This window comes from Ceratotherium simum, chromosome 37 (assembly GCF_057802395.1).
Source record: "Ceratotherium simum simum isolate JZ-2026a chromosome 37, ASM5780239v1, whole genome shotgun sequence".
Taxonomy (NCBI): Eukaryota; Metazoa; Chordata; class Mammalia; order Perissodactyla; family Rhinocerotidae; genus Ceratotherium; species Ceratotherium simum.
In genome coordinates, this window is record NC_141936.1 from 17,453,850 (window position 1) to 17,598,028 (window position 144,179).

The following is a 144,179-nucleotide window of genomic DNA, read 5'->3' on the forward strand; positions in this document are numbered from 1 at the left end:
GGTCCCCAGAGCTGCGCGCCAGGGCTCAGCAGCTCCAGGCTCCGCGCTCAGGAGAGAAACTCAGATGGCGCAGTGCGATTTTCCGCCTCCTGGGGAGGCTCCAAAAGGCCCGCGGGCCAAGGGCGCCAAAGGATGCAAGGGCAGGCAGGCCAGTCCTTTAGGGCAGGATTCGGCCAAGGGCACGACCTCCGATGCCAGGCTTAACACAGCATTTATTATTGGTCTGCAAAACCAAGAGAGGCAACTGCGTGTGGACCCAGTGCCCCTGGGGGTCGGATCCTTGCTGTCTGGGCGGGGATAGCCCATCAAGAACGCTTTCGAGCTCCCACCTCATCCGCCACAGCCTCGGAAATCATTGCCCTGTTAGGTTTGTGCCGTGAAGTGCCTTTAAAAAAATAAATAATCCAGCAGAATCTCTTTAAGGAGCTTGAATCGAAGAATCTCAGCCCCGATGGTCGAGGCTCAAGGCGCAGAGAGGACAAGGACGTGTTAGGATGGCGTTGGAGGGGTCGGAGTGAGAGGCGTTCTGGCTCAGAGACCAACCCTTGCTAGGATGGGTGGTCCACGGGACACGGCGCCCCAGGGCACTCTCCAGTGTGAGCCCAGGGTCTCTGCCCTCTGCGGACAAGAGTGCAGCGGGGCTGCCCGGAAGGATCCTGAATTTGGCGACCCCCACCTCCAGCCGGCTTTCCCACACGCGACCCAGAGGCTTCAAGCTTTCCCGAGTTTCTCTGCCAGAACTGGAGTCCCCCACGCCCACTCCACCTGCGCAATGCGCGCGTCCTCGTGCACCCTTGGCGCGCAGGGGGAGTTGGCCGCCTGGAAGGCTTCTAAGGTCTTCCCCACCCCACCCTCCAGGGCAGCTTTCCAGGCTTCCTTGGGACGACTGAATTGTGTTTTCTGCCCCCTGCTCCTGTCGCCTCTCCCCAGGGGTAAACTGAGTCCCCCCAGGATCGCTGCTCAGCCGGGATTTGGACTCCGCAGAATCGATTTTTGTCGGGCTCCTCCTTGGAACAGCCGGTGGAAGAGGAGAGTGGGGAACTTTGTGGGCCCAGCGGGGGGCCGGAGGGCGAAGGAGACGGGCCGTGGGATGCGTACGTACGAGTGTGTGTGTTCCTGTGTGTGTATACGAGTGCCCAGAGGGGGAGATACGTGAGTGGGGGACATTTTGGGCTCGGTCTGGGCTCCGGGAGCCGCCGGGCCGGCGCGCAGCAGGCTCTGGGCCCGGGGAAAGGCCTCCTTGAGCGGCCCCACGAGCCCTGTCTCCTCTGGCCGCGACCGCAACACGAGCCCGGAGAGGTGGTGGTAACAGGAGAAACGCCGGTTTCTCCGCTCCTTCTCCAACCGCGCCCTGGGAAGGGATTAGGCGCCCCGCCCCGTGCTCTCGCTTTGGGCCTGATTAATGCGAATGGCGCGCCGAGGGCTGCGTAATTAATAAACATTACGCCCGTTTTGTCGAAACATCTCTCTTAATTAATGGAGAGGAGGCGCAAGGGGTGATTTATTTGCATTTGGAAAATTCCCTCGGCTGCGCGGGCTTCGCGGTGGAGGCGGCCGCTGGGACCCGGGACTAATTGGCAACCGGCCGGCTGAGGGGTTCTTATTCCGGATCGAAGTGTCCCCCATCCTGTTCCCCTCGCCTCGCTTTCTCCTGGACCTACTCCCTGGGACTCAGCCTCCACCCTGCAACTCCGTCTGCAGCCGCTCTAGCTCCTGGTGGGCCTCCCTCCCCTCCAAGGACGCTGTGGGACAGGGCGGGCACTCCCCTCCTGACCCCCCGCACGCTGCCTGCTGCGCCTCCCTGCTGCTCCCCCTTATTCCATCCAGAGGGGACCTCCAGGAGCCGCGATCACCAATCCCTGGGCTCGGCGTGGGCTTCCGCCGGTGCTCTCAGGGAGCGGCCGAGGGATGGGGAGAGGCGCTAGCTCCATGTCCCCAGGGCCGGGAGCGCACGGGAAACCCTGGAAACCTACCTCCCGCGTGTGAACGTGTGTCTGTGTGATTGTGTCTACGGCTGGATGTTTGTGCGTCTGTGTGGCTGTGTCTGTGTGCGGATTTGTGTCTGCGCGTGTGCGAATGTGTGTGTGAACATTTGTGACTGCATATGTCCCTGTGTGGGTCTTGTGTGTCTGTTTCTAAGTATCTGAGTGGTGCGTTTTGCTAAAATACCACCCTCTCTCCCGCCTCACTGTCCACCTGCTACCGCCGAGGAAAAAAGTGCCGCCTCTCCCTCCAGCGTCGCCGCAGTCAAACATTCGCTTTAGCCGGAGACTTTTTTTCCAGGGTGGGGGATGCAAATGCTTCCCACCCGGCCGGGGCTGGGGGCGGGAAGGTGGGGGAGGCCGAGTGGCCGCGTGGAGGGCCCGAGAGCAGGGAAGCGGCTTCAAAGGTTTCGGTAACGACTCTTCGGCCTTTATTTATGCCCCTATTAATACAATATCCATCATGTAGATACCGATCTTTATCCTTTAAACTGATACGCTGGGAATCAATTAGCCATGCAGATTACATTTCCTACATAGCCAAATGTTAATCTTTCGGACTTTGAGCCAGTGATATATATTTTTGCAGCCAGATTGTATTAGATTTCGTTTAGAAATGAAAAGAAGAAAAAAGGCTCTCTGAAGTTTATTCCTCTTGCGGCTACTTGTCTTAACTCTAGGCCCGGGTCTGGGGGCCGGGATGCCTCTCGCGGGGTTTTCCGGGGGAAAGAGGCAATATCGCGAGAGTGACCTGAGCTCGGGGCCACCGAGGGGACCCGGGACAGCTTTCTGTGACAAGGCTCGGAGCAGCCTGGTAGCGCCGGGTCTGCACTTCTGTCGGGGGCTCCCTCCAGCTAAATCACCCGGTCTGGCCGGCTCCTTTCCATCGCTTTCGGTGTTGGAAATGGTCAGTTTTCATCTTTTCAAAGTTTCCCTCAGGGCTCTCCCGTCTCCAAGCTTCTAAATCAAAATTATTCTCCCACTCCGCGCCCCCAAACCCAAGGCTAGTTTCAAGATTCATCTCCAGGAAGAGAAAGCTAATTTAAAAGAGGAAAGAATCTTTCTCTCTTCCTGGGAGAAGGGAGGTGGAGAGAAAGTTGAAGGTCTAGGAAGGAACTTAAGTGCAATTCACGTATATAGAGGTTGGAAGGGCAGAAATGTCCTGTTTTGTTTGTAGTGATTCTTTCCTTTCTTTGCTTCCTTCCTTCCTTTTCTTTCTTTCTTTCCTTCTTTCCTCCCTCTCTCCCCCCACTCCCTCCCTCCCTTCCTCTCTCTTTCTTCCTCTTCCTCCTCTTCGCCCCCCTTTGAAAGTGTGATGGGGTCAGGGGAGGATATATCCCACGTTAGGTAGGGCCCCTCCTCTAGTCTGTGTGCCCGGAGCTCCCAGGGGCCGCCCCAGGGGGTGAGGGGTGGGAGATGGCCCAGAGGCAGGGTGAACGCAACACTCTTGCTAACATCTCCCTCCTGTCCCCGGCCCGCACTCCTCAGGGCTCTGGCCAAATCGTGCCGGGCTCAGCCTGCGGAGACCGAGCCTCCTCCGCCTCCCCCCACCTGTTGCATTTACTCGGCTGAGCTGGCTGCGCAGTCTCCCGGCTCTGGGCCCGCTTTTAACACCTGGGAACCACGGGTCCTGGGCTCAGTCACAGCTCTGCTGCCTTACGCTCCCGTGACCTCAGTGTGGCATGCGTCCAGGCTCCGCTAGAGACCCTGGGTTTGAACATTCTTCTCCCAGATCTCCCTTTTCTTGCTCCTTGTGCCACCCGCCTCCCATTCCTCCATCTGAAATTCACCTCGGAGAGAAATTTCCTAAGGGGTTGAAGGGATTCAGGCCGAGAAGCGGCGGCGGCTCAGGCACTGGGGCCGCGTGGAGTCAGAAAGAGACCCGGTCTGATCCAGGCTAAAGACCTGTTAGCTTTCCACACACTCCCCTCCCCGCCGCCCCGGGAATGGAACCCACAGCTGGGGTTCTTTGTGTCCAGACGCGCCCCCAAACACCCGAGGGAGGAGCTCTTGGAGTGGTCATTTGCCTTCCTTTTTGCCCCAGAGGTCAAGGAAACACAACAGACCCGCCCGCATCCCCCAGCACTCCTATACACGTTCCCCAGCTCTGCTCCCTCCCCCACCTCAGATCCGCCGCCTGGCCTCGGCACTTCCTCTCTTCCCCAAGGCCCAGGCGGCCCCCAATGCAAGCCAGCCCCCCCCAGACCCCTCTATCCTTATCCCCATCCGCGTGCTCACACCGCGTACACACTCCAGCATAGCAGTCACTGAATTTCTCTTCTAAACTTCTAATCCCCCCGTGGACTCTTACGGAGTTGGGCAGGACATTTTTTGAAGACTAGAGAGGACTTACTCTAATTTTTTTATGAGACGCTTTTTTTCCCTGAAGAATCGGGCTCTGGTGTCTTGTCTTTTTTACTTGCTTAAAAATAATTTTTGCATAACCAAATGAACGTCTGTAGAGAGAAGTTGCCACGAGATTCATCCTCTCCCTCCCTCACTGCCTTTCAAAAAATTTTTTTCTTTTACATCTCTCTTCTTCCCCTCCCTTCTTTTTCCTTTCCTTTTTCCTTCTTCCTTTTTTTTCTTCCCACAGACCGCATGTTCTTTATTGAGAACCCGCTCACACGTTCTCGCCCTCTCCCCCAGCTGCATGCGCACCGCATGGGCAAAACCACTGGGGCTGGCCCACAGTACATTTCAGCGCGGCGCCCGGATCCCCATTCAGCGCCCAAATCCCACCCCATTCCGACTGAGTTTCCAATGCGGGAGAATAGCGGCGCCAAAGCTTTTGACAAACAGCTGCGGGGGGCCTAATGACGGTCGCTACGCCGGGCGCGGCGACCCGCCACGAGTTTAACCCAAGCATGCACCAATCGAGTATCTTCGCATCCGGCGCAGAGGCTCGTGGTCAAGGACCTGGCGTTTTGATTTCCTCCCGGTGGACGCGGGAAAGACTTTCTGCAGAACTGAGGGTTTGCTGGCAGTTGCTCAAACCTCGGACTGCGTCTTGAGAGGGGTACCGGGGACCCGACGGGCAGCCAGGCGCATCCCCGCGGGGCTACGCCAGTCTGCAGCAGCCCGGCCCTCCAGGTGGGGCAAAAAAGGCCTGGGTGGCAGATGCCACCACCCCCGCCACTAGGTCAGGGACATTATTTTGCATAGATCATAATTTCCTCTTAAGGCCTGTCTCCGGCTAGGTATGAGGTTCTCTCTCAGAGGCCACGAGTAGTCCATGGGCGGTGAAACGCTGACGCCCAGGGGCCGCAGGTGCGGGAACCACATGCTGAAGGGCGTCCTGCGGCTCAGGCAGCCGCCACTCACCGCGATTGGACTGTATATCCACGCACCCAAATCCGCGGGGAGGGACAGCCTTCAAGCGAACCGGCATGTTGCCTCCAGGCCCGGACAGGCAGCCGGCTGCCTGTTTCACCTGATGTGGCTCTGAAACTGAGGGCAGAGGCGGCAGCGGCAAGTTCCTTTCCTTTACTGTTGTCCTCCAGGCTCCCATTTCCTTTTGCACGTGCCCAGATAGTGCTGGAGCGTTCTGCATTGTTCCACTTTCTATGTTGGTTCAAAGAACCGTCGTAGAGACTTCTGGCTACTTTCTGGGTAATTTGTCAGCCTAGGGAAATGATGCCGCCTCCCAAACCTGGGTTCAGGGCTGCAGGGAGCCGGTGCTCGCCTTCCAAGCCCCACTGCGGGGTCACTCCTTTGCCAATTAGTGCCTGTATCGCGGCCAGATTTGGCATCGGGACTCTGCAGCCCACAGACTCCGGGCAGAGGAAGGGGCCTGGGGGGAGACTCCTTTCCTGCTCCAAGGAGTGGGGGGCGGTGGTGGTTTTGGCTTCCGGAGAGACATCGGAAAGAAGAGGAGGCCTAAGCTTCGGAAACGGGGAAATAGTGGCTGGAATGTAGAACTGGGGTGAGTTCTTCGAAACCAGTCTGGGAAACCGGGAACCACTCGGCTCGCCCGCGACCTGTTGCGCGCGGCGGTGCCCAGACCCGGCTTAGGGCCTGGTTTAGCCTGGCTGGGAGTGGGCGCCACCGGCCCGGGCCCGGGAGCCTCAACCAACATCGCTGTCCTGGCCCTCCTGGGACTTGAGGGATACCAACCTTAGGGAATTTGGACTCCCGAGGTCTTTGGAAGTGACCCCGCAGCCCCGCTGGCACAGTTGCCGGGAGCCTGAGGGTGCCCCCCCCCCCGACCCGCTCTGGGTCTACGGGGCTCTCTGGCCGCTGCCAGAGTGCAGAAGGGCCGAGCTAATCCTCTGGCCACATGTAAATCTCAGAGCGCTCCCGCAGGGGAGAGGCGGAGAGACCCCGGAGCTGCAGGCCCGCAGCCAACACACTCCCTGGTGGCCTCCATTTGTACATTTTTATAGCAAGTGGTGGTCAGTTTATGGATGCGCGTACTGGCCCGGCCCCCATGGGCACTTGAGATCCAATTTAACCGGCAGTACCTCCATTCAAAGTCCCCCTCTCCAGGCTCTGCCGCTTCCGCGAGGACGGGCAGCCCGGGAGAAGGAATCTGCAGCAAGCGCGTCCCGTCACGGATCTGCTGGCTCTCCGGCGAGAACGCCGGCGGCAGAGCGCCGGGTCAACGCGGGAGGGCTTGGGAATGAGGCTTCGGCTCAAAAACAAACGAGACTCGTCCCTGGACATTCTTTAATCCCTCCCCGCGGGTCGTGGGGTTCCTTTGGGCTGCGAGCTGAATCTGCATTTGCGCTCTTGAAATAGGTTGGGTACCTCGCTCGCCTAACGATTACCGCGCACCCTAGAAAGTGCTCTGTCTGCTCCCCTCAACCTTTGGAGAGAGAGAACTTGGAAAAGCAGTTCCCGTGATGCAATCTCTGAGAAGTGGCTTAGGAAACAAGGACACAGACTTTGGTGGCCCCCAAGTGTGCAAAAAGGAAATGAGAAAGTTTTCTTCTTGACAAAGTGAATCATTTTATGTAAAACCAGGTTAGACAGGGCTTATTCTAAGCAGCGTCTCTCCTTTGTACTATGAATGCACATGGGGCATGCCCCCCATGGGTGGGTGAGGGTTTGTCCAGACTTTTTCGGGTGTCTCCAGAGGCCTGTCTCGACTGCTCCCAGGGTCAACCAAGCCTTTTGATGTTGGGCCGAGCCGAAACCTGCCTACTTTTCCCACTTGCGTGTAGATTTTTAAAGAACCAACTCGCAGACCCTTGAGCAGCTATACCACCCCCCCATCTTGCCTTCTGAGTTTGCCTTAATTAGGGGGTGGGGAAGTGGGGTTAGGGGCCCGAGTTCACGTCAAAACTGTCAAAGGAGTTGGGGGAAGGGGGGGACAGAGAGAGAGAGGGGTGGAGAACGCTGGCTCAGGAAAAATTCAAAAATCGTAAAAGGAAAAGAGGGAACTTGAAGCCCAGAAGTCATTGTTTCCTTTATTTCAAAGGGAAAAACCTGCCCGATTCTCATCCTTTTGATTGATTAAGGCCCTGAATACCTCGCAGCCCCGGAGTGACAGTCCCTGAATAGACTCGAGCGAATAAAGCGCAGCGCAGAGCGCGGGGCTGGCACTGGGGGTGTAAAAGAGGCGAGTTCGCTGGCACTTACCAAGTTATAAATAAAAGGCTATGCACAATGGTACCTTCTCTAAGGACAGACAGTCTTTACAACACTCCTGGCGTCATATCCTGCTGGGGACACTTCAGCTCCTAGCCAAGACTTTGCTCCTTTTATTTTTCCAGCAGTTTAGTCTGAATACCATAATAAATTCCTCAGAACAAACGCTGCAGCCGGGCAAAACTTTAACGTATAGACGCATCTCTACCGACGCACACGTCGAGATTTAGAGCTGGGGCTTCCCAGAGCGGGTCTCTCAACCAAGAAGAGAAGACAGTTTTCTTCCTCCTCCTCTCCCCAGCCCTCGACTAGTGAGTCCTAGCGCCTCCCACGACTGCCTAAGCTGCACGCTCCTCCTGACACCAGACTGAGAAGACAAAAGAACTTATCAGCACACCCTGGACTCCTCCTCCTCCGGGAGGACCCCATAACAAGCCTAGGCCAAGGGGCATCGACCAGAGGAAGGAAGGCTAAACCTGTCTGGGGGCTCCCCATGCCTTCTTATTGGAATTGCGCCCCCTCCAGTGGCAGTAAGCCAAGAAAAATGAAAGAGAGAAACAGAGAGCGAGAGCCACAGGTAGAAATACAGAGACTAACAGAGATACACAGAGATAGAATGAGAGGAATAGAATCAGAGACAAGAGAAAGACACAGAGATACACAGAGAGAGACAGAAACAGAGAGACAGAGACATAGAAAGTCAAGGAGAGAGACACACATAGATATAGGGACAGAGACACAGATAGGGACCCCTCTCCACTCTCTGCAGCTGCCATCTCCCTCGGGCTCTCTCAGTTTCCACGGGTCTGCCCTTCTCTCCCAGGGAAGGGGCGCAGCCTCGGTTCCTCTTGGGGCCCGCGGAGGCCTCAGCACCGCCGGCGATGGGAAGAGAAAGTGGTCGCTGTCGCCCAATCAGCGCGTGTCTCCGCCACCCGGGACGGTCTCCCCGTCGGCCAATCGCAGCTCAGGGCTCCTGACCAAGCTTTGGGTGAAAGAACTAATAAATGCTCTCGAGCCCGGATCCCTGCACTCGGTGTCACGACGGGAGGAGACTCGGGCCTGCCGCGCTCCCGCCCCCGCCCCCCTCCCTGGCTGGTCGCGGCGCTCGGAGCCCCCTTCCCGGCGCCCCCAGCCGCGGGGCCACTCGCCCAAGACTCGCACCAAACTTTTCCGCCCTGGCCTCAGGATCCTGGACTCTGGGGCCTCCCTGCCCGCCCCTTTCCCCGGTTCCACCTCGAGCCTCTCTCTGGACTAGGAGCGAGCAGTCCCCCTCCCCGCGTCCCTCCCTCTCTCTCCAGCCCTTTTTGGGGAGGGGCTCTCCACGCTCGGGGGAGTTCCAGAGGGTCACCAGCGCCGCGCTCGCCTGTCTATTTCGCCTTCACCTGGATATAATTTCCAAGCGAAGCTGCCCCCAGGATGACCACGCTGGCCGGAGCTGTGCCCAGGATGATGCGGCCGGGCCCAGGGCAGAACTACCCGCGCAGCGGGTTCCCGCTGGAAGGTAAGGAAGGGCCTCAGCGCCGCCGGGAGCCTGGGGCCCAGGCTGGGCTGCTCCACCATATCCGGGGTCTCCACAGGCTCCTTCGGCAAGGCGCGTCCAGGGAGTCCATTCCCTGGGCACCTCCACCCCAGGAGGTAACAGTTGGGGGGAGATCCCCACTCGATTTTCTCTCTGCAAACGGAGCGCGGTTCTCCCTGCTACTTCTCCCGGAGCTGGGCGGCCAGGCCTGCTCCCCGGCTGCTCCACTTTCCCTGTTGTTTTGGAAATGCCTTGGTGGGGAAGGGATGAACCGGCTTCTGAGCACCAGAAAGCGACTTCTCCTCATTTTGTTCACCCAAAGGCGTCTCAAAATTGTCCCGGCTGCTCCCATATTTTCTTAACTCTTGTTAGTTCCGGAAGAATTTTCTTGCGGCTGCAAAGTTGTGGTGGCTGACGCTGCGAGGCATCGTGATAGGAATTTTCAGTATTAATTGATTAGAGGTCCATTCATCTCAAGTGACATCTCAAAGTTTCCATAACCCGTTTGGGAAACTGCCTTTCAGTCGGCTTGAAGGTTCTGGAAATCTCAGGCAGGCAGAAAGATTTACAAGCCCGAGCCCTTCTAGATAGTTGGTGAGGCTGGGGCACCCGAGCCGGGATCCCGCGGCGCCTGCCCTTGGCCCTCGGTCCAGAGTAGAACGTAACACCCAGAGCATGAGAGGAGGCGAGGGGGCCTGCGAGCAGACCCGGCTGTCGCCTCTGTCCCGAGGTGTAACAGGTGACACGCGCTGCCACCTGCGGCCTCCTTTCAGGACCCTTTTTGACCTTTGGCTGCTGCACTTTTAGCCAGAAACCCCAAGGGCTGTCAGCTCCTCCAAGTCTCTTAGAAAGGAGCGACCTCAATTGCACAGGATTTAGTGAGAGCAGAGTTGAGAAGGCCAGGGTCTGGGTGAACCTCTCTCTGCCAGGAGGCTGTTCTTGAGCAAGATACACTTTATACCAGCCCCAGGGTCTCCACCTGCTCCTCCAAAGTTGTCACCTTTCCTGGGCCCAAAGGGAAGACAGTTTCTCTTGGGCGGGTTATTTTTGCCCCGGCTGCTCCCTTCACACAAGAGTATGTGCCCCGAATTGTTTAATCATTTGAACAAATGTGATTGAAAGGGAGTGTGGGGCTGGGAGCCGGATGTCGAGCAGTTTCCGCGCTGAGGCTGTAACATGTGGATTGGCCAGGAGAGCGCGAAATTAGGTGGGCTCATCTTGAGGGTTGCTGCGCTCTGTTCTCCCGAAATGACTTTCCTTTTGCTTCTCTTTTCGCCTTCTGCTCCCAGTGTCCACTCCCCTCGGCCAGGGCCGCGTCAACCAGCTAGGAGGTGTATTTATCAACGGCAGACCGCTCCCCAACCACATCCGTCACAAGATCGTGGAGATGGCCCACCACGGCATCCGGCCCTGCGTCATCTCCCGCCAGTTGCGCGTGTCCCACGGCTGCGTCTCTAAGATCCTGTGCAGGTACCAGGAGACTGGCTCCATCCGTCCCGGGGCTATCGGCGGCAGCAAGCCCAAGGTGAGCGTGCGGGCCTGCCCTGGAGGCCTCAGGGCCTGCGGTCTCTGGGGTTAGGGAAGATCGGGCAGGGGCAAGGACTGCCGTCTGGGGCTTTCCGAGGAGTTATTTTTCAAGTCCGAGAAGGTGTGTGTGTCTGTGTGTGTGTTGGGGTTGTTGGTAGTGGGGGGGACTCGGATGCTGCCTGATCTGACATTCCTTGATAAACGCTAACAGAAAACTTCCAGCCTTTTTTGCAAAGGACATATAGCATTTGGTTTTTTTGGCCCCCAGTCCTGGAATCCTCATCGACTTATTTTAATAGGCAAACACTTAAAGCGCACAAGCTGTGCGAGCCCACCTGTTGCTGGTCTCTTCCCCCAGTATCTTCCCAGCTCTCACCACTGCACTGCCCTTTCCAAAACTAATCTAAGGAACCACTTTTAGTTTTCCGATGACTTCTCTCCCAACTCCCAATCCCCAATCTCCTCCAGTCCAAATTATCTTCAAGGAGTCAAAACCTAGGGTGATTTGTTTTCTTTGTGATGAGCTGATGCTTTAAAAAGCAGTTTGGTGCTATCCTGCAGTGACTTTGGTTCCCTTTAAAAAAGGAGAGTCACACTGGCTACAGCTGAGTGGGAGGGGATTATATTGGGTCTGCCTTTTCTTCTGGATGTGGGGAAAGTGCAATGTAATTTTCTGGTTGCCACAGGGCAAAATCCAAAGGATAGTTCTGGTAAATTGAAGACTTCCAAACACGCTACTGCTCCCCTCCTTCGCAACCTCTCTAAGAATCGCTGGAAACGCCATTAAAAAAGAAAAAGAGCCAGTCTCTCAATTTATCCATACTTGTTATCCACTCTAATTTTTTAAAACCTAAAAACTCCCTGTTTGCATTTCATTCTGCTCCTTGCTATAGCTAAAATCTTGTGTTCTTTGGAGAGGCACAAGTTGCAGACCTAACTTGATTTTTCTGTTCCTTTTTCAAGCATTCTTTTTACTTTCGTTTTCTTGTTGATTCTGTCTAAGGAGTTGCCTTTATTTCCAGGGATCAGAAAGTACACCCCCCTACCCCAACACACACAAGATGTTACAGCTCTTCTTCATTTATCCTGATTGTCTGAGCTTATGGGGGAAGGAGGAGGGTCCCCAGGCTGCTTCAGGGTGGAATGGTTTCCTGTCTGCCCCTTTCTAAAGTAAACTGCCTCAGAGAATTGGGGGCCTTTTGCTAAACAGGGGGACATTCCCAGGGGGAGCAGGAAGGACCATCCAGCCAGGCCTGGAGGCGGTGGGGCCGCTACATCTGGCCCAGAGTCCTGGGTACCAACGCCTGCCTGCCTCTTCTCTTAAAGCAGGTGACAACGCCTGACGTGGAGAAGAAAATTGAGGAGTACAAAAGGGAGAACCCAGGCATGTTCAGCTGGGAAATTCGAGACAAATTACTCAAGGACGCGGTCTGTGATCGAAACACCGTGCCCTCAGGTACCAGGCCCATAACGTCTTCCTGACTGCCAGTCCCTATTACCCGGGCGGATCATCTGAGCCATAATCACTCCAGTGATCGATCTGGGAGATCAAGAGGCGTCACCTCCCCCAGGGCCCTGAAATATTTACGAACCAGACGTTCTTGGCGTTTTATGGAGAAAGTGATGAGCAGCTTGTCTTGGGGTTGAGAGACGGCCTCTGAGGGCTCCCCAAAGAGAATTTCTTCCGAGGAGGCCAGGCAGGAAACGCGAGGCGGAGGCCAAGCGTTTATTAATATTGATGTTCCCTTTTAAAGAGAAACAAATGTTTTGGTAACCCCAACCGAAGGGAGATTGGGCCCCGCCAGCCGAGACTTTGCCATGCGCGCAAGGGAGGGGAGGCTTCGGCCGGGATTTTTCCCGAGAGTCCCAGGGACCATCCGGCGCCCCCGGCAGCCAGGGGGAGGCGGAGAGAGAAGAGGGGCGAACGCAGGGCCAGCGCGAGGGCGCGCGGGAGAGTTTGTTTTTAATTAAAAGGAAACTCCCTTTTTCCCTCTGCGAGAACGAAATATTTCTGAGCATGGATTTGTTTACCAGACTGGAATCTGGAAAAAATAAATGGGCGAGAGTGCATTTTCTTTTGATTTTTACAATAGGAAACGATTTTGCAGTTGAAATTTAAACCCTTTATAGCCTCGAAAAAAAAAAAAGTTGAATTGCAGGGGACGGGTCCGCTGTGGTTCTTCCTTCCTTAACGGGAACCGCAGGGCCTAAGGCCTTCAGGTGGGGGGCGGGGGGCGGTGCAGGGTGGGCTGGTGGGAGAATTCTCTTAATTGGAGATCTAGAGCCCCGTCTATAGAGTCAAGAAGGAAATGCTTCCCGCCGGGAAAAGAGGGACAGAGAAGGCATTTCCCGGCCCTAACTTGGAGGTGCGAGCTTCCCAGGCACCCGTCTCCCTGTTCATAGGTGCTGATTATTGAGTGGGAGGGTGGGGGGTGTTAGAAGGACCAGCATACCCGAGTTGCAGGAGACAGAAGCGAGCTGTGCAGGGCAGCTGTCCTCGGGCCCCGGCTGGGAGATGGGGGGGGGGCTCCTTCCCGCACAGCGCTGCACGTTTCAGTCTAATGCGCTCCCTCCCTCCTCCCGCCTCCAGTGAGTTCCATCAGCCGCATCCTGAGGAGTAAATTCGGGAAAGGCGAAGAGGAAGAGGCCGACCTGGAGAGGAAGGAGGCGGAGGAGAGCGAGAAGAAGGCGAAACACAGCATCGACGGCATTCTGAGCGAGCGAGGTAAGCGGCGGCGCGCTGAGGGCCCGCGCCTCGGCGGACATCCGCGCTCTGACGGTGGCGGCTTGAAGGTGGCTCAGCCCCAGCTTGTGTCAAGGTTTCTCCTCGCTCGTGTCCACTGCACCCGGCTAAGAGCATTGAAGTGAAAGACCAGAGACGCACTTGCAATGAAAACAAAAATCTGTTTTGTGTTTTTCTATTTTATGAATCTTTCTTCCTCACGTCTCTCAGCCCCTCGGAGTCTAGAACCGCGAATTGCGCTTTAGCTGCCGGGCTACCCCCTTGCCCTTAGGTGTGCGCGACTAGGAGTCTTTGATCGACTGGGGGACTAGGAGCCGTCAGTGTGCCTCCGGAGGTTAAAGGAACTTTTGCGTCCTCGGGGAAGGCCCGGGTCTCCAAAGGGTTTCCCACATCAGAGGAGGGGTGGGGAGGGAGAGAGAAACTCAAAACTGTTTGGGGCAGTGGGCCTCCAAAGTTGCACCACATTGGCTGCCTTCTAAATATATATGTGTAAGTCGGCTGTTTTTTCTTTGCTTTAAATTGGTTTTCAAATGCGATGGGGTTTGATCTCTGCGTGTCTGGGAAGTAAAACACGCTGAAGCTCTGGGTTACAAATGAGGGGATCTGGGTTCTTGGGCCCTGCAGTGCTGGCACCCTCTCTCTGCCCAGGGGTGCAGACCAGCCCCTTCTTGTTGGCTGCGATCCATCAGCATCAAGAGAAAATCTCCCCCTCGGAGCCATAAGTGCAGCCTGCTTCCCTTTTACTTGCTTTGGGTCATCTTTAGACTCTAAAGGTACCTCCTCCCAGAGAAAGTCAACCACTTTGGAGTTGAACTGGGAAGGGATCACTGCAGGAAAGGAGACACAGGAGTTTTGACACTGGGGATGGTGCAAGGGGTTGGGAGTCCCCGGGTGCCCTGGCCCACCGGTGGCTTCCCTCCCCTGGGGCCGGTACTTCGTTGGACCGAGTTGAGTTTTGAGTTGCCTTAGAAGGGCAGGCGGCTCTTCAGGTGGGCTTGGAGTGGTCACCCACTTGGACCAGCAGGGGCCCAGCCCTCAGCCAGCCAGGTGGCATCCAGGGTAGGACTGTGGGCTGGGAAGCTGGTCTCTTCTCTTCCCTTCGTTGCCCAACCCCTGGGGGACTGCTGGCTCTTTGGAGCAGAAGCTTTACAAACCAACACAGAATCTGTACACAACGTAGAAGGGACAGTTAGATTTAGGAGTTACAAATCCAAATGGCTGATTTGGGGATAATCAGAAGCCTAGATTCTCTGGCACCCACAGGCAATCAAGAAAAGGCAACCCAAACCCCCAGGTTGGGCAGAGAGATACACATGCTGTTGCTTCCGTCCCTTTAAAGCAGCGGCCTCACAGAGACTCAGACTAAGCCCCTCCTTTTGGAGGGGTGCCGTTCCTGCCCTGGTCTCTGAGAAGACACCTCGGCTTTTTTTCCAGGTCTAGATGCAGAATAGAGGTGCTGGGGAGGAAGGAAGGCGAGAAACCAGCCAACCTCAAACCCACCGGGCCCCTGCAGGCAGCGGGGCAAGGAGCCCAGAGCGGTGGGAGAGGGTCAAGAACGGGTGGGGAGGGTGGCACCGCTTTGCTACTTGTTGCTGGAGGCGCCTGCGCGGCAGACCGGCAGTTCCCTCGCAGCACAGGCAACCGAGGCCCCGGAGACAAAACGCCCCAAATGAGCTGGTCAAACATTTGTACAACTTTTCCAGCTTTTACAAAGAAGGCCTTCTCTACACAATCTACACTTGGAGATGAACTTGGGAGACAAAGCCGGGAGAGTCCATTGAAACTCACACTTCAGCCCGGCCCAGACAAAGCTCCGGCCCGCAGAAGCTTGATGTGAACAAAGGAAGGCAACCTTTTTATAATTCAAGGAGAAAAGAAGAGAAAACAGCCCCACAAAGGGCCGAGAATAGACATTATGGGCTTGCAATGAGGGATGAATTATTCAATGAGCCCCAATAGCTGCTGCGCCAGGAAGTTTTATGGACTCTCCAGCGTGGAAAAAGTGGCCATTTCACCTACAAAATGTTTCTAGTCTTTTGGGCCGTCGAGCTGGGCCGGCTGCCATTCAAGGGCAACTGCTACCATTTTTAAAATCAGAGTATTCTCCCCAGCGGGGTCTGTACCGGTGAAAACACACACACCTCTGAGGCTGAAGTCTAATTTAATTTGGGGTTGTCAAGGAAGACGCAGCGTCAGTCTTCAACGCCTCTAGCTCCCTTTCCAGATGAGCCCTGGAGGGCAAGAGGGGCCCAGAGAAAGGACAGAGTGATGTGTAGTTTGAAGGGAAGTCTAGCAACTTCAGAAAATTCCCTGTTGTTAGGGCATCAAAAGTCACAGGCTGCCCTGCTCGTAACATAGCACTAATGTTGATAAAGGGCTCTGAGCGCCCTGGCGGAGGGGGAGGAAGTCAGCCGAGGAGGGACATTTGGGTGCTCTGACCAGGGCGGCGCTCTCTCTTTGGTGGTTCCAGCTTCTTTTCGGGCCTGCCGGGCGCTGCCGAGACTGGCTTTCCGGGGGACAGCTTTCTGCTTGTCAGACACTAGGACACAGGGAGAGAGGGACCCTGAAAGAGGTCAGAACCGCCCTCGTTCTTTCTCTCCAGAGTCTTGCCCTTTCTGCTAGATGGTCCCTTTCACTTTCTCAACTTTCCCTTGTTCCTCGCCCAACCCAAGAACAGCGCAGCGTGCCGACCCAGTGCGCTCAGGCCCGTGCGCCCTGGCGCGCAGTAGACGCTGTGCGCCCCTGCGGGGTCCATCCTTCTAGTTTCTTTGCCCGGATGGAAGGAGAGGGTTGGGAGGCCAAGGAACACGCAACCCCGACCCTTACCCTCTCCGGCACCGAGATCGGAGCAGGCGCAGCCGGAGGAACCAAGCCCCGGTCGCGGCATCGGGGGCTGTGAGCACGGCCCGCGCTGAGGCCACTCAATGGGCGCCTCTGTTCCTCCCCCAGCGCGGTGGAGCGGGCCCGCGGGCGCCGCCACAATGGGCCGGCCCCCACTCCTGCGCCCTGCGCCAAAGCGCCGCGCCGCCCCCCTCCCCTGCGCTCCGGCCGGCTCGAAGCTTAGCTCGCCGGGCTGCAGCCGACTCAATTGCCTCCTTTATGTCCTTCTCACTTTCATCTAGACACAGCCCGCCTCCCCCCTTCTTCTCCTCTTTTTTCTTCTCCCTTGCCTGAGGCTCACATTAGTGAAATTTCTGCAACCTCCCCCCATTTTTTTTTTCTTATTTTAAAGAAAGCCCTTAACACAAAAGCAGTGACTAATCAATAGAAACTGCTCCTTCATCTCCTCCTCCCCCTCCCCCTCCTCCTCCATCCCCTCCTCCTCCTCCTCCTCCTCCTTCTACTCTAACTGGGTGACGCTTTTCCTGTTTGTGAGTTTTGGGAAACATTTTTGCTTTGTGCCGTGATGGACTTAGAGGACAGATGAGGACTGTAAATGGGCACGCGACTGCAAGGCTCTCGTTTAAATATTTAGATGCAACGTTACAATTACTGACTTGTTGCAGTGGCTTTGAAGTGGCAGCTCGGGAGCGCAGGGGGAGAGAGGCCAGATTACCAAATTGATGTTTTGATTGGGGCTGGAGATAGACTTGCATAGGACTTTCCCCCTTTTAAAATCACTAGTGAGCGTGGGAGGTTTGCAACAATTTCAAACACAGAGCTAAGAGACCCCAAGCAAAGGTCGGGTGGGGCTTATACTCCTTTCATATCTTTCCCTTCCTATTTGACATTTATGAAAAACAGTGCAGCTGTTTTGATTAGAGAAAGTAAAAGTGACAAAAGTTTTGCTCGAGTCCCCGTTTGGTTTGAAAACTTATGAGATTTTCCGAAGTTGAGGACGACATCGACTTCTCAGCGGGGCATAAGATAAAGCAATTAAAAACGCAGGAAAGTTTTAAAGGTCCTTGAAGCATTTCATTTCCAGCGGAATCATGGAAAGAGCACTTCATCGTTAAGCAGAGCGCTACTAAAATCGCGGGGAACGGAAGGCGGTTTCTTCCCCCCGAGTTAACAGGGAAGGACATTTTGGCGCGAGGCAAGGGGTGGAGGGGAGGCGGGGGGAGGAACTTTCCCACAGATTAAAATCATGGGGTTTAAGATCTTAGGTTTGTGGCATCGGAACCTTTATTAAAACGGACAGACAACTCTCCAAGTCCATTTGTCAGAGTCACGCATTTGATCCCAACGTCGTCTCTAGTCTTTTGAGTAAATTTCATGTTCTCTGAAGCCCTTACACTACTCCACAAGGAAACATTACCCGTTTAAAAATGGGTTGGAAATATCAGAACTTGAATTCAATTAAAACTCCACGCCTCATTCTTTTCAAGGACGATTTCTTATTTGCTTGTTTGTTTTGTTTGGTTGGCTGCTGGATGCTTACTTTCTAGGCTTCTTGAAAACATGCAGATTTTCTAATTAATGCTTGAAATCGTATGTTTATTTTGGGGCTTGATTTGATTGTTGATAGCACCAGATCGGGGACGTAGGAGCTTCAAGTGCGTAATAATTACTGAAGGGTCATTTAAGAGTCCCCAGGGCCGCGCAATAAAACCCACCGGGGCGCTGAGGCGGAACCAGCAAGTGCGCTCGGTTCAGGAGAGTGGAATATGCGGAAATCAATCAAGTGAAGAGGCTGAACCCATTTTCAACATCCACGAACACTTATGCTATTTTGAGGACACACACAAAAATCCTTCCTAGCCGTGAGGTTAAACATTTAAGTTGCACATTAGTAAATACCCAATGAAAATTAAAACCCGCCGCCGCAGCAACAAGCAAGTGGTGAGAGCGAGAGTTTGGTCAGGGCTGGGGCAGAGAAGGTTCGGTTCTGTGGCCTTCTACGGCAGGTGACTTATTTACGCGGGTAAATAAAGATTAAGGAACCATTAAGAATGTACATATATAACTAACAAGACACTAAAAGGCTATTAAGCAGTCAGTTTAATGCCTTATCTCACTGGCTGCTCTGGGGTTGTTTTACAACTAGGAATTAAAATCTGAAAAGGAAGTTTTCAGCTGCTCTGGCCAAATATTGATTAAGCAGCTGTTTGTTGATACCATTGTTACGCATTAAAAGGCCGGGATCTCGGCCCCTCAGTGGCCATTTTCTATTGTGAGAGATTCTTAACCACTGAGATCAAAGCAGGATCATTTCAATTTATCTGTCTTGGAAAATCCTCCTTTTCCTCTGAAACCTCTAAGGAGGATTGACCAAATTCTCTTTAAGAAATAGGAACTGAAACCAGTTACATGTCCTAGGTTTGTAGAAAAGAGATTCATGGGGTGTTTTTAATTATCCTTCGGTGATTTCTTGTTTAGAACTGAGGCTATGATGGTGAATTTATCACCAAATAGATTCTCATTTTTGGGGGGTGATGGTGGCATGAAAGCTACTATCCACATGTCACTAAGTCTCTAAATATGGAAGTTTCACTGAAGTTGCTTTCTGAGCTGGAATGATGTAAAGGAAAGATGTCAGATTTTTATGTAAAACTAGGTGGGGAATAATTAAATACACAGGAAACTGAGAGTTATAGTGACTACATTTCTCTACATGTATTTCCCTAGTTTTTGTGTTTATAGATGTTTAAATGAGTCTCATGTATATTTTTAAAATCCCCTGTAATGTAGGAGTGGATATGTGTTTGTGTGTATAGTTTGCGCATCATTAGAGTTTATTTATAAGTCAATCACTTTGCATTATGCTGGCAATAAACTATACCCAGTTGCACATAATAAAAGTTTATTTGTCCTGTGGATTACACTTTCTAAAGTCATCAGAATTTGAAGTAACAATATAGGCTCCCAATTCATACTAAGCACTACTGTTGAATGCTAGGAAAATTATTTTCCTGAGTGATTTTATGACTCTTTTAGCTGTTGATTTTTACAAGAACTATTAGACATTTTTTTTGTTTAAGAATTCAATATATTTGGGTAGATTTTTCTTTTATTATGAGAGTTAAACTTCCTGCAAGGGTTTTTTCTTTTGGAAATACCATCTCTGCACTTAATTTGCAAATTCCAACAAATCGCTCTGACTGAGGTTGTGGAATTTATGCCAGATTCAGGCTTTGGAAGTTCAACTGTACATCATGGATCTGCCTGTGTGGAAGGATTTTCTGAACCCCGTTTTCTGGCTCTGCTCATTTCAGGACTAAATAATTGTGCATAGGGCTTTATTTTTAATTCATTTTATTTTTTACTCTTTTTTGTTCACTCTTGAACAAGATGAATCTTGACATATAGAGTCAGAATCGTTAGTAGATATTCTCTAATATTTTTTATTACAATCTTCCAGTTAATTAATAATTTACCTACGCTTAAATGTTCTTTGATATAGCCCCAATCATTTCGGTGTCAAACTGCCTCAAATAAATTAAGCTGGAAGTGTGAGTCAGCTCAGATCTGTTGTGGTTACCTTGTCCTGGGTCCAGAGGCGGCATCAGAGAGTTCTTGCATATTCCGCATGTACATGTATATTCCACATACATACAGAGTTAAAGTGACTTTTCCCCCTTGGGTATCAGGTTGTGTGTTCACATACTGCAAGGGGGCTGGCAGAGTTGAGCTCCAAGTTGGGCCTGATCTCAGTACCAAGGCAGAACTACTGACTCAAGAACTGGCTGATATTAATTATATCTCAATGAAGCTGGAAATAAAAAATAAAGTTTTGAGATTATTGTTAAAAAGAAAAACAAACTGGCTGCCTTTAGCTGGGGAACTGTGACCAGAGACAGTGAAAGGGAATTTCAGAAGTTGCCATTCTCTTGGAAGGTGCACACTCAAGTGGGAAGAGAGGGCCACCCTCTGCTCTGTTGTGAAAGATTTTCTTGCCCCATTCATGCCAGCTTCTGGTAGAGAGTGGCGGGCTCAGCTTTCACTCCATTTTGCTGTGTTGGGCCAAACTCGGAGCTTCAACAATGTGGAGCTTTTGCTGGAATCAGGACATCTTTCTTCAAATTATCTGTGTTGGGACTACGCTTCCAAATAAACAGAAAATATATAATTTCCCATTTGTAACTAGAACATACACAGTTATCAAAATGCCCATTAACATTTTAAAACATCTATTCAAGAGAAATGAGTTAGAAACTTCAGCTCTTGCAAAGGGAGAAATGAAAACCATACAGTTGCTAAAGACATTTGAGGAATAATAGGTTTTATGAATTCTTACCTTCAATGTCTGTTTTCCTTCCTTCTTGATAAAAATGAAGAAAAGACTAACAGATAATTTCTGCTATGGAGATGGCCACTTCTCTTCAAAAAAGAAATTATAAAGGGCGATATAAAGAAAATAATAAAGGGCAATGGTGTAAAATTTAGAATTTAATTTGATGCCCATTTCTCCCAGATAGGAAAATCTTGAGAAAGAGTTTTACCTTGCACATTGTATATACCAAAGTTTGTAACGTTTAAATTTTTCCTGCAGGATTTTAAGTAAAAAACAATGACGACAACAAAGAACCCTTTCTTTTCGGGATGAAGCAACTTGATCAGAGTAGCCTGAGTTTTTATGTCCTCTTTCTTACTGCAGGCATTGGGAAATGAATCATCCCCAGTAGTACAAATTAGAACTCATGACAGGCAATAATAGCAAACTACCTTTATATTTGTCGCCTTAACCCCATTTAGTAATTTCTTGACTCTTATGTACTTTTTGGTCAGATTTACTGCATCTACAATAGTATATTAATATAAAGTCTCAATTCTAGGAGCTAATTTCCCACTCATCCTAGGTCTAAATCCAATGGATTCCACTTAAAAATAGCTGATCAAAATGCTTTGTGACAAGGATAGGAGATTCTTCTTGGCTGTCCAACATAGGATTGAGGGAGAAGAAATACCATTGATTTTCAGCATTTAAAAATTTCCAGGATCACATTGAGAGTTCAAATAGTATAGTTTTATGGAGGCTTAAATGTAAACTTTCAAAATTTTTATAATCAGATAGTAGACATATTTCTGGAAACAACTGCAGAATTAAATGTACTTGATCTTATGTCATTAGACGGAAGCAATAAGTAAGTTAGGGTAGAAGAGTTAAGAAAGGAAAATTAATTGCTGTGCAATTTATATTACAACATGGAATTGGTTTAGTTTTCTTGTGCTTTCATAGTAAATGCTTATATGGTCACATACACATTTGCATTTTTAACCGAAAGCCTGCTTCTGTAGGTTTGTGATTTTACAGGTACACAGATGTGTTAAAAATATAGTCGCCATATCCCTCTTATCTTGTTTTTTTAGCAAACTCTAGTATAGGCATAACTTATCCAATCAACAGGCACTGGGGCATTGTATGAGGGTATTAATATCTTCCTTGTTTCCTTTATAGGGTCTATCTTTTTTAAAAAAAATTTATTTTTAAATAATTATAGACTCATAGAATCTATATTCAAACATATATTTTTAAGTTCTCTCAATATTCAAATATATTATCACGATTAAGAAAATCTTGGCCAAAGGGTATATGTGTGTGTGTATCTCAATTACCAGGGTTGAGCTTAACCTGAACTAAAGGAAATTAATTGGTCCAATTCATTTTATTATAAGAAAAGCAACAGGTTCCTTCTTTCTGAATCTCCACTTGGCCAGTTTCCTGATTGAGGTTGACTAAGGCAATTGGGTGTTTCTCGTCTGCTTTGACTCAAACACACCCCAAAGTCCTTTTTCATGTCTTTGCTTGCCTTCTAAGAGCACAGGACCCAAGGTAAGAGTGGCCTGTTCTTGCCTCACTAATTTTGGTCGAAAATTGAGACCAAGCACATTTCAGGTGTGACCCCTTGAACTTCAGTTTTGCCGTCCGTAAGATGTGGCATATCATATCAACTTCCCCATTTATATCTGAGAATAAAATGAGAAGATGCAAGTCATGTGCAAATTACACCGATCATGGGAAAACTCGAAATCTTGGGGAAAAATAAACCTCTGAACGTGCAGAAAGTGACAGGCCTACTGGCAGATGGGCTCTGCCCAAGGGCAGATAAAAGCTTAATTCAGGGCTTAGGAGCAACAATGAAGATCAACACATACACACACGTACACACACACACACACACACCCCAAAGTCCACTTTCACTGACTCAAAAAAATTGAATTTATAAGCAACTATTTAATATAACAAGACTTTATTAATTTAATGGATATGAAAAATAATAAAATTCTAAAACCACTCACTGAGATGTTAAAAGATATTTCTTAATTACTTTTTCTCCCCATTCTATAAAAATTACTTTTCTCTTAGATTATCTTGGCTTTTAAAAGCTCCTCCAGATCAAACTTTTCTTTGTTTTTTTTGCACAAGTTCTTTTCGCTCGATAAGAGATTGACAAACAAATTCCTTTTTGAAAATGGATCTCGTACCTACATTCTTACTCCAGAAATCCCGTCGCAGTCCTTCGTTTTGTGGAATTGTTTTTGTACAATTTCTTATTACGTCCCTTCTTCAGCCTAATTCCTTGTTCTTAAGTGTCTTTATTGCTCCACACGTGTGATTCTTCTTTCTTTGTGTATGATTCTTCTTAATCCCCCTCCTTTCAAAATTTGAGTTCAGAAATATTAAGGAAAATTTCCGAAGTAGCATTTGTGAAGCTGGAGGATACATTTCAATGACTTTTCTATTCAACTTCCCTCTATCCAGTTCCAGAAGCTTGGGACTTCTGTGCTATTGGGGTGAAAGAAAGTAGCCTGGCTTGTAAGGCTTTTGGGGACTGGAGAGCTCCCGTGTGCCCCCGCTGGAGCAGCTTGCCAGCGCAGCCACTGGAGAGAAGGAAGGTTGTTTTCTTATCCCCGCATGCACTGGTCTGACCTGTCTCTGAAATAGGTCAGGCTGGGGCACAGCCAGTTTATGCAGCTGTTACGGCTTAGGCGTCGCAGCAGGCAGCCAGGGCTCCTTGGCCGGCCGGCCCCCAGTGAACTGATAAAAATTCGCTGGCGAGCCATGGGGCCTTCCTTCTGGACGGTGCTGGCCCCCTGAAGGCTTTTAGATGCAAGGAGACTCCTGGATTATGGGGGACAACTCTCAGCCTCGAGAGGGAAGCGTTCTTTTATTCCAAGAATTGCACTCTTGTCGACTCAAACACTCAAGTGAAATATACACTTTGTCAGATTTTACTTTGAAATCATCGTATTTAGTTTTGACTGGGTAAAACGTTTAGTTTGTACAAAATTCAAAAGGTAGACAGGGATGCCCAGGGACAAGTTTTTCTCCCACCTCTTCAGTATCTTGGCTATCTTTCTAGAGCATCTATGCATAAACAAGCAATTACATCTCTCTCTTTAAAAAAAATTCTCTCCTCCTTTTTGCACAAATGGTAGCCTACTGTATAAACTCTTCTGCACCTTGCCTTTTTCCTTTCACTTTAGAATAAATCTCATTGATTACTCCACATCGAGTCTGATGGTCTTCCCCAGCCTGTTTGTATGTATAGCTGCGTAGTATTCCATTGTATCGCCAAGCAATGAACTATTTGACACCAATTAGATTGTTTCCAATCTAACAGCACCATTTGGCACGTGTGAGTTTATTTGCAAAATAATTCCTCCAGGGTAGGGACAAAGGGAATGGCATTTGTAATTTTGATAGCTTTGGTGGAATTTGGGTTCTGCCTTGAGAACAAATGGTGAAAGAGTGCTGGGGAAGCAGGAGTGAGTTTGTCTATGACCACTTGCAGAAGAAAAATGAGACACTTTCCTGTACCACCGTCTGTATGTAGCAGCCTAGGTTTTGCTATTTCTGCTTAGGAAGTTGTTCTGTTAACAGTGACTACTCTCTAGAAATTCTGCTAATATTCTGTTATTTCACCAAATGGAACATTCTTTAAATCCAAGGAAAGCTTTTCTTTGACTTATCGTTTCCTTTTTTAATTCTTTTTTCTTACTTTTTATTTCAGTTCACCCTCATCAAAAATAGTACATTTCTGTTAAGCATTCTTACTTATTTTTCTTTTTGTGCTGGAAAAATTATGGATAGTTTTATAACAATTTAGAGGCAACTTATTCTGATTGTTTGATTACAAAAGAGAAATTGTCTTTCAGAGTCACCAAATTGGGTTCGAAGTGGTAAGAGAGCAGATTATGAGTAATAAAACAGTCTTGTATTTCTAATTTTTGAGAAGTGCTGGCCTGATGTTCTAGGGATTTCTTCAGTGTGATAAAGACTGATTTTTAATTTTACGAACTTTGAGGGAGTGTGTATCCATTCCCTTCTATGCACAAAAGACTTGTTATATTTTTGCACATACCTTGCCTCCCTCAAATCACTTCAGCCTATTTTGCCTTAAATCTGATGCTCGGGAATTCAGTTGTTGATGCCGCTGTGTACCTGGCTTACCTAGGCTGGGCGTCCAAGTCTGTGAAATGAGCCAGAAAGAGCTGTGCGCCAACTATGAGAAAAACAACTCTCTCCAAACCCTCCTGAGAAAACGGGAGACATGAACGCCAATAAACATTACAAAGTAAATGTTTCAAGTCATTCCTCTTTAGGAATGGACCTTTCAGAAATAGGAGAACGAGTAAGGGACTAAGGATTTATTTTTGAAAATTAAAATCTTGGTTCGGTTTAAAAAAATAACAGAAAAACAAAAACAAGTCTTCTTTCTTGACTGTTCCTGCCGCCAGCCCCGGGACATGTAGCTCGGTTCTGCCAGGCGCAAGGCAGCAAGATAGTTCTGCTCAATCTAGAACTTTCATTTGTGCTTAGATAGGAGGCAGCTTCCTAGGTGCTCTGGGTTCCCCTCTGACTTGCTTATGGAAATTTAGAGAAGTCAGTGTGAGGATGTAGACAGGCCTGGCATTAAAAGCATCTGCAAAGAGCTGAGAAGAATCAAAAGCAGTTTTTTTTTTCTCTTCCAGCTCTGTGCATAATTTGGATCGAATCAGGCCCGTAATTTGTGACATCTGATTACTACCTGCAAAAGTTTGCAGTTCCCCACATAGGAAGGAGGGTCTAGGCAGGGTTAATCCCAATGAGGAGAATTTTGATTTATTTGTCAGGGATGATTTCTCAACAGAAATTTGGACCATAGAAAACAAGTGGTTTTCAGGCCCACATAGGCAGAACAGCCAAACTTTAGATTCTCGACACCTGCTCATGTCGTTCTCATCCACACAGGTAAAGGGAACTAGCAGTGAGCAGAGGCATTCTCCAGGGGACTGGCTCTATGTCAGCGAGCAGGGGTTCCTGTTGAAGAGCTGCCCCTTCTCTTCTGACTTGTTGATTTGAGACTTTTTAAAATAAAAAGGGACTCATGAATTCATCTGGGGGAATTGCTTCAAATTTCCATTTCATGACTCCCAAGTGAATGGGCTCTCAGTGTCTGGAACTGTTGGCTATATTTTGGAAAATTTTGGAACTTCTAGCATCCTTTCAGACCATTTCTAAAGGAGGCTGGGTGTCCGTTTCAGGAAGTCAAGCAAATAAATAGGAGTCTCCTCACAGTGCCTCTGGTGGACTAGCAATACACCAGAGCAGAATACGATTTGGGAAGCTATCCAGTGTGGAAACTTTCCAGGTGGTAGATTTGCTTGGCTTCCATGCAGACGGGGCACATCCGGGGCTTGTGTGCGCACGACACACATTTATCAGAGGGCAGTGGAAAGGCAACTTCTATAGTTTCTTACTAGAAGCCAATGTCTGCTTGTGGTCACTGGCCCTGCCAAGCTCTGAATACTTGCTGAATTTTTGTCTGAAGGAAGAAGGCATGTGGAAGACTGGGGACTTAGCATCAGGTCAGAAACTAAAGAGCCAGGTTTAAGAGTGCAGAGGCTGCGGGGATGAGGGAAATTGGCAAGTCCCCATTATACAGGGAACTGGTTCCAGGTCGGGCCAGGGTGGAAACTCAAGGCCTGGCCTATTTTGGATTCAGCTTCTGGGCATGTCTCAGTGAACTTTTTGGGCCTTGGCTTTGTTCTGTCTTCGTCTCGCCTGTGGAAAGTATCAGCCGGTATTTCTCAGGGTAGTCCTGAGCATAAAGCCAGTTGGTAGCTGGAAAGGCCACTTCATCTTGTTTTCATCGGAGATTCAATACGTGGTCAGTAGACTGTGGGGACATGTAGACCTTGTGCAGGTCAAAGCAAATACCCATTACCTGGCACCCTTTTGTGTCATGCTGTCTGTTCTTTTAGGAAAATTGAAACTAACCCAATGTATAGGCTTTTATTCCTAATGAGGTATAAAATGAGTATCTGCCCAAGGTACTAACATATACCTTGGGCAGATAAAGAGAGAACAATTTCCTTATTACAAAATACAAATGATGCAGAGAATCAAATTTGGTCTGAATCTTTGCTGGCTAACTTTCTTCATTTTATTGAATTACTATAATTTAATGTTACTTGTTTAAACTGTAATGTAAAATGATTTTTCCCCTAAAATGAATTCTTTTTATTATTTAAAAAAAAATTGAAAACCCAAATTAAATTCATTAGGAAAGACAATAACTATCTTTCACATTGAAATTTCTGGTGCTTGGAAAATCCTTTTGGAAAAACTTTAGGAAAAATAGAACTGTCACTCATACTATAGTTTCTAGGAAATGACGTTACCAGAACAAGTTTCGGCCTTTTACCGGGATGTTGGAAAATCTCCTCCCCACCACACTCCCCCCCAAACCTTTTGAAAAAGTTTTCTCCCGCTTTCCTTTCAGAAAGGGCTCTGCCTCTTGGGTAAAAAGAGGGAAGTCAGTCCTGGATGTTGTCCCCACTCATTTCCTGTCTCCCCCACCCCTGTCTCGCTTCCATCTGGCTTACCCTCCCCTCGTGTACCCCTTCTCCACACACACACATATAACATATGCTCCAACTGAGACCAACTCATTCACATCAAGACTCAACTGGTTGCCCCTCTTAGGGAGCTGATAACCTAGCACGGGGAAATGAGTCCCTAATGGTAGAATTCCAGGTATCCGTGTAGGAAAGCTTTTCAATGGGGGCAAGGGACAGGTTTCTGATGCTCCTTAAATCACACTCCAGAGGATCCTATCTTCACTGTGGATGAGCAGGACTGGTTACGCAAGGAGGGAGCTCGTTGCTGGCGAGCATGACCTGCAAGAGCGTGGTGCCTGGTTGAGCTATTGAGGAGGAGGCGGGGACAGGTGGGGCCGAGAGCATCCTCCACTGCAGGTGGATTTTCCACACTTCCTGGCTGCCAGGGAACAGCTGTGGCTTGTGTCCTTTGGGCTTCCTGGCAAAGAGCAGGGCCAGAAGAAGGACATGAAGGGTCTTTCCTGGCCTAGAGCTGTAGACAGGGAGGGCACTGTGAGGCCCATCTCATCTCAGAGCTCATACCTCTCCTCCAGGAGCAGACATCTGATCCGAGCTGTCACACTTCTCGTGGTGCCTGGACAGTCGTCAGAGGTCAGAAGAAGTGAGGCTCCACTTTTCAAGGGGACTAGGGTCCAAGGGGCACCTGTAATGGATCCACTGGCTGGGAGAGCTTCTGGAAATTGCTCTGAAGCACTTCCAGCAGTCTTCTGGAAGGCCAGAGACTCCTAGACTCTCAGTGCTGGGGTCCTGGAGAGCCTCGGAGACACATTGCTTTGGAGGATGTAAGCCATGAAGCTCTCAGTGGAACAGCTGGGATTTATTCCCTCTACAACATATGGGGTTCAGAAACAGCCTGTCGTGTGTGTGGACTATTAAATGATGTTGGATTCCTTCTCAGCCCCCAAAGTTGACACTTAGACTTGATTGATGTTTTATAAGTACTAGGTAATGATGGTGGATACAAGCACCTAGTAGCAGTCCACATCTCCCCCAGGCCCTCTCATGTGGAGGATGAAAGAGGAGTCCTTGTCAGAGGTGGGTTTAACGTAGATTTAATAACCTTCAGTTCCAGGGCCCCTCACATGGGTGGGCCCCTTCCAGGCTCCGGGAGGGGCCCTAACAATGTCTTCAGACCATTAGATTTTGCAAATGTTGCAAAATTAAGATATGTTGGTATTTATTTCTTAAGAGGGGGCTCCCTAAATCGTAAAAGCTTCAGGTCTCCACAACACTGCATCTACCCTTAACCTTGTACAGTTTAGGCTGGGAAAGGTAGAGGTGAGCAGAGATGGGCTCTCTGAGCATGGAGTATGGGCTTGCCACAGCCATGTGTGAGAGCAAAATAATAATAATAATAATAATGCTCAGTTACCCTCCACCTGTGTCTTGGACTTTAGAGTCTCCAGGATGCTTCCTCATTTCTTGTTGTTTATCTTCTTGACTTATGGAGCTAAAATCTGGGTCTGGCAACCCAGAGCTGTTGAGAATTTCTCCATGTGGCCCTTACGCCACACAGCATCCTTGGTCCTTGCAGGGAGCCATTTAGAGGGATCCTGGACCGACTCCTCACAAGAAGATGAGGAACATCCATCCACTTACTGGATATGGGCAGGTGGGCAAGACCTGTAATTTTGGAGGCCTTGGTTCTCTCAGCTGTTAAGATTGCATAATACAATTTTTAGATATTTCTTGTAGATATCCAAAACTATTACTGTGATCAGATTGCTTTCCCTCTCTGCACCTCATTCTCCCTTCCTCTGAAAAATGGAAGCATTGGCAATGTGAAGGCTATGGTATCGCCTAGCTCTGGCAGGCTGTGGCAGCTGTGGCCATATCCTGTTCTCAGTAGACTCTTGGAAGCCCAGGCAGCTGTTTGAGGAAACAATGGGGGCTCGAGGCAGCGGGAAGCCAGGGCTAGGATGGAGAGGCCCGTGGCCCCTCGATGTCTTAGAAGGTGAGCAACTCCTACCTGTCTTGTCTCTGGGGGGGAAGGAGGCCTTTAAGTGCTGGAATAGTGAGGGTGGGAACAGAAACTTGCTGTGCAATTGAACAGGTGGACACACTGTCTCTTTCCCATCCACTCGGGGAAATGCATGCTTTCTTGCACCTCTGTCATAGCTGTTGCTTCCAGATGAGGCTGGAAAGGCCTTGCAGTATTGTTTAGAGAGCTTCCCCTTAAGTGAGAGTGGCTTAAGCAGGACAGTAATATTCCCTCTTTCAAATTGTCTGTGCCTAGACATTTTCCCCTGTGCCTAGAGAGGGACACACGAGATTTCTGGTAGCTGACCAAGTCAAAGCTAGAAACTGTCTAGGCTTGATGACAGAGAGAATCAGACAATGGTGCATTCACTTCATCTGATTCTGCTGTCACATCTTATATTTAAATTAGCTCCCTCACTAGTAGTTGTCAGAAACTGAATTGAATAAACAAAAAAAATATTTTTTTTTGCCTCTGAGTTAAAATACATGCATATACACTTATGAATAAAAGAAACTGTATTTGAATAAATTAAATTTTTCCATGTAAAGCAGAGTTTATGAGACTGCACAAAAGTTAAACAGGGGATAACTTCAAATCTGAAAACTTTCATTGTTTTTGCGAAGACTTTGCTATGAAGCGTTTTAGAAACTTGGGAAGAACGTAAGAAATATTTTTTGTTACATTGAAAACAAGTCAAAGCAAGCTGTCATAGCTTATCAAAAAGAGATTTTAATTTTTTCCCCCTCACTTTTTTACTCTTTTATTTTTGTGGAGGAAAATTATTTCAAAGGGCAACATCTACTATATATTGACTTTTTAGGTATGTATTCCAAAGATAGATAATGATTCAGTCAAATGCTGCAATCCTTAATTGCAAAGATCAAGTGATAAAATTAACAATGTAAAATGCATTGTGAAAATTTGTTTTTTGTTTGAGGAATTTTTAGAGCATATAAAATATCCAAACTAATATTTGTACGCATAATTTTTCTTATGTATCTGATAGCTGTGGCTCTGATTTTGTTGTAGTTTTCTTTATCTTAAACAAATAGATTTGTGGAAACATATGTAAGCAAATATTGCTACAAAATATCTACCAATCTTTTAAAATAGAAGCTGAACATTATAAAATGAGAACATCAGGAAGAGAAACCACCCTTTTATATGTTCAGAATAATAAGTACTACTGTTTACCATATGAAAGACTTTGTTCCTATTTTTCCTAGTGATTATCCTGTACTCAGATCAAATGTTTTGCAATTTTGAGTCACAAATTAAAATTTTTATTTGATAAGAGAGAAAGTTACTCCTTGACTTATAAAGAAGAAATCTGATCTTATCTACTTTCAGTCAACATGAGAATTTTTGTTGAGTAAGTCCATGCAAATCAAACAATTCAAATTATTGACTCCCCTTTCCGTATCCATAAGCTAACTTCTGACTTATACTACCACGTGAATTGGGTACCACTCTATTTGAAGAAGTTGAATTTGTGAGTTATGGCATACATTTATTTAATATAGTTTGAATAGCAAGATAACCGTATAACTTTTAAAACGACAGGCATTTATAGTGCTTGGCCAAGTTCGGGGTGGTGAGCAGCATTCGATATGAGTATTTGATTTCTTCTAGTTATTTTTTTTTCATGTTTTCTTAGGGAAGTGCTAGTTGAGATTCGAAGAAGAGTTGTTATTCTGTTTAACTATATAAAAACATTAAAACATTTTAGGGAATGCAAAAGTACATATGCTTCAGGTTAAAATATTGAGCCCTCTTAGATATTTTAATAACATTTGCACTATAAAGTAGCAAAACCAGACTTATTTTTTAACTTCCTTTCTATAGGAGGTTACATTTGCTGATTAAAGTAATTTGAACACTTTTGGAGGAACAGTTCCACTTTCTAGTGGTGAGACATTTACTATTTTCCATGCTGTTATTAAAGGAGATACTTTTTATTTACAGGTAGAGTACGATTATGATTATTTTTGCAATTGTTCAGAATTTTTAAGAATTTTGCAATTGTTCAGCCAATTTTTAAAAGTCGATGTGAACACAAATTGATACTCATTAAAGAATATTAGATCAAGAAATGCTAAAACTGAACTGTGGAGTGACCTTCTTTAATATAAAGTAAATACACATTCCGCTGAAATTATTTATGTTAATAATACTTAAAGACAATGTTGCAGAATTCATTTTGGATGTTTAAGATAAAAAATATCCCCTTAGAATTTGGAGAAAATGAAACTGTTGCTATTTGCGAGAGGAACCCGCAGAGCAGAACACATTCTAGAGAGTTCTTATTCCAAACATTCTTTAAATGCTAAGGATACTGTATATTTTATTTCACAAGTCCTTTGTGAAGTTGATTTCTCACCTTAGGATTAAAAAGGTAATTTCCCTTGAGACCAAATAAATACCCATCTCCAAATTCACTTGCAGGGCAGATTATAATTTAACTTGCTCTTATTCGAATGATGAGAATTTTCTAATAAAGGAAATGAATTGAGGAACAAATTTAAGACATGATAGCACCTACTTTGTTATATTGTAGTTGAAGTTTTATTTTATTATAGTCCCAAGAGCTGTCAAATGACCTAAAAGGAACAATGAGTTTCTCAACAGAAAAAAAAAAAAATGCAAAAGAAATTACCCAGAGATGCTAGAACTTACAAAACAATCGTCCATGCTGAGCCTTGTGCAGCTTTAAATACAATTGAATATTAATTCTATCAGACCTAGGTGACTTAAAAGCTAGGATGGATCAGGAGCTGATTTTTGGCATTCCTTCATTTTTGCACCCTTTTGTTCCCTTGACACACAGCTTTTATACACTGGCTTTGCGGGAACCACTGGCGTGATCTCTGAACAATCTGCTCGAGGAGGAAAGGGCTTCTCCAACCAGCAGCCAGAGCTTTAATTAAATACTGTTCATCCTGTCTATCTCAAACAGCTGGAGAAATAGCTGTTGGCGTAAGGCTACCAATGAACTTATGTTCTCTGGTGGTAATAGGGCAAAGAACTTTCTTGGTGGTTAAAACACACACCCCCCCGAAAATCATGGGATGATTATTTTTTAAGTTAAGAAGAATCACAGCGAAGCAACAGTCCCGTTCTGTGGAGCTAGACTCGATATCATGTTGTAAGGGACGTGCAGGTTGAAGAAATTATTTTGTTTATTAATTCAGGTTACATATCCTGCCAGGCTGGCTGGAAGAGAAAGGAAAGAGAGGTGTAACTTTAAGCACACACTGATTTGTTCTTATTACATAACAAAAGTCTATTTCTCTATCATGTTATCATTCAGTTAATAAAAATTAGCTACAATAACAGCATCAACTTAAAAACCCCTCAAAGTCTAGGGGATTTTCTTTCACAATGAACATCAATACTGTTCAGAAATACAAACAGTCAAAGGATAACTTTAGGTCTGAAAGAGAAACCTGGCAAGGGTAATTGAATAAGCCTGGGTCCCTTGACTGTGTCATGGTGAGGGCAGTCAACATGTCATAATTAGGTTTATTGAGGGCCATTCCAACAATCTGCTTCCATTCTTCCTGCCTTATTGTCCACAGCTAGGCAAATAGCCAAGGGACAAAAGGAATCAAGTGCTGACAAAACATGAAAGAGGAAAAAGATTTAGCTGCTTTTATCAAAGAAACTGAGAAGGACTTTGTGTAAATAAAATAAGTGACTGGCCATCCTGCATTTAGGCAATGCCGTTTTCATTAGAATTAATTCTTGACATATTGGAAGAGTTCCAAGGGAAGGATTTCTACTTCTGACAAGTTTAATTTGTAAATTAAAAACAGTTGGTTAAACATGAGCCTCCATCAACAAAACTTAACCAAAGCCATGCACGGCCGAAGACCTAAGCAGGTGAAAAAGAGAATTACTTTGAAAACAAAGTCTTCCCCCAAATTATGCAAATTCTTATTACTTCATAACAAATGTTTCCCATTGAAGCCTACAGCAGGATGTCTGCTCCTAGAGGTTTGTTTAGATCACGTTTTCTTCCTCTTTAAGCCTCTTTAGTTGACATAACACTTACTCCGTCCCTGGGCAACGTGCAGGGGTCTTGGGAGACGTGGCAGCAACAGCAGAGGTAGACTTACACTTCTTAAGATGTCAAACTAATACAACTTTTCTAAGTCTACAAATTTTAGGACAACCTGCTTTGCTTTATTTCATTGAAGGCGAGAGCTTCTTCCAAGTGTGTTTCTGATTCCTAGCGGGGTTAAACAGTGGAAGCTACTATGCAGTGTTTCCTGAACTAAATATTCATCAGTTCCCAGGTCCACGTTGTCTAGTAGGAGGGCTGCATGCAACGCCAGCAGCTTTGTGGTTGTGACTTGGTGACACAGAAAGTGAAAACCTTCAGGATAGAGAGATCCAGCCGGCATCCGGACAAGGTTTTCACTTAAGCCTAGGAAAGCCCTCCAATAAAACAGCTATTTGTGAAATTGGAACACCTTTCCATCACATTTTTGTGGCTTGCAGGTTAAGCTTGAGAGAGGAATTTCAGAAGCACCTTTTCAAGCTGCAAATGGGAAGGTTGCTAGAGTACAGAATGCTATCAGGAACGATTTGTCCCTTGGGAATATAAATTTTACTTGGGTATCAAATGCCCCTTAGTTTTATTGAGAGTTACAAAGAAAATAAGAACCTATTACTTGAGTAGCTTCAGTGACTAGGCTGTTTAGATTTAAAAACTTCATGTTGCTTTACTTCACCTGCCATCAAGGCACATTAGAGACTGACATTGCCTTATTCCTTGGCACTTGAAATGAAAGTGAAAAAATTCTTTTTCTCATCTCAAAGAATCATAATTCCATCAGATAGCAGGTGTGAAAAACACTTGAATAAGTGTAAAGCCTTTGACAAATGCGGGGTATAATCATTATTGTCAACAGTCCCATTATCATCAGCATCAGCATTATTGCTATGTTTGAATGGAGCTTATCAATGGTTGTATTTATATCACTGTAGCATCCTGGGGAAGCATTGAATATACGGTCCAAACACTTTCCTTGTGGCTCATTGCTGGATTTGCAGTGTCTTGAAGTTAATTCTACTTGTGGATTTTGGTAAAGAAACCACAGGCCATTGGACTTCCCAAATCTAGTTCTGCACCAGATATAACTGTGGTTTTATGAAAGCTTTTGGGGTTAAGAGACTTTTCTTTTTGTCTCAGCTCTAACTAGCTGTGTGATCATGGGAAAATCACTTAGCCCTTCTGAGCTGGATTTCTCTCAGGTGGGGGTAATTCTTGCTCTACCACACCAAAGGATTGTTGTGATGTATTAGTGGCCCTGAACACATTTGAAGTTCTGAACAAATATAAAGTATTATTTACTTACAATCTGCTGATTGCTTTTGTACTCATTGAAACAAAATTTAGTAACCGATTTTTTTTTTGCCTTAATGCTTTCTCAGAGTACGGTTTAACAAGAATTAAGTGAATCTTCTTTTGGTCAGTGCAAAATACACTGAAATAATTCTGTGTCCATGACATATGGACCTAGTTGCTGGGATGACTTTGCTTTCTTGCAAAGCAGCACTGTGGTGCACAACTAGTGGAAAAGTGTTTTGGGAGAAACTGCTTTTAAGGGTTTGGATTTGGGCAAAATAAGACTTTTGATTTCCACGTTGTTCCGATGCCTGTTGGCTCATGTCACAAAATTGGAAGGCCCGGCAGGCCAGGAAGGAGTTCCTCTGGAAGGAGTTGGAGATTTATGCAGATCGGCTGACTCTGACATTTATTTGTTGCCCTTTTCTCGCTCTGTTTTGGCAACCATGAGCCAGATGGACAAGCTCGTGGAAAAGGAGGGCAGTGAAGAGAAGATGCTTTTGATTTCTTCCAAGATAAGGGAGAACTCTTTGTCTCTTTCTTTTAACATAGCAGTGGCAATTTGATGTGCGTGCATTCAAAAGGGGCAACTCACTTTTGGAGACTGACTGAAACATTTGTACAAGGACCTTCCTTGTTACTTCATTGAGAGTAACATCCACTCTGTTTATTACGGCGTCCGCTAGAGAGGGAAAGGTCCAGGCGATGGTCCGAAAGTTACGTCTACCAGATGCCAACCATCCACTTTGTAGCCAGGCACCAAGGATGCTGTCTGAACCTTAGCTAAGATGGTAATTCACCAGGACTGAAATCCTTCCTTAATCACCAACTCCTCCAACAGGAGAATGATAAGGAGGGGGAGCATGGCTTACTATTTCCCTCTGTAATCATTTATGATTTGAGCTGTATTTTACCTTACGCTGACCTCTGGTGTTGTTGGTGTACACTTTCTATAGTTTCAGCTACAGTATGACAAGGGGACAGAGAAGACAATGGCCAGTTAGTGGTGATTTTTCTGGAAGAAATGGAAAATATGACCTACATGGATAGATAGTAGGTATGTTTTGCAAACTAAATTCTCTGTACCGAACGAGTTAGTGAAGCATCAATAATTTAAGCACAAATGTTCGTATCAAAAGTAATTGTGTCTTGAGCACTGGGACATTTTTAGTGAAAGTTACATTTTTTCCTTGCATTTTAAAGCCATATCATTTTCCCGCTGTGTTACCCATTGCGCGAAATTTCGGACTGAAATGACTTTATTTTAGGCATGCTTCCCAATCCGCTCCTTGGTATGTCAGTGTTGAAATATGGGATTAAAAATGGTGAATGGATTTGCTAATTAAGTGTAGCCTTTTTTTTTTTTTAACTGAAAGTATGGGAGGGGGATGTGCAGCTCACGAATTTCACCTTATTATTTATTTTATGTTGTCGCTGTTTGCAGACTTTTTTTTATTTGTTTACTCTTGTTTGTTTGAACTAATCACTACTTAAGGAAAAGTCGACTCAGGACAGCCTCCCCTTCCCGAAGCTGTGGTGACCATTCAGGCATAAAAATGTGCTTATCTGCAAATGAATGGCAGCTCTTTGCTTCATTAAAGCCTCTTTCTCTTTTGGCACTCGCATTGTGACCCTTTGATATTAATTCAAAGGGCAATTAAAGAATGCGGCCCATCTTTGAAGTAAGGCATTCAGAACAAGGGTCGGGATGAACCTGGGCCTCTGATGGACTGTGTGTATTCAACAGGCCTTTTCAAGGCAGCTTGAAGTGAGTCAAAGAAAATGGGCAGGAGAAGGTCAAAGAGAAAAAAGAGGCTAAAGAAACAGTCTGTATTTGTTCGGAGTATTAGCCAAGCAAACTGCAAATAGCAACAAAATGAAACAGTTAATAGAGCAGCCAGACAGAGCCATGTCAATCACTTAACTTGAACAGCATTAGGCCTACGAGCCTCCTTCCACTGTGTTACCTAATTATCTTGGGAAAGCCAGTAACTGGAAGTAATGGTATTGTAGTTCTTTCTGCTTACGGCCCAGAAAAGGTGATAAATACTCACTGCTCCATAATTATGCAACATATATACATCAAGGAGCAGCAGGGGAGGGGCTGGAGGAGGGCGGGGGCTGCACTGAAGCCGAGTTCCTCGTAAAGGGTCCAAATATATGGTACAAATATGGCATTTTCAAACATTAGCGTGCCGGAGAATCCCTTAACTGGTTTCATCTGGAGCTGGCTGAAATATGCATGATTTCTCCTCTAACGATTCTTAAAGACAAACACGTTTAGCCATCTAGGAACGTTCTTTTCTAGAAAAAAAAAAAATTAGCCTGCAAAAGCTGTGCTCAAATAATATGAAGGGTTTGGCGAACAGTCGCCTCCGCCCTGGTGGAAAAGAGTGAAATTGGCCACTGGCTCTTAGCTTGCCCCATTGTGCCTGGCTGTTGATACACCTTCGGGGGAGGCGGCCGGAAAGCCCTCCTCGGGAATAGCGCTGGGAGTGGCAGAACTTACTAGAGGGGTGAGGGGAGGAGGTAGGACTGGGGTCTCATGGAGCCTGGATTGGTTTCTATTAATGTGGTGAGGACGAGTATTTTTGGATTCCACTGTTATTGGTCATTATAAAAAACAAAAGAACATCCATCCAAGAGCTCCTTTGAAAGTGTGAGCAGACTGATTTTAAAAAGATTTCCATCCCCCTCAGGGGTGTATGGGTAAGAGGGGGAAACCCCACACACCCACATAAAATGCCAGCAGAGAGGTCGAACTTGTCTCTGAATTGCCCAACATGGCCGGCTTTTACAGGGGCCCCTGAGGACTCGGTTGGGATTATTTGCAACATGGGCTGTTGGGGATTGTTGTTTGATGTTGCATTTGTGCATAATGGGTTTTGTTTGGAGGGACAGTAATAGATCTGAAGGATCTGTTATGCGGCTTTTTGACATACTGTTCCAGAATGTATCTATTAATATAAAAGTTTCTGCCTTTGTAAAAAGTCCGTTATTGAACTAAGTACTCAATTGTTTCACTTCTTAACACACTAATCATGCTCCGGTGCTTGAAAACTTTCCTCTTTTTAAAAACAAAAAGAAATCTCCCTTTGGGGGTCACCCAGGGTGAATTGTATACAAAACTAGGAAAACAAATTATATGGTTAATTTTTGAACGTATTAAGAACTTCAGCTATTTAGTAGAGCCAACCCATAAACTCTCTCTTGGTCTGTCTAGTGCTAAGGACAGAACAATGTTTCAGGGGTTAGGAAACATTTCTGCGTTGGAAACAGCTAAGAGAGCAGTAGTCCCTTAATTAACTGGAATTTAGTGAATTTGCAAATTTCCTTGGGTGTCTTGGGAGAAAAGTACCACAGAATACCTCAAATAATAATAAAAGCTTAATTAAAGGATAATTGCCAAATAGAGAGCTGGCCCGAGGCCTAGCGGTTAAGTGCGAGCGCTTTGCTGCTGGCGGCCCAGAGTTCGGATCCCGGGCGCGCACCAAGGCACGGCTCGTCAGGCCACGCTGTGGACGTGTCCCATATAGAGTGGAGGAACACGGGCATGGATGTTCGCCCAGGGCCAGTCTTCCTCAGCAAAAAGTGGAGGATTGGCATGGATGTTAGCTCAGGGCTGATCTTCCTCACAAAAAAAAAAAAAAAAAAGAATAATTGCCAAATAAAGGGAAACTCAGGCAGCAGAAATAGAATAAGCTAGGACATTTTCACCGTTAGCAACCATGGAAACTTTTCCACTTATGAAAAGAGGACATTTTTCCACAGTAATTTTGAAAAATTGTTTTATTTTAGTTTTAAAAATACATAGCTCATTTCGACATCCTTTTTCAGGGTGACTAAAAATCACAGTATCTGGAAATATTAGGAAATGTCCATGATCTTAGAAGACTGAAAATATTGAGGTATCTTTCAGAGTAAAATCAGAATGAAGAGGGGAGGGGGACTGGGAGCATTTTGCATTTCATTTTGCTTTTTCCACTCCTTCTGGGTGATTTGTAAACTTCCACCAACTTTTACGCTTCTAGCGTCTTTTTTCTCACTCTTTTCCCCACACAAACCCCCAATTTTTGTCGCAAGAAGTGAAGGCTGGGGAACAGGGGAGAGGAAGAACAATTTGGGCTCCTTTTCGTCTCCTGTTCTAACTTTTCCCACCTTCCTGAACTATCAGAATCCTGTGGGGTCTCCAGGTGAGACTGTGGTTCTGAGGTCAAGATAAATGTTATAATTTTCCCACCTCCACTTTGGGGAATGTGGATTGAAGTGGCTGAATCTATAGCTTACAGAGCAGAGTTACAGTTATTATACTAGTAGCTCCTGGTACGTACAGGTTCAAGGCCACATGCTTTCATAGGTTTGCAACGCAGTAAATCCAATTCTGTTATTCCCTAAACTGCTTCCTAGAGATACATAAGGAATTCGTGGAATCTGTTTAGTCTCTGGGATCTCACGGTTTTAGTGGTTCTCCAAACCAGAATTTATCCTTGGATCCACAGTCAGCCCTTCAAGGGCCAGACAGACAATAAAATAGCAACAATAATAATGTACTTCCTATTTCATAGCTAAGGATGCAGAATTGTAGAGAGCTTGAATAACAGCTTGTAAAGGGCAGAGCTGGGCTCGGAGTGCAGGTGTGCCTGACTTCAGAATTTGCACTCTTAACTGCCACACTGTGTAACTGGCTTGTGGCTTCTCAGCAGACAAGTGACATCAGAAAGTATTGAGGAGGGGCTCTGTTTTCAGAGAGTAATCCTCTACAGCTGGTAGGTCTGTGAAATGGGGCCAATGAGAGTATTTGCCTGATAAAATTTTGATAAAAATTAAGTGAGAATACACAGGGGCTCAAGTGCCACTCAATAAGCATCAGGTATTGTCTCTGTTAGTCTTATTTATGGGGTGTGGCTCAGAGGTGGGTTTCCCAGGAAGCTAATAAAGCTAAACTTTAGGGCTCTTACGTGCTTGAACCCTTGAGAGAGCTGGGAGTTTGCTAATGCTGTGGAGGGTTCTGGATGGGGAGAGTAAACCAGAATGTGTTTCTGTGTAAGCATCCCTAGTACATTGCCTTGAGAGATACACACTAAAGGGAGCTCCAGTAACTTATTGTCACTTTTTTCCCATTAAACAAGGATTCACTTTGTGCCTGGATTTTGCATTTGTGAATCTATATTCTTTTTAAAAGAGGGTCCCCAAAACTGGGTCAGCTGCTGGATGCTTCCAGCATTATTGGGTTGGCCCAGCTTTTAGACCCTTGGAGAGACATCCTCTGCAGGCACTGGCGAGCCAGGTTCTAGTGTGCGATAGGAGATCGGTTACTTTACTGATTGGTTGGTTAAGACTTTGATTCATTCACAGGCATTAACTGAGAATTCCACCTGCTCTGTCAGGTTCTATATGGATGTACATGAACTACAGAAGTCCAAACCACCATCCTCTTCTGGAATGGTTTGAAGTCTGGCTTGCTGAATGTTCTAACTCCTGGTATCCTGACAGAGATAGAGGAAAAATCTTGCTCCAAGTATTAAGAATCCACAAGAGGTTAACTTAGAGCTAGTGGAAAACCATAGGACCCAGGGCATCGATATTCATTTTAAAGCGACGGTAACAGAGCCTACATGAATAAGAGAGACTAGGCCTTGTCCAGAAACCAATTCAGACTGTTTTATGAGAAACATACAACAATCCTCACAAATCAGCTACACTTATAGAATGCCTACTGTATGCTAGTTACTGGAGAGAATAATGATTAATAAGATATGCCCCCTCCTGTCCAGGATCCTGTAGCCTGGAGGGGAAGACATGAACAGATCACGTGGGTGGATCAGGCCAATCTAATATGCTGTGGAAATGCAGGAAAAGTTCATCTGGCCATCCCCAGGGTCAGAGATGCTTCCTGGAGGAGAAGATCTCAGAGCTGAGTATTAGAGGATGACTAGGAAGACGAAAGAGGAAAAGCATTACAGGCAGAGGGAACAGCCTGGACAAAGGCACAGAGCAGTCAAACATATAGTGACGAGCCACTGAAGATAACAAGAAATCCTGTCATCAGAAGTGCTCAGTCTTAAAAGGCAAAATAAGCCCCTCTTTTTTTATGTCTTTCTTCTGTTCTGTTAAAAATAAACAAGCAATATATTCTTAACCCCAACCACATTTGCAAAAGGCTAGGGAGGTCACTCCCCACCCCCCCAGCCTTATTAAGATATAATTCACATATAACATTGTGTAAGTTTAGTGTTGATTTGACACACTTATATATTGCAAAAGGTTGATTTGATACACTTATATATTGCAAAATGAGTACAACCATAGCATTAGCTAACACCTGCATTGCGTCATGTAATTACGATTTCTTTTTTTTGTGGTGAGAACATTGAAGATCTACTCTCTTAGCAACTTTCAAGTCTATGATACAGTATTATTAACTATAGTCACTATGCTGTACGTTAGATCCCCAGAACTTATCCATTTTGTAACTGGAAGTTTGTACTCTCTGACCAACATCTCGCATTTCCCCTCACCCTTCAGCCCCTGATAACCACCATTTTGGTCTCTGTTTCTATGAGTTTGGCTTTTTTAGATTCCACATATAAGGGAGATCATACAATATTTGTCTTTCTCTGTCTGACTTATTCACTTAGCATAATGCCCTCAAGGTCCATCCATATTGTCACAATAGGTCCATCACTTGAACATTTGTTATTAAGTAACTGTTATTTAAAAAGAAATTGAATTTCATGCACTTGAGTTTTTTTTTTTTTATGGGAGAAAAAATTCTCCTCTCTGAGTGACCGTTTTGCAGGAGCATTTTGGGGAAGAACAGAGCCTGATGCACAGAAATGGGTAGTCCTCTGGAATGTAACAACTTAATTTTAACTCTTCCTTTGTGCTTTGTTCAAGGAGCTCATCTGAGCATGGAGTTACAAGCTCTTATTAATTTTTTCTAGTTTCCTTCTTTTTGTGCCTTTAAATTTATTTTTTGAAATTATCATATAGTAAAATAGATTTTTTTGGATTTTTTGTATTAAAGTGATGTTCATATAACATAGAGTTAACCATTTTAAAGTGAACAATTCAGTGGCATTTAGTGCATTCACAGTGTAGTGCAACCACCAGCTCTATCTAGTTCTAAAATATTTTCATCACCCCAAAAGGACACTCTGTACCCACTAAGCAATTGCTCACCATTCCTCCATCTCCTAGCAACCATCAATCTCTGTTCTGTCTCTATGGATGGAACTATTCTGATTATTTCATGTGAATGGAATCATACAATATGTGACCTTTTGTGTCTGGCTTCTTTCACTTAATGTAATGTTTTAGAGGTTCATTCATGTTGTAGTGTGTATTGGTACTTCATTCCTTTTTATGGCTGAATAATATTCCACTGTAGGCATACACCATAATTTGTTTACCCATTCATCCGTTGGTGGACGTTTGGGCTGTTTCCATCTTTTGGTTATGAATAGTGCTGCTATGAATATATGTGTACCTGTATTTGTTCTTTTTGGGAATTTTAACACATGTATAAATTGATGTAAACACCATCACAATCAGGATACAGTATAATTCCATCATCCCCAAAACTCCCCCTTGCTTTGAAATCACATCCTCCTCCCACCCCTCACTCCTGGCAACCACTGATCTGTTTTCCATCAATGTAGTTTTGTTCTTTTAAGAATATCATATAAGTTGAATCATACAGTATGTAACTTATTAGACTGGCTTCTTTCACTCAGTATAATTATTTTGAGATTCATTCAAGTCATTGAATGTGTCAGCATTTCATTTCTTTTTATTGCTGAATAGTATTCCATTGAATGGATGTGCCACAGTTTGTTTATCTGTTCACCCGTTGAGGAGCATTTAGGTTATGTGCAGTTTTTGCTCATTATGAATAGAGCTGGTATAGACATTTGTGTACAGGTTTTGTGTGAACACAAATTTTCATTTCTCTAGAGTAAATGCCTGGGAGTGGGATTGTCGGGTCATATGTTAAATATATGTTTAACTTTATGAGAAACTGCCCAACTGTTTTCCACCATGGCTATGCCATTCTGCATTCCACCAGCTATGCATGTGAGTTCCAGTTGCTCTGAATTTGTGCCAGTCCTTGGTATTATCAGTATTCTTTATTTTAGCTATTCTAATAGATGTGTAGTGATATATAATGATGGTTTTAATTGACATTTCCCTAATGGCTAATGACATTGAACATCTTTTAATGTGCTTATTTGCCATCCATATATCCTCTTTGGTGAGTGTCTATTCAACTTTTTTGCTCATTTTTTAATTGTTTATTTTGTTTTCTTATTGTAGAGTTTTGTGAGTTCTTTCTATATACTGGGTACAATTCCTTTGTCAGATATGTGATTTGAAAAATATTTTCTCTCAGTCTTTAGCTTATCTCTTCATTCTTCTAACAGTGTCTTTTAAGATTTTGATTTCAATGAAGTCCAATTTGTCAATTTTTAATTTTATGGTTGTGTTTTTTAGTATCGCGTCTAACAGTTTTTTGTCTAGCCCTTTGTCATGAAAGTTTTCTCCTATAAAACATAGATTTTACATTTAGGTCTATGATCTATTTTCAGTTTTTTAAAATGTGGTTTTATGTTTAGCACAAGGTTTATTTTTGGCATATGAAGTCCAGTTGTTCCAACACCATTTGTTGGAAAGACTTTCCTTTCTCTATTGAATCGCATTTGCACCTTTGTCAAAATCACAGGCCAGATTTGTGAGTCTGTTATGTTTGATTGATTTATACGCCCATTCCTTTGCCAATACCACAATGTCTTGATCACTGTAGTTTTGTGGCAATTCTTAAAATCCAGTAATCTGATTCCTCCAACCTTATTCTTCTTTTTCCAAATTGTTTTCAGCTATTCTCGTGCTTTCCCACATACATTTTAGAATCGGTTTATGTATATCTACAAAAAGTCCTGCTGGGAACATTATTTTTTGAAAGATATTTTGTTGAGTTTTGGAAATCAGAGAGTGATGATAAAAATGAATCTATTTCTATTACATGAAAAATTAATGAAATTATCTACCAAATTGGGGATGTCATTCTATTACAAATTCTTCCTCTCTATAAGTCCTTGGCATTACTGAAATTGTTGTCTGTAAGCTGTAAGTCAGAGAGTTTGAGCAAAGTCATGTCTACACCAGAGATAAACTGAATTGCCACACGTGTTTACCCTGCTTTCCGCATTTGTCATGCAACACTCAAAATCAGTCTCAGAGAGAACAAGGAAGGCATACATGAAACAGTTAATGTATGTTCATCAGGAACAGGTCAACCTGCCCTTGGCTTTTGTATCATTTATTTAATTTATGTAGTTTTAAGCCTTTAGGTCCTTCCAAAAATATTTGCAAATGTACAATATTTTAGTGGTTCCAGGCCCAGGTTCTGGCCCATGAATTAAAAACTAGAATATCAGGGACTCAGGGAGAGAAGTAGAAGGAAGAGAGAAATCTCCCCCTTGCTCTGTCTCAGAAGGGGATAATTAGAAAGATGTTACCATCTTCTTGGTATCTCTTCCTCCTAGTCTAGAATTTCACTGCAAATCTCCAGTGAACTTTGAATTCTGCGTCCCAATGTTTTATACAAACTGACATGTATGCTAGGCATTTAGCGTGTTTTTCCTACCCATTTTCTAACATTTAGAATAGAATTAACATTTAACACTTACAAAATCAACGTGAGCATTATGAAAATGAGCTTAAAATATGATCAAAGATTCAAACAGTGACTCTCAAATTTGGCAGAGATCGCCTGTGAGACTTTTGGCTTTTCGAGGGAGACTGTTATCATCAGTCATCGTGGATATCTTGGCAGCTCATTATATGCACACCAATTCTGCCAGAATAGTTCAGTTTGTCAATCTAATTTTGGAAGTTTTGGGTTAAAGTCTACTTATTTCAGGTTACTCCTTAAAAACTGTATATTAAGATGGATATCTAAGGTTCAAGTTTATCAGTTAAGAAATTTTAGGAATTCTGCATTGTGACTATACTGCATTGAAGGATGTGGTGCTCAACGTTTATGGCTACTTGAGTTCATTTAAATTATTTATACAAAGTCTGAGTGGTTCTGGGTGATTGTTCAATGGTTCCAAGGAAAGCATTATTTTAAAATTTTATGTTGCCTGAAATACTTTTTTTTTTAATAATTTTATTTATTTATTTTCCCCCCAAAACCCGAGTCGATAGTTGTATGTCATAGTTGCACATCCTGCAATTGCTGTGTGTGGGACGCAGCCTCAGCATGGCCAGAGAAGTGGTGCGTCGGTGCACGCCCGGGATCCGAACCCAGGCCGCCAGCAGCAGAGCGCGCACACTTAACCACTAAGCCACGGGGCCGGCCCTGAAATACTTTTTTTGTTCCTCAGCCAAGACCTTGTGGTGTTAAAATAGGGCCATATGTAAGTGAAAGATAGTTATTTGATTATTTCATTGAAGAACAAACAGAAATATAGTTCAGAAAAACTATCATAATCCAGCAATGATAATGATAATGCTTTATTTTTCTACGGTTGTTTTACATGTAGTTTTTATTTGCTACTTCAATGTTTTGATGTGCTGTAAAAGGACATTGCTTTTCCCATCTCAGAGATGAAGAAGTCAGGCTCAGAGAAGTTAAGTGACTGATCCAAGGCCACTGAGCTAGGAGGAACTAGCAGGATGAGGATGGGAACCTCATTGTCCTGAGGCTGATCTGAAATGGCATTTTACTTTTAGATAAAACAGAGTCCTACTGTTTCAGTGAAAAAAGGGAAAGGATCACTCCAAAGTACTGAACTTCTGATCCTAAGGCAAAAGTTACTAGATATTTTTAATTTTTTCCATTAAAACAAAAAGACAAAAATGCTGAATTTTGTAGCACCAGCTCTGGCTTTGAAATATTTCAGAAAATATGGGCACTTGGATTTTTCTTTGCCTAAACACAATCAGTGTTATTTCCCAGTGTAATTTCTCTGTTTGGACTAGTAGTTATAACCCTTTTTTATTTTGATGTTCTTAATAGATGTTGATGGGTAGAATGCTATGCCTAGTCTTTATATTTGATATATCATAGATTACCTGCAAAGAGCTTATTTGCTTTGTACAACCTTTTGGTCTTACCTTTTGATCTAGATATAAAACAGGCAGAAGCAATATGATTCCTGCCTTTAATGTAATATGATTCCAGGAATTAGGAATTTCCATCTCAGAATGTATCAGGAAGTGGGGAATGGTCTTATTCAACAATAACTTTCTGTTGAATAAGTTGTGTTGGTTGCCTCCAAGTGTACGTGTATGTGCGTGCAAGTGTGCATGTGTGTGTATGCATGTATGTGTCTGTGTGTGTTCATTTAGAAGCAGTAAAGCAGGTTTTCCCCTTGCAAGAAACCACTCTTGGAAGGCAGATCTCAGCTGCTGTAAACGAAGTAAAATACAATAAATTTAGTTTAGGAAACTTGAAATTTTAAGATTAATTTTTTTTGAAAGGAAGCTATAGAGGTACAAATCTGCAGGAAGAAATTTCTTTATTCTAGTTCTCTTGTTGAGGCCATTTTAGCGGCTCACTTCACAGGATGCCTCAGGGTTTGAGATTTTTATAGTGTGTGTTAAATCAGTGCCATGCAGTCAATCCCAGATTTGACCCTAGAGAATAAGACTCAGGAAAAAAAAATCTCGGCGTTACCAATAAGAGAACTCTTTTTTTTTTGAAAGAATTGAATTTTAGATGCATATTTAGAAAGCTATAGTCGGCACCCAATAAAATTCAGATTAAAAATATCCTCCATCTGCACCAAATATCCTCTAATTGTAAACAATATACAAGGTTTAGGAATCAAGTTCAAAGGTTAAAGGTTCTTGCTGGTGAGCCAAGGAGGGAGGAAAGAGGTACATTGATGCGTGTCACTTTCCAGATTCTGGGGTCAAGCTGTCGTTCCTAAAAGGAACAAGGCATCTTCAGAAAAAGTGTGATTATCAAACAGCAGGTCAGAGTTTATCTCTAGGTCAACGAAAAGGGAGGGGGGTCATCATTCAGGCTCTGAATATAAGCTTTGTATTTAAATAAATTTGTGGCAAGGTATTCAGCTTTTAAAAAATTACTCTATTAGGTTTATTAAATATTATTTAATAATGGAATCAGAAAATTATTCTCACTTATAATTAATATGGAGTAATAATAATAATAACAAAGCTTCTCCTACATTATATAATTTAATCCTCAAAAGAATACTATGAGACAAATATGAGTCCCACTTTGCAGAAGAAATAATTGAGGCTTAGACAAATGAATACCACTTCCAAGGTCATAGTAAGAGGCAGACAGATATACTGTGCTTTCCACCACTAGAGTTCCCTCCAAAAAAATTGGATGGTTGTAATATGAATTAGTCCTAATTTGATTTAACATAAAATATAAATGTGCTTGAGAGCTCTCAGGAACATCAAGTTGGTTTTAGGTTGGAAGGGTGTCTCTCGAAGATTCCTTGCCCTTGAAGGGTTTTTTTTTTTTTTTCTCTTCCCTTTCCCCAGAAAGGTTTGCGTCCATCTCGTTACAAAGCTCCTTCTATACCGGCCTGGACGTTCCCACCGCCGTGTTGGGGCGGGAACGCGCTGAGCCGGGATGGGGACGCGGTCAGCGGCGTCCTGGTGGCCGAGGGGAGGCCCGGTGGGCACAAAAGGACCCGTTTCCTGCCCAGCCTCAGCCTTTGAGCCTCAGGAGGCCCCGATGTCTGCGTTGCTCTCAAATTCCCAGGGCCCTCAAGTCTTCACGAGTCATCATTGTTTTTTTGTTTTAGTATAATATTGGGGGAGGATATTTCCATCAGTGACCATTGCATGCATTCTTGTTGGCATTTGAAAAGATGAATCGAGACAGGGAGTTAATTTGATTATCTTTTCTACACAAAATGAAGGATGTTTTTGAAACAATGCCTGGAAAATAGGCAGTTTCTCAGTGGAAGTCATTGAGAACAAGACTTTCCATATTTAGCATGATAAAACCTCAAATAATTATTTTTTAAAAATTTGCAAGCTGTGCAGGTTTTAATTTTTCTGGTAGCTGTAGGTGCAGAAAAATAATTGTTTTAGTGTAGTGCTAATGCTTGAAAAGATAAAAGTGGAAAGGAACTAAATAAATATTTAGAGAGTAACAAAAAATAAAACATACAAGTGTATTATTAATTGGCCCTTTATCTTTGGCTGTGTGAATTAAAAGGAAAGGAAAACAAAATACATTTGAATTACTATGACATGAAAACTTCAATAGCCGGGCAAAGAATGTGAGGAATTAGATACTATTTGAAGGTCTAAAAATGCTGAGCCATTTATTCAACAAATATATATTGTGTGCCTATTAAGAGAAGGCAGCTGGAGACATTTAAGGGAAGTGTAGACAGTTTGAAATGTGTATCTATGTGGAAGTTTTTTTTCCTCATTTAGTTCTGTTTTTCCTCACCAAAAAAGAGCCTGTGGCATGGTGTGCTTGTGTGTGCCCAGTCTGTGAACATTTTCCAGATTTTACCAGCATACCCATTATATTTACTATCTCCAATTGGCTTTTTTAAACAAAACTCCCTCATGGCTACGGGTTCCATTTCAATGATGCAGGTTGACCTAAAGTTTAGAATTTAGTGTTGGGTGGCGACATCTGTACTTTTAGAGGAGAGTGGGTTTAGGGACAGTGTAAAATTTCAGTAGGAGGGCCAGTTCATCAAATTCTATAACTGCTTTCTGAGATGGAGTCAAGTTACTCTCCCCCAAACAAGTTGTGTAGTTGAAGCATAACATTAAAGATACCCTCTTCATATTCACTTTCTGCTTTTTAGAAACAGGAAATTTAAGAGATTATTCGTTTAAACGTCGCTGTTACATACAGTATTTAATTTGGTATTCATGAGAAAATGAGACTTCCAGGCTACCAGTAAAGAAAAGTTAATTCCTTGCAGTAGAGAAATCAAAGTGCAGTTTCGGCGTCTCCCAGGCTGAGGGCCTGGAGGAGGTTAGGGGGTCTTTGTGCCTGGGGGATTGTCTCGGTGGGAGTGGAGAGGGAGAGGGAAGGATCAGGAAGTGCCTGCCTCGGTGAGAGCCCGAGGCATCAAGGAAGGACCGCAGGGGGCTCTGAAAGGGAGGGATGGCGTTATGGAATGTGAGGAGGTCCGGCTTGGATCAAGGAATCTTCCAGGGAAGGGTGAGCGCAGTCCTCGGGGCTGGTTGGAGGGAAGAATGGTTTTCTGTGAGCAGAGAAAGTCCTTCATGGAAACTCAAACACTCAAGAGGCTCTGCCTGCCAGCCAGTTTGCCCCCTTGGGGTGATTGGTTCTGGCTCTGAGGCTTCCAAGGATAGGATCAGGCACAGCCATTGGGAAGTGATTGCTCATTCTCGAGGTAGGCTCTCACAACCGTAGGGAAAGAGTCTGACTGCGCATGTCATTGCTGCTCCATCAGGAACGTTTTCATAAATGCCCTTGAGCGCCCACTTAAGGCAGCGTGCACTCCGTCGGTTCATGGAGGCAGTTCTAGCACACATGTATTTGGTGCTTGATGCGTATGGGAAATTCCATCATCACAACACCATACGAAGTAGAAATTGTTACCCCTGTTTTACACACGAGTTCCCTAGGGTTGGGAGAGGTTAAATAACCCGTTGATGGTCACGCTACTAGAAAATGACAGATCCAGGGTTTGACTCTATGTGCATCTTGCTCCAAAATCTAGCCCAGTGGTTCACCAACTTCACAGACCCTAAGAGTCATACATCACAGAATCTGAGTTAGTGTATGTAAAATGCTCAGAGTGTTGATACATGCTAGATAAGTGTTAGGATTATTACAACTAATTTCTGGGTTCCTTGCTTAAAAGGATATTTCTGGGATCATCTTCAAGTGATTTTGATTTTGCTGATCTGGGGTGGAGCCCAGAAATCATCATTTTTAACAAACAAACAGAATCTCACGTGACTCTTATGTAGATGCTGGCAGATGATTTGCACAATATCCCCACTGAATAGTGATGCTAAGACTTTATCACATAATGTGGACTCTCCAGCTAGGAGGTCTTGATAGCCCTCCCTCCATCTCCCTGAGACCGTGACCATATTTAGGCAGGACAGATTTTCTACCACATACCTCAATAATGGGATTACCTCACTCATTCTCACTATTAAAATCAGATCCCATGATTCATGTTTTTGAAGATGATACATTCCTTCTTCCTCCAATGAAATCTGTAAATGAGTTTGGCTATTGAACAAAACAAACTCTGTTTCTATTAATGTTGCAACTTGCCCGACTTACTGAGTTGAGACTAGGAAGCTTAATAGTATATGAGAGCCTATGATAAATGCATGTTAATATTAACGGAGATGTTTGACATACTTGTACTGCAGAGTAATATGAAATAAGTGCTCACCAACGCTCTCTAGGATCTTCCAATAGTCTCAGCCAGCCAGAATGCTCTCTTGCATCCTAAGTAATCATGGCATTGACAGAGACATCAGTTTGGAGGCAGTTCCAGAGATGCTTTTGTGATAAAATAATACTCAGAGACTCTGGAAACCCAGATTTCCAAACATCTTTCTGGGCATCTAAGAGACCCTGAATTTCAGACCTTCAGGGTAACATTATATGTCTGAAGCATTGGACAATGCTTATTGCAAGAGGAAGCATGTCAGAACAGACCAGCGTATTTCAGTACAACAAAACCAACCTAATATAAGGTGAGAAAAGACTGACAGAATGTAAGGTGAAAAAGACTTCCACAGCTACCCGTACCCCAGGCAAATAACGTATCCACTGATCACAAAATGGCATTAGAAGTCCAACTGTTATCTGGTTCACCATCTAACGTGTCTGACTGAAAACTTAAAGGGAAACTCTCCATTTAAAAAAACATCCGCAATTGACATTTCCTGGAGATTGGATGTCAGATTTTTTTTTTTTTTTTTTTTTGAGGAGGATCTGCCCTGAGCTAGCATCTGCCAGTCCTCCTCTCTTTCTGCTGAGGAAGACTGGCCCTGGGCTAACATCCATGCCCATCTTCCTCTACTTTATATGGGACGCCACCACAGCATGGCTTGACAAGCGATGCGTTGGTGCGCGCCCAGGATCCGAACCGGCGAACCCTGGGCCGCCACGGCGGAGTGCGCGCACCCAACTGCTTGCGCCACCGGGCTGGCCCCCAGATTTTTTTTTAAATTTGGTAATTGCTAGACTGTGAGCTCTGTACTGTGCACCTTTTTGCATGTACTGCTTTACACAGAACTGGACATAGAGTGGGCACTAAATAAGCATGTGATGAATAAATGAATGTGGAATTAGAGAAAAAATTTTGTGATAAGATTATTAACAACTTTGATCTCTTTTTTTTTCTTGGGAAGGAAAACATATGTCTAAACATATGTATGGCGGAGGTTATGTCGTGTTATCTGGACCCTGGTGATATCTCTGACAATTTGTTTTATTGCTGTTTCTGGTGGTGCATCATCTGGGTTTATTTATGTAGACAGGGTCTTGGTTAGCATGAAGTTTTGGTTCCTGAATCAAACCCCAAAATGTCTTTAATTTTTGAGAAAGTTAGCATACTAAGGTCAGACCAGGGTATACATTTTATACTTCAACACAATAATTTCTGTATATTTTACATTTCTAAAGTACTCTGAATTTTCCAAAGTCTGCTCACACCCCTGCAAATTTGTTCCTCGCCATCAACTGTGGATAGTTATCACTCCTTTACAGATGGGCAATCTGAGAGCCATCCGGTATAGGCAGTTTGCTCAACTGACCGGCTTGGTTGAGAATAGAATTCTGGGAATAGAATTTCCCAGTTCTTTGTTTTGTGCTGCCTCTAGCTGCCTTGTTTGCCTAATAGGTAAACTTGCTGCCCTGGTGGTGGCCATTTAGATATAAAGGATGGGAGTGGTGTATGGGGCGTCAGGGTGAAGGATTGGGGAGTGAGGTGACAAGTATGGTTCTAGCATTTCTGGGACTGTAGCCAGTGGTTCATGTCAGATCTGGGTCACTGAGTTCATGGCACTGAGATCCAAGTCAATCCAACAGTCTGAGTTTGAGGCAAAGGGTCAACATTAAGCCAACGTGACCATATCAGCAAGACTCCAGACCACCTGGAAAACTGTCATCCTGTTAAATTTCCTGGTTCTCTATCTCCTTGTGAACTGAACAGTAGCTTGGTTCTTGGGTGTAATTAATCCGTGAATCACATTTCTCACCCACTCCATAAAGTTGGGTAACTCTACGAGACCTGGGCCCTTGTGGGAAGAAATCCCCCACACCTCTGGCTTCATTTGTGCCTGGACATGCTGGAGTGACAGCAGGAGGAGCTAGGGCAAGGCATCCTCCATCCACACCACAAAGGGATTAGGATTTACATCATGCGATGGATAACGAGAGTTTTGACTCTATATTTTGCCTGCCCTTGCATGATGATGGTGGTGATGGGCTTTGGTGGTGACAGGGAATGTCAGAATGAAGTTTGGCACAGAATTCATAAACATGAGCATCTCCATGAGAAAGACATGATGTCAAATCCACCTCCACTCCATACTAGCTACGTAACTCTCTCTATGACTCAGTTTTTTCCTCTGTAAAATGGGGGATAATAGTAGTGTTAATTTGAGGATTAGATGAACGAAAGCAAGTAAAGATGCTTGACACAGTACCTGGTACATAGTAAGTACCCATAAAAGGTTGGCTATTGTATAGACTAGGTACATTTTTTTATGTAAAGGGCTATTTAGTGAATATTTTTGGTTTTGCAGACCATTGGTCTCTGTCACAACTACTCGGCTTGCCTTTGTAGCACATAGCCATAAAAAATACATAAATGAATGGGCATGGCTATGTTCCAATAAACTTTATTTATGGACACTAAGATTTTATTTAGTTTTCATGAGTCTATGTATTTTTCTTTCTATTTTGTTTTCAACCATTTAAAAATATAAGAACTATTCTTAGCTCATGGGACGTGCAAAGATAGGCAGTAGGTTGTGTTTGGCTGACCCCTGATATAGACCTTCACATCTTCACTTTGGAAGTATTATTTTATTTCTTAGTGCCATATCCATGTTTGTGGTGATTCCCATTATTACAGTTCTATTGACAACTTCTGATTATGCAGCAAAACATGATGGGGTGTTGATAGTCTTCCTCATTCACCAGAGATTGGCTATACCCGCAAAGTGGAACACTTCTGGAAGACAATTGAAGTGATGGGATTTAAAGGTCGTCCTTTAATTGCAAATGTGAATTTTCAATTTTGTGAGTCTTGGCAAAGTGGGCTCAAAATTTTGTGTTTAATAAATCTTTCTCCCATGATAATGTGTTAGAACTGCTAAGTGAATATTAGTGTTTGATCTATTCAAAAGTGAAGAAACGTAAAGAAATTTAGTCCCAAATGAGTCATTTGGGGTAAAACTGTGTGAGGTCCTAGATCATATTCAGAATTTAAGAAATCTCAGATGGGTATAAAGCCACATCTGCGGACACAGGTCAAGAAGAAATGCAAGGTAATGTTTTGGGAAGTGAAACTCTCAAGCCCTTGTGCCTGAAATAGCCAACCAATTTAAACAAAATCATTCTTTTTCCTTGTAACCTTCCAATTGTTCCATTTCCTCCACTTTCATTTCTAGGGTATTATATCTGGCCTATGTCTGGGGCACGTCCTCCTTTTCCTCATAACTTTTTCCAAGTGTCTGTGGTGCAAATATTTCCTATGCAAGATATTACAAAGTTAATTACCATACATAGAATTTTTATTGGTGTTTATGATTATGACTCTGATTATTTTTTCCAGTTTAGGAGGGACCTAGTAGTATCATCTTTTAGGTACAAAGAGATTTCACATGCTGGCTAAAATCTTGAATAGACTCAAGATTATTTGCAAATTCTCCTGAAAATACCCAAGCTTTTTTTGGGCTACTTCCCAATAGCGGAACTATTTCCGTTATTACAAAAGTAGTACATATTCATTGCAGAGAAAACAGTATTAAAACAAGTCATTTCAATTGCATTTCTTCTGAGGCCATTAGGTAAGGAACGTGAATGTGGAGGAACCACACTCATGCTAGTGATTTCGTGAGGGTATCACCATCCTCTTGAGACCCCCTATTTAGGTATGTCCCAGGTTCCTAAGACATTTCTTTAAGGTTAGAAAACAAAGCAAAATAGCTTTCCACATTTGTCGTAAGATTCTCTGAACTCTTCGTGACCTGTTTGTCTCCATTATTACAGTTTATAGGATGAGCTTTACTCATAGGCTGAGGAAGTGGCCACTTCTCAGGGTTGATTTCAGTGGAATTGAGGAAGAAACCCCATACCCCCATGAAAGACTCTAGGTAGTTTATAATCATGGATATTGGTTGACTTTTCTGTCTTTGCTATTGGGGGGTAGAGTGTGCTGTCATTACTGTTGTTTAGGGATGTTTATGCCGTGTTCATGGCAGAAAGTGTGGTTGTAGAAGGAGACTGTCTTTCTCTTGTGCATTGCATTTAGGGACTGTCTGGCTTCACTGGAGGTTCAGGGCCCTCACTGGCAAGGGTTCCTTCCAAATTCCTGCAAAGAACCCCAACAATGTCACATGGTCATGTGATTTTGTAAAATATCCAAAAGGAAGCCACTTTTGTGTTCTTTTCTTAAAGAAGAACTCCCTCTCCCCAAACTGTAAAAGCTTCAGTCCCCACAAAACATAGTTCTGCTTATGGCTCTGTGTTTTCAGGCTCAGACTTACTCAAACATTTTGGAAGGGGAGGAGAAAAACATCTTTGTTGATAGATATGTAGGATTCTGGAAGTTAAGAGTAAATCTTTGCTCTGGACCAAGACTGAAGAAGAAAATATGAAAAGGAAAGATTTTCTCAGGGAAAGGGGCTTGAAGCTGAGATAGGAATGACACTGTTGGTGTCTTCCTGTATTCAAAGGAAATCGAGAAGTTGAGAAAAAAGAGGGACAAGTGTCTTTAGTTGACCAGAGAAGAACCTCATGCCCTCATATTTTTAGTTTCTGTAGAAGCTGAAAGGCTTAATATATGCCTCTTTAATTTAATACTGGCTAATAAAGTTTGTTTAATTGGTGCTCCATTATCTACTATAATAATGACAGTATGGTGGTGATGATGATGATAAAAACATGTATGTTACATGAATGTTTAGTTTACTAAACATCTGCACATATTTTTTCTCATTGGTAACTACCGAAGCCAAGAAAGAGTCTCCTTATCTATGGCCTGTGAATGCCTCCAAAATTAAGTGGAATCCTATGAAAGATTGAGGTAGAATGATCTCCATGCTCCTCTCAATTATTCTTTCCTTATTTTGTGATAATGCCATGACACCATCAGTCAGTTTCCCTTCTTTTGTGAATTCTTCAGCATCACGGCAGTCAAAATAACCATTGAACTTTGACACGCAAAGCCATTTCTCTTAGAATGGCCTCCAATTTTTCACTTGAAAAATTACTCAACTGGCAAGCGAAGAACCAAGTTCCCTCAAAACCTGCTCTTAGTAAGGCGATGTTTGCAGTTGTTAGATTGGTCTGTATGAACATACTAGTGGCTTTGCTGATCTCTGACTGACCCTTTAAATGAAAAAATACTCCTGGGACACAACTAAATTTATACAAATTCAAGGGAGTGGTCATTCAGAGAAATAAGTGTGGTTGCAAAAGAGTTGACCTCAAAGTTTAGTCAATAGTTCAATTAAGAGGGAAAACTATTGAATGTATGGAAAATATGAAGTGCTCTTGCAGTACAGAGAAAGGAGGAGTATTCATGACTGGGAGGTTCAGGGATGGTTTTGTGGAACTGGATTTTGAGACCCACGCATGATATTGTGTAAAGATGGGCAGACAGGACATTCTAAGTAAAACGGACAGTGAGTTAGGGTGGAAAGTCAAGATACGACCAACCCTTGGTCCGTTTTGGCAAGCACCTGGGAAATAGGTTTGTTCCAGTCTGATGAAAACTTTAAATTCCACTAAGTGAACTCTTAACAGGTTTTTGTGTACATGTTCAACTTCATATTAATTAATAGTTTTCTATGTTTTAAAGCTGATTTACTCAGGAATATATTAATCATTATTTCTTGTTAAAATTGGGTATTAATGATCAATATTTGAATATATATGCTACTTGAGTGAAGACATCTGTGAATGATACTAAGAAATCTAGAAATCATTTTTATGCATTTTAGAATGATTATCTTCTTAACTCGGACACCTAATTGGCTTGCTGAGATTTGGGGCAAGTCCTTTTAAACAATCTGTGTGTCGACTTCCTTTTAAAAACAAAGATAATAACGTCTAACTTGCAGAGTTGCTATAAAGATATAATGAAGTAAAGAACTTTAAAAATCAGGAACAAAAACAGCATTATATAATGGTTAGATGTACATAGAATGGTTGAGATACTAAGCATTTATTTTTTTTCCTCTGTGCCCAATCTTGAGTCCAAATTGTTTCATCTCATTCCATTAATTTTTAGATTCAATGGGTCTGTCAGTGGGAGGAGGACTCTAGCTACCATAGCTGATTGGAAAATAGAAATCAATTCACTCACAGATCCACAGAAAATTACGAGTTGATGGTGTGATAAAGAGAGAAAGAGCCAGAATTCAGGATTGAAAGAAGATCTAGGTTTGAGATTTAGCTCTGCCACTAACAACCCAGGAGATGACAGAGGTATCATTTCATCCATCTGAAACTCAGTTATTTTTTTAATCTGTTGATAAAGCCTGATCTGATGATCTTTAAAGTGATTTCCAGCTTTTAAAATTCTATACTATGCAGCACATTGAACACAAAACATGAAGATCTCTAGCAAGTAGTGGAAAAAAACACTTTAAACAGTGATATATTCCTCATTTTTACCCCTGCAATTTACATTGTTAGTTATCTGGTCGTTTTCCTGAGCTTCAGTTGGTTTTCTTTTCTAGCCACTGTCTCTATGCACAGTCTTACGCTTAGACATTCACACACTGATCCTGCTCTGACTTCTTCTATCAGGAAGAAGAAAGCATTTTAAGGCCCCCCTCTTACTTAGTTACAGCCTGGTTAGAAATAGGGATGAGGATCTGGGAGGAATGGTCAGTATGGACAACCACTTCTGATGCCGCAGGCCTTTGACAAGTTTTCTTAAAACTGGCTTATTTATTCTGAGAGTGGAGACAGAGATGTATGGGAGTGGCTTCAACGCTTGTTTGAATGAATTCTATACCTCCGTTATGTGAATGCAATGTGAATGTAAGTCATTTTCTCGGTCCTCATCTATAGAGATGGGCAAATGCTGATATTTGCACATTCAAATGTCTCTACTAGTGTATATGAGCAAATTGGAAGGAGTAGTGCTACATAATTTCAGAACTCAAGTTAAATTTTCACATATCAACAATACTATCAAGCAAACAATTTTGTTGTTATTCTTAAAACAACAAAGATAAATTCATTTGAATAGTTGCTGGAGGAAAGAATTTTATTTACTTTTTAAATATGTAGCTAATTAAGAAAGAGTTTAAAAAAATTTGTTAATAATATACATAGGACAAAAGAAACACAGTAAAGGAGTTTGGTCAATCTATATCTATATGTATCTCTTGATCCATCCATTCATCCATCCATCCATCCATCCATCTATCCATTCATCCATCCAACCACCCATCTGCCTATCCATCAGTCTCTCCGTTCGTTCATCCATCCATCCATATAATCTAACTCCCTAACTTAAAATCAATAGTGATTGTTTTGGATTCTGGGACTATCATTGTTTTTTATTTTTAGACACTACCCAAATTTTATTTTATAATGTAATGTACTTTTATAATGTAAAAACAAAAACACACACAAAAAATAAGAAATGTATTTTGTCTAAGAAACTCTTCTTAGGAATAAACTTCTGGTTGGGTGGTGAAGAGTAGGGCTTGAGATTGAATTGAATTGGCAACATATTCTTTAAATGTTGGCATTGTCCTGACAATCGATGGGGGTGATTACCAGTTAAAATAACTGACTGGTGTGGGTGGGAAGAATGAGTAGAGCTATCTGTGGTTTGCATTTAGGAGGGCAGGAGAGTCTTTAACTTATTCACAGCTGCCAAGGATCAAGACATGTTTTCAGACCCTCATCCTCCACTCTAGTCCCTCAGAGCAGGCTTTCCTAACTCAAAAAGACTTGTCATCAGAGTCTTTTAGAGAAAGGAGTGTCTAGGGTCAACTCCCTGACTCTGAAATCACTTATTGTGTTATTACTCTTCTTTGTTAGGAAGCAAAGTTGATCCTCTTTCTTTTCTGGTCTTTTCTCTTCTCTCCTCCCCTTTCTTACTTTCTCCTACCTAGCACTTCCTTATTCATTTTGCTCCAGTTCTGCAAGATTGTTCCTGAAAAGTCAATGTGGAGAGGCAAGGCAATTGTCTGATAATTCATGTATGAGCCTACTCTACTGAAGAAATTCTTGATGTTTTTTTACTGGAATTGGCTGCCTGACCTATTCATGTTGGCCATGGACCAACATGAATGATCAGATAGTGAATTGCTCAAAACTATACTTCATTTTGCCTATATAGATACGTATCAGTAGACATCAAAGGAGACAAGAATTTGCCTCCAAGCAAGCATATTCAAAGTTCTTCCCCATGGAAACCAAAATGAATGTTGGCATAAAAGAGAGGCTAAGTATATTTAATTTCTTCTAGGCTGTTTGCCTGATTTTTGTTAAGCTCAGCCTTCTTGTTTAGGCCCTGAGGTATTTGGGAGCACAGAATTTATTTACTTTGATAGCTACCTTAGTCATTGATCCCACAGCACAGACTTGTGTCCTGGGCCAGGAGGAGTAGAGTACCCTGGCGTACATTTTGGATTTTTAAGGGAATTAGATATGGAGCAAGAGCTAAGTATCCTTCTTAAGTGGATACATATATACTGGCTGTTTATGGGCAGGATCTTCAGAAGAGGAAGCAGATGGGAGATTGGATGACGTTCTTATTTCACAAATTTAGGAACTTCCACAAACATCTTCAAAGTTTTTGTGATCATTTTTTTTATCAGTCTTTGAATATAAAGAGCATTTTTCTCATGCTATTCCTCTCTGCCTGGGTGGGAAGTGGATAACATGCAGTGAAGGGATGCCGAGGGAACTACATTTGCTGAGGATATATCATGCGTTAGGAACTGTTCTGTGCTTTACAAACTATCTTCTTTCCTTAAAACCAGCCTTTGAAGCAGGTGTCTTAAACTGCATTTTACTAATGAAAAAACTGGTTCAGAGAGTTAAGCAGCTTGCCCCAAATGAGAGAGAAAGTGGCCAAGTGGGCATTTGAAGTAGATTGGCCTGTCTCCAGAGCTGGAGGTCTTCTACCACGACACGCAACTTCGTTTGCCCAAACCTTCGGTATCACCTCTTCTGAGTTCAATGGCGACTGTTGCTTAGACACTAAGAGAAGAAAACAAAATTTCAAAAGCAGCTGTGCCTATCTAAGGACAGTAATAATCATTCACATCATATACCTAGTCATCTTGACTGGTTTGCCAATTCCTCCAGAAGGGTCCTCTGGAGGAATATGACATGGATCTGAAAGGCAGCCTTCCAGCCCTGAACCTCATACCTTTACAGGATGAAGTGGAGAAATCACTCTCTTCATCTTCATTATCTCTTCCCTCCCAACCTCTAGCAAAGTACTTCTTGAACAGTAGGTATCCCGTGAATGATTTCTGGTGATGACCTTGATGTTGCTACTAATTCATTTGCCAGTGAGAATTAAGCTCAGCCTTCTCTGTTGCCTCTAGGAGCAGAGTTTCCTCTTTCGTTTATGTTCAGTGACTACCTCTATCTATCTTCCAACAAGCAATAATTGACCCAGATAAGATTTGGATTTTCAAAACAGGCGTCCTGTGCTGCCCCTTTGCTTCTTTATGGAACCCAGTGGAAAATGAAAAGCGAAGAAACAATCTTGAAATGCCATATGGGATGTGTCAGTGAAAGCATTTAGGTATGAATTTGATCTCTATATTAAAGATCACAGGCTCACAGGATCTATCGCTCTGTTAATTAGTAAATAATGTGTCTAGGTTTTTCAGCCTTGAGAGGCCATTTAATCTTTCTGTTGCTGCAGGGCATGGCTGGATTATCGTCTCTATACACCCATGCTTTCCTTTACCTCAGTGGAAAGAGCACTGGAGTGGGAGTTAGGCGATTTGAGTTTTACATTCTGAGTTTAAACCCCTTACATTATTCATATTTGCATCCCTGGTGCCAAGGACAGTATTAGCCACATCTTAGGCATTTGATAAATGTTTAATGAAAGATGTGTGATTTGGGGAAACCCCACTTGGGATTGGCCTAGGTTTCTACCGATGATTCTGCAATTTTGTAAATGCTTTGCTCTGGTATTTCAGGTCTCTTAGTCATTTATCTTTTACCCTCTTACATAGGTTTGTGGCACAAAGAGTGTGGTATTTAACTATCTTCTTAAATCTACCTTTCTTCTACTTTCCAAACATCTCCTGTCATGCTAATCCTGGCAAAGTTCAGTTGTGGAGAAAGGTGTTTCAGTTTTGTGTGTCTTTGGGTAGCCTTCTCTTAATAAGGGTGACAAAGACATTCTTTTGTTTTCTATTTCCTGAAAGGCTCTCTGTGTAACTTCTTACCTCTTTTGCATATTCAGCCTTAGTTTATTTGTTGACTTTAAAAGGACTGATGCACGCAATAGCAAAAATGTTCAATAGTGGAAAATAAAGATGAAGATGGGGTGGTTCTTTGTCTTTGTCAATTGTGTCACAAGTCGAATTGTGTCTTATTTAAAGCTCTGTAAATATAGCTAAGGTTTAGGTTTCATAGCCAGAATTGTTTCTTAGTAACTGTATGTAATGTAATTTTCACACACATCAACCACCACTGAAGATATTACTCACCTTTTATGGTCGTGTTTTCACAACTGATTTGTAGGGTTGACTGTGACATCTGAGTCTTGGCACTGTAGACCAGGAAGAAAAAAATGTGACAATATTGGCCACAGTTTTTCTTCCAACCCACATCTGTCCTCAAATGACAATGCTAATAAGATCTTATATTTGATATATATGATCTTTTATTTGGTTAGCTTTTCTGAGTTCTCATGGATCTGGTAGGTTACTTCACTCTCTAGACCTCACTTTTTCTCGTCTATAAGATGGTATGACAACACTCTTGCAGGTAGGGTTTTGGTAAAGATGAAAGAAAATGCACATAAAGGATGCAGGAAGCAAGGGCTGGCTATAGTAAGCTGTCAGTGAGTCAGTGAATAGCAGCTTTTCTTATATCAATATTACTATTATTGAGTTAATTTTGCCCAGAATGTTGAGGGGCTTTGAGGGATCCATGTTCAGCCTGTAGTTAACCAGTTTACATAGAAATGATTTCAGAGGTAAATTGCTCTACATGGCAGTGGATGAACCACACTTGGATCAAAAAATGTGGTTTCAATTCAGATGCAGAAACAAAAACATAAGCTAAATCTCCTCATAAATCAAGTCTTTTGCAACACGGTTTTTCTTTCCCTATTAAAGAAACATTTTTCCAAAGGAGGAAGGTGAGTATGTGTGGGAAAGTGAAGTGGCTAGACACAATTATTTCTTAAACTACTTATTTTTTTGTTCTGATATCATTGGTGAAATTAATGGTAATCAACCCAGAATGAGAGCATGTCTAATATTCTACAGTTCTGAATAAATAAGACGTAAGTGGAAGAAAGGTACATAATTACTACATGGAACATGATCTTATGTTCTATTTCATAGGGTTTGTTTTTTTCCATTCATAACATCTTACAAATGCATATTTAATCGGGAGAGATTAAAAATGCCTATTGTCCTTTCAAATTGTTTCCAATGTTCTGATTTTTTCCCCCTAACTCAATTCCATTGAATATCTATGAGTTGTCACATTTTTAGTAAGTAATAACTGTGTCAAGCTGTGCTGACAAAATGTCCCAACATAACCGTTAATAAGCATTGTCATTTTAAGCATGAAACAGTTTAGCTAATGATTTATCTCTTATAATGCAGCACTTGGGGCAGCTGTATGATTTGTCTCTTTAGCAAGTCAAGTAATTTCTTTAACAAAATGTTAAGCACAGATGGGCCATAAGCTGTCAGTTAACTATTATTGTGTCTGCATCTGCTTGCTTTCAATGCACTGTTTTATGTATTCAGTCAGTTACTTAGCTGCAGCTCCGTGAAAAGCTGAACCTACTCTGATTGGCAAATAAAATGTTCATTTGTCTCTTCTTCCTATTGTTTTGTTTTGGTAACACATGTCAGCAGCTCAATTACCCAGTTCATTAACAGCTCCCAAAGGACATGATGGCCGGCCCATGATAAGAGCGCAATTGTGGCCCATATGGTCAATAATGGCCTCTCTCTTGGCAATTGTAAATAAAAGTCACTTGGCCCTTTTCCTTTTCACGAGAACTACTGCTTTTCTGTTCCCCTTCAGTGTGCAAATTACCTTTCTTTGCTCCATGCAATCCAATCTCAGAAAACCAGGACTTAACTTACTGCTTTTAGAGACATAGAGACTTAAACTGGATAGGGCTCGGCTCTTAATTTTAATTATGACTGACTTTTAAGCTCTTGAGGGGGGAAAGTTCTTATCATGAGCAACTATTCTTAGAAAGCTGTTAGCTGATTAATTAGTTAACTAATCAGTTTTCCTAATTGAATAGCAACACATTTTCTTGGGGCTTTCCTCTCTTTTTCTCTTTGAAATGTTGTGGTGGCAGTTACCATGGAATTTAAAAAAGCCATTAAAAAATTTCTGCCAATAGAAATCATTTGTGGGGCTAGGGTAGGGAAATGTGACTTATCTTTGCTTGATGAGAGAGATTCATTTTGTAAAAGGAATTCTTGTTACACACACGTTAAGTCTGAAAGGGTTTGAGAAGCCACTGGGTTAATTTGGGTCAGTGTCAGGGTCCCTAAGCCGGTAATGAGTCCTCCTTCACTTTGAGCCTTTGGAAGGAGGTGCTGAAACAGATAGTTTGGTCAGGATTTTGTGGCTCCCTTAAGCAAAATGTTGCTTGTGTCAGGGGAAGAGAAAGGACATAAGCGTGTTTTTCCTCAATTCATCAGAGAATGCAGTTACTATCACTAGCAGGGCTGCAGTAGATGAAGGAGAAATCAGCTTTTCTTTCTAGCTTCATTGTTACAAAGGAGGCCTTTTAAGTGACTAATAGCAAGGAGGTGGCCATTGGGAGAGAACTATAGTCAAAGCAAGATTTCTCATTGTAACGTCGGTAGAAGTCCACAGGCACCTGAAATTCAAAGTTCTTGGGACCTTAGGATACGGGGGTCTTTGAGGCCATGCAGCTCAATGCCTCGGAGGCAGCTTGGCCATTCTGCCAGCCTCTGCTTGTCAGCCCTTATCTTAAATAAACACCCAACGGTCCATGTTGTGCATTTAAAATCACTCCCGGGCGATGGAGCACTGGGCGGCCCTCCTGGACTGCCCCTGAGGCCGGCCATATTCATAACCAATCTGTACTCTCCTCCCAGGGTAGGAGGCACTCAGGGAGTTGTTGAGTGTCAGGGTTTATTTGTGCTATTTTGATTAGCACTGACCTGGCAGGAGCTTATTTTCCTCCTAATGACCCCGTGCTGTGAGAAGGCGGCTTCCGAGGGAAGGGACTGGGGTCAGAGGGGAGGGGAATAGCTTTACATTTCTCCAGCCCCAAAATGGGGACTGCTGGGCAGGAACGAGAGTAAGTAAATGGCTAGAGGATCTCAGTTGGATTTAGTGTTCTTAAAAGAACCTTTCTTCGAGAAAGCCCAGAATATCCTTGCCATGTAATTGTCCTATCTTTTCTCGCATCTACTAAAGGTTCTTGTGCTGGTACATTTGGGGGAGAAAGTATAGAGGCAATAAAAACAAAACAAGACCCCCTTACCCCCACATAGACCCCTGATTAAGTTATAAACCATCTCTCCTAGATTATCAACTAGCAAAATGACAATTACTCAAATCCGTGTTCTGGGTTAAGAATTCTGGAAAGTTCAACTTATTACTCGATAGTTGGTTAGGTCGCACACACTGTTTAGATCTACCTTAGGATTTTGTTGTAAATCTTTGGTTTGTTCCTTTTAGTGGTGTATCTCTTTTCCTTTGTCAACTTTTATGCAATTTAAAACACTTAGAAAAATAAGGTTGCCAATTACTTCTTAGCTTGTGAATTAATGTAGAAGAGAAGCTTCCAGGTGCTGAAGGCTCTCAACTGGCTTGGATTAACCCCTACTGTGCATCCATTTCGTCCTCCCCCCTCCTCTCTCCTCTGGAAAAAAAAAAAAAAAAAAACCAACCTCCCCTTTCTCATCCACTCTGGCTTTCTTTGTGTCTGCTGCTCCCTGCCAGGCAGGTGTCAGAGCCCTGAATGAGAGTAAATGCCCCGTTGATGGATTCCACAGATGGAGCGTGGAAATCGGTAGAATAGGCCTCAGCCACAGGCCATTTCTTGGGATCCAACAAAAGCTTCCAAATAAGTCAACAAAAATCCCAAAGATCACAAAGGGAAAATGTCATTTGTCATTTACCCTGGGTCTGTGAGGGAATATCAGTCTTGCTTCACTCCTCCTGGCTTTCACCCGAGTAAACACGGGAGAGGTCATTCACATCTCTCTCAGTGTTAAAAGGGCTACTTCAGATCAGAAAACAGTGAGTTGTTCCATTGTCCCCTTCATGTTGAATGGTAAAACTCACAAACACAGGAGACATTCTACAATGAGCCACGTAGGTATATCAAACTTCTAGTTGACCCATTAAAGACCTTATGGAACAGACCTATGAAATACCCTTAGATGTTATACACAAGATGAAACCCTCTCATGGAGCTCTCAGGAATGATTTTTATCTTGTTTTTTTTTTTATCAATGAAACACAGCTTTGAGTACAGATGCTGACAGGTCTAGCTCTGAAAGATTAGGACAGATGAAAAGACCATCTGATTTGGTCTGAGGCCATCTTAAAGTAAATGACGGATGACTAAGGAAGTTCAGCCTCAAAGCCCACAGAGATCCATCCCCCCACCTCCTCCAGTGTCTGTAAATCGCATTGTGTTATATCTGGGGCAAACATAGAGTTTAAATGGTTGTCATGTTTTGATTCTTTAATTATTCAAATGAAAGGTCTTGCTGGGAAGAAAGACAGTGTGCCAAATTCACGCTTGTGAATTATTTTGTTTCTCCATTTTTTGCTTGTCTCCCTTCTCTGAATTATACTGGCCTGGAAACCAATAATTACAGAATTCCACGTGACTAAAACCCTATAAAATCGAGGTAAGATCTCATGTATAGTAGCGTTAACTAGGATGAAATATTTCCTGAGGCTACAGAAGAGGTCACAGGGGGTTAACGGACAAAGACATACTCTCTAATTCTGTAATTCCTTCTTTAATTAAACTTCATGGTTGGTCCGCTGGTGGTAAGACTTCTGCCTTCTCCTCCCAGTTTGATTTGTTTCCGAAGGAAGAATTTGTAATCCTGTGGGGTATGATTGTTGCCTATGCTTGATCATTTTTTTTTTTTTAACTAAACATGTCCATTTTCCCAAAGTTAATCTAGGGAATTAATGTGAAATGATTGGGATAACAAAAAATTTGGCTCCTAAGACCTAAATTAGCTTGAGACGGAAAAAGAAGAAATGAACTTCTTTTACAAGAATAAAGCACAGAATCGAAACACTCAGGCACCTGGTGAGAGGTGACATTTTCTAATATCACTCTGGGGTTTCTGCTGAATAACTTGTGAATATCCCAATAGATTTCAAGTTATTTATTCCTGCACTTTTGTCTAAAAAGAATTTGAAGTTCCTTTATTGTTCTTGATATCCTTTCACTAAGGTGTCTTTAATACCGAAAAAGAAGACTGTAATACAGATATAAAATGAGTGATCAGTTCATCTGCTTATGATCAGTGGTATGTTCCAGATTGACCCTGGATCTTAGGACCAAGGGTCTGTGATGATTCTTAAAGGAGACTGCAAATGGTCGGACTGACTATTTTGATTTCTTAAACAAATCCATTCGATATCTTGGTAAATTGACTCATTTCTTAATGCTTTATCGTTGTTTAACAACTATACCTTGAATATATAGAGTTCAATAAATGTTCGTTAAATTCAATTCAATAGGAAAGTTGTTTGATTTGGTGTATAATTATAGACTGTTGTATTTCTGTAAATTTCATTTGATTTTAGGAAGTTTTGAAAATTTGGGACAAATGAGAACAATAGTGGTACTCAGAGAAATGATTTACATTGGAGTTCCTGTTTTATTTTGTTTCTGATATTCCACACAGGACTCTGTGTGTGTGTGTGTGTGTGTGTGTGTGTGTGTGTGTGATATAAAAGAACACAACACCTATTAAGGACACGACACTTCAGGCTAGAAGACAGAAAGAGAGTATGCCCTCTGATGTCCCATAGACCTGGGTCAAATCCTAGCTTCCCTAGCTGTTTGACCTGAATTATCTCTCTGTTTCTTTTTTCTGTGCAATGGCTAAGTCTTTACTTCACAGGGTTTTTGTGTAGTTACATGGGAACGGAGAGAAGTCCTCATCATCTTGGTGAGGTTTGCTCCAGGTTCATTGGTGACGCTGAGTTAAACTAATGTCTAAGTCAGAGAATGGGTTGTGAGGGGGTTTTGCGAATAGAGTCAAAACTTTCAGAATCTGATAAGAATATGGATTGGGATAAAATCTGAGAATTGTTATGCAATTTAAAACAATACAATTTCCACTTAAAGGCTGTGTATTATGTACTGATTTTCTTATGAGAGCTATTCTTGAATTTCAGATTCAAGACAGTATCTCTAGTGAATAATAAAGCAAACTTTTATAAAGGCATATGTAGAATATGATTGAGCAACTTAAATATAATTCAAAGTCTCCCTTTAATATTAAGCCTGGACAGTAGAAATAGACTGAAGAGGTTATATTTAATCTAGTTGCTGTATCCTGGCAATTTATTAAGTCAGTTAAATAACTGTCTTGCTAACAGTGCTTGTAGTTTCCAAGTCATAGCTTTAGATTTTTCTACACATAGAGAAATACATAATTTCTTTCTGTCGAACTGTCTGAAGAAAGCCTTGTTTTTACTTTGGTGTAATATTTAGCAAGATTAGATACTTTGTATCTAGTATCTGATTTGTTCTAGTATCCTGAGAAATGATGAATATGTAACATAGATGAACTTCAACAGGATGATTTCATTTGTGCCATTAAGATGAGATTTAAGTTTTAGATTTGTTTTTAGTAAAAACTGAATGATTCAAATTCAGGACATTATGGTGAATCATGTTCTGTGTAAGTAATGAATTTTATTTCTATTGAGTGACATAGGAAACAGTAGTATTTCCATCTTTAGAAATGGCTAGTATTTCCTAGCTGGTAGATTAATCTTGGGTTGCTGACACAACATATTTTAAAGCCCACATCCTTTTGGGGTTTACAGATAGGGAAAAGTTAGAATTAACTTGTAAGATTGTGGCTTCATATTGTTAAAAATGTTCAGTTGGTTCAGACAATTTTCCAGCAGAAAAATTAGGCAAATTATTTCCTCAGTGTCTTTTGAAATGATGTTCTATGGTGGTTTTCCTAGTTAGATGCAATCTGTGGATTGCTTTTGAATAAATAGTCTGGAAATGAAAGTAGTGATTTGCTACTTTCTAATAAAGAAAATTTTATTTTTGGTAGTAAAGGCTGTCCTATTGAACTCTTAGGTATTCCGAGTCTTTTTAATGACTAGCTGTTTGTGGTTCTTCATCTTTTTTTTTAATTTTAATCACAATCCTCTTTGAAAAAATCGATACTTATTCCCCAGAAAACTGCATATATGTAAATATCACAAAAATTTCCAAGTAATTTTTGAGGATTCACAGACCCCCAAAGCTTATCTAAATGGATGTTGGGAGACTCATAAAAGCAGAATTTCCATTTTAAAGTTGTAAAATGGTGGCAGAGAAATCAGTGTTAGTTTAAAACAAATTTTACCCTGCACCTTTGTTCATTCTACGTGTATTTATAGAGCATCTACTACGTCCAAGGGTTCCAGCAGTGATCAAGGCAGAGGAAGGGCCTTGAGCTCACAGAACTTATATTCTGGAGGATGTTGATTGTTAAGGTGAAACATAGTGGTCTTGACCTTCAGCATTAACTCTGACTGGTACTTGTAAATCTAAGCAGCCCTTTTTCTTCAGAAGCCAGAGATGATTTTGATTAATTGACCTGACAGTGCATGGCACATCATATTTACTTGGGAGGATATAATAACCCCAGAGACTCCCACAGGAAACATGAAAATTTCCACATACTATTATCCTAATGGGATCATAGTAGGAGAAAGTGCAAGCAAATTTAAGATTCTCACAGGCAAAGGAAGCTTTTGGTCAGTCCTTAAACACTGTTGAGTTTTTCACCTGAATTCACATTAGACAGAAAAGTCAGGGCAACAGAAAACGGAAGCATGGAAGGAAAACATTTTATGGAAGTGTATTGTCTTCTTAGGGGAATAAGTAATTGGTTTCTTGGAGAGTATATTATTTGTAATTTAAAAATATGTATGTGGAAGCAAATTTTTTGATAAATTACGGCAGGTAATATTTTATATGCTTGGGAATTTTGAGAGAGAAAAGAATAATTAATCTGGAATATTCTCTAGAGATGGTTCTCAAAGTGTTGTCCAAGATTAGCAAAATTAGCATCAATCATCAGGGAATGTGTTAGAAGTGCAAATTTCCAGAGCCCACCCCAGACCTACAGACTTAGAAACTGTGGAAGGGGAGATAGCAATTTATGTTTTAACAAGCTTTCAAGTGATTTTGGTGCTCCAAAAGTTTGAGAATCACTGCTATACAATTATGCACAAATTATTGCTCTTTTAATTTGGCTCATATTTATCAAACATATATACATGTAGGTTGTACTGGGAGCTTCTGAAGTTGATAATGTCATACATGACATATTTCTTAGTATGTTAGTACTCCTTTAAAATATTCCCAGACTTTAAGAAAGTCTATTTTTCTTTTTTTAAGTTAATACTAAAATATCCTAAAATAAGATTTATGTTAACTTAGACCATTTTATATTAAATTAGATAACATAATTTAAAAACCAAGCATAATGACTAACATACAGTAGATTCATTATATACTATAGTTCCCTTTTGCTTTTATGCATAAGTATTTATTTTCTTTAATTTGTCATATATATTATTAATTCACTCTCTATTTCACAGTGTTTGAATGTGAATAAAAGGTAGAAGTATTAAAAATTGGAAAACTTAAAATTATATTTATGGGTTATTTTGGATGCACATCTTTTTGGGCAGCTTATAGTTTATACTGAAGTAGAATGAAATTTTGGATTTCTGTAGGGTAGAGTTAAGTTTGAGCTTAAGATAAAATTAGTAGTATAGGAGACATCGCATTTTAATGTTGTTTCTAGTGTCACCTACATTTCTCTAGGTCCTACCAGCCTGTGGGTGCAAATGAGTAACCTTGACATTGGCATTAATAATCTGCGATTTTCTGGCTTTCTCTTCCTCATTTGCTGACTGCACACCTCAGCCCCTTCCCTAGAGGGTCCCCCAGTTATTGGGGAGTCTTCAGAGTGTATTGGAAGAAAGGCTGCTGGGGCTCCTGTGCTATGCTCAGTGTCTATGGCCCTCTGCCACTGGCCTGACGTCCAGCGCCTCTGAGAGAGGGCTGCTTTCCTGTCCAGAGCCCTGTGTCTGGCATGCACTCAAACCGCAGAACCTTCTATGGGCCAACAGATGTTCTGTTACTGTCACAACTCACAGACAGTATATTGTATCATGAATGCAAACTCCTATCTGATTTTCCAGCTCGTCCTTCTCTTTTCCAGGTATCTGCACACTAATTTAGAAGGTCTGCTTCCCTGATACATATCAATATAGGCAAATTCAAGCTTTGGTGGGAAGGAGGCTGCCACAGAGCTGGCTTCAGGGACATGTGACCTGTGCAGTTCCCCAGGGCCCCATGCTCAGAACAGCCCTGTGTTTTGTTCTACGCTCTGTTGTTGCCATCTTGAAATGAGTAATAATTTTTGAACACGGGGCTCCTCATTTTCATTTTGCTCTGGGTTCCTCAAATTAGGCAGCAGTCCTAGGCAGCTGCCCATCTATTCAGCAAAGACTGAAACTCTAAACTTCAGTTTGAGGACAGTTTACAAGACTATGCCTGCTTTTTCTTGAGTCTGTTCTTGAGACTTGCATTAATAATATTTAACCTCTCCTTAAAGCATTTCCCAATATCTGGTCTTGAGATGAGATAATTTAAGCATGATTTTTCTTATAGGAGCAGTAGGGTCTATAAATTTATAGGAGTCCTACAATGGTTTACTATTTATTGCCTTTTTAGATACTAAGTCAAATTTGGATTTTTTTTCTAAAATCACATTTGTTAAAAGATTTCCTGGTGTAAAAGTTGGTGAACATTTATCAGGAACCAAATTAAATGGGATTCATTCATTAGACATGAATGGAATACCCATGAAGTGCTATAAAAATGGAATAATGGAGGCCAGCCTGGTGGCGTAGTGGTTAAGAGTGTGTGCTCTGCTTTGGTGGCCTGGGGTTTGCCGGTTCAGATCCTGGGTGTGGACCTACACACTGCTTATCAAGCCATGCTGTGGCAGCGTCTCACATACAAACAGACGAAGATTGGCACAGATGTTAGCTCAGGGCCAATCTTCTTCACCAAAAAAAAAAAAAAAGGAATAATGCTTATCCCTGTTTTCTAGCTCATAATGGGTCTAGAGTGACAGATGCAGAGAAAAATTATTTCTGCCTGGGGGGCTTGGAGACAGGGTAGGGGAAGAGATTAAATATCATTTAATAACAGAGTACTGCATGGAGGGGCTTGGTGTCCATGGGAAGACATTGCAAATGTACTTTAGACTAGGAGCTGAATCATTAAGTCTTGGTCAAACTTGTTTTTTGATTCGCATTTTATTGCTTCTTTTCTCCTGGGCTTTTAGCCTCAGCACCCCAATCAGATGAAGGCTCCGACATCGACTCTGAACCAGATTTGCCGCTAAAGAGGAAGCAACGCAGGAGCCGGACCACCTTCACCGCAGAACAGCTTGAGGAACTGGAACGTGCTTTTGAGAGAACCCACTACCCTGATATTTATACCAGGGAGGAACTGGCACAGAGGGCGAAGCTCACCGAGGCCCGAGTACAGGTACTAACGTGCAGACGCCCACGTCCTGCTTAAATCCAGACAGGAAGCAAAGAAGTGTATTCTCGTCTAAATCATATTTTAAACCAAGAAAGTAAATGTATGAGGAATGGCACTTCATTGTGAATTGTGAATTGTAGCTTCTCGCATGATCAAGCTCCCTCTTTCTCTCTAACGCCTTTTCTTTATATTTTGCCTTGTCGTGATAACAATATCATGACCTCTTTTTTTTTTATTTGCATTTACCTGGTCCAACCTCCTCCCCTCCTCTCTCCCCTGCATCTCTTTTATTTTAGTTATGTCCACGGCACACAGCAACATTTTACTCTGCTAACCAGTTAGAAAATTGTTTTCTTTTTACTCTTAATAGTTTGATAAATCCAACTAAATTTATGGATATGATGGGTATGTTTGGCTTCTTTTCTATCATGTTGTTTGATGCAAGTATTTTATGTGTATAGATTTAAAAATATGATCAATTTAATTTGCTTCCTTTGTATTCTTAATTTTTTTTTTTTAGTATTTATGAAAATGTGCATTCTTATCTTAGACTTTGGTTATCATTACTAGGAGAATATGATTATATCAGAGATAACACACAGAAATGTGTGAATAACAGAAATGTTATTCACTCAGCATTTCAAGAATCCTCGTTATGTACCAGGCACTATATGGACTATATTGGGGGTGCTACATAGGTAATAGCAATATTTTGAATGGTTACTTTGTGCCAGGCACTGTTGTAAGTGCTTTACATTAATTAACCCATTTACTCATCATTAAATACTATCAATATGCCCAATTTATAGATGAGGAAACTAAGATTCAGACTATTTAAGTAACTCCTCAAAGTCACATAGCTAGTAAGTGATCGAGGTAACTGGATTCCATACACTTCCTGTCTATGGCCTTTCAATTATGAAGATGTGCAAAGGTATATAAGGCAAAATCCCTTCCTTGAAGGGTTTTATAGTTTAGAAGCATTTCAAGTAACTATTATTTTAAGAACATTTAAAATTATCTTTTGAACTCTTAGAAGTGCTCTGAAGCCTCTGGAAAAGGCTACTTTGGTGTAATATGTTTCTATTGAGTGATAGAAGAATGTTTTCATCATTACTGATGGAGTTTCCCCTCAAGGTAGTAAAGCACTGTTTGAGGATTTCAAATGTCTCAGGAACTCCTTACTGACCAGAAGTTAAGTTACTTTATCCGGAAATATTGTGTTAGTCCCAGATACTTGACTTTCATAGTCAAAGTGAAATGGAGACTCAGCAGTGAACTAGTCAGTTGATATGATCTCTAAATTGATCAACACTTTCTCATACGCAGCTAATTACCTCTTCTATTACAGAATTTTGAGAAATAGCCTCTTCCAGCTGCAGAGGCTAGTCAGTGGGACTGTTTTATTCAACTTGACTTTCCATATGATCCTCATTGTGCTAGAAAAGTCAAGGAATGTGAAGATGAATTAAGACAAGTCTCTCAAGGAGCTAGACTCTAACATGGATAATAAAGTAAACATACGAATAATTTAAAAACAAAGCAGACGTGATAAGTGCCATAAGAGAGACAAAATACAGTTGGAGTTGAGAAGAGGAAAGGATGAGATCTTGTTGGAGTAAACAAGAGAGGCTCTTGAAGAAGGTAGATTTAAGATGGACTTTTGAGGCTGGATAGATATTCATTGAACAAGGAGGGTGGGGAGAGTATTTTAGTAATTGAGAATAATGTGCACAAAAGCTCAGAGAGTTGGAAGCCCATGAGTTCCATATCAAGTGACCTTTCATTTTCTCTCTAGTCATTTTGAGGGAACAGTCAATAGTTCAATTTGGTTGGAGGGTAGAGAGTGGTAGGGTGGCAGAAAGAATATGGTTGGAAATCTAGGACATCTTGTGGCGGGCTTGAGTTTCAGGCTTGGGGGCTCAAATGTGATGTGACAGGCAGTGGAGGCTCTGGGCATGAAATAGGTCAGTGGCAGTGGGAATGGAAAGGAAGGATAGAGGTGAACAGCATTCAGAGGTGGAATGTGGGCAATTGATTGTGTAAGCTGGAGGTGGGTGGGAGGGTGAGTGAAGGGAAGAAATCACAGATGCACTGAGGTTTATGGTGCAAATGTTTTATGGTTCGAACTATTCAATCTCTCTGCCTATTACATTGGGATACAGTGTTCCCAGAAATGACACCACTAACCACAAGTCACGATAGTATGTACACATAAATATTATATTATTATGTTATAAGATATATAGTGTACATATTATGATATTATATATAACAATGTTACAAATATTATATGTATCAAATCTATTTTGCTTTTATTATAGTTCTATGACTACCTGGTTTAAATGTGAAGTGAGGTCCATTCAGTCCTCCATTCTTTCAGCAAACTTTTATTGAGTTCCCGCTCTATTCCAGGATTTAATCCCTGTACTCCATGTCTGACCAAGCCCAGATACTAGGTCTGCCCTTAAGATAGATCGAATATCAGCTCTCAACTCAGAGTCAAGAAATAAACATTGTTTTTAAGGAAACCAAACAAAGAGAGTGATGGAAAACTGAGAAGTGTTAGTGTTGCTCCGCTTCATTCTTGCCTTTGCCAAAGACGAGGATGCGGGATAGAATCAATCTCAAATCCATGCAGCTTGTACAGTGCCCGGCATTCGCATCTGGCTTGATGAATGTCAAAGGAGAATAAGAATGGCCCATTAACTCCAGAGGACATGGGATCAAACCAATAAAGAATGGTTCATATTTTTCTATACAGTGACCTCCCCTCCAAAGCAGGGCCCTCATTAACCTAACAGCTGTCCTAATGTGGCTTTAACCCGGTGACTCTTTACATTCCTTATGGCTTCATTAGGTCCCTTGAGACACGTCATGTCTTGCACCACAGCTATGATCTACAGCCTAACAAATTCCCTACAACACCCGGCATATGGATCTTTTACTTAACCCAGCAGGAAAAAGAGGGGAGTAGTTAATCACTGATTAAAATGCCAGAACAAAATCCTTTCGTTTTTAGAAGGATCTGGGAAAGCAGTAGCAAAGTCAACTCAGTTTGAGTGATAGCCAGAAAGTGTGAGTTAGTTTAATTTGGGGCACCTGGGAAAACCAAACACCACACCAAAAAAACCCCAAAACACGTCTACATTCCATTTTTTTTTCCTAAAGAAAAATATTTCTAAATTCTGGATAGAGATGAGACTAAAGCTATAATAACTTAGGCCATTGTCAATATTTCATAAAAACTTGTTTGGACAGTAGCTGTGTTGTGTTGATCATAGCCAAGTCTGAGTACACGATCTAAGAATAATTGTACACCAAAGACTAATTTGCCTAATTCACCTCCTGGATAGCTGTTATTATGCAAAAAATGACAAGCATTAAAGTTTTGTGGGGAAGAATGACTTGCAAATACTTAAGATATGCAAAAGTTTTAGTGAATATTCCATCTAAGAACTTTGAGAAGCGGGGAAGTATCATTCTCTTTTATCACCAAAATAATAGAAGACAGGAAAGGAAACTGCTTGTAGAAACAGTATTTAACTAGGAGTCAGAAGGTGTGGGTTTTGGTCTCAGCATGCCAGAAGTGTTTTGTTGAGCAAGTCACTTAATTCTGCTGTAGTCCTGCTGGGCTTCAGGGTTTTTTTTTTTTATTTTATTTTAAAATATAGGGTATGTTAGATCAGATGATCTCAGTCTGGGTCCATGGACGACCAGGATAATCATGGATGACTTCAGGAGATCTTGAAGACTTGAAATTTGTACAGAAAATTTTGTGCCTTTGCCTCTGTGTGTGTGTGTGTGTGTGTGTGTACATAAGCGTAAACTAGGGAGAGGGCCTCTGGCTTCCATCATACTCTCAAATACCACTTCCCCTGTACTGTCTCCCAATTAGAAACTACTAGGATGCATGATCTCCCAACACCCTTCTGGCATCAGAAATTTGGGATTCTCAGGGAAGCCCAGTGGTGATTTAAAGCCATCTAACAGATCTGTATAGTTTAGAAGTTAAATAGGTATGGAATATTTGACCCTGAACTCCATATATGGTCATCCTGCAATTCTCTGCAGGAGTTTGCTTTGGGATTTATAAAGATGCAGTTGAGTGTTCTTTTATGTGTGTTCATGATCCTCTGGCATTCACGGGAGCATGGCGTTTCTCTTCGTCGACCTCGCCTCTCCTCTCCCCAACCTGCTCTCCATACAGTGGTCAAAGCTGGACAGCAGCAATGATAGGGAGGCTGGGAGAGTGTAGTGTAGACAGAGAGGGAGTGGAGCAAATGAGAAGGTCCAGGGGAACGAGCCGCTTGTCCTTAACTGACCTACTTGGAAAGTACTGTATTTGGCATTGTAGCATTTGACATCATCAAATCTAGCGTTTAATCAAACATTTTATAATCTTGTGAATTCTCTTTCTGAGGATTAAGTATTATATTCTCTCCCCGTTTTTCAAATTGCCTTTGAAATAACCGATCTGGAATAAGGTAGGTTAGATTGCCTTTGAGGACCACACCAAAACTGTGAACCAGTAATTTATTGATGGGCAAAATTAGGCTTACACCATGGGCAATTAGCACTAATTCATGAAACTTGGAAGCAAATTTGACCTAAGCCTCCATTCAAGCCAAACTGGCTTTCAATTATTTGAGGTGTTATTCGAGCACTTTCCTGTTTGCTTATGGGCACAAAAGGCTTTGGCTGTAGACCACAGAGCTAAGAAAACAAAGCAAGACTTTAATTCTTAGATTTCTTGGACTGAGGAGTCAATGTGACATTTTTACTTAATAGCTAATATTTATTGAACACTTAATATCTCTTAGCTATTCTTTTCAGGGCCTTGATTGTATTGTCTCATTTAATTGTCAAGACAATCTTGTGCAGGAGTTTTTTATTTCTCCCATTTAGCAGATGAGAAAACAGAGGCCCATGGATGTTAAGCAAATTGTTCAAGGTCATAGAGGTAGCAAGTGGGTCGGGGGAAGCTGGGATGCAACTTTTGCCTGGTCTACATTGCACCCATGGGAATGAAAAGTATTACTGTATCTTTTAAAATACTAAGTTTTGCTCAACTTATATTGTTTAAGGTCTGAAGAAATTAGTTATTTTACTTGTGAAGAGAAAAATTTATGAAAAGCTTATTCTTCTTTTGCGATTCATTATCTTGTTTCCCTAGTTAGCAGGATGTTATGGGGATCTTTTAAGCAATTTAAATTTTACTTCAAAAAATCGTTGGACATTATATGACTCCAGAAATAGATCTAAAGATCATTTCCAAAAGGCATGGATATAGCTTTGTGAAAACGCTCTGAAGAGAGACATACAAGTAGGGAGAGATCCAGGGGGCAGATGAAAATAAACTGGGCTGCATCAAATGAAGTGAAAACTTGCTGTGAGGGTAGGTTTTGATGTGGTGTGATATTATACAAACAATTAACTGGGCCTAATAGTAGTTATCCGTCAATGTATGCCTCCACCCCCACTTCCTTACCGTGCTAAGTGTGATGTGGAAGGCCAGGTTATGTTATGTGGGGAGAGTGAAATTACATTTCATAGCTTGTAAAATTACGTTTAACAGGTATATAGCCAACTTTGTAAAACTTGTTCTTCCTGCCCTACTGGCTAAGAAATTGATGGAACAAGTGTATTCTCCTCTACGGCATCAAAGGCCAATTTGTCTCTGTTGCTATTGCTACTCTTTTCAAAACAAAGAGAAGTTTCCAGCAATTGTAACAACTGAGTCATAAATGCCTTCCACCCATTTTAGATGAACTTATATAGTGTTATACACTTACACATGTCATTCAGTAGATTGTTCACTGATTGTATGTTAGGAATTAGTGATACAACATTGAAAGAGTTATCTAAGACTTCTGAGTACCAAGAGAACATCTTTCAGTTAAAGATGGGCTGGGAACAGTATCCTGGGATGATTGTGCTTGGCCGGTTTGGGTATTTAAAATGAAGGTTATTTCAAGGGCACCTTTTTTGTTTTTCTAATAAAAATAGATGCGTCCTTCTATGAGTTTCAAAGCATAAAGGAGGCAAGGACCATTTCCCAGTTTGCAACTTCAGTATGTTTTTTCTTTAATGCTTCCTTTGGCAGACTCAGCGGTTCTGGGAGATGGAGATGCAGAGGCTGGTAAGGGCAAGATGATAGAAAAATCTGGTTAAATGTCCAGAGACAGGCAGGCCAGTCCTCAGTAAGCCCTGTTTCTCTCAGGAATAACCCTCTGGATTTATTTAGCCTAAATTTAAACAACATTTAAGTTCCTTCCTTGAGGAAACTCTTGAACCTCCTGTTGAAGGTTTGTTTTTCAGTGAAGATTTGCTTCCCAACTATTTCTCTTTATCTTTTATTATTATTTATAAGAGATATTATATTGTAAATATAAGAACTTTTTAATACAACTCCTGGTGGGTTTACTCAGTGTCTTCAATATTTATTTGTATCATTTTGGAAAAATGAAAACAGAACCCAAAAACTTTACACCCCTAGTCTTTTGGATTTAATCTTTTGAAGGTATTTGTAGAAAGTTATGACGGTTATTCTAATTTATTATTTGAGCAAAGCTGTTTTTGATTAAAAAAATTGGGTTATGGAAGAGTTAGAATGAACTCGAATCAAAAGTAGGTTGAGATTGTTGGGGCAACCAGGCATAGCCACCCACTGGATAAATCAAACTTGGTTTACTTATCTACAGGTGACGGGAGGAAGTTGGCCCAGAAAGATTGGCAACATTTTCTGATAATGACAGAAGTGCAAGCTTCTGAGTTCTTCATAAAGGATCTCACCAGTAGAATTGAGGAGATAAGTCTGAAAGAGTGAAGTCCCATCAGAACTTTGGAAATTCAGCTCTCCTCCCAGCCTAGTACATAAAGCTGAAGACGCATTGCTCATAGGTTGGTCTAGATAAGTGTGGGGGACCACTTCACCTGAGCCAGGTGTGCCTCATTGATCTTGAGGTTTTATAATATAAAATATAACCGCAGTGTGTGGTATAGTACAGTGCACTTAGGCATGAATACTGCCCTAATTTCTTACCCTCAGCCTCTTCAGGCTAACACAGCTTCTTCCAAGCACATCCTTGAAAACAGTTTTCTTACCCCAATGCCTCTGGGAGTCATGGCAACAGATGCTAAAACTTGCATTGAGAAAACACAATTGATGCAGACCTGAAACTGAGTGCTGTTCATGGTTCTATTATCCCAGGTGGCAATATATTAAGTTAAGTAAAACTCTAATTCAATTATGTATCAACATGGGAAAATATTGACTTACCTTCTTTTCCTGTTGGAAACTTAAGGAGTATTAAATGTTAGTATTTTGAGGAAGTTCAAACAGCTTTCCTTACCAGTATCTTGCAACATGCCTAGAGAAGACCAGATTTTTTCAGATCAATGCTGGGGTAAGTAGCAAAAGTTTAAGCAGATGCCTTGGCAAACTATTTGTTAAACTGGACTTTCTTGCTCCAGAAGGGAGAAATTCCTCCTTCCACTCTTTTTAAAAATTTTATGGCTTAAAAAGTTACAATTAAGTTGTATAATTGCCAACTTTGTTCTATAAGGAAACCAAATCTTATCTTTTCTTAGACACGCTGGTCTCGTGTATTATCACCTCCATCTGGAGAGACCTCTGGTTGAAATCATATCCAAACTCTGTCACTACTCTAAACTTTTCCTGATTCTATGCATTTCCAAACATGGAGCTTCTACTGAGCAATTATTTTGATTTCCTTGCTGACTCTGTGAATTCCATTAGGACAAGTCTGTAACCTACTCAAGCACAGGAATCCTGTCTTATCCTATCATCCTATTCACACCTTTATCCCTTCCGCCCCAAGCATAGTGCTTTCTCCATATTAAGTTTTCAATGAACTTTTGATGCAGGAATTAGAATATCTTTAATTGGTAGAAATCTTCTCTCATTTGGGGGGAACATCACTTGTACACTCTGGAAAAATCATTCCAAGTTCTACATTTAAACTCTGCAGATATAAGAGTTGGGAAGATCTTGGGGTCCATTAAAAGCCTTCTATCACAATTTCTCAACATTTTATATGTTCAGTTGCTTTTCTTACTCCTATTATTGTTGTTTCTCTCCGGCTACTCACCAAAATACTTGGGTTTTGTAATTCTTGAAGGCATTTAATTTTATTACCTCAAGTTTTTCTGAAGGTACCTGGTTAGGATAGTGCCTGGCACAGAGGATTATAGGTGCTTAAAGCTGTTGTTGAAAAAAATAATAAACAAACTAATTATTTAAGGGGTCTTAGGTAAAATACTTTCATTTCTCGAAATACTCTTTGGTATTTATTTCCATTAAGATTAGTACAATGTCTCGCACTTTGAAAGGGATGGTAAATGGCTCCATTTATCCTCCTGGTCCACTTATATGACTATCCAGCAGCTATGCCCATAGTGACCATAGAAATACAGAGGCAGACTGATAAGAATATAAAATACAAGGGTTAGAGTAATAGGCAAAGGCAAATTAGGACCTGTGTTGTATGGGGGTCAGAGACGCATGGATCCTCCCAGAACGCATGAATGTGGGAGGGTGTTGATGGTGGTAGTGGAAAGTTCAGGTTGGGAGGGTGTTGATGGTGGTAGTGGAAAGTTCAGGTTATTTCCAGTCCTGCTCAGCCATCCCTGTGCATCATAATCACGGGGTTCATGGGGGCTCTGTAAGACCATGGAAAGCCCTCGAAGCCCCTGTATGACCCCTGACATTTAACTCTCCTTTCTCCCCTGACAATACAACCGAGAAGGTGGAGAGCTCTTACATCTATTTGCCCTGTCAGTAAGGGGCCTTTAATCTGTTTTAGCATGAAAAATTCATTAAGAATGTACTATTATTTCATCAGTGAAATCCTCAAATTTTAAATTAAATCCATAGGTCTGGTTTAGCAACCGCCGTGCGAGATGGAGGAAGCAAGCTGGGGCCAATCAACTGATGGCTTTCAACCATCTCATTCCGGGGGGGTTCCCTCCTACTGCCATGCCCACTCTGCCAACGTACCAGCTGTCTGAGACCTCTTACCAGCCCACAGCTATTCCGCAAGGTATGGAGGAAGGGAGTCAAGGGGTTAAAATGTAACTCCCAATTGGTTTCCCTGCTGCTGGTTTTAGGCAGGGAAACCTCTGCGATGCTGACATTGTTGCTGTTTGTACGTTAGTTAATTACGTTACATTAGGTTGCCCTGAATGTACCTGTCACATTTCAGAAACATAGTTTGTTCTATAACATAGCTGAATCTCACAAGATAAACTCTGTTGCAATATAATACTATTTCAATATTTTAAAACAACACAAAACAATGAAACAAAACAACCTTCCTATATAAATACGCGGTTTGCTTTTCTTTCGTTAAAATTTTATCTCTACCTTTGTACTCTAATCTGCAATTAACTGAAGTTTTGTGATGGTTGCTAACTGCAGTAGTTAGAGGGAAGGTAAGCTTTGATAAAGTCTATTTGTTAATACATAGAGGTGAATGGGATAAATGATAAGATTAAATTGTTTGGATTATGAAAGATAGCATTCTAGGCATTTGAAACTGTACTATTACACTAATATTTAGGTGCTTTGAAAGTATATTGATAAGAAATTTGAGACTTGCAATTCTTACAGTGGTTAATTCTAATGTTGATTAATAACATTCACTGCCAAAATAGGTTTGTTAGCATTCTTAATGTGGTTTCTGAATTCCTATTCCGGTGAGTGTGCCTTGAAAGTATATAGATAACTTATGTACTTGCACATGTGTGCAGAGATGTGGCTATATTTGTTACGAGTGGTTCCACACCTGTGTGTTAAGAAATGCAATTTGAAATTAACATTTGGTCTGACGGATAGATACTACTGGTGGCTTGGTGACTGTGAACTTTTGCACTGAACTCTCTCTGCTGGCCACAAAGGAACTTTCTGCTGACAATCTTCTTCATTGCAGCCGTGTCGGATCCCAGCAGCACTGTTCACAGACCTCAGCCGCTTCCTCCGAGCACTGTACACCAAAGCACTATTCCTTCCAACCCGGACAGCGGCTCTGCCTACTGCCTCCCCAGCACCAGGCATGGATTTTCCAGCTATACAGACAGCTTTGTGCCTCCATCCGGGCCCTCCAACCCCATGAACCCCGCCATTGGCAATGGCCTTTCACCTCAGGTCAGTCCCGTGTTTCCAGACAGACGATTTGCTGTATACCAGAACCAAATAGTCAATTCCCCCAGGCAGTCATATAATGAATTGCCAAATTTAAACCATAATGTATTCTTTATCCAAGCCACATGATTTTAGTTAGTTTCCTTTCTCTCCACCCTTCCTACTGGCTGTATCAAAAGTTGTAGCTCAGACTTAAAATTCAAGTGATTTTTAATGTAATCATGGAGACTTTATGTTTATACTCAGTGTCAAGGCATCTGTCATCTCTACTCCTAGTTCTGGGCTTTGGTTAAAAAACACACACACATTTTTTTTCTTTTTTGAGTGGTATTTGGTCAGCTGATGGGGTTGTGAGCAAAAGCAGCTAATAAGAAACCACCAAAGCTTTTATAAAACTATTGGAGAGGAAGCAAACAAGTTGTGTGGAGAGACCCAGCTGATGGCTACAGAACTCTGTGATAAATGAGTTATAAATGCACAAATTAGGAGAATTACTGCTCTTTGGGAATATATCCATATCTGAATGTTGTAATTGTTTTTCTAATTTGCATTGGACTATGAGCTTTTCTGGAGAGATCATATTAATAAATTGCCTTGATAATGCATGTCAGAGGGTTGGGTAAATTTTCTACATGTGGCATCTGTCTGAGGTTGACATTATTAGCAGTTGTTTAAATACAGATCGCTTGATTTTATTAGAGAGCACTTGGCCCAGGTGGCGAGGATAGCTGCCCGCTAAATTTGGAGAAATGTCGCAAAGGGGTTGCAATCTATAATTGCAATCGAGAATCTCTTCAGGGCTGAGAGTGAGAGTTTTAACAGCTTTATCTTTTCTTACCCCCTTTTCCTCTTGGTGGTTGGGAAAACAGAGAGAAGCTCAGAATGACACAAATGAAAAGTGAAAAGACAATTATCCTCAATTACACAGTAATCACTGGCACTCACCGCTGCCTAAGCACCAAGAGGGCATTCTAATAGGCAGAAAATGAGATTTTAATGGCACAAAGGGTGGCCAAAATAACGACTCATATATCTTTGCCGTCTTCGTTTTCTTCAACTTGTGGTTTGAGTCTTGGGAGTGGAGTTCTTGGGCTCTGCACAACGGTGATAACTCTGAGCAGCTGAAAAGTTCAAAGCCGTTGGAGTTGAAAAGAATGAATAGCAAAGGCAATGAAATAAACATTTCTGCCTAAAGGCAAAAGTTCATAAATCCTTTTTTGTAACAGTAAATGTAATTAAGTTTCATAGATTCCTATAGCACATCCTGGGATAAAAAATAAGAGGTGGCTTTAAACCTCAACTGAAAAATAGCAACATGAAAACAATGAACGTGCTTCCTACAGGACTTTAATACATTTAATTTCCAAGGCTGGCCTTTGTGGATGTGATTTTGCATGAAAATCATGGACTTATATTAATAGATGCATCTTTAAAATGCCCGGATTTATAACATATAAACGTCTTCCACGGTTTAGAAGTAACATCGGAGGTAGTTATCTCTGCAGTTTTTAACATGAGGAGTTTGGGACCATAGAAAAGCTTTTTATGAACATGACTTGGTTGAAAGTTTTGATAAAAGTAAACTCCAATCCTAAAGACTTCTGTAAGGTGAGACCCAGGATTTCCTCAGCATTTCTTTAGTGTTTAATCATAATAAAAATAATGACACGAATCTGTATTCTGTACATTAAACTGCTAGTCTCTTGTATTATAAATATATTATCTTGTATGTTATAATAAGTGTATTGTATTATATAAGTATTACATAAGTGGAATTACTAGTACTTGATCTTGAAACTGTTAATCCTTGATTTTTCAAGAAACCTGGCTATGATTCCAGAGTTGGTGCTGGGGAGGGAATCACTTCAATATCAAGCAATGGAAAATTCCACAGGCAACTTTTCCTGTATTTCTTTCCTGTATTATGTTAATCCCTTACTTATGACATTGCAAATATCCAGGATATTTTGCATTTCTACCAAACATTTCCACCTCAAACCACCACTAGGAACCCATGTTATCTAAGTTCTTGTAGCATCCCCAATGAGCTGGAAAGGGAACAAATAATATGAAGTTCCTCCTCATATCCTCAGGCAAAGTTGGAGAATGAAAGACAGTGAGTGAATCAGTATCTTGCCTAACATATTTACAAAATGCCAGAGCCAAATGACAGAGCATTGGGAAGTAGAGCTCAGATTTTTCTAGCTTTTGGGATTTATCACTTCTAAGGAATGTCTCTATTTTAGTAAGGAGGGGGGCTACCCTACTTTTTTGGTTGTCTGGCTTTATTAAAAATATTGTAAAGAAAAATTTGAAGAAAAGAGCCCATGTTTACCTGTTAACTAAAGAAGACAGTAAAGAAATGGAAGTAACCCTTTAGTCTTATTATTTATTATCTAGAAGTGCATATGACTATATTGGATCATGTCAAATTAAAAATGGAATGAATCCTGTGATTACCATTTTCCCTTTTCTCCTCCTGCTCTTCAACTTCCTCTGCCTCTATCTGGACATCTAATATGCAGACAGATGACTGAGGCTCAGAGAGCTTGTGGCCTGCTGAAGACCACAGGGCTGGTAGTGAGGGGATTGGGAGTAGACCGAGGATTCTCAGCTCCTAGTCTAGGATCTCATCCAGGATAGCACACAGTTTGGTGAAGAGGGAACAGGTTTCATTAAAAATAGAGGCAGGGGGCTTTAGTCATACTTTAAAATCATTTTGTAGAGACTAGTTTTCTAAACTTTTGGGTTCAGGTTAATTTACACTCTTTTTGCTAATGTGCTATTTATGCACTTTTTTGCTTTATACGCTTTTTCTATCCATCTTTTAACTTCCCCCAGTACTAAAAGTACTGCATGGTTATTGTAGGCGATGGAAAAAGAATTTAAAAAGTGTCTTTAGAATAGAAAAAAATTCCCCTGGGTAACCACTGTTAATGCTTTTGCATATTGCCTTTCAGCTCTTTTTGGATCTTTGGCTTTTTAAAAAATATAGTTGAGGTGGTAGTGTAGATAACTTCACATCTTGTCTTTTCTCTGCCTTTATATTTCATCATAGGGTATTCCCCATCGATTAATTTAACTAGAATTGGATCTCAAGTGTTTTGAGTTGTTATGATCAGTTCATTGTAGGTTTCTTTATTGGAGGCTATTTGACATGTTAAAAATATTTGTGCATTGTATTTGATTTTTCTCCCTAGTGTCATTGAAATTGATGGATGGTTTGCTATTCGGACTTGGAAATCATGAGTTAGAATGTGTGTGAACTGTTGTAGAATGGGCTTTCTAGTTTCTTGTCAAGGAGTTAATAGACGCCATAACAATAGGCAAATTGTTTGTATGTGTGTGGATTTTAGTTGGTTTTCCTTTGGAGTCTCTAACATATCTGTTCCCTCAAGCAAAGATTCTTTTAAAGCTTGGAATCCGAGCCATTAGCCAAATGGTGTTTCTTAGATGCCCTCAGTCCTTTTCTCAGGGAAGGTCTCAGCTTCCTGAGGGACGGGTGTGAAGCAGTGACTCAGAAAGGTCACACCTGTCCAGCTGGTCAGATTGGAGTAGCAAGAGTGACATGTATTTGTGACATTCTAAATCTCTGACAAAAACCCTTAGAAACTTTGGTCAGATCCTTCCTCAAGTTGCTGAAAGGGTCTGTGCAGTACTTAATCGTTGGCAAGCTTATCTTGTTCTGAGGAACTCAGTAACTATATCTGGGGAATATCCCTGTTTTACCTATGGAAAAACCGAGGCCAAGGCAACACAATCGTCTAAATGACAGAGTGAGTTACCAGTAGAGTTAGGAGCCAAATCTTATCTCTCTGCCAGTTGTTACTAATTCTTCTATAAACACAAATTACACATTTCACTGGCTGAAGAAGCATAATGTCCTGGGTTTTCCATGGTTTTCTCTCACTGACATTCAGATTTTCCTGCAGGCCTGGTCAAAAGGCTTCACAGATGGAGAGCTTGGCTTTGCATTCCCTCAAAGGCTGGATCTGTCAGGGAACTTGAGATCCCCAGAGATGGGTGAGAGAGGGAATAGGCTAATGACCTGGAAATTTTCTACCGTCTCCGAATTACTGGGATCGTTTGAACTACGTAACCGTTTTAGGAGACGGGGCTTACATCATGAATGTCAAAACATGGTCTGAGAAGAAAACCATTCAACTCCCTCTACTGAGGGCTTTCCCCTGCAGTAGCAGCCTTCTTTTGAGAGGTTGTGTTCTCTTTGTGTGGGGACAATACAGAAAGAATACAGGAAATAGAGGCCATGTATTTCCCCTCCGAACCCAGATGGTATGTTACCAGCACCTTTCTGCACGTGCAGGAGAGAAAAAGGAATACTGACCTCGAATATGGAGTACCGGGGAAGTACTACAATATGCTCAAGACGTGAGACTAATTAACACTTGGCGTAAGTTCTTCTAATTAACTTTGTCTTACAGGAAATACTACACTTGCTGCTCCCCCACCTCCAATACACACATAGCCAAACCAAAAACACAAGGCCAATTCAATTAACAAACTTGTATCATTTCACGCCCCACTTCCACCCCATTTCTACAAACTCCACAGTTTTTGGTGACAGCTTCTAATGATTTCTTGAGTGAAATACAGTATCAGTGGGTTATATGATTTCTAGGGAGATTTTTTTTATTGCTCTGTAGTATACAAAAATGGGCCAACTTGGCTGCATCGAGGGTTCATCAACCATTGCAAATGATTCTTCAAATGTTTTGGGTTTGGTAAAACCTAAAACACATTTTGCCAAGTACTTTTCCTCCTTAATTTTTCAAACTGTGTATTTTAGGGAAAATTTGATCCATATGGTTTTGATTCATTTGCTCTTATATCATTGACATTTTTTTTTCCTGCGGAGCCATTTGATATCCACGAAGCTTTCTGAACCTTTCCTATGTTCATTTTAAGCATTTTCCTCCTTAAAAAGGGGAAGTCATCTTTGCAACCTCAGAGGCTATAAATTTTGAGTACTCTCTCAATTCAGCAATGCTTAAAAATACATTTGGTATAAATCTGGATTATTATGAACACATTTTATGTTTAGAGCAGATGAGGAGATTTTCGTTTCTGGTTTATGAGTGAAACCAATGACAAAATAAGAAAATAGGTTTAAATTACAAAAAAGGTTTTGTTTTAGAGAACATTTAACTGTTATTAATAAATCCCCATGGTAAGAGCAATGCTTAAAGGCTTCATTTCAAATTTTGTCCAGGTCTTGGGTAATATGTAATTGAATAACCAGTACACCTGTCTATTTCATGGATAATCTACTGAGGAAAGAAAAAATTCTCATCAAGATTTGTGTACCAGGCTTGAAAATGCCTGAATGTTTACTCAGCACTCAGCACCTCAGGAACAAAGAGTGGGTCTGCAGATCTCATCAAGTTTATTGACCATTCATCTGTTAAGTCTGGTTGAATCATCACAGCTTTGTGGGCATGAAATACCATCTCTGAAATGGACTCAAGAAAGAGCGATAGATCTTTATGCTAATGAGACTGTGGTTAATGGTATAAGATGCCAGGATCAACTTTTCATCTTAATTCACATTTTACAAAAGAAAACTCAACCGCCCATCCAGTTGCTTTTAAAGAATACTATTAAAATTGAGATTATTAGTGTGTAATGTATGTAAATTGCATATTTGGTGTCAGCTATGCTCATTAGGCAGCTGCTCCGTTTCATGCATATATGTATTAGACTGTCGTGGTTCCATTTCAAATTAGATTTCAATTGCTCAGCACAGTTTCTCTTGACAAACATTTGTTAATCCTGCAACTTATTAGGGAGAAGCATTTAAGTGTTAATATGTGTACACAAAACTCAAGACTGCTTTTGATTTACTTGTCATTTTTTTGGACCACACTCTTCCTAATTATCTCAAATTCCTTAGCTGCAAGGCAAGATGATGGTTCTTTGTCCATCGAAGGTGTAAGGGCTTACTAGGGATCAGCGTGTTATGTGCATGGGGTATTAAGAAGGGTTGTGATGGCTAGTTTTCTGTTTCATATAGGGAGAAAGTCTTTTTCACCGTAGCATGGTAATTCCTCGACCTTCTCTCATACTGTTGATACATATAAAAGCAGGAAGGATTACCCGGGTGGCAGGGCCAGCTCCTGTTTCAGGAGAGCTATTTTCCTGGACATTTTTGGGCTCACATCCAGAAGCTACTTGATGCTATGCCATTTGTTTTGTCCATTTCGCACACAGTTTGTAGCTTCTGTGGTCTCAGCCTATCTTTATCATTGTGAAGATCCAAACAAGCAAGTGGCCTGCCACCAACCCATTTCCCAACCCATTTCCCGCTTCCTTCCCTTTACATTTTCCAGAAATTCATCTGTGGAAGGAAAAGGAGTGATTTTGATTAAAGAGATTGGTTCGGTGTCAAACAAAGCTTGGACAGAGACACATTCCGTACAAAAGTGGCAGCCTCTCCAAGCTTGAGCCTCTTTCTGTTTCATTTCTAAAGTGGTTCATGAGCTCAAAACCAGGGCTGCAGAAGCCTTGCATGTTTATGAAGGCTCGAGGATGTTTATGATCATAAATGAGCCCATTTCAGCTGTGCCAGAATAACCATTGGCCATTTGCATGTTTCCATTCTGCCATATTAGGTTTTTGAGATGTTCTGCTCCATGGTGAAAACTTTGCTGCTAATCCATTTGTTGAATCAGTGTTGGCTGTAATTGACCTGGTGCCTTTGGTTTTTCTCCGAAGGCTGTGGTTGCTACCCTTAAAGAATATGAGGAAAGCCCTGGTTTATGTCAGCTCTAGCCACAGCCTCTTGAGTTGGTTACAGATTGGAGAATTGTGAGAGAAATAGCTACTTGGCCAAAATCTTTTTGCAGAAAGGGAGGAAGCAGCAGCCAATGACTGAATCTTACATCGTGTCACTGAAATGAGTCACAAGAAAACCTTTCCTGCTGAATTAAATCTTTTTGTGTCTGCTGAATTGATTTAACTGGAAACTCCATCACCTACTTTCTCTTGTACGTTGGATAAATCAGATGCAACAATCTGATGGTTTTTAGATTTGAAATTCCTCTAGCCATTCAAATTTCCATTTGAATTCCTCTAGCCATTGAGGAGAAAAAAATTGAGCTTGATTGCTTAGTCTATAACTAAGCTACTAGAATAAAAAGTTTTTCTTTGTAGTTAGCAATACACAACAAAGCCATGCCGGATTCTAGTGTGAGGCCAATGGTCTGAATCAACTCTTTATATGCGTTGGAATGCAATGTAAAGCTTTTAATTTATTACTGCATTTGCAAAATGGCAATATCTACAGAAATCTGAATACTTGCATATTTATTCAATTAGGGGCTGAATGTGCGCTTTGTAGTGCAGACACAGAAGACTGGATTCAGTCATTAGTTGTGTACTATTTTTTGTCTTTTTTCCTAAAGAATCTGTCTCTGCAAAACAGTCTGGGTTCCATCAGAGGTGTATATTTTTCAATGTATGGTATAATATTTAAAAATTACTCTTGGCATTTAGCCAGAGTTCAGTAAACTAGAATTTCTGAGGTTAGTGATTGCATCGTCTCTGATGATCAATGGAAAAGATGGGATATTGGGAGGCCCTTTGAGACAGTGCATTTTGTAGAATCACAGGGTAATATTTCTCCCTAAAGGGAACATTTCTTAGCTGTGAGATGACTATGCAGCCAGTCCTCAGCTCTGAACTAATGAAGGAGGCAGACATTATTTAAAGAAATAACTGTCTTTGTCACAAAATACTGATGTCTCATTTTGGGCAGCTTGTGTTAAAAAATCTAAGTAAACTATTGTATAGAGTTACGCTAAGAGACACAGTACTTAGGAAACTTAAATGCTTTTGGATAAAATAATGATACAACTGCAACAGGGCTTTCATTATGGTTTACTTAAAAATATCACGTGAACCTCTGACCAAAAAAAAAAAAAAAAAAGGCAAATGTGGAAACTGAGTAATATAAAGGAAAGGCGGTTTCTTGGTGGACTGGAGTATTTTCAGGTACTCCATTTAGATATTTTAAATATTGATGTCCATTCAGAATGCAGTAGTTGTAATATGCCTGGGATATGGTAGTCCTCAGAAATATGTTGTACAAAAATTGGTTTTGTTTCAGTAATTCAGATCGCAATAACGTGATAATCTGCTACAACGAACAAGAGCCAATGATCCTTCATTCCATGGGGCTAAGAGTGGGGAGGGGACAAGGTTTTCCTTTTCTTATTCTTGTTTTGATTTATTGAAATATAACATCGACATGAACACATTTTTAAAAATATACAGTCCAGCTTCTATGATACTAGATACTGGATAAATTAGAAGCATGATACTTATCTCAAAGGCAGGAGAGTCTGATGCGTCTTGTGCTTCTCTCTCATCAGCAAGGGATAAAAGGATCTGAAACAACAGGTACAATAGAAAGGTTTTAGAAATTAAGGGACAATCTAACTAAGTGATTTTGAGTTAACCGATTGGGGAACATTCTTTTAATCACTAAATGATGAAGACTATTTTGTCAGATCTGTAGGAGCAGATTTAGTTTTTGTAGATCAAAGAGCTATGTAAGTGGCTTCACTGTAGGCCCTGTATGTTGCCACCCTACATAAAGTCACCTGTGCAATAGGGGACATAGCCACTGCCCAATTCATGATTAACGACACAAGTCAATTTTCAGGTGGAAAAACTATAGTACATCTTTACTGGTCCAGTGCCCCTGGAATCTGGTAAGAGAGGGAATTAAGGCAGGTAGGATTTTAGCTTAGTGGCGTAGAAGCTTCTGGTTCTCGGTAGACTGTGTTCTCAGATGTTGTCCAATATCTGTGGAGTTGCTACAAGTCTCTATCCATCTTAAGTGAATGCTAGTTCTGCCTTACCGCAAAGTCTGTGAAACAGACCAGAAAACATTTCCTAAAGGGTATGTTCATTCTTGATATCTACTCATTAAATCAGTATCACCTGGTCTTTTCAGTTGGCTCTTTTCTCTATTTTAAGGACATCTCTTTCACATTAAGAGAAGGGCAGGGAAGTTTCTCTTCTGCAATCTTCAGGCATTTGGTAGATAGAGTCTTAAGACATTGACTTTGGGCAGCCATAGAGCTATTTGCCTACATCACACATGGTCTAGAAGAAAGAATAAATTTCCTTGTTGAGTTGGCAGCTGTTTTCCTTCCTTAGTGGGCTGGAATGCGTTGGATGGAAGGGAAAATTTTGGAGGAATGGAAATACCATGTAGCCCAACATTTAAAGTTTTAAATGCCATTTCATTGAAGTATTGTGGGATGCCCAAGCATAGAGCTTTTCCCTTTCTGTATTTGGAAGTCTAGGTCCCAAAAGGTCAATTAATATTTAGCAAACATGTCCTGAAGTAGTCATGAAATTAAACCAAGATATATGTTTGATTTTCCACAGTCATGTATTTAGACAGGTTTTTGAAGCGGTGATAGGTTTGAGTGCTTATCCTTTGGAGGGCTACTGTGGTTGTGAGAAATTTCCTGAAATGGGGAGAGTTAACAGCAGGTAATGTCATTCCTCCCAGAAAGAGTTTGAGACTCTCTGTGTTAAGTGATGAATGAGGGTACCTGACCCACATCTGTTTTACATTAGAATGGAACATTGCCCTGACATCGTTAGGAGCATTTGTCAAGATTCCCTGGACAGAGCTTCTGTAAATTACATGCTGCAAATGTGTCAGGGTCAGATAAGAGGATATCATTAACTCTCCCAAGTTTACTCAGCGCTCTGTCAGTCCATCTTAATATGCTAACGGCCAACAATTCTCCTTGAGCCGTTTTGTTATATTTTTCATTCATAGAAGAAAAAAAATATGTATGCTATACCCCCCAATATTGCACATGTTCTTTTCTCATAAATCATATTAATTGTAGACATGGTCACAAAGCATATTAAATGCAAGCATGCGTAAATGAATTAAAACATATGAGAATTTTATTACAGCCCATGGTGGGTCTAACATAGTCACATACCAACTGTATTAACTGGCATACTTTTTCATTTAGGTGGGATAAGCTTTTTCTTAATGTGCTTTATTTTATCGATAATAGATGGATGTGATGTGATTGTTCATCATTAGCTAGAAGTAAACTATATATATATATGTATGTGTGTGTGTATACATATATACATGTGCTTCTTGCAAGCCATTTCTATGCTAATTCTTTGCCTAGATTAATATTTTAGTCATCAGTCCTTAAAGAATATTGCTATCAATTTAACAGCTTAGATCTATTGAGAAATAGGTATTCTAAAGAATTGATAAAATGAAAGTTATTCTGTAATTGGTCACAGATCTGGAGATTAAAGCATTTTTACCAAAGTTTTACTAAGTTGTGCTCTTTACAAGTAAAACTTCGACATTATGCAACATATGAGCCAGACTTGTCTGGCACTCACTCTTTTGTCATGAGTTAAACATAGCTACTTGTAAAACGTGAGCTAAGGATGAAAATAAAAAATAAGGATGTGTTTAGATGGACATTTTACATGCCCTAGTTTTCTGTCTGGTTAGGTGAAGGTCAGCCATGCCCTCCCATAGCTCTTGGTGTGGGTGAGAAGGTCACCATACTTACCTTAAGAGAAACTTCTGCCTTCAGGCAACTTCCCTCTTACAGCTTTCAAACAGACGGGGCCAAAAATCTAATTATTTAGATGCTAATCAACTGCAGGATCATTCCTAAGGCATTTGAATCTGAAGACAACATTTTCAGGAAAGTCTCCACTCTTCAAATTTACGCTTTTCAGGCTAGAGGACATAGTCATTGAAATGAAACCATTAGGTGACTCCAGTAGCATCTGTATGCCCAAAAAACATTTGAACATTTTTGCTTGGTTCTGGAAATAAATGATATCCAAATTAAATATATATAATCAGTAGACTTTTGGAGGGAAGAGTAGAAGCTAAATCTTCCCGCCCCCCACAATGTTGTATATCATACAAAGCTATAAATCACGATGGTTTTCTAAAAAGCAACTAAATGTATAATATTAAATGTTAAATCAGAGAACATCTGATTACTTAAGAATAAAAAAGAAATTAAAGATGGGAACCAAGATTCCTACTTAGGAAAAAAGAAGCACCTCGATGTACACTATAATTTGCTAAATCATATTAGATTTCTGATAAGCTCTGAGCACTCTCGACTGAGGGCAAAACCATAACGCTTACACCAAGGCAAATATTTTCCAGACACATTGTTTTAAATGTAAATCTTAATTTGGCCCATAGTTTTTATCTTTTATATTTAATCTTACAATGGGAAAATTAATTCAAGAGAAATATGGCATGAAGCAATTGTAACGAGTTAGTTTTTCCTGAACCATATAATCTGCCAATCAAGATATAACCAACCGATTTGGAATTCTGAAACTTGAGAACGACCTTAGAGAGATCTTCAGAAAAGGTCTCTAATAATGGGAAAGAGGGACCAGCGGGAGAGGTGTTGGCTCATGATTCTGAGGCTTCAAATTTGTTTTTAAAGGTTATCCATAAAACAATTTAGAAATGGTGTCTGGAAATGTTTTTGGAGGTAACAATTTAGGAATATACTTAACAGATTTTTTTCAGATTCTTCACCTAAGAGTTGTACTCAACTAAAAGTAAAAATTAGGTCCTCCCCCACATCCCTTCCCAAGGGACAGAACAGAGATTCTTATTAAGGGAAATCTCTTTTCCTGGTCATTGTATCTCCTGGACTTATCTGGCATTTAATAAGAATGCGGTCGATGTTTAGGAAACAGCACTGAGTTTATTTCTTTTCCTTTGAAATTGTTTGTGAAAACCAGGCAATTGTGCTTCCCTCCCATCCCAAATTAAAAAAAAAAAAATCAGGCAAAAATACCAGCCTTGTAGTCAAAACAGCTTACAAATGGTTTATGAAGGAAAAAAACATACTTTGCAACAAATAAGGATTTTATTTTAGGCTTTGAATTACAAATTGCCATAGGAAAAGCAATTCTATATGCTATAGGAAAAGAAATTCTGGCAATATTCTTAAAAAGAAAATATGACTGGAAGACATTCCATAACCATATTGGGGGGAGTTCTAAGAAGTTCGTTTACCAACTTCTTTGTGCAGCAAAAAGAAATTTCCATAGCTTCCCTTGAACCACATGAAATACGTAATAGCTTTTAAAAAACACATACATAAAAGTGTAATGAGACCCTTCCATTGAGATTTGAGGTTTTAAATTATGTTAGGGGAAAGTAATGTGTTTTGCATTAATATATTCACTATTTTTTTTTTTGTGAGGAAGATCAGCCCTGAGCTAACATCCGTGCCAATCCTCCTCTTTTTTTTTTTTTTTTTTGCTGAGGAAGACTGGCCCTGAGCTAACACCCAGCTGATCTTCCTTCACTTTATGTGGGACGCCGCCACAGCATGGCCTGACAAGTGGTGCGTTGGTGCACGACCGGGATCCGAACGCAGGCCGCCAGCAGCAGAGCGTGAGCACTTAACTGCTATGCCACGGGGCCGGCCCCATTCACTATTTTTTTTGTAACACAGATTTCCTTTTTAATTTTTAAATTAGAAGTTATTAAAAAGGTGTATATTTCTCAAGTCTTCTCAATGTGAAATATTGAAATAAATCACATTACTTATAAGTATGTATTAATTTCAATTTCAGATCAAATGTAGGAAAATATTAGTGCCTCTTTCCCCATCCTTAAACAATTCTTGAGAAAGAAATCACGATTCCAAGATATGACTGTCACATCTTGTATCTGTGTGACTGTCACAGTGGAAATATGAGTTTGTGGGAGAATGTCTGTTTCTTGGGCTCTATCAGGAAGATCAGAGGGACCAAAGATAAGCGAGTCTCTGGTCCTCTGTATTTCTTACATTAGCCACTGCAAGTATAGGGCTGCTGAGCTAAGGGATACTGCTAAAGCAGGAGCTGTCACTAGCTTCCCATGGGTGACAGTAGCAATACTGATAGGAAAACCCAGTCTTCCTATTCCATTCACCCAGCAGCCGTCCCTCCTGACTGGGTCATGCTCCGGGATGTCTCAAAGACGCTGCGCCCTGGAATCTTTGAGAAACTGTCTTTCTGTTGCCCTAGAATATAGCCCTGGCAGATATCTTCTCCATCCTCCAATAGATTTATTTCAAGCTCTTAGATTGAAATCCTGTCCTAAAGTATTTTCCAGTTCAGCAACTGCAAAAAGTGGCTGCATAAACCTTCTAAGCTGAATTTTGCTTGTAGGAAGGACTCATTTCTTCTCTTTTGGGACCTTCATGGTTTTGTTTTTTTTTTTTCCCGTGGACAAAGTTATTGTCCTAAGCTGCCTTCAAAGTTATACAAACAAGAAATGTATGGAAAAGGATTAAAAAAAAGTTTATCACGAAAGCGTACATATAGCTCATGTATGCATGGGAGAGTGTGCGTGTTTTGAATAAAATTCTGCTGTTTCTCTTCGACTATAACTGTATATAGAGTATTCCATTTCTCCCTTAAAGTGATATACCATTAACTGAGTTTCAGGTACGTATCTTCGTGCAGGACATTTAAATATGTTTCCTTTCTATCCAGTATCACTGGGTAGTTTTCTTCTCTGGATCGTACAATTACAAAATTGCTCTTTCTAAGTGGTTGATTTTTACTTAGTGCTGCTTATTTACATGGTAAAATATTTGTGCCCTGTGTCATTGTCCCCTTTTCATTAAAAAATCACATTTTTCATATTTTTATTTTTCCTATCCATTCTTGCCCATCAGACAGCACACAAAGAGATACTCTTGGTTTGAAAGGAGTGTATTTGGCACTGAACAACCTCTCTTTTAAAGACTCTTTTCTTCTAATAGACATGGGTCATTTTGGCTCGAAATAAAATATTTAATAAATTAATGTATCAATGGAAGTTTATGAATTTTCCAAGTGTACACTGTGAAATCATTTGTATAAGCTCAAAGAAAGGCAAAAAAGAAAAAACACCCATGTAGGTAGAAGAACATTCAGGAAATAACTTAAATGCATTCTGGATTATGTTCAAGTTTTTAAAGTGAGAACATGAAGTAATTCGCTTACTGTAGACAGCTGTTGGGGAGGACCCTAAGAAAGTCCCAAGTTCTAGTGACTTTCCATCCTCTTGGAGCTGTGAATCCTATGGATTCTCACTTTATTTTGTGATTTTCGTTTTTCCCCAATCCCCAATTAGACAAAACCATGCTCTGTCACATATGGTTAGTTTTTAGAATGTAAGTAATTTTTAGAGATGTTTTAAAAAGGTGTTTCACCACATAGCTCAAGAAAATCCAGATCCCTTGGATTGTCTTTAAAAATATGGTCATCACTCAGCTGCTCTCCCCATACTGGTCCACTTCCCCACGTGCTCACACACACGGTAACTCATATGAAAGGGAGAAAAGGAATGAAGACCAGGGAAATCAGTGGCTTGATAGAAATGGAGGAAGAAAGGATAATCCATAGAAGGTGGTAAACAGATTCTCTCTCCTCTTTTTTTTCTCTTGTGGCTAATTAAAGATGGAACAGTTTAAAGCTTTATTTCAAGAAGATTTTGTTTAGCTACAAGGATTATGCAAGCCCTGCCCAAAGGGGATTGTGGCCTCATTGTGTTTGGAGTCTTATTTAGGATGCTTTCTGGGATGCAAGACTGGTCCCTCCCACCTGCCTTGCTGGAACCTCTAGATCCAGGATTCTATTGCCTGAATTACCTTGGGCGATAGCACAAGGCCTCGAGTCAGGCCTTGGGTTTCATTGTTGCCCTCTCCTTTGTGTCATGGGTACACTTTAGTCTCCATATGCTTCAGATGTCCTAAAAGACAACAGGACTGTTATGACAATATTGTGTGATTGTGGGCCCCTGCATTTAAGTATTTGGTAAGCGGGTGATATTTTGTAAGCAGGTGAGGCTCTTCACCCAGTAGTCTGTTTCTTCTGCAACTGCTTTTTAGGTCCTGCCACCGAATCGTAGGAAGTTGAGAAAAATCACTTCCTCTCCCGGGTGGCAGTTTTCCAGCTGCAGAATTAATTATCCACTTAACTTCCATCACAAGGTGTTACAAGGGTCAGTGAGCTTGAGTTTGTGAAGCACTTCACCATGCTCATCTGAAAGTTGTTCTGTTATCACAGTTTTGTTGATTTTTTAAAGTTCTCTTGCTCGCTAGGATTATTTACGACGTGGAACGGAATTTTTATAATATGTTTGTATTTCAGGCTTTTCTTTCCTTTTAACACTCTTGTATATGAAATGTTAGTTTAGAGAAGAAATGAAAGGAGAGGTAATGGAGGCAGTTACCTGGAGAATCATTTACCATTCATTCATTCATTCCCTACTCAGCACCAAGCACTCTTTTAGGTGCTGGGGATATAAAGATGAGTAGGTTAGTCCCCTCAAAGCTCTCATAATTCAAAGTAGGTGACTGAAGTAATGATTCCAGAATGGGAGGGACAAGTAAACTACAAAGGAGCATCAGGGAGGAAGTAATTATTTCTAACTACTGAAGGACGGCGGAGATAGGGAGAGGAATTTTCTAGAGAGGGAATGCTATGAGAAAGGACATAGAAATCTCGAAATACACAAAAAGAATTTGATTTGAATCCAACTTGTAAAAAAAAATAAGCAAATGCCTATTTAAAATGATATGTGAAACTTCCAGATGTAATATATGGTTAAACATTATTTTATATGAACAGGTATAATTTCTCCCTCCCTCCATCCCTCTGTCCCTCTATCCTTCCTTTTTTTCCTCTTCTTTGAAATTCCATTCTGATTTTATCACTGCGGCATGGTGTAATCTCTCTCTCTCGCACCCCCTCTCCTTCCTTTTCCTTCCTCCCCCCATCTCCCTCCTCTCTTTCCTTTTTCTGAAACGGCAGTCAGATATTATCATTGGGCATGATGTAATATCTCTGCCACTTTGAATTGAGGTCACTGTCTTTTGTATAGCTCTTTAACGGTAGATTTCCAAAGAAATGAAAATTGTACTTTTCCAATTATTCATTCAGCTATAGGCTATGACCTGCTCCTCCCTCCATTCTAACTTTTTCCCAATTTTCCTGTTTATTTTAGGTAATGGGACTTCTGACCAACCACGGTGGGGTACCCCATCAGCCCCAGACCGATTATGCTCTCTCCCCTCTCACTGGGGGCCTGGAACCTACCACTACGGTGTCGGCCAGCTGCAGTCAGAGACTAGACCATATGAAGAGCTTGGACAGTCTGCCAACATCTCAGTCCTATTGTCCACCCACCTATAGCACCACGGGCTACAGTATGGACCCTGTCACAGGCTACCAATATGGGCAGTATGGACAAAGTAAGCCTCAGACGTTTTAGGGTGTAATTACTCCTAGACGGGTGAAAACTTTCAATTCTTCCTTAAGAAAGGGGAGGTGGCAGCATGATTAAGCCTTACATCCCTGTATCAATTTTGTGGCAAAGCCGGCTGATTTTTCCAGCAAGGGCTCCCTTGTATAATTATTTTCTTAACTGATGTCAACAACATCTTGCGGTTATTAATTGCTGAGACATGAAACCTGATTGCCACTAGGTAAAACATAAGGGTTGGCCAAAATGAAATAACCTCTGGCATTAGAAACACATGTTTTTAATGAGGTCAGCTCAAGGATCATATGAGGTATAATCCCAAGGACACAGAGTTGTGTCAAACTTGTCTCAGGAATAAAAATATTAGTCTCGATCCTTTGATACCACGGTATTAAATATGACATTGTCAGCCTGTAGCTGATTTTGCCCCTTGCTGTGAATTGTCCCAGCATGACCTAAAAAGCTGTGTGTGTTTTCTTACAGGTGCCTTTCATTATCTCAAACCAGATATCGCCTAAGTGAACTGTCCACTTGGAGCTGAAACTGGCCCTGTTTCCGGTCTCCACAGCCTAGACATGAAGAATCTTCTCAGAAAAAAAAAAAAATCACCCTTTTGGGGGGCAGTCCCGACAGGAGACAGAGGAGAGGGATTGATTTTCTTTCTCCAGTAGTTGGTTTCAAATTCTTTTGAACGTGTGGGACAAAAGCGGTGGAGAAAAGGAAGACCCGGAACAATAAAAGACACATGCAACATTTTAAGGCAATGATTTAACGTGGCTACATATCAAAATATCCCAGCTCTTTAGTGCTGATGATCGAGGAGCTAAAACATTCCATTTGTATGTGTGTGTGTGTGTGTGTGTGTGTGTATGTGCACGTGTGGGCTTATGTGAGATTTATCTGGCCTGGTTTGGGCAAGCAGAATGTTCTAAAATAATAGTCAGAGAATACTCTAAACTATAACATGTTTAATGTCCAATGCTGACACTTCTACAACTTTAAAACTGCTCACTTAATGAAGCAGGAACGGAGGAATCCTTGACTTTTACACACTGGAAATTGACATAAAAATAAATGCCACCATTTTTAGGAAGTTAGACTAGATGTAAAGGACCTCCCAAATAAATTATTTGTTATCTTATCTTCATTTGTAATCCAGTTGTCAATAAATGTCCCGTCTTGCTAACAGGATATGGGGGAGCAGGAAGAAAAGCTGGTTTTCTTTCCTGGTGTGGGAGAGGTGTGTGGTGTGTTCCCAATTCATTTTCATTTGGAAGCCAACCTGGATGGGGGGAGGGCATGGTGGAGAAGAAGTGATGTGCATTCCCACAGCTGCTTATCAGTGTGCAATACTGTGTACCTCACGGATGCTTTGGCAGTGGCCAGGGCCATATAAACAGAATCAGAACTATATTTTTGCAGGTGCTTTATTTTCGCAGCCCATGATTCATTGTGGTAGAATGCAGTGACGTTCGCCATTTGCTGGACAACCAACACCCAACTTGCTCCTTTTGATTAGAGACCATGTTCGAGAATAATGCTTTTAAAATGATTACGTTTACATTCTTCTCTTTTCTGTGAAAGGTAGGGCAAGAACAGAAATGTCCACGTGGCTCTCATGTACTTTTAAATTATACAATGATATCCAATATTGAAAGATTATAGGAACTGAGGTTTATATACATTTGTGTGGTGACATTTTAGAATGTCAATAAATTTGTTGTTCGAGATGTTAAGAGGAGCAAGAAGGTGGAAGGCAGTGTTATTTATTTCTTTCTATTCTTGGAACCATGAACGAGGTAGGCACAAATACATTCCTTTTAGAGCTAAGAACTATGACGTAGTGAGTTAGCGAGACTAGACATAGTACCGAGCTTAGTTCATACATTGGTCTTAGAGGGTGATGGATTAGGAGAAGTGCTGCCTTTGTGTTGCAGCCTCAGCCAACAACAATGTGTTGTAAAAATGTCTTTCATGTAAAAAGTGCAGTAAATATTTACTATTTATAATGAATAAACAGTTATGAAAACTTGCCCCACACTGCTTTTTTGGGGAAACTGGTGAATGTCATATTAATAAAAACTTGGAAATGGGAAGCCAACAAAATATATATTTCACTTCTGGTGGTGCCTTTTAGATTAGACTATAACTTGGAAAAATAAGGTTATAAAACTCACAATTGTATTCTCTTGAAGAAGCTTGGTTGAACACACTGTTAAGGATTGAAGTTCATAATTTCATAGATGTGGAGTCTAGGAAAGACCCTCAAGTCCACCTTCCTCTCTCCTTGGTTCTCTCAGAACTATGAAACCCCTTCACTGTCACTTGAGAGCACACTTTCCTCCGGAGTATCAGACTCCATCTTTATCTCCAACTGTCATCTCCACTGAAATTTTTATTGAAACCTCTCACATTTTGTTATTTGTTTTGTTTTAGACACTTGCTTCACTCTTCATGGTAAATATCATGCCTGTTTCATTCATCCTTTCTTCCTCCCTTCCTCCCTCCCTCTCTCCCTTCAACACATTTCATGAGAGTCTAAACGTGCCAGGCGTGGTGTGTGGCACTGGTATTATAGCAGTGCTTACAAACCAGTGGGTAAGGCAGAGGCGTAAATACATAATTACAATAAAGCGTGAGAACTATTTTTATTGGGGAAATAATCATAATACCTTTTGAGGCTCTTATTTCTATTAACTTATTTGTTTCTCCCAATATCTTATATGAAGCAAGTGATGTCATTAGCATTAGTCTTTTACAGGTGGGGAAACTGAGGCACAAGGAGTTTACATGAGGTCACTCAGCACCAGAGTTGGTATTTGAATCCAGGCAGACTGATTCCAGAGCCTATGTGCTTAAACTCACACTCTTCTACTTCCCCAAGTCCTGGCTGGTGTGGGAGAACCTTATAGTCAAAGAGATCTAAAAGAGCTCTGTCCAATTCGGTAGCAACTAGCCATGCATGGCTGCTTAAATTTAAAGTAATTAAAAGTAAATAAAATTAAAAAGTCAGTTCATCAGTTGCACTAACCACATCTCAAGAGTGCGACAGCCACACGTGGCCAAAAGCTACTGTATGGGCAGTATAGAGATAGAACATCCCCATCATCGTAGAAAGTTCTCTTGGTCAGCTCTATTCTAAAGCATGTGAGTTCAACTTTTAAAAACCCCAAGGACTGGAAATGCAGTAGGTAAAAATTTCCAAATTCTTTAAATGCCTTAGGGCTTTTTAGCTCACACACCTGTCTTTCCAGGCAAATATGTTGCCCTTTTCTGACAATTATCTATTCCAAAAATATTATGAGAAAAGGAAAGTAATCCTTACTGAACACTTACTATTGTGATCTTGTTTAATCCTCATAAAATCCCGTGAGGTGGGCATTATTAGCCCCAATTTATAGGTGAATGGACTGAGGTCCAGCGTTGTTCATCAGTTCGGCCAAGGTCACACACGGCCAGAAATAGCAGAAGCAGTCTTTGACCTCTGCTCAGCCTGGTGGCAGAACCTGTTTTTATTTTACCTCTCCAAATCCTGCTTGCAATACTCACTTCGTTATGTCAACCTAGCCTCACGCCAAACTCAAGTTGAAAACAGGCACTAAAAAAAAATTATTCATTGCCAATACATGAGACAAATGCTACCAGGGTATGGGATTACACAACAGAAACTGATCTTACATATCACTTTCCCTTCCTGCCTGATCTCAGAACTTGCCATGTGTGGCTCATACCTCCTTTTGATATACTTCTTGATGCCCTTCTCTTATTTCCGCATGTCTCTGAGATCTGTTTCGCTGCTCATATTTATCATGCTGAAAGTCTCTGTAGATCACTTTTTCCCTGACTTTTTTTGGGGAGGTATTTAATCCATCTCTGGGGGGTGGGGATCTGATTTCCACCAGTTCCAACTCCAGCCAGAGTCCGTCCTCTCGTCCTTTGGGACAAGCAGCCCTAAAGAATTTGAACCCTTGGCCTTCAACGGAGCTTGAACCTGATCGTGTGTGGAGGGGTTCCCCCTTGTCCATATAGTTATACAATTTAATTCAAAAGACTAAAAATAAAAACTGAAACTCAGAACTTAAATGGTAAAATACTGGATGTGCTCATGTCGGTGGCTGAGCCATTTCTTGGCAGCAGTTTTCCTAGGAAGGGATATCATTTTTCACATCTGTGATGGAAATAAACATGTTTTATGCCTTTAATTAGCTCAATTTAGGAATGTATTTTCACACACACTTGGATATTTGGGGGAACTCCTAGGTTAGAAGTGTTCTCTGTTAGTGCTGGCATATAGAACCGGTGTGACAGACAAGGTCACCGGCTCATGGTTGTGAGTTTAGATAGAGTCAAATGGGGGAGAGGATGGGTTAATTAATGCCTTTACGTGGACATGCCATGGAAGAATCAATCCTCAAACGACATAATTTCCACATGGAACCAGAACCAAGATCTCTATAGGAAGGAAATCTATTTTGGGGATGAAGACTTGGGCCTCAACCATTCTGAGTCAATGATTTTTGGTGTTTCATCACTTATGGATAAGAAGAGCTGCTGTCAAATATGGAGGAGCAGGACAAGTGACAAGTGGCAGTATTTATGTGAAGAGATGCACAAGGCCAGCTTCAGGCCTAGATAAGCACTCATGGATCTGGAATGAGTGTCAGATGATATACCAGAGAAAAGGAAGAAAGCGAGCTTGGCGCATGCTTCTTGCCAAATGCCAGTGATATAAGCTAGGTCTGTCTTTTTCATAGACCCACTCTTCACGATTGCTGGCCATTGTATCCCATGTGCCTAGCGCCATGATGGTCCCTAATGACCCATACCTGCCTGTTAAATAATGGATAAATGAATGAATGAAGAGTGACTCTCTTATACTGTCACCACATGATCTTCTGAAGAAGGAGCTTGACCTCAGGATGTGGGAATTGGGGTGAACAAGTTTGATATTGCAATAATCCCTGGGGTATAGAGGAATGGCCATTTGGCTCATGCAAGACCAAAGGCACACAGATTTTCTTAAGATTGGATTGGTGCAAAGCCTGAGGGAAGGAGTGGGAGGCAGGGGTCCTAACAAGTCACTAGAAAGCCATATTTCAGTTTCTGACTGATACAGATGCTACTAGGAGGTGATATTTTTGATTCACCATTGGGAGGATAAGAACAGAAAAAGGAAAAAGCCAGCTGGTTTATTTCTTAGAGCACTGGTTCTCAGCCCTGGCTGTATAGTAATCCGAGGAGTTATATATATAAAAAAGACTAGTGCCTGGGCCCACCCAGACCACTGGACTCAGAATCCACAGAAATGGGTGCAGGGAGGGTTGACAAGGCAAGAACTCAGGGAAAAGTCTTTGGCCACATTGAAGCCTTGGCCACACTTGACCAGAAAACTGACTGATGAGTTTTATGGGGCTTGAAGCAGTGGTTGGGGTCATTTACCACGGTACAGCTGAGAGAGGGAGGTCACTTTGGAACATGGAGATGCTTTAGCCTTATCTTCCCCCAGACCACACCACCAGCTCTTGAGCCAGAGGGAGAGATGTGGAGAGGCAGCAGTGATGAATTGTTGCTTACCATTTATGCTTGGTTATTATGCAGCACGTGAATAGTTCTTTATACCTTAAATATAATAGATTTACTTGTTTTCAGTTGTAGTTGGTTTAAATACTAAATTCTATAATTGTGTGTTTTAGTCTTTACGGTTTGCTGATAATGTAACATGGTGGTTCCTCACAAGTGGAAAAAACATAGAAGGTATTTAGGGCTTAATCTGCTCTTCATTGCATCTGCTCTGGTTCCCAGGATTGGGGAGATTAAAAAGACAAAATAAATCATAATTCCTACTTTAAGAAGCTTATAATCTATGGATGAATTTATAATAGAGCTTGTAAGGCTGTTTGATAAAAGCTAAATTCTATTATACCTTTGTACTAGAAGTGAACAAAGTATTTGCCAAGAAAATTATGGTGTAAATATTATACTGATGACATGAGCCTACTTAATAAAATCAGATCTTTGAGATCACAAAAGGAATCATTCAAGAATGAACAAAGTTATATGGTAATTATAATTCAGAGGAGCATGTATTTTTTTTAAAAGACTTACAGGAATTTATACTTGGCAACACTTCATTTGTTGGTAGTTTAAGTTGCCATATATATTTGATAGTAACAAAACTACACTTCTTGAAAAAAGTTCTATCGATTCAATTTGTTTCAATTTTTTAAAAATAAAGACAATAGTCCAACTGTAGAGAAAGTTTGACAAATACGTCGTTTCACCAAAGTCAGAGACATTTTCAGCTTTGCATATTCTTTTCCAGTATTTAGCCAAGTATACTATATATTTTCATGATCATTCAATTACATTTATCTTTGTCAGTCTGAGCTGCTATAACAGAATACCATAGACGGGGTGGCTTACAATTAACAGAAATTTATTTCCCACAGTTCTGGAGGTGAAGTCCAAGATCAAGACACCAGCAGATTCATTGTCTGGTGAGGACTTGCTTCCTGGTTCATAGGTGGTTATCTTCTTACTGTGTCCTCACATGGCTGAAAGGGGAAGGAAGCTCTCAGGCGTTTCTTTTATAAGGACACTAATCTCATTCATGAAGGCTCCACCATCATGACCTAATCACCTCCCAAAGGCCCCCCTTCCAAATACCATCACATTGGCTATTGGGTTTCAATATATGAATTTTAAAGGGACACATTCAGTCTAGAGGGCCGTTTAAAATCTGTTTTTTTTTTTTTTAAATAAAACAGTAAAAGGAAATTTTAGAAAGAAAAAAAATCCCACTTATATCAATTCTACATAGCTGTCTCATTTCTCCATGTATCCACTATAATTTTCAAGAATTTTGGTTACCCCCATGATTTAGTCTGAACTATGGAGCTTTTCATGTGTTCTTTTTACGTGTTCAGACTTATGATCTGCCTACAGTGCACAATAAAGAAAATATTAATAAAAAGTAAATTCCTTAAATCTGTTCTTTTTTTTTTTTTGCAAAATCCAAGCACATTTCTTTCGGTTTTGTTTGTTTTCGCTTCTTATCTGACCTCCTTTCTTTCCCTTCTCCTGTGTCCTGACTCTCAAATTTGATACTGGAAATAAAATACCATCTTGAGAATTGATCATAAGAAAATGTCTCCATATGTATTTCTATATCTGTAGACTTTCTCTTTAATTGTAAATATCAAAGAGTTTGAGGAGTGGCATTTATATATCTGTGATGGTCTGTATAACACTTTAGAATTGCGAGGAATGTTCACATACATTATATTGATGTTGCCAATATCTTCACGAGAAAGGCAGATCAGGAATACAATTCTCATTTTACCACAAGAATGTTAAGCCACAGGAAAGTCAAATGACTGTCCAAAGTTTCACACTCAGCTAGTAAGGGTAGAGTCAGGAATACAATTCAGCTTTTCTGATTCTCAGTTTAGTTCTGTCTCCATAATACCACGCTTCAGCTAAAATATGTCCTCACTGGGTTCTTAAATACATGCTTGACATTGTTGTCTGTTAGACTTCTGCTCACATTATTTGAACTTGTAAGAGAAACTGGCTTTCTAAGTTTCATAAGGCATTAGGAATCATTAGTTAATCCTCTAATATAATACAGAGCCAGTTTATAAGATATTGCCAGCTGGCTGATGGAAAGTGTAAAGAATTGTCACTCAATCCATACAGTAGTGACAGCTCCAGACTTACTGTGTAAGTGCAGATGGGGGGCCGGTAGAGGAGAGCAATGAGGATGGAAGAAAGGGAGGTCTAAGCTGCCTTTGAGACTTACTGATGAATTTAACATCAATTGTCCACATGATAGAGTGAGCTTGGAGAGGTAGCCAGGGCCCCTGGAGTGCCTTGAATTATATCATGTTAATGCTTTTGTATTTTATTTTAAAGGTGAAGGGATACCACTGAAGAACTCTGAAGTAGAATACTGACAACTTAGGTTAGTGACTTAGGAAATTACCCTATAATAGTTACATTTTATTGAGCAGAGAATGGCTTCCCCAGTATTGTGAAAGGGACTTGTATCATCTAAAAATTCTTACAGCAACTCAACAGTGTGGTAACATTATCTGACACTCAGAAAGTTTAAGTACCTTTCCTAAAGCCACATGGCAATCCTTGCTGCCCAGCGAGATACCGAAGATGTAAAAGATGAAGGCTAATGGTGTCACTGATGGAAGCAAGCAAATCTTTGCAGAGTAGGAAGGGAATGAGTAAGATGCACATTTAAAGGGACTGGCTTTATCCAGGAAGAAGAGCACCTTTTCAAACCTTTTGTGCTTAAATAAGGGAAGTAGTGAAGAACTCAGACTTGTTTGAGGTGGAAGAGGAGGCCACGAAGTTGCAGGAGATCGCCTCCGCCACCTCTCTTTTCTCTGAAGCTGAGAGCAGAGGGGAGGAGGCAAGCATTGACAGTGGCCACAGAGGAGCAGTGAGGGCTCTGTCCTGGGACACAGAGAGGATGTGGGGCAGCCTTGAGCCCTGGCAAGGGTGGAGTGATTTTCTCTAGCTGTGATCATGGCTCAGGTATAGGGACTAAGAGGACTGGAGGCTGATTGATTGGTTCTTTTTGGGCGATTTGCAGCACCATGAGCTAGGAGAGAGCTAGGAGGTGGAAATGCCTTTGGAGGGGATGGCAGGGGCTGGGTCTTGCAGGACCTTGAGGGCCATTGTAAGGGTTTCCTCCTAAGTATGTGAGGCAGTAGGACTAGGGTTTTAAAGAAGGAGAAACATAACCAAAAAATATGTTGTTGGAAAGATCATTTTGGAGAGCTGCTTTTTGGTGCTTGGGACAATAGCTGAGTTGATTCCTTGAAGATGGACCCCAAACTGTTGGACTTGATAGAGTACCAAAGTATGGGGGACATTCTTCTGAGACAACTCTCCTCCCACTGTTTTGCATCTTCTAAGTCCTTCAAAATAACGTATCGTTCTGAAAGTATTCTGAAGGCTGTATAGCCTAATGATACAGACTATGGGCACTCCAGACTAGGTTTTAAGTTCTGGATTGGCGATTATTAAATTTTTACTAGCTATGTGATTTTGGATAAGTTATCTAATTTCTGTAAACTAATTTCAAATTCTGTAAAGAAAGAAAAATGGTGATGTTTTCTTTATTGGACTCTACTGAGGGTTAAATGAGATCTTGCATATGCCTGTTCAATGGTGAGCAATTAATAAATGTTAGCTATTACTATTATTATTTATTCACATTAATCATAAGATGCACATTATAAAACATATTCCTGGGCTTTTAAACTTGCACATTAACCTATCCAAGCTACTTAAATAATGGAGGGATTATCTTAATGGCCATGAATGGAGATGTCACAAAATAGCTCTTTTATGTGAATACAATTTATTGAGAAGATGTATTCATAGTTTCTTTTTTTGCCGTATATGGTCATAGTTTTCAAATGACTCTCTTACCACTGAGAGTTCCAAAAATAATGGGACTGAAGTTACAAACAAGAAAATAATAAGCTGACCTCTGCTCCAAAGAATCGTTATTGATGGTGGCTTATTTATCACCACAACTTTAGTCATGAAAGCAGGTATGTTCCTAAGACCCAAAGGAAGTACAGTAAGGGTCAGTCTGAGGTAATGGTCTCCAATGTCCTCTACCCCCTGTATTTACATATTGAGGAATATCTCACTGCAGGACTGATTCCTAACAGTGGCATGATGGTACTCGGGGAGAGGTTACTGTGGTAACAGGAACCTCTTGTGTAGGTGTATTTATAGTTCTTTTTGGTTTGGATTTTACAGAAATCTGTATTTGTAGGGGAAAACTGTGAGTAGATTTTTGCAAGCACAAGTGGGCTTTTAACCTCATGGTCTAGGGCAGGGAGTGGTCTATTGTTTGACTACCCAAATGGAGGATGTGTCAGAGGGAGGCAGGGCTGGACATCCTGGGAATGTGGCACGATGAGACTTGACCTCTGTGTGTGTCATACTAGAGAGAGTATTGGCTGTGGAATCTGTCAGATGTGAATTTGGCTGCTGATTTGATCTCTTATGATTAGTTTACTCATGCCTTTGAGGCAGTAGCTTCTCTGAGCTGCCATTTTCAAAATTAAGTGAGTAAGACTTAGCTTATAGGATGGTGAGATTAACTGGGTTAATTTTGTGTGTCTTAGCACAGTTCTGGTGCATATAGTGAACTTCCAAGAGATGTTAATTCTCTTTCCCTCCCTACTGGGTGCCGATAAAGAATGTGATACTCTGCTTCGTAATGAAGTGTGTGCAGCACAGAGGCCAATGGGTTGGTGAAAATAAGTCAGAAGAAAGACACTAAATCTTGCCTTACCAGGTCTATTATGAGGGTAGCAATATCTGTATTTACTTCTAAATGTTAAAAATTCTGTTTTCGAGCCAGCCTTGATGGCCTAGTGGTTAAAATTCCATGCTCTCCACTTTGGTGGCCCGGGTTTGGTTCCTGGGTGCAGAATCACACCGCTTGTCCGTCTGTTGCCGTGCTGTGGCAGCAGCTCATATAGAAGAACTAGAAGGACTTATAACTAAGATATACAACCATGCTTGGGGTTTTGGGGAGAAGGAAAAACAAAACAAAACAAAACACAGTAATTCTGTTTTCATCGTAAAGAAAGAAAAATTGAAAACACAGAAAAATAGAAAAATGAAAAAAAAACAAAACTCACCTAAAGAACTGCATCCCAAATACAACCACTGACAACATTTTGGTTTTCTTTGCCTCTTTGCACTGGGGGTAACACCACCTGGCAGTGCCGACTTGTTAGAGATGCTGAAAGAAAAATGACATAACATCTGTGAAGAGTTTTTAAAGTTTTAGATAAAAGATACTTCATAAATATAGTGCACTATTGTTCTATTGTCACCTTCACCATGATTCTAACAGTGATGCAATACAATTTAAATATTGGAGACTTCTTTTGGATTGGTCAGCCTTTCAGAATCTCGAGCACTGCCCCAGTGTTAGGGAAGAGAAGACATCTTGATTAAGAGAACTTTGTATCTCATAAGTTGTTATGCAAGCAGCTAAATGGATTTTATACCTTTGGAATAATTTATTTCATTTAAGAAAAAGTGTTGATTATGGCAACCTGAGGATATTGTGCTCTATTGCTGTCGAGTTGAATTGGAACTAGATTCTTTTTCTAATGCTAAGCAGCTAAGCTGTGTTTCTGACAGCTGTTAACTGGAAGATTCTCAGGCACCCAAAAAGGAACTGGCTGAGTTACTATACATACACAGCATCATATAAGACCCCATTGTCTAAGTGACTAGTATCACACCACAGGAAATCAGCACTTGGGCGTAAATGTCTTCCAGTCTTTGGAAATACAGTGTATATTATCCAGTTACTCAGCCTGTGTCATGAAATATGAAAATAGTTTAGGAAAGACACATCCCACTTGACCTTTGCAGAATGATTTAATAAAGTTAGCTTGATACAAAAATATGAAAGAGTAATTGCTGATAAAAGCGGAATTGTGGCTTCCTTCTTTCAGATCCTCCTTTCTTTGGAAACACTTCACAGGCTTTATTAACTCTTTAGTGTGTTTGTAATTGGTGGCGTTTGTCCCCGAGGCCATGTAACCAGCGCTGGAGTTGGGTTCCATTAGAGCAGAGATTCCGCGTCTCCTAGGTTTTCAAACCCTTTCAGCACTCGTCTTGATATCTTTGTCTACGTAATTAGGCAAATATGTTTCCAATGTTTTTACGTGTGTACACATTTCACCCCTTTACTGCTATCTTGATTGATGTTTTACGGAATACATTTTCAATTGGTGGCCTCTTCTACTTAGAGAGGTGCCAACGTTCGCTTCTGTATCCACTTAGAACTCGATCGTTTCCATCTGCAGGTGTAACTGAATATGGTCCTTCACTTTCCGGGGGAAGCCTGGACCTCCTGGGTTTTCTAACTGAGGACCCCATTATCCCATTATTTTATCCACTGCTATTTATTTATTTCATGGTATTATTCTGATTTAAAATGAAATATAGACCTACTCGGGAAGATTTGGTGACTATGGAGAAGTTTAAAGTAAAGTAACCTCTTTGTGGTTTTAGAACTATCATAATCGCAGCCATCAACTGATGCGATTTCTTCCCAGAGATCTCTCTGACCTCCCAAACTAGTTGTCTGGTCCCTCCTGATAACATCATGTGGCTTTATTTTCATCAGAGCACATATTATTACCTGATATCTTCTTGCTCATTTATTTGTTTGTGTTAATTGTGAGGGTGGGGATCTTGTCTGTCTTATTGAATGGGACTTCCCCTGTGCCTATAATTGCCTGGGACATATTTGGTCCTTAATAAATATTTGCTTAATTAATGAATGAATCTATTTATTATTTTAAAACAACATTTTTTTCCCTTAACATTTAAAAATACTAAAAAGTTCTAATGTAATGGCTAAGATTGTGTTTCTTTTTACATCAGCATTTCTTTTCTATGTTGTATCAGCCAGGATAGGCTGGGTGATGCTGCCATAACAAACAATGTCAAATCTGAGCGGTTTAAGATAATGAAGGTTTATTTGTCTCTCTCTCTACACATCAGATGTGAGTTGACAGGAGAGCTTTGCTGGTCATGGGAACTCATGGTCTCTGGCTGATGGAGGTTTTATTTCTGCAAGTGTTTTCAGCATGGCTGGGACAGGAGAAGGGAAGAGGTGAGTTGGCCATTGGTGCTTAAAACTTCCACTCAGACATGACACATTTTATATATGCTCACATTTTATTGACTAAAGCCACACAGCCTAACCTCAAAAACAGTGGGTGAAATGCATTCCCACTGTGTGCCTGGGAAGAGATCTGGAATTATTCTAACTGTAGCACTCACGATGACCATGTGGGTCAATGGCAAACTTGGTAGTAAACAATGAAAAGTAATGTAATTTCTTACTCTAGACCCCCAGTCCCTCTCTCTAGGGGCAGCCACTATTAACAGGTTCTCGTACGTCGTGCTCAGAATTTTCTCTTTATATGCAAACACATGTGATGTGGGTATGGAGACATGTATGCATCCCTTTTTGGTACTCAAAAAAGAATATTCAATAAGCACTATGTTGTCTTCTTTTCCTTGGTTGTTTTGTTTGTACATAATATATGTTGAAAACATTTCTATATGTATCATATAGTCCTCCGGCATTAGTGCTCGTTGTCGAATGTACTGTACCATAATTCACTTCAGCATTCCCTTTTTGGTGGAGAAGTAGGGTGTTTCCAATCATCTCTTCCTTTGACAACAATGCTAACAGCTCTCTTAGATGAAGCTGCTGTGGTGTGGTGTAACAAGAACCAGCTTGGCTTGGCTTCAGAAAGATCTGGTTTGCAATCCCAAATCCCACCAAGTCACTGAACAGGCATCTCATTAACTCTTGGTTTTCTCAGCTACAAAATGGAGATCTTAACTCACCTCTCCTAGGGTTGTCATGAGAAATAAACAAGATAATTTTCCTGCAACCTAGTTGCTGTTCAATAAATATTGATTAGGTGAGTGTTTTGAGTCATTGAACTTGAAGTTAATGGCTTGTTCCTATTGAATTTTATTATTATCGTAGGTAACAGTTAGTAAGCACTAAAATGTATGGACACCACGGAGGTTCTCTCATTCTCTTTTCTATTCTCATGCATGAGTAGGAGCTTGGATATAAACACACAAAATGACACCGTCATCAAGATCCTTGGGGACACACAAAATTAACCACAGAAGGAGTGGTCATGACTGGGCCCTTCAGTCCTTTTCATATTATGAATCCCTTATGAGTTAGAAACTGCCATCAAGAAAGAGAACAAGGCAGAAAAGGGTCAGAAGGGGAATTTCTAGCATTAGGTTGTGACCTGGGGATTTTCTCTGTCGACTTACTTTCACTTCCTATGTCTTAATTGAAAATATGTACAATGTTAGCGATCCTGTTATGGAAAACACTCGCCTACTAGAAAGTTAAATGAGGTGCAGGTGAGCAAAAGATCAAATATTGTTTACCAATACGTGCATTCATCACGTCTTCCTTACTAACTGTCTCTCTCATGTGGCTCATCATAATTGACTGCAGATTTTTTGCTGAGTGTGTAGTTCCTGCTAAGTGTACATGTGGTGTCCTTCGATGTCTTCTATTCTATTCTATTCTATTCTATTCTATTCTATTCTATTCTATTCTATTCTATTCTATTCTATTCTATTCCATTCCATTCCATTCCATTCCATTCCATTCCATTCCATTTGGTTCTATCCTGTTTTATTCTATCCTATTCTATTAATTTCATTTCATTAAAAGAATTCTGATCATGACCCCTACATTAATTTCATAGCCAAGATTCATAGTCTGAAAAATCCTGCCTTCAAAGCTTTCCGTTTGTTCTGTGGCTGTATCAGTTAGCCACCTAGACGGTGATGTCACCCAAATTTACATCTCCACCAGAGTAACACACTTCACTTTTGCTCATATTTCATTAGCCAAAGCAAGCCACATGGTGTTTCTCACTTCAAAAGGGGCCACCTAACTTCTCCAAGTGGATGTTCTAAAAGACAACTCAAACTCAATGCATCCTAAGTAGAACTCTTTATTCCCCCTCTGTCACACTCTGAGTCTATCATGTCACTCCTTACCTAGGTAAATGGCATCACCATTCATCCAGTTGATTACGCCCCGATATTGGGAGTCACTTTTTAAAAGTGTATTTATTTTGAAAACTTTTCTATTGAGGTCACATTGGTTTATAACATTATGTAAATTTCAGGTGTACATCATTCTATTTCGATTTCTGTATAGACTGCGTTGCATTCACCACCAAAGTCTAGTTGCCGTCCGTCACCATACACGTGTGCAGGAGTCACTTTTGACCTTTTGCTCTCGTGCTGCACATCCCAATGCTCAGCACACTCTGGTTGCTTTGCATTAAAAATATATCCTACGTCCAATCACCTCTTACTACTTCTGCTGCTAACACTCCAGTGTAGCCATCACCGGCTGGAACCTGGACTGCTACCTCAACTCCCCCAAATGGAATCGTTGATTTCGTTCCTGCCACCCCACCCCTAAGTCTGTTTTCCACACACCAGCCAGTGTGATTCTTTTAAACGTAGGTCAAGTCTCGTAACGCTTCTGCTTCCAGTGACTTTTTTCTGGACACTTAGAATAAAATTCAATGTTTCTTCAACCGTGGTTTGTGATCTTTGTGTGTGCGTGTGTGTATGTATTGTTTGTGATGCAAAGGTGCTTTGAATTGTAATGAAAAAATTTGAAAACCCTATTTTTTATAATCTGGCCCCTGGGTCCCTTTACAACCTCTTTGTTCTATTTCTCTTGTTTCCTCAGCCCTAACCACACTGGACTCCTTGCTGGTTTTTTTTTTTTTTTATTAATTTTATTTATTTATTTTTTCCCCCAAAGCCCCAGTAGATAGTTGTATGTCATAGCTGCACATCCTTCTAGTTTCTGTATGTGGGACACGGCCTCAGCATGGCCGGAGAAGTGGTGCCTTGGTGCGCGCCCGGGATCCGAACCCGGCCGCCAGCAGCGGAGCGCACGCACTTAACCGCTAAGCCACGGGGCCGGCCCTCCTTGCTGTTTCTTAACACTTCAAGCACCCACTACCTCAGGGCCTTTGCACTGATGTTTATTCTTCCTGAAACATTCATCCCCCAGTTATTCTGTGACTTCAGTTTCCTTTACCTGCTTGGAAGCTCTTCCCCCATTCTTCTTTGTCATCTTCAGAGGTCTAAAGGTTGGTTCAAAAAATTAGGTTCTAGAACAAAGGATTCCAAAAAAATGGATGGGGAAAAAACTTATGTATTTTTCTCCTTATGATCCCTTATTAGAAGTATTAGAGTATATTCTAATATATGTATAAAATTAGATACTGATTCTATAAATTGATTCTATACTCCTTATAACCAAACCAGAAAGAGGCATATAAATAAAAAGTTAAGAGTCTGCAAGTCTCCCACCAGTCTCCCAATATTAGTAGTATCTTTCCACTTATTCTCTATGCTCATGCAAACATACATAACCTGTATTTGTACATACGGAGATTTTTTTTTTTGGTGAAGAATATTAGCCCTAAGTTAACACCTGTTGCCAATCCTCTTCTTTGCTGAGGAAGATTGGCCCTGGGCTAACATCCGTGCCCATCTTTCTCTACTTTATGTGGGGAGCCTACAATGGCGTGGCTTTATGAGTGGTGCATAGGTCCGCGACCAGGATCCGAACCTGCAAACTCCCAGCCACCAGAAGCAGAACGCACAAACTTAACCACTACGTCACCAGGCCAGCCCCCTTGCTTTGTTTTTAACGCATTACTCTGTGCCTTATTTTTTCACATAGCAGTTGATATAATGGACATCCTGCTACATAATATTGCAGAGGGTGGATCTACCACGATTCATTACACTATTTCCTGGTGGATGGACAGACATCCAGATTTTCTTTCTGCTAGTAAATGTACTGGGGTAAACTTTATATATATATATCTCCTTCCATGTTGGCCCTTTTGTTGCCATAGGATGGGTTTCTAGAAGTGGAATTGCTGTGGTAAGCAACTCTATTTTCAGTCAACTTCCCACCCCTGTTCAGTAACCCATCATCCTTCCTGCACCACCAGCCATCCCACCAAAGGGCTTGCAAGATGGCGACAGCAGGAGGTAAAGTAGCCATTGTGGCTCCTGACCCCAGTTTGTTTCCAGTGACCCGCCTCAGAAGCAGACAGTCTGTTCCTGTTGACCACTGACAAAGGGGGCAATTAACATAAAATTCCTGCACTTTTCTGGATTGTGTTCTGTGCCACCTGCCTTATAAGAGGAATTTGATAAAACTAAATACCTGCGGTTTAGGAAAAATTTTACATAGTTCATAAAAGAGGAGGGGAAAAATGAGATGCTGCTAAAAGGAGTATATATATATATATACTCCTTCGTGTTTGAGAAAGAGTATATTAAATATATCCTTAGGGTACCTAAATGCCATAACAATTTTTAATATAATTCCAACACATAATTTAGAATTTAAATCTGTATTTTTATTAGAATTCACTTGGCATTAATGTAATCCAAAGGCTCTTTAATTTTTTTCCTTCATTCTAGCTTCTCTTTCATGATTTGCTGTTTCTCTGCTTTATCTTTTAGAGTTTCTAAATTATTTGATTTTTTTATTTTTTAAGCAATTAATGTTTGGCAATTAAAAAGATCTGTGGTTAAAAAAAAATCCTTTAGTTTTAGGTTAACTGGAGTAAAGGCAACAACAAAAAAAGCCAAACCCAAAAGAAATATGTGGATCAGAAAAAACATAATGAAAAAATTCCTATAAATTCACCAGAAATAAAATAAATAATTGGACACACACGCATATTTAATGATAAAGTGTATATTCCATTTTAAGACATGCATAAATAAATTTTAACAAATTAATTAATATACACACTTTGAAACACTATCTATATTTAAAGTAAATTTAAATGATTAACTCCTGATATAAAAATGATACAATAAAAAAGTCAAAAGGTAATAATATACAAAGACCATTATTAAATGACCACATGACAGTGTTGGCTACCTGGTTTTCCTATATCAGAGATCTAAGCTTAGAACCTAGGGCACGGATCAAATAAAAATCAAGAAAGGAAAGGGAATTTCATGACTTCATTACTGTTGACTGTGTTCTCTTAGCCCGAGGTTTTTTTTTTTCCAAGAGAAAATGAAGAATTTGATTCTAGAAAGCAGTGGGGGTGTTACACAGAACATGCAACCACAGCGCTATCGCTTCTATTCTGATCTTGCTCAAGTTCATCAAGGAAAATTAACCTTGGCAGCTTATTCAATGACTAAATCTCGATATTTTTCTGGCTTAATTCATAACATAACTGTACGCTATTGCTCCGTGTTTATATTTCCCATCCATTTCTCACATTTCCAAAGCATGCTGATATGTGATCCGGGCAGTTTAGCTACCATAATTGGCATTTTTCTTGGGCCAAAAGGAAACAAATTCCTCATCCTCCATACTTTTTTAATTTCTGAAAAACAACAAGTAACATGGTTAATCCTGGTTTTGATCTTTTTTCCTTTTGAATTTTCCTTATATTCTTTCCCTCTTTTAATCTTTTACTCTCTTTTTAATCTTCACATTTTGCTCCACCCCTTTTATTTGACTTCTCGTTATGTATTTCTTTAGGAGAATTAGTCCAGTCTATGGAAATGGGTCTTGAGAGTCTGTTCAAAGAGCCATTATCCACATTTAGAGGCCCTACTCTTTCTTTAAAGAATTTCATTGCAGCAGTCGCCAAGATGTTCCAACAGGCTATCTTTCACAGTATTAATAGAACATAAATCTTGTGGACAAAACGATGCTTAATGAAATTATTTCCTGCAAGGGAAAGTTAAAACAAATTAGATTTTTCATCTCCTGCATATACGTGTAAGACAAACGATTATCTTAACAGCTCAGAAAAATTGGTATTTGATTTAACAAGCCACTTAGCTTTTCAATAAGAAGCATCTATATACACCCTTTTCTTTAATTTTTGTTAGACTACTTTGGTGACAGTAATGGTGTCAGAAGGACTAACTTGAAACTAACCTGTTTCAGATGCAGGCATTGTTGAGGAGTTAATCTTTACTTTCTTATGCGATTTTGAAACTCACATAGCAGTGGCGTCGTTCATGCATAAGATAGATATTTAACAGTAGCCAATAGTTTGGAAAAAAAATAAATGAAAGGAAAGTTATAAATAAAAATACATAGGCCTTCTATGTAACTTGAAAGACTTATTTGAAATGAGTTGCCCGTTTCTCTTATAAGTCACATTTTCAAAACATGCTCATAAGATGTTTGGCTGCCGGTCTAATGTTACACCTTTCTCTTTTATCTTTCTTTTTACTACAAACCCTTAATGACAAATGCAGGCAAGCCAGTGATACTGATATACCGCAAGCTTAGCATGTGAATTAGTCATCAGACAATCAGTTCAGGGGTCAGGCTTAGAGAAACAGTGCAAAGTTTGCAAAATGCAGGTCGGCAGAGGTGCTCTCCACTTCAAAGGGGGCGTGCTAGGCCTCGAGGATTCGGATCCCAGGCAGAAACAGCTGGGATTGTCGTTGGTCCAAGAGATGGAAGGTTTGTGTGTGTTTGTAGTGGAGATAGGGTTTCACTACTTTGTAAAACAACAATTTACTTTAGATGGCTGTGCTGGTAAAACATAATAGGAAGTTAGAGTCCTTAGAAGCCCAGGTCACTAATATCAAGCAAGGGGATCTGATCCAGGGCGAAGTACACCAAAAAGATCCAAAATTTCCCCACGTGGTTGACCTGCCCAGGATAGTTAAGGATTTCATTTTCTAAGAAACTTATGAAAGCATTTCCTTTTCTTGGGAGTGAAGAAGTTAGAATGTGGTTTTGTTTGTTTGGGAACTGAAAAGAAAATATTAAATTTTGAGTCTATTCTGAAGATTTTAGAAAATACTTTTTCTGTCTCTTATTTTTTCAAGGGCAAATATGTGAAATGAGAGGTATGATTCAGATTTTTGTTTGAAAATAATGTATACAAGACCAATGTGTCCTTCAATTTATTTTTTCTGGAAAGAAAAATGAGAAGTCAAGCCTGCATGTTACTCTAATATTAAAACTTGTTTTCATTAAAGTTGCAACGAACATTTACGTTTGTACTCAGTCTGTAAGTGCATTTTAGTTTCAGTTTTAAAAATGAGCTTTCTTCTCAGGGTACTTTGGGTTTTAGGGAAAATTAGCCATGATCAAGTAGCTGGAATTGAGAGCAGGGAGGTCGCTGCCTTACAAAGGAGGAAATGTACAGAACATTAGCTTGATCTGAAGACGGGGTTACCTTTTTTTTAACTCTTGAGAAAGGCTACAGCGTGAATCCAGAGAACTGGATTCTCGCATCTCTCGGTGTTTTTCAACTACTGGCAAGAAAACTGAAAAGCGAAGTAAAAAACGCTACAGAAGAGGAATAATCCAAAATCCAAACCATATGACAATGCCTATTTCTTCATTTTTTTTGTCATGTTGTTTTACTCTTTCCTGGCATTAACTGTCTTTTTGGGTTACAGTCGCTCCAAGAAAGCCATTTCAAAGAAAGATCTTTAGCAGGAGTTCAATGAGAGTAAACACTGAAACAAGAATTTGACCGGTCCGTTGCGGAGAAGTATTACTTTGAAGACGAAAGTATTCTTTGAACACTGAAACAAGGATCCTGTGCTAAATAATTGTAGAAGGTTCCTATCTCAGCAGGGATGTAGACACCTTGTTGGGCTAATTTCAGCTTGATAAGCCAGAATTATTGCCTAAACGTAGATGATGTCTGAAGCAAAGGAACAAAGACCAACTTTCTAAAAAACTTATTTGCAAAAGAACTTTCAAGAAGCGATATAAGTTACAATGCCTTTTTCTCCCTTTATATGTCAGTATTAACATGCACTGATTTATCATGGGCATCAATAACGGAATTTTTTGGATTGTGTTCTTTTCAATTATGGGCAGAAAAACCATTTGAATCAAGTATGGTGAATAGTTTGAAGGAATTTGTCGCTTATGATATTATCTGGCTATAAAGCCCATGGCTTTTTGCTTTCATTGGGAATTAACTCTGGGAGTATATGTAGTATAGTTGAACATGTTTTACCCTTCTTTATGAAATAATACTATTGAATATGGAAATATATCAATTCCCTCCTTGCCCCCCACCCCGATTGAGTTTCTATGCAATGGGAAAATTATTAGCACAACATCTGCAGAACATAATTACAGTGCTGTTTTATATTCTCTTACTGGAAAGCTAGGAGTTGAAAGCTGACATTTTTCCTTTCCATGGCTTGAAAACATTCATAAATTTTATAACACGAGTGTTTCTCTGATTTTCATTGGTGGCTATTAATGGTCATTGATTTCCACAGGTTATTTCCATGAATATAAAAAAAGTATACTTTTAATACTGATTGAGTTAATGCAAAGGCACAGTATATTTAATGTGTACTTATTTACAATGTATCAGATTATCTAATTCTTTTTATCAATGATTTCTTTGCCATTGTAGACTAATTTAGAGACCCTTTGTGTTGGTTTTGAATATCGCAATTTTCAGTGGCACCCTTGAAAGAGTTATAAGAATGATAATAATATCATCTATATTAACAAACATGTTGCACACATTATTAATAAATAAGGATGGCTCCCACTGTCTATGAAAGCATCACAGTTATTGTGCTGTGGCCAACTTTTACCACTGTGCTATATCTTCATTAATTGAGTGTCTACTATGTGACAGACACACCTCTAGGAGCTAGGGATAGAGGTGTGCAATCTAAGTGCTTACCTTCATGAGATTACATCCCAGTGGAGGAGACAGTAAATAAATGCCAGGTCAAGTTGTAATGGGCAGAAGAAAAATAAAGCAGGGTAAGAGATTAGGGTTGAGGGCACTGTTTTGGGTAGGGACTAGACCCAGTTTGTCAGAGCAGGTGATATTTGAGCAGACTTGAAAGATAGGAAGGAGTTAATTATGTGATCATCTGGGGAAAGAAGATTCTAGGCAGAGGGATTAGAAGCATGATGGCAATGCAAAGGGGAAGAGCTTGGCATATTAGAGGATAAATTCAGCTGGGGAGCAGTGAGGCGGGAGAGAGTGGGGAACATGAGTGTGGGAGAGTTGGAAAGGTCCAGATCATGCAAGGCCTTGTTGGTCACAGTGAGAACACTGGATTTTATTCTAAGTGTGAAGGGAAGGCACGAGAGGGTTTTGATTTTTGTTTTTAAAAGATTGTTGTGGCTGCTGTGTGAACGATAGACTCTAGGAAGGCAAGGGTGGAGCCAGGAAGGTACTGAAATGGTCCAGGTGAGAAATGATGTGTCCTGGGACCCATGGCAGCTCGTATATCTGTGCAGGTTGGCACAGGCTAGAATTATCAAACACAGTTCTGCTCCGTCATTCCTCTGTGGATCAGTTCTGTGGATGATCCAAAATTCAGTTCTGTTTAGTCTTGGTACAAACGTGAGCCATACATAATTAAGATGTGAAATCATCACATGAATGAGAAGTATCATTTGAGATCATGAAATTGTTATTCATTCTTTTAGGGCAATAAGCCATAATGCGTTGGATCTTCGGCATATCTTAACTTAAATATTCATTTTTCAGATGCGATGAACTCATTTAAGGGAGAAATAAATAAATTAGATGGATAAAACTGAGATAGAGAGTGATGGATAAATAGCCAAGTACTATTTTAGGAGGAAAGTTCTGAAGAAATTTATTAAATCATTGTTATTGCAGAAAAAAATCCCCAAAACTTCAGCTAATGAAGTGTGGAGGCGTGGTTACATTTTGAAACTGAAGCATGACGATTAGCAGAAATCAGAATCCTGGAAAAAAGTAATAATAAAAGCTAGCTTTTATCGAATACTTCTTTTGTGCAGGGTACCTTGGTAAGCACTTCACTTGCATTACTTAATCATCGCGATGATTCTAGGAGGTAGATATTATTCTCACCTCCAATTTTATTGAATCAAAGAGAGATTAAGAAATTTGTCCAATGTTACACAGATGGTAAGTAAAGTCAACTAGATTTTGAAACCATATCTGTTTGACTCCAAAGCTCATATTTTTTTTACTATTATTACAAGGCCTTATGCCTTGCTCATTAGGGCTTACTGGAGATGGGAAGCTTCATATGGGTTTGGAGAATGGTTGATGAATGACAAGGCTGACTAAACTTGAGCTTTTGTACTATGGTCCTTAAATTCTCCCCGACTACTAGAAGGATAGGTTCCAGGGGCCGAGGCAGGGATGCATGTAGGGGTGGAGATGGGAGTGATAGGGATGGGGGATCAGCTGACCCAGTTGTGGGTGAAGGAAGACGATATGGACAGGGGCCTTATACAGACTGAGTAAAACATTCAAACATTTTTTTATATGTCTGCTAAGCTTGACATTCTACCACTTGGGTAGTCTATTGGGAATATCCACACAAGAAAAGGAATTCTAGCACATCTTTTTGCACTATTACTGTCCTATCTTCTTTTTCTTCTTAGACTTTTAATTTCTCTGTGTAAGAAAACCACAAGTTTCCGTGATCAATAATTGAATCTTTTCAGAAACGAAGTTCACAGATGGACGATTTGTCTATGCCGGTACCTGCTGGTTGCATTGTTAGTAATATCGTTGATGGCCTCCGAGGCATCCATTTCCTCCTTCTTCCATCCTAAGAGAACTTTGATGTTATTCGCGGCGTATTTAGTCAACTTCGTGCAGCTATGCTAGGAGGAATCGAATTCCCCTTGATGGTGATTTGTTTAAAACTGAGCATGTGACTCAATGAGAGGACATCTATACACTGGTTTCTGGGAAAAGTTTTGGCTCCCATGAAAAAGTCAAAAGAAGAGGCAGATGCTTTGTCTCCCTCCTCCTGACATTGTTTCATGATGTGATGTTTGGTTCATATCTGGCCATTTTGATCCAACTTTGAGAGGCATCTGACGCGAGCAGAAGAGAGGAAAGAACTTTCCTCTTGACATCACTGGTCTGCTGAATTAACCAACCCTGAAGCTTTCTTGAGCTCTGGACTTTCTGTTACATGAGAAATTAAAGCTCTTTTTTGCTTAAGCCAGTTTGATTTTGGCTCTGTGCTTATAGCCAAATAGCATTCTCACTGATATAAACTGCTCTTACTACCATGGTGCCAAAATAATTTTGACATCGTGGTCAAATTGTTTTCCATCACTCCCATGGCTGCTTGGGTAATGTTAGAAGATACCTACACGTTTTTTGACCTCAATTACTCTCAATGAACAGGGTTTCTACGTTGGAAGAGCTTCTACCATTTTGTATCTTGCCTCTACGCGGAGTATATTGTTTGGATATGGAAGTGGCCCTGCTCATTCTTTCCTGCTTACTCTTCCTTTATGGAAATTGTCCACTTGCTAAGGCCTGCTAAAAGGGTGGGCTTGGGTGGCAATATTTTTATAGATGATCTTGTTACATTCTCTAGCCACCAATTGATTCAAGACTGGACAATAGTCTCAGCTGGACTAATCATATTTCTATCCTGGGAGTTTTTCTTAAGCTTCAAGCTTAAAAAAAATACAGATACAGGGGCCGACCCCGTGGTGTAGTGGTTAAGTGCGTGCGTTCCGCTGCTGGCAGCCCGGGTTCGGATCCCAGGTGCGCACTGATGCACCGCTTGTCAGGCCATGCTGTGGTGGTGTCCCATATAAAGTAGAGGGAGATGGGCACGGATGTTAGCTCAGGGCCAGTCTTCCTCAGCAAAAAAGAGGAGGATTGGCGTGGATGTTAGCTCAGGGCTGATCTTCCTCGCCAAATTAAAAAAAAAATACAGATACAAAAAAGAACACAAAACAAATGCATAGCCTAGGGAATGATAATAAGGCAAATACCTTTATAACCACCACCCAGATCAAGTAATGAACTTTGCCAGCCAATTCTGAAGCTTTTCATTTGCCCAATCCCGGTAGCTCTCTTGGCTTTGATATTGATCACTTCCTTGAGCTTCTTTCTTATTGATCACTAAACTGTGCATTTTTAGATACTACGGTTTTGTACTGCCCATTTTTAAAAAAACTTATAAATCCCTCAGATCTAGAAGTGTCTTCTAATCTACAGATTGGCCCTTAGAGTGGATGTTGCGGTGGGCTGTCGAGTGCCCCTCAGGACTGAGGCACTCCTACATCCATCTGCCAGGGGGACTGTGGAGGACACTCACAGGCTGGCCCTGCCTCTTTGGTCCGTTTGTTGTTGTTAGTGCCATCAAGTCAATTCCGACTCCTAGTGGCCATGTGTGCAGCAGAGCAGAATCCTTCCTGTCTTTTTGCACCACCCTCTAACCTTCCGGCGCTGTATCAGACAATGCTCCATTGCTATTCCTAAGGTTTTCACGGCCAATATTTTTGGAAGTGGGTGGCTAGGTCCTTCTTCCTAGTCTGTCTTAGTCTGGAAGCTCTGCTGAAACGTATCCACCATGGGTGACCCTGCTGATATGTGAAACATCAGTGGCATAGCTTTCAACAATACAGAAACATGCAGTTGCCACAGTATGACAACTGACAGACGGGTGGTGTGGTTCCCTGACGAGGAAATGAACTCTTCTCCTGCAGTAAAAGCACCGAATCTTAACCACTAGACCACCAGGGCTGGCTCTTCGTGTCCACATCTTTGTATAATCCTTTCCCATTGAGTGTAGATAGGACCTACAACTTGCTTCTAACCGATAGAATACAGCACAGGTGATGGAATGTCACTTCTGTGATTATGTTACGTTGTGTAAGACTGTCTTGTTAGCAGACTTGCTGTAGAGACTCTCCTTGCTGGTTTCATGAAGTAAGTGACCATACTGGGGAAGCCCACATGGCAAAGAACTGTGGATGGTCTCTCAGCCATTTACTCCTTTCCTGGGACAACCTGCTTCCACTGACTGGTCAATGCAAAGCCTACTCATCTTGGCCCTCTTCTGTCAATTTGAATAATTGTGAAAGGCCACCCAGCTCCTGTGCTCCCCTGTGTGATCAGCTGTTATAACTAAATAGTAGTTTAGCTTCCCCTCTGCCCGACCCTGCTTCCCTCGCTTTCTTACGGATGTCCTTCCTTAGTTCACACCCCAATAACCCTTCTGCACACAAGTCTCTGTCTCAGAGTCTGTTTCCAGGAAATCCCTCAAACTTTTCTGTTTCTTGCAATTCATCTTTTTGAAGAACCCAGGCTGTTTGACCTGTAGAGTTTTCCTGCATGTGGATTTCACTGATTGCAAACTCCTGGGGCAGTTCAGTATGCTTCCCTGTTCTCTGTCTTTCCTGCGAGTTAGCAGCTGGGTGCAGCGGGTGGATCAGCCTCAGGTTCCATATTTATTTTGCTTTTTAGATGTTAGGAGCTACTGATACTCAATGCCTAGTTGCGTGAATTCCTTGGGGGTTGAAAAACGTTGTTATTCTAATTTTATTATTTTGTTTTCATTTAATAGCTAGAATAATTTTTTTTATAATTTTATTTATTTATTTTTTCCTCCAAAGCCCCAGTAGATAGCTGTATGTTATAGCTGCACATCCTTCTAGTTGCTGTATATGGGACGCGGCCTCAGCATGGCCGGAGAAGCAGTGCGTCAGTGCACGCCTGGGATCCAAACCCGGGCCCCAGCAGCAGGGCGTGCACACTTAGCCGCTAAGCCACGGGGCCGACCCTAGAATAATTTTATAAAGAGATGCTTGCCCTCATCTTCCCAATGGTACAGTTCATACAGAAAAGGCAAGAAAAGTATGTGATTCTTCTCTTTTATCAGTTTTTAAGACAGTGAATTTGATTCCTGTCATTCTCAGATGACCAACTATTAATATGATTTTTAAACATTATAATGTCACGGATTTAGACATATTTGATAGATTTCAAATCACTGCAATTTTTTGTTGTTGTTGAAGTTCAAATCAGCCTGTCTTTGGTGAGTGAGCCTCTTCAGACTGGCTTCAGATTCCTTTTGATGTGATTGTAATAGTCTTTGATAGCTTCCTTGCTCTTTGGTTCGTCAAGAGGTCCTTGGCTCATCTTATGTATTTCTTGCCTCAGATGAGGAATAAGCCATTTCTCCAAGAAGCCCTGGTTTCTTTTATTTCAAGACCGCAATCTGTGCACGGTGCTTCGGTGACAAGAGACTCACCTAATAGGCCCTGAGTGCATCTCGGTGAGGGGTGAGACCTCTCCAGGGACTGGGACATTGGCGGCGGCCATTGTTGTGGCCTGGTGTGAGCGTGCTGACACAGACGCCATTGGAGTTCTCCCTGAGACCTGCTAGCCCAGGGTCTGCCCCACCCGCTAGAGCACCGATTTAATCCAGCTCAGCCAGGGCAGGCAGCCCACCCTAGAGACTAGCCCCACCCAACAACAAGCCCTCAGGCAACGTGTGGGCCTGCATAGATTGGTGACTGGATTCTCTGCAGCCTGGCAACTGAGCTGACTTGAGCGGGGCAGGGTGTGCACAAGGAGCGGGTGGAGAGTGTGGGGCGGTGGCAGAGTGTGTGGGGCTCCCGCCGTGGAGAGACTGGGCCCACTTGGGGAGGTCGGGGCTCTCACACGGGGCAGGACTGTGTTGACTGTGTGTGTGGACCTGTGGGCGGCAGGGCTTCTCAGCCACAGAAGACTTGTACTTCTCAAAGACCCACATAGGAGGTTTGCTCCACCTTCCAAAACCTGAAACAATTGGGTGCTCCTGTGCCTGAGGCCAGCCCCTCCCAGCTGCAATCCTCAGAGAGCTGACAAGAGACCTAATAGGCTAGAGGCTTACAGCAATTGTAAGGCCCTGAGCCTAACAACCTGCCACGGTGGGGGCCTACTCACTTAAAAGAAATACTGCAACACAAATGTGGTATTAGAACTTGCAGCCAACTGTGCTGGGGCTCCCCACAGCTGATAAAGAGACTGAAGGGCCCACAACAACTACAAGCAGCTGAGCATTACAACAGCTGGCCAGGAGCATAACTCAGCCTCCCTGGGCGCCTACAGGGAGAGCAAACAGGCCACAGCAGAAGGATACACGTAGCCCACTTAGGGGTCACCCCTGGAACATTGAGAACTGAGGGAAGCACACTGGAAGCCTCCTAAGCCATCACTTACATAAGGTCACCTATCCAAGAGCAGGAGACGTGGCTGGCCTACCTAAGAGGTAGACACAAACACAGAGAAAGAGGCAAAATGAGGAGGCAAAAGAATACATTCCAAGTAAGGGAACAGGACAAAACCCCAGAAAAGGAACTTAGTGAAACAGAAATGAGCAACCTACCCGACAGAGAGTTCAAACTAAGAGTGTTAAGGATGCTCACTGATCTGGGGAGAAGAATAGATGGACTCAGTGAGAATGTCAACAAAGAAATGGAAGATATAAAAAAGAACCAATCAGAAATGAAGAATACAATACTGGAAATGAAAAACTCATTAGAGGGACTCAAAAGCAGAGTAGAGGATACAGAAGAACGGATCTGTGAGCTGGAAGAAAGACTAGAAGAAATTACCCAAGGTGAACAGGTAAAAGAGAAAAGAATTCAAAAGAGTGAGGACAGTCTAAGGGACCTCTGGGACAACATCAAGCGCAATAACATCCGTGTTATAGGTGTCCCGGAAGGAGAAGAGCGAGACAAGGGGGCAGAGAATCTATTTCAAGAAATAATAGATGAAAACTTCCCTAACCTAAGGAAGGAAACAGACATCCAGGTACAGGAGGCACAGAGAGCCCCAAACAAGATAAACCCAAAGAGGCCCACACCAAGACACATCATAATCAAAATGTCCAGAATTAAAGATAAAGAGAGAATCCTAAAAGCCGCAAGAGAATGTCAAGTTACATACAAAGGAAACCCCATAAGGCTATCAGCTGACTTCTCAGCAGAAACCTTACAGGCTAGAAGAGAATGGCATGATATATTTAAAGTGCTAAAAGGAAAAAACTTACAGCCAAGAATACTCTACCCAGCAAGGTTATCGTTCAAAATGGAAGGAGACATCAAAATTTTCCCAGATAAGCAAAAATTAAAGGAGTTTGTCACCAAGAAACCAGTGTTACAAGAAATGTTAAAGGGACTGATTTAAGGGGAAAAGAGAAGACCACAAATAGGAAAAATTATCTATTTCCACGATTAGAACGTAATGGATACAAATGCACAAAAAAGAGGTTGGATATGATATCAAAAACATAAAAGGAGGGAGGAGGGTAGTTAAAGAGTACAGCTTTCAGACAGAGGTCAAACTAAAGTGACCATCAATCCTGTATAGAAGAAGAAAGGAACAGAGAAGGACTACTAAAACACTGAGGGAAAAAAAAAAAAAAGTTAAAAAATGGCAGTAAGTACATACTTATCAATAGCTACTTTAAACGTCAATGGACTAAATGCTCCAATTAAAAGGCATAGGGTGGCTGACTGGATAAAAAAACAAGACCCATATATATGCTGCATACAAGAGACACACTTCAGACCTAAAGACACTCACAAACTGAAAGTGAAGGGATGGAAAAAGATACTCCACGCAAATGGCAATGAAAAGAAAGCTGGGGTAGCAGTACTCATATCAGACAAAATAGACTTTAAAACAAAAACTGTAAAACGAGACAAAGAAGGGCATTACATAATGATCAAGGGAACAATCCAACAAGAGGATATAACACTTGTAAATATCTACGCACCCAATGTAGGTTCCCCTAAGTATATAAAGCAATTATTAACAGACATAAAAACAGAAATAGACAGTAACACAATAATAGTAGGGGACTTTAACACTCCACTTACACCAACGGATAGATCATCCAAACAGAAGATCAATAAGGAAACATTGGCCTTAAACGACACACTAGAACAGATGGACCTAGTAGATATATACAGAGCATTCCATCCAAAAACCGAAGAATACACGTTCTTTTCAAATGCACATGGAACGTTCTCCAGGATTGATCACATATTAGGCCACAAAACAAGTCTCCATAAATTTAAGAAGATTGAAATAATACCAAGCATCTTTCTCTGACCACAAAGGCATGAAACTAGAAATCAACTATAGGAAGAAAATCAGAAAAGCCACAAATACATGGAGATTAAACAAAATGCTACTGAACAACGACTGGGTTAATGAAGAAATCAAAGAAGAAATCAAAAAATACCTGGAGACAAATGAAAATGAAAATACGACATACCAGAATTTATGGGATACAGCAAAAGCGGTTCTAAGAGGGAAGTTTATAGCAATACAGGCCTATCTCAACAAACAAGAAAAATCTCAAATAAACAATCTAACAATGCACCTAAAGGAACTGGAAAAAGAAGAACAAACAAAGCCCAAAATCAGTAGAAGAAGGGAAATAATAAAAATCAGAGCAGAAATAAATGAAATAGAGACCAAAAACAATAGAAAAAATTAATAAAACCAAGAGCTGGTTCTTTGAAAAGATCAACAAAATAGACAAACCTTTAGCTAGACTCACCAAGAAAAAAGAGAGAAGGCACAAATAAGTAAAATCAGAAATGAAAGAGGAGAGGTTACAACAGACACCTCAGAAATACAAAAGATTATAAGAGAATACTATGAAAAACTATATGCCAACCAATTCGACAATCTGGAAGAAATGGATAAATTCTTAGAATCATACAATCTTCCAAAACTGGATCAAGAAGAAGTAGAGAATTTGAATAGACCAATCACCAGTAAGGAGATCGAAACAGTAATCAAAAACCTCCCCAAAAATAAAAGTCCAGGACCAGACGGCTTCCCTGGTGAATTCTACCAAACATTCAAAGAAGACTTAATACCTATCCTTCTCAAACTCTTCCAAAAATTGAGGAGGGGGAAGCTCCTAACTCATTCTACGAAGCTGACATTACCCTGATACCAAAACCAGACAAGGACAACACAAAAAAAGAAAATTACAGGCCAATATCACTGATGAACATCGATGCGAAAATCCTCAACAAAATACTAGCAAATCGCATACAACAATACGTTAAAAAGATTATACACCATGATCAAGTGGGATTTATTCCAGGTATGCAGGGATGGTTTAACATTCGCAAATCAATCAACGTAATACACCACATTAATAAAATGAAGAACAAACCTCACATGATCATCTCAATAGATGCAGAGAAAGCATTTGACAAGATCCAGCATCCATTTATGATAAAAACTCTGAATAAAATGGGTATAGAAGGAAAGTACCTCAACATAATAAAGACCATATATGAGAAACCCACAGCTAATATCATCCTCAATGGTGAAAAACTGAAAGCTATCCCTCTAAGAACAGGAACCAGACAAGGATGCCCACTCTCACCACTCCTATTTAACATAGTATTGGAAGTCCTAGCCAGAGCAATCAGGCAAGAGAAAGAAATAAAAGGGATCCAAATTGGAAAGGAAGAAGTGAAACTGTCACTATTTGCAGATGACATGATTTTATATATAGAAAACCCTAAAGAATCCACCAGAAAACTTTTAGAAGTAATAAACGAATATGGGAAAGTTGCAGGATACAAAATCAACATACAAAAATCAGTTGCATTTCTGTACACTAACAACGAAGTAGCAGAAAGAGAAATTAAGAATACCATCCCATTTACAATTGCAACAAAAAGAATAAAATACCTAGGAATAAACTTAACCAAAGAGGTGAAAGATCTGTACACGAAAACTATAAAACATTTCTGAAAGAAATTGAAGAAGACACAAAGAAATGGAAAGATATTCCGTGCTCTTGGATTGGAAGAATTAACATAGTTAAGATGTCCATACTTCCTAAAGCCATCTATAGATTCAATGCAATCCCTATCAAAGTTCCAACAACATTTTTCACAGAAATAGAACAAAGAATCCTAAAATTTATATGGAACAACAAAAGACCCGAATAGCTAAAGGAATCCTGAGAAAAAGAACAAAGCTGGAGGTATCACACTCCTGATTTCAAAATATACTACAAAGCTATAGTAACCAAAACAGCATGGTACTGGCACAAAAACAGACACACAGATCAATGGAATAGAATCGAAAGCCCAGAAATAAACCCACACATCTATGGACAGCTAATCTTTGACAAAGGAGCCAAGAACATACAATGGGGAAAAGAAAGTCTCTTCAACAAATGGTGTTGGGAAAACTGGATAGCCATATGCAAAAAAATGAAAGTAGACTCTTACCTTACACCATACACAAAAATTAACTCCAAATGGATTAAAGACTTGAATGTAAGACCTGAAACTGTGAAAGTTCTAGAAGAAAACATAGGCAGTACGCTCTTCGACATCAGTCTTAGCAACATCTTTTCAAACACCACATCTGACCGGGCAAGAGAAACAATAGGAAAAATAAACAAATGGGACTACATCAAACTAAAAAGCTTCTGCACAGCAAAGGAAACCATCAACAAAACGAAAAGACAACCTAACAATTGGGAGAAGATATTTGCAAACCATACATCTGATAAGGGCTTAATCTCCAAAATATATAAAGAACTCATGCATCTCAACAACAAAAACTACCAACCCAATTAAAAATGGGCAAAAGACCTGAACAGACATTTCTCCAAAGAAGATATACAGATGGCCAACAGACACATGAAAAGATGTTCAAAATCACTAACTATCAGGGAAATGCAAATCAAAACTACAATGAGATATCACCTCACGCCCGTCAGAATGGCTATAATTAACAAGACAGGAAACAACATGTGTTGGAGAGGTTGTGGAGAGAAGGGAACTCTCATACACTGCTGGTGGGAGTGCAAACTGGTGCAGCCACTATGGAAAACAGTATGGAGATTCCTCAAAAAATCAACGATAGAACTACCATATGATCCAGCTATTCCACTGTTGGGTATTTATCCAAAGAACTTGAAAACACCAATTTGCAAAGGTACATGCACCCCTGTGTTCATTGCAGCCTTATTCACAATAGCCAAGACTTGGAAGCAACCTAAGTGCCCATCAAGGGACGAATGGATAAAAAAGCTGTGGTATATATACACAATGGAATACTACTCAGCCATAAGAAACGATGAAATCCAGCCATTTGTGACAACAGGGATGGACATTGAGGGCATGATGCAAAGTGAAATAAGTCAGAGGGAGAAGGTCAAATACCGTATGATTTCCTTCAGTAAGTAGTAGATAATAACAACAATAAACAAACACATAGGGACAGAGATTGGATTGGTGGTTACCAGAGGGGAAGGGGGGAGGGAGGAGGGTGAAAGGGATAATTGGGTACATGTGTGTGGTGATGGGTTGTAATTAGTATTTTGGTGGTGAACATGATGTAATCTATGCAGAAATAGAGGTACAATGATGTACACCTGAAATTTTTACAATGTTATAAACCAATGTTACTGCAATAAACAAAAAATTTAAAAAAAAAAAAAAAAAAATAGACCGCAATCTGGCTACTGGGTACCGGGGATCCTCATTGATCTTGGGTTGGTCATTTTGTCTGGACCTTTTCAGTGGCCAAGCTAAAGGAGAGAAAAAAAAAGAAAGACGCACACACATACACAAACACAACCTTGTGAATTCATACTGAAATTTCCAATTCAAATTTGGAAATACAGGGTCTTTACTTCACTTCTCTTATGTTAAATCTTTATCTCTTTTCTTTTTCTTTCCCAAGGGCACAGGGGATGATAGAATTGGAATCCCCTAAATACTCATTTGCTTTTCTTACATTACTCATACAATGATCTGAGAATACCAATGCTAACGATACTTTCACCAATTCTGATTACTGAAAACAATTATTATTATTTAGTATAGGCTATCCTCACTCTCCCACTTTTTTATGGCTGCACTATCTCTTGATTGTCAGGTAGATACTTTTACATCAGACTTCTCCCTTTCAATGCTCAGGTAGTCTGTGTTCTGTAAGTTACTATATCTTTGCTGAATTGTGGTCCTTACGTTGATGTCTTTCTTGTCATTTTTGTAGTCTCAAGCTTGTTTTTAGTAGATTCCGTAGGAAGGACTCACGGGAACAACACTTTCTGAATTGTTGGTAATAGTTGTGTGCTCTTTATACTTGAAAATAAGCTTTGCAGGGACAAAAATCCTTAGTTCACATTTTCCTTCCTTGGGAACCTTAAACATAGTAACTGGGAACCTTAAACATAGTAACCCATTTCTTCTCCCATAAATGTCATCATTAAAAACTCTGAGTATAACCTAATTTTTTTCTCTTAAAAGTCAGGTGCTCTTGTGCCTAGATGCCCCTCAGATTTCTTCTTTTTCTTTAAAGCCCTGTAATTTTACTAGAATATATTTTAGTGTCAATTGTTCTGGTTTCATATTCGCATGCTCCTGCGAATTATATATATATTTTTTAATTTCAGGAAAGTTTTCTGGAATTATAGTTTTTAAGTATTTGTTCAAGTCCTTTATTTTATTTATTTATTTTCCAGGGAATTTCCTTATCTGTACATTGGACTTTCTTTGCCTATCTTCAATATTTATCATAGTCTCTCAAATCCCTTTTATCTCTTACTTCATTTCTCTTTAAAATGTTTTCTCCTTTTTACTTTCTACTTCTCTTAAAGCATTATTTATTGTGTTTATTGTCTCTCATATTTATCTAGTTTAGTCTTCATTTCTAAAATGATTTTTTTCTTTTATTTCTAATTCTCTCTTGAAGTCTGTCACATAACTTTTGAGTTTTTCTTTTTCTTTTTTTTTTTTTGTGATGAAGAGCAGCCCTGAGCTAACATCCATGCTAATCCTCCTCTTTTTGCTGAGGAAGACCCGCCCTGAGCTAACATCTATTGCCAATCCTTCTCCTTTTTTTCCCCCAAAGCCCCAGTAGATAGTTGTATGTCATAGTTGCACATCCTTCTAGTTGCTGTATGTGGGACGTGGCCTCAGCATGGCCGGAGAAGCGGTGCGTCGGTGCGCGCCCGGGATCCGAACCCAGGCCGCCAGTACTGGAGCGCGCACACTTAACCGCTAAGCCACAGGGCCGGCCCTTGAGGTTTCCTAATGCTGATTTATGTCTTGGATTGTTTTTGTAACATCTTATAGCTCATTTGGAAACAGTCCATTATAGTCTTGATCCATTTTTTGAGCACGTGTCTCTGTGGTGCTGAATGCTACTGTTCCATTCTCTTTTTTCTTGTGCCCCTTTTGTATGAGATTTGACCCTAATACTTTTCAGTTACTCATTTTTACAGGAACTTAGTTTTCCTGAACTTTTAGACAAAAACTGAGTTCACAAAGCTTTTCAACTTCACAAGACTCCCTCTCCTTTCCTTCATCACATGTTAAATAAGATGGTGGCTGGTTTTCTGAGATTTCCTGGCTGTTCTTCCTCTTGCCCCTTTTATCTGAACCTTCTCTTTCCCTCACTTGTGTTTCTGCTTAGTTTTGGTTCTCTTCTAGCAGTTTCTCTTCAGGCTGGGGCTCTGTCCTGGAAGGTAGTGTGGGGGCCGGTTGTGAGAGTTCACAGGGGTCACCACCTGCCTCCTCAGAACTTTGCGGACAGCCTGTTTGGACCCATTGCCGGAGTAGGCATGACCACTTCTGATTGTTGATTTCACAAGGACCCTCTATATTTTCCAGGGAGTATCTATCTGCTCTTTTGAGATTTTCTTCTTCTCGGTTTTGTCAATGCCCTATAGCTTCCCTTTGCTTTCATCCATATAGACATGAATAACACACAGCTCTAGAGGCTGTTGGTGATTTGGCCCCATCCACTTATATTTTGGGGTTTGTAGGACTACCTGGTCACTTAGGTTTTTTTTTTTTTTTCAATTGAGGTGAAATTCCTATAACATAAAATTAACCACTTTAAAGAGTATAATTCAGCGTCCTTTGCACACTCACAGTGTTGTGCAACCACCACCTCCATCTATGTCTAAGACATTTTCATCGCTCCAAAAGAAAAGCCATAACCATTAAACAGTCTCTCCCTATTTCCTTTTAGCCCCAGCCTCTGGCAACCACCAATATGCCTTCTGTCTCTGTAGATTTACCTGTTTTGGACATTTTATAGGAATGGAATCGTACAATATGTGACCTTTTGTGTCTGGCTTCTTTCACTTAGCAAAATGGGTTCAAGGTTCATCTGCTTTATAGCATGTATCCATACTTCATTCCTTTTTATGGCCGAATAATATTCCACTGTATGGATATACCACAATTTGCTTATCCATTCATTCTTGTCACTTAGTTTTATTGTAAATGTCCATGAACTTCTGTTTTTTTTAAAATTATTTATTTATTTCCCCCAAAGCCCCAGTAGATAGTTGTATGTCATAGTTGCACATCCTTCTAGTTGCTGTACGTGGGATGCAGCCTCAGCATGGCCAGAGAAGCAGTGCATTGGTGCGTGCCCAGGATCCGAACCCTAGCCGCCAGCATCGGAGCGCGCACAGTCAACCGCTAAGCCACGGGGCTGGCCCTATGAACTTCTGTTATGTTCTAATTCCTTTGTTAGTTTTTGTGTAGGGATTCAGGAAGATCCAAAGCTGCTGCCACCACTTCATCCATCTTCCCAGAATTCTATGAGAAATTTTGCTTGAGACTTTAAATGCCTGAGTCAGATATTATTAGAGGTGAGAGGAACAGCATCTGGGGCATGAAAGGAAAGGTCCACAAAAGCCTGCTGAGGTTCTGGTGTTCTCCTTTTCTTTATTCTTCTTGAGGCTGGTAGTCAAACTTTTCCTTGGATTCCATAAGATCTGCACCTTTATTTCCACCACAACCACTTCCATTAATTGTAGTCAGCTTGGGTGGGTTTCTGTCCTTTGAAACCCAGCAAGCCATGACTCTGCCCGTCACCCAATCTAACACGTATGTTCTTCTAAAATTTTACCCTAGGTCCAATTCCTTCTTGGGAGCAACAGTAGGAATATATTTTGGTGTGTGATTCTTCTTGAGTTGAAATATTCTTTAACAAACTCCCGATGTAACAGATGACTTCATATGTATGGACTCATATCTTTTCTCCTGATTTTCTATTTGGTTATTTCCTCTGCTACTCCCTGGCTTCATTTGGGTTCCCTAGATGCTGAGCTTGAGACAGGGATTCTTGGACAACTCATTTATTGGGGCAGTGCTCTCAAGTGAACACTGTGGCAGAGTGAGACAGAAGCCAGGCAAAACGTGGCTTTAGCTGAAGCCAGCCTCAGTCTGATCCCACATGGAACTCTGGAGCGTTAATGACACCAACAGTTGTCCCACCTTGAGGAAAGGGGGCTGGGCTTTTATATAGGACTCTAACAACCTGGCATCTTTGGGCAATGCATCTCATCCAGCTAAGGATAATTCTCAGGCAAAGGGTATAGCCATGAACCATTAACACTCATCTCAACTAGAGGATGGGAGCACCAGTTCAGTAATGGAGATCTGAGTGGGGCACCAACCACGCCTCCTACACTCCCTACCTGGCTTCTCGTGTCAAGAATTTTCCTTCTCTATACATATATTTATCTGTATCTATAAATTCCATATGCATATAACACACATATATGTATACAGGTTTACCAATGCATCTATGGACGTGTGTATATTTACCATGTGTACATATTGTGCATTTGTATATTTGTATGCTTATAAATACATGCCTTTTAATTTTGGTGCTTTTCCCATCCCACTTTTGGTCTATTTAGACAAAGTTGGGGTATAGGTGAGTAGTCAGGAACAGGCTTAAAGAAGGAGTGAGGCAGAGGTTTGGCTACTGGGAATAGCATCTAGGGACTTCAATGACTTCTACTAGGAAGATGCTCCTATGAGAATTGGTACATTTATGGCTGGGGGTGGGTTGTGCGATTGGGGTCTTCCCAAGAAGGGTGAGGAAGCCGAGGGGTTCCTTAAGAAGGTATAGCCCATGGGGCCGGCCCCGTGGCTTAGCGGTTAAGTGTGCACGCTCGGCTACTGGCGGCCTGGGTTTGGATCCCGGGTGCGCACCGACGCACGGCTTCTCCGGCCATGCTGAGGCAGCGTCCCACATACAGCAACTAGAAGGATGTGCAACTATGACATACAACTATCTTACTGGGGCTTTGGGGAGAAAAAGGGGAAAAAAAAAAAAGGAGGAGGATTGGCGATAGATGTTAGCTCAGGGCGGGTCTTCCTCAGCAAAAAGAGGAGGATTAGCATGGATGTTAGCTCAGGGCTGATCTTCCTCACAAAAAAGAAAAAAAAAAAGAAGGTATAGCCCTGCTATTCATGAGTGTGGAATCAAAAGGGTCAGGAAGTGGCCATTTATATGCATAGGTCACTTATAAATCTAATTTTCTTTAAGAGGCAATTGCTTGTTTTGGAAATTTGTGGTATCTCGTACTTTGAGGCTTAAAATGAAAGCTACTCCTTGGGTTGTGGTGTGGGGTAAATGGGGGGGCAGCAGAAGAAGCTGAGTGATGAAGTAATTAATGTCTCAAGGTCAACTTCATCTTTAAGATTTGCCGCTGTGTGGTTTCTCTTTGATTTTTTTTCTTTCTGTCGTAAAACTTGTTATAGAAGTGATAGAGTTATATGGACCCTTTTATGAGAACTTCGAGTCAATGAGAAGCACCATTGAAGGTCTGTTGACAGTTTACATTATTTAGTTCAAAAGTGTATTTAAAATTTTTGTGGTGAGAAATTATGCATATTCGCCTTTTTAAAGAGATGTCATCTGGATGCTTGTGACATCTTAAACTCCCCAAAACTGTTTTAATACTTGGATGTATTAGTAAATTATCCATAATTTGCGACGTGTGAAATTCAATGTTTCTATCCAAATGGGTGAAAAGGAAAAAAAATAGGCATAGCCATTGCTTCTTGTTTTCTACTTTTTAAGAATTGTCAAAACCTCTTTGTTTCCTTTCCCAGCATAGACCCTGCAGGCAGAAGCAGAGGGTAATTTTAGAAATGGGCAATATAGAATGAGGCCAAAATGCAGGAGGTCACGACCTATGGCTTCTATAAGTGAAGAATTTCTATTTTGGGAGGGCAGTGTTTGTGATGCTGCCTGATTTTCTGCAGATCTGACAGCACGAGGTGTCACAATTGGCCTCCAACCTCAGTTTCCTACTGGCTTTCTTGAGACAAAACACAAGCCGGGTTCATCTGGGACTAACTTTCTCTTTCTGCACTTCCGCATTCCTGTTTCTCTCACCTTCTGACATGTTTTGGGATATTTTGTTAATATGTTTATGGAGACTGGGGAAAATTTCTAGCTCATTTTGGTGGTACTTTTTTTTGCCATTTGGTGCAGATCCTGATTTATGAATTTCAAGAGAGAACATTTCTTGAATTATAAGGGTCTTGATAAAGGGCACTGTCTCTGTAATGTCTCTTCCCTTCAAGTTTCATAGCTCCAGAGTTTTAGTTTTCTGTCTTTTGGGTGAATGCTGTCTTCCCTTAATGGGTAATCAGCTCATGTTTTTCTTGAATAGGCTTTTAATGTTTGAAGCTAGTTGAAATTATGAACTTTCATCATTTAAGAAATGTCAACAGCCAAAATATCTTAATCCAGCAAGAAACTGAGGTACAGTTAAGGGCTCTTGGGGAAAGGTGACATTTTTAACAAATGAGTGAAATAAATTAGAAGATGGTAGCCTCCAGAATCTCAAGAGGTTCCTAGAAATTAACTTTGAACCATGTGCTATGAGATAACGTCTTCCCAAAGAATGGGTCCATTTAGGCAACAAGATGATCCTGTTTCACATGACCAGAGAACACTACACAATGTTTCTGGTCACATGGCTTTATAAATATAGTTCATGGCTAAGTGTGTGGGACTGCAATTGGGTGGGTAATGTTTTCTTAGTTTAAAACTGCCAAGGCACAGAACTTGCTTTCTTCTGTGGTTTAAGAAGTGTTATGAGACACCAGTATACTCCCTCTTCTCAAAGTGAATGTGCTTGTCAGTGAAGAGCTTGTAGTTCATAGTAACCGATTGCTGGGAAGGAAAAGTCACAAGTTAGATTCTCTAAGACAGGAATGTCAAACTTTTTTCTGTAAAGGGCCAGAGAACAAACATTTTAGGTTCTGTAGGCTAAGATGCAAAATTGAAGATATTATGTAGGTACTTATATAAGAAGAGAGAACCTTTTCCATAAATTTTCGATTGACAAGATTAAAAATATAATAGCAATAATTATTGTGTACAACTTTGTTAATGCAGGTCTACTAATGAGAAGAATGGGATTTTTTTGGGGGGGAGATAATATTTCATTCATAATTGGGGTTCAAAGTTAGTTGTCCATCATCAAATTAATTGTAAATGTTCATCTGTAGAAGCCACTTTTAGCTGGCGGGCCACATACAAACAGTTGGCAAGCTGGCTTTTGCCTGCGAGACATAAGCTAAGGGAACTCATCTTAAGCACCACTCTCTGGGGGCTGTGTCTGGGTCTGTTTCAGCAGCTTAAGGAGCCATCACAAAAGTAGAGAAATATATGTTTAAAAATGTGTATGTATGAAGCAAAAGTAGTAGCTTATCTCTATTTCTTTTTTTCATTTAAGAGGCATGGCGCTCTCTGCATATGCTCACAATGATCGTTACTAGCTCCCTTTATTTTTAATTTTTTTTAAATTTTTTGTTTATTGCAGTAACATTGGTTTATAACATTGTAAAAATTTCAGGTGTACATCATTGTACCTCTATTTCTGCATAGATTACATCATGTTCACCACCCAAATACTAATTACAACCCATCACCACACACATGTGCCGAATTATCCCTTTCACCCTCCTCCCTCCCCACTTCCCCTCTGGTAGCCACCAATCCAATCTCTGTCTCTATGTGTTTGTTTATTGTTGTTATTATCTACTACTTAATGAAGGAAATCATATGGTATTGACCTTCTCCCTCTGATTTGTTTCACTTTGCATAATACCCTCAATGTCCATCCATGTTGTCACAAATGGCTGGATTTCATCTTTTCCTATGGCTGAGTAGTATTCCATTGTGTATATATATCACATCTTCTTTATCCATTCGTCCCTTGATGGACGCTTAGGTTGCTTCCAAGTCTTGGCTATCATGAATAATGCTGCAATGAACACAGAGGTGCATGTATCTTTACGCATTGGTGTTTTCAAGTTCTTTGGATAAATGGGCAAAAGACCTGAACAGACATTTCTCCAAAGAAGATATACAGATGGCCAACAGACACATGAAAAGATGTTCAACATCATTAACTATCAAGGAAATGCTAATCAAAACTACAACGAGATATCACCTCACGCCCATCAGAATGGCTGTAATTAACAAGACAGGAAACAGCATGTGTTGGAGAGGATGTGGAGAGAAGGGAACTCTCACACACTGCTGGTGGGAGTGCAAACTGGTGCAGCCACTGTGGAAAACAGTATGGAGATTCCTCAAAAAATCAAGGCTAGAACTACCATATGATCCAGCTATTCCACTATCTCCCTTTATACAGTGGTGAAGAGTGGTAACAGGTCCCACTCTTAGGAATGTGCATTTGAGGGGGCAGACAGCTAACAATTGCTGGACATCTACCAGTGGGCCATGACTAGGTTAGCACTCCACCACATCACCATATTTAATTCCCACTTTAACGCCTTGATTCCTATTTTTTTTGGTGAGGAAGATTGGCCTTGTGCTAATATCTTTTGCCAATCTGCCTATTTTTGTTTGAGGAAGATTGGCCCTGAGCTAATATTTGTGCCTATCTTCCTCTATTTTGTATATGGGATGCCACCACAGCATGGCTTGATGAGCAGTATGTAGGTGCGCTCCTGGGATCTGAACCCGCAAACCTTGGACCGCTGATGTGGAGTCCGTGAACTTGACCATTACACTGCTGGGCCAGCCCCCTTTGACTCCTTTTTTTTTCAGTGAGGAAGATCAGCCCTGAGCTAACATCTGTTGCCAATCCTCCTCTTTTTGCTGAGGAAGATTGGCCCTGGCTAACATCCGTGCCCACCCTCCTCCACTTTATATGTGGGATGCCTACCATAGCATGGCTTGATAAGTGGTATGTAGTTCTGCCCCTGGGATCCGACCCCACGAACCCCGGGCCGCTGAAGCAGAGCACGAGAACTCAACCACTATGCCAATGGGCGGGCCCCTTGACTCCTATTTTTATCCTCATTCACAGATCAGAAGCTATATGATTAGCAATAATAGCTAATGATAACTGGGTATTTATTACATGGAAGACTCAACTCTAAGTGCTTTACATGAATTGTCTCATTTAACCCCAATGCTAATGCCGTTGGTACTATTGTCCTTATTTTATAGATGTGAAAACTGAGGCACACAGAGGTAAGGAGCTGCCCAGAGTTGCTCAGCTGGTAATAGGCAGAGCTGGGAGTCAAACCCAGGCCGTCTGTGCTCTAGCACCCAGGCGCTTAACTTGATGCTTTTTCAATCTTAGAAAGATTATGTTACTTGCTCAAGATCACACAAATGGCAAAACTGAGATTTGAATTTCAAGTGTCTGGCTCCAGAACCTCTTTCAGTCACTACCTGCACCCAGTGGTCCCCCATCTTCTGGCTTGTCATGGGATTGATCCCTCATTCATGAATGAGTTGGTTTGAAGGTAAAGGTAGGAAGTGGGGCTAGTTCCCCAGGAGATAAACACAAGAAGCAGGGATGATAGAGCCCATGTCTACATCACTTCCTAATCAACAGAGGAGAGGGAGAGCCATATAGGATGGGTATGCTCTGTGGATCATGAGCTTGACTCAGGGGAGCTTGGCTGACTTCCTTATTTCCTCATTGATCTTGGGCAAATCACTTAACCTTTCTAATCCTCAATTTCCTCATCTGTAAAATGGAACTAATACAATTTTCCTGGAAGGGAATTTAATGGGAAAATATTTAACACATTCTTGTCTTCCGTGATACACAGTTTTCTGTGTCAGCTTGCCTAGGCTCTAGTACCCTGTGATTTAATTAAACATTAATTGAGGCGTTGATGTGAAGGTATTTTCTAGATATGGTTAAACTCTACAATCAGTTGACATTAAGTAGAGGACATCACCCTTGATAATGTAGATGGGATTCTTCTAATCAGTTGAAGGCCTTAAGAGCAAAAACTGAGGAGAACAAACTCAGCCTCAAGCAGCATCAACTCCTGCCTGAGTTTCCAGCCTGCCCGTCTGCCCATCTGCCCATCTGCCCTACAGAGTAGATTCTGGAAAACTGTCTGATATGTCCTCTAACAAGCACTTCATACATGGTCACTAGATAATCATAGCTAAAGATGTCCTAAGGCCCATGGAAAATCTTTGAATCTTGGTGATACAAATAACTGAAGCATCCACATTTTACTTTCATTTAGTTGACACATTTCAGGCCTGCAAAATAAAAGCACCCCTACCTTTGAATTTCATTCCAATGACAAAATGTATTCATGACACAATTTTCTTTGAGCAGTACTGCTGTGGTCAAAACACAGATATGGTTCCATCGTCATAAAGCCTGGTTGATGTGCTGATTAAAGGAAAATGGCATGGTGAATTGAAAGATGTTTTAACTACTATATCTAATTACAAAGAAGAACATGTTACCAAAATTCGAATGCGTTCCATAATAAAAAACGAGGGCAATTAACAATCAAACAAGCAACTGCTTTCTTGACAGGCAGATGACACAGAGCAGGACTAAGAAAATGCAGAAAGGGTTCGCTTGACGAGGAAAGCTGAGATGTTCCTTCAAATTGTAAGGTTAGATCTGAGGAGCATATGACTTTGTGGTTAGAAGGCCAGAGAGGGACTCAGGAAGCAGTGGAATTGCTGTGCTTGGTTCTGAATTACTGAAGCAAAGTCCCGTTTATCTTTAAAATGGGGGGAAATACGTATTTACAATTTCTCAGAAGTTTTGATACAAAAGCCACTTTCATTTTTCCGTGTCATTTTACTTGGAGATAAACTAGTGCTTATTTTTTTAAATGCCTATTTGAATATGTATATTTCTTTACTGGATCATCCTTTAGATATTTCATTTTCTATTCAGAATTTCATAGTCTGCCCTCCTGACTATCCCATAGGGATTTGTGTGATTAAAGAAGTTAACAGCCGTAAACTACCATGAGCTGTAAGGACGAAAAGTCCTAGGAAAGTTAAAAATTTCCTACTAAACCCAATGCTTTCCTCTAACAGGCAGGAATGTGTGATGTGTTCTCGTTCTCTTGGCCACACAGCTGCACTTTCCCCAGTAATTATTCTTTTTAGTAAGTCTGAGAATAAGCTGATGGACTTATCATTGCCAACCAAGGGGATGGATTCTTTATACTCAGTCTTCGGTCTCTGGGAAAAGGAAAGGCATACGTTGGCTCAGAATCGGGCACTATTTTCTTGGCTACAGGCTTTGGTTTGCAAACTGTAGCATGCACGAGAATCGTTCACCTGAAGAGCTTGCTAAAAATGCAAAACCCTGGGCTACACCACCCAAGATTCTCAATCAGTAGCTCTGGGGTGAAATTTAGGAATTTTCATTTTTAACAAGCACCCTAGGTGACGCAGAGGTAGGTAGTTCCTGGACCACATTTTAAGAAATACTCATCTGGAGCAGTTATTCACCTCTCCTATTTTTTTTGCTTCTGCCTGAAACCCCTAGTACTAAATGCTTGCACACTCAGCCCTAAAATTTATTTATTTATAAATATACTTATTTATAAATTTTTACTACATTATACTATATACAGTATACATTATACTACATATAAATATACTTATTTATAAATTTATAAATATACTTATTTATAAATTACATACTGATCTGGTTTTTATATACATACATTCTATACATTGTAAAACATATTTAAGAATGAAAGTCAAATATTTTAGGATGTTCTCAAGAAGAAACAATACTTTATAAATATTAGAACCTTATTTTATTCATTGTTGTATATACTCTTTTACTCTCACTAGAATATTATTAATATAGTAAAGTCTCAGTTATTACTATTACATTTTATATAAGAGAAATGTGATCAAATGTACTCCATTATTTTGAAAAAATGGATTAAGTATATTATAAAGCAATTATTTGAAGATCTGTCTCAAAGTTCAGTTTATTCTGATGCTTGGTTATAACAAATTCCACAGCTGAAAAAAGTACCATTCAAAGATGTATAGATGCTAATGAAAGATGTGCATCCATGGCTGGGCTCTCTAAACTCTGCTACTCGTTTTTAAATTCTCTCCATCAATCATGCAAAATTTTTATTGAAATTAAGTTGGTAAATTTCCACATTCTCTGATATCATTTAGTTTTTTTTTTGCAAATTAATCAGAATATGCTAATTTTTATATTTTTAACAAATTAAAAAAACACTAAAATTCCTACTTTGGAAGATTTCAAAACATGTTAGAAAGTTCTTTTCCAGGTTTGAATGCATTGATCTGAAGTTTTATGGTGAAGATTTCCTTCCATAAGTCATGTAACAATGAAAATATTTCTAAACTTCTGTTTTCAGATGCTTGAAATTCATAGCTTGAATTACTCTCTAAAAGCAATATCATTTCCCAGTTATTATTAAAATATCACTTTTATTTTGAAGAGATAGATGAAATTTAAATATATAGATAGATACTGATATAAATAGATATGGATATAGAGATATATGATACAGATCTGCATACAACTGAGAACTACTAGTCATCACAGAAAATGTTGGCAAATTTGGAACACGTGTAGTAAAAGAAAAATACGTAACTCTTTTTTAAGTTGAGAAACTTTCAAAATTACTTTATTAAGGGATAACCAGGAGAAGGTCTGTGGTACCAAAGCTTTTCATAATTACTCCGTGCCATGGCAAAGTGTGATGAACATTCTGTTATAGAAAAGTGTGATTTTTTTGGAAAAATAAGCATTTCAATGGTCTTCTGAGCAAATTTGTGCACTTTTGGCTTTCATGTCTTTGTTGCAATCGCTCGAGGGGGGGGCAGGGTATGAGTTTCAAGTGTGATATCTCTGTAATCTTAGCCCAGAATTGTTTGTTTGTGCCAAACATTTTGTTTTTCGTTATTACGCAAGAAACCTCAAAAGTGACTTCAAAACATTTTCCATTAAGCTTCAGAGAAATTTTGTAAAGCCCTGACTGAATATGACGTAACTTTAAAAATCACTGGAAAAAACTGACAGTTTGGATTTCATGTTCTTGATGCTGAGGTTTTAAAAGCTTTGCTAGTCATGATGACTGAAATCCATCCTTAAATAATAACTCATATCATATCATACACACTTGGATGAGGTCTTCGTTCAGCAGCGTGGATAAAACTTCATGCTTCAAAGAATTTTGCTAATTAGATTGTCATTGTTGATACCGATGTGACTCCACAGAGCTTGTGTTGGGGACAGGAGAAGCCTCAACTCTGCCATTTTTTTTTCAGTTGCTCACTTGTATTTCCATTATGGATAGTATCTTCAATGCATGGTTTCTTTGCCAGTCTCTTTTTAATTCACTTGTTCATCTTGTTACTTGGTTCAGTTAAAACCAGATCATAGTACTCCTAAAACAGTTTAGTCTGGCACGTGTAAACTGCAGAATTTTCCAGTCTTTTCCAGTGAATGCTGGAGAGCAGGTGTCACTGTCAAGCCCACTGAGTTAGGAAGCTTCTGCTCCTCCTTATGGTCACCCCAGGTACCAGGGACATGGGCATATAGGCCAAGTGAGGGTACTACCCCCGACCCATACATTAAATATTAGGAAAGCATAATTTATCTTTTTAAATTACAAAATATAAGTAGAATGTCTGAATTATCTTCCTCCACTGCGGTAGTCACTTGAAACATCTCTTGGGGTGTGAACTACCACTCTTTAGAGATGATGGCTGCAGAAGATAATTAGGAAAAATGCTCACAGATGTAGGACAGAGGGTTGCAGTGTGTCCGACCCTGCCTCTCTAGGCTCCATCCCTGGGGCTGTGAGGCGATGCTGAGATTCATAGTACAAAGCATTCTACACTCACTCCACTAAGCTCTGTGTGTGTGCACGCGCGGTCACAAGTGCTTCCATCCTCCAGTCATGCTGGAGGCACTGCATTCACACTTCTTACAATGTTGCAGATTATTATAAATGACCCAAGTGAGAAAATTCACCCTAAGAATATATATATATATACTTTTTTGGTGAGGAAAATTGGTCTCGAGCTAACATCTATGCCAATCTTCCTCTATTTTGTATGTGGGATGCCACCACAGCATGGCTTGATGAGCAGTGTGTGGGTCGGAGCACGGGATCGGAACCTGTGAACCCTGGGCCGCCGATTCGGAGCATGTGATCTTAACCACTATGCCACGGGGCCAGCCCCTCACCCTAAGAATTTTTATTGATCTATCTGTGATTTGAAGATAACGTATCAAAAATGTGGAGAAAATGACCATTAAAGCCTTAATACTGATGGTAGTTTATACATTCCTTATCTTTCCCAAATACACAGGACATGTTCCATGAATGAAGGATCATGTGTCTTGTTCACTGTGCTGTCCCATCGTACAGAGAGGGGCTCATGGGAGGCATGCAGTAAATCTTTGCTGAATGAATGAAGGAATAAGCAGCACGTATTTTGGCTACTTACCT

General features: G+C 41.1%; 1 protein-coding gene across 3 annotated transcripts; it reads left to right on the forward strand.

The window, feature by feature from the left end:
- Nucleotides 1–8,623: 8,623 nt before the first annotated feature.
- Nucleotides 8,624–99,191, forward strand: PAX3 (paired box 3). 3 transcript variants are annotated; one of them, XM_004427616.3, is made up of 10 exons: nt 8,624–9,075; nt 10,383–10,618; nt 11,947–12,076; nt 13,211–13,345; nt 70,477–70,682; nt 79,579–79,744; nt 80,633–80,847; nt 96,902–97,148; nt 97,643–97,673; nt 97,831–99,191. In XM_004427616.3, exons 1-10 carry the CDS (start codon nt 8,991–8,993, stop codon nt 97,895–97,897), a joined length of 1,518 nt encoding a protein of 505 aa, XP_004427673.1. In that variant the 5' UTR covers nt 8,624–8,990; the 3' UTR covers nt 97,898–99,191. The 3 variants fall into 3 exon arrangements, with proteins under 3 accessions (XP_004427673.1, XP_014640820.1, XP_004427674.1); XM_014785334.2 differs by having other exon boundaries at nt 97,643–99,191; XM_004427617.2 differs by having other exon boundaries at nt 11,950–12,076; nt 97,643–99,191.
- Nucleotides 99,192–144,179: the final 44,988 nt, after the last annotated feature.

What these genes read in the sequence shown, in the direction of transcription:
- PAX3 (XM_004427616.3), top strand. Translation starts at nt 8,991, where the DNA reads ATGACCACGCTGGCCGGAGCTGTGCCCAGGATGATGCGGCCGGGCCCA. An exon ending in CGGCATTCTGAGCGAGCGAG is followed by an intron (nt 13,346 to 70,476) that starts GTAAGCGGCGGC and finishes CTGGGCTTTTAG; the next exon opens with CCTCAGCACCCCAATCAGAT. An exon ending in TCACCGAGGCCCGAGTACAG is followed by an intron (nt 70,683 to 79,578) that starts GTACTAACGTGC and finishes TTAAATCCATAG; the next exon opens with GTCTGGTTTAGCAACCGCCG.